The sequence below is a fragment of the Vulpes lagopus genome, chromosome 20 (genome assembly GCF_018345385.1).
Source record: "Vulpes lagopus strain Blue_001 chromosome 20, ASM1834538v1, whole genome shotgun sequence".
NCBI lineage: Eukaryota > Metazoa > Chordata > Mammalia > Carnivora > Canidae > Vulpes > Vulpes lagopus.
The window spans coordinates 25,987,407-26,131,585 of record NC_054843.1 but is presented as its reverse complement, the minus strand read 5'-3'; positions in this window follow the sequence as shown (position 1 = coordinate 26,131,585).

Sequence of the window (144,179 nt, the reverse complement as noted above, 5' to 3'; positions counted from 1 at the left end):
AATACTATGACAGATGCATAGAATCATAATCTCTCATCTGCCCTATCTAAAGTGAACTGGTATTATAGAAGAATAGCTGAAAAATTACAAAGATGTAGCTATGATAAAAGGTGTTAGTCATGTGTAAGTCACAATAATTCTGAAAGGCAGAGGATATAATTAGCATCAATGCAGAAAATAAAAACTCCTCTGTGAGGTGACAATACTACATGGGAGGTTCTTTCACTCATGATTAATTATAAATTTGCTCTTCCAGTTATGGGGGTTATTTAACTTACTCTATTTTTATGAAAAAAAAAATGGCAGATGACAGATACACAAATTGATAAGATTAAAGAAACCAAGCTTCAGGACCTCTACTGGTGTCAATATCTAGAAATAATAAAATTATGTCTAATAAACTGTGGGGGAAATACGTTTGGAGAGTTAGCATCAAATGAGAGAACAACTATGAAGGTTGAATAATTCCTGTAAGAATTTTAAGTGGTCAAACTTTATAGTAAGTTTTCAACATTTGGTAATAAAAGAAGTATGAACATTCAGGAAACAATGAAATATCAGTGAATTATTCTTTACCAATATCTCTTTTGATATCTTGAGACTTGCATATACATCTTTATGTTCATAGTAGCTGATTTCCTTTCAATGCTATGTGGACCAAGGCAGGAAGGAGTACAGTTGGAAGCACAGAAGCAGGGAGTGGGAAAGGAAAGGAAACGAAAACTAACTGCAAAGCCATTGATCGGACCACACTGGGAAAGTCTAATTTAGTTCATAATACTAGTTCTTGTCAAAATTCTTTTTTTAATTTTTTATTGGAGTTCAATTTGCCAACATATAGCATATCATGTTAAAATTCTTATATTGGTTCGTATTCGTATTAAGTTTAGTGAACAATGAGGGAATCAGATACGTTATTTGGCAGTTGAACTGAGCCTTCTTGGAAACAATCCAGCACTACATGAACTATGCTATTAGAATAAATGAGTCACTTTCTGTAAATAATCATTTTGTTTCCCTTATTCCCTGTTATCAAATGCTGACTCATAGCCTAGGTGATTCCCCAAGATTCCCCCAAATGATGTGATTCAGGATTCTGGCACTGAAACGTTATTTGGTACCCATGCCTAGCCTCTCTTCCACAAAATAGAGGAATAATTCTTGAGGTCACTGATCTTGACTGTACCCCTGGCAGCTCCCTAGAGAACTATAGGGAATGCCTGTGAAAGACCATTAGGTGAAGGGTCTGACACACCAAAAGAGCATTTACCTCTTACGTGCGTATTAATTGCCACCGCCCACCACTACTTCCATGTTACTATCATGTTCTTCAGGATTCATGTATATCACTTCATCCCCAAAGCCTTTATTCTTTCTCTAAGGACCCTCTTGATTTCGAATCCTCATAGTCATTGCAACTTTTATTCACACAGAGTTTTCTCTAACTTCCATTAGTACTAAGTCCGAGTACCCAAGGAGACTGTGACTTACCTTTATACCTCCTGTAGTGTTACATACCTTTTTTTTTTAAACTTGAGTTGTGCTTCAGACCATTTATGGGCAATGGTAAGAACCTATACATACCTTAGAATACACTATGCTTCAGCAATAAAGCTGTTGTGTTTATCTGAGATATTTCTCGACTCTTTAGAATAAATCATTATGAGCTAAGAAGGTGTTTGCTTTTTAACGGTCTATGAGGTCTAATTAAGCCAGTGATATACCACCTGAAGGTGATTTACAAAACCAGCTACTATTATTTATAATAAACCTAAATCCCTTGAGTACAGAAATATGTGTCTTTTCAAAACTCACAACTCCCTACCCTAGTACTCTGTATATAGGATGAAATTTTTGGTGAATGAACACAAATTTTTTAAGTGAAACAAAAACATTGTGATACAGTGAGGCAATTCTATATTTAGGTGGACTTCTTCAAGCTCTCAAAGTTTAGCATTTAAGAGAAATTAGGAATATCACTTTTAACCGTGGAGAAGTCTGCTTGATGGTGGTCCTGATTTTTAAGTTGGCATTGCGTTGTCTGTGTCTTCATTTTTAATTTCATTCTACTCTATGTGGAATGTGTGGATTAAATAAACTACCCATGCTTCTCTCCTATATCTGATCCCCCTTAAATCCCAATTTTGTTTCTCTTCACTCTTGATCCCAGTCATATTCAGCCTTATGTTTTGCATTACTTTTTATATATTTAGATAGCACATAGTGAAGTTAGTTTGTAAGTTGTATGATTCATGTGCACTTTTACTTACATGGAACTTAAACAGTACTTTGTTGAAATTAAAAATAAAATCTAGATTTATATATGGTAAGAATCTCAGAGATTAACAGCCCATTTTCCAGATGACCAAACTGAGGCCCAGAATGTTTGATGATTTTTGTCAGAACCAAGCTACTAGTAATGGATACAGCCTAGTTTTCTATCCAGGCCTATGTTCTATGCAAGAAGATATATTTTATGTTTGCTATTAGTAGATTTTTAGGTAGCAGCACAAAGCAAATTTTAATTGATTGAAATAAGATAATAAGACTTTATTTTTGAAAGACTACAAATAACAGTAATTTATCCACAGACTCAAAGATGATAAGTACATAATTATATCATTTAAAACGAACTCTGTATTCATTTTATTTTTTTCTTTTCAAGTGGATGTGTACTCTTTTATTTTTCTAGGCATAGAGAAAAATTTATCTATCTTCTAGTTCCTCTATGGCATTTCTGCTCTTTTTAGAACTCTTATCCAGGGGAAAGCACTATGGCCTAACACTTAGTGGTGTCTTTCAAGTAAAGAGGGAAGAACCGTGAATTGGTTAACCTGTTAGCATTATATTGCTTGGAAGAATAAAAGTTAATATGAAATAGTAGCCAGAACTAAGTCCAACTTCAGTGGTCAATCGCCTGTGTCCCCCATAAGATATGCGCAATAGTATTATGTAAAATGCTGTTATCAGGGATCATGAACTTAAATTGCTTCAGGGTGCAAGCAATATAGTAAGCCAAATAGAAGACAAGAGGAAGTTATAGGGACTGTGGTAGACCAAAGAAGACATACTCACTTTCAAGATATTTCAAAATGACGTCATCAGTTAATCTAAATTTGGTTCCCAAGGGCAGACAGTTTTCCATCTTTGATATGAAGGCAACACATAACAAAGCAAAATTGCAATAAATCTGCTCTTTAATGAACCTAACAGCATCTTTTCTTACAGATGATCTAGATAATTGGAAATAGCTAGCTACTTTTAAGTAATCCTAAGGTGTAGAAAAGATTCTTATACACTTCTATGCTGATGCTATTATTTCAAATAAACATATATGATCCATGACAGTCTAAATATTTCCTTGAATTTAATTGACTAATGAAATATATTTACTGATCAAACAACAACTACCAATTGCAATATTAGTTTGATGTTCTTATAATGAAAGAAATGTAGTAGTAGTGGAGTGCCTGGGTGACTCAGTTGGTTAAGCATCCAACTCTTGATTTTAGCTCAGGTCATGATCTCAGGGTTGTGGGATCTAGCCCTGCATCAGGGTCTAACCCTCCCCGCTGCTTGTGCATGCCCTGTCTCTCTCTCTTTCTCTCCCTCTCTCTCTCGATAGACAAAATCTGAAAGTTTTAAGTTTCCATTTGTATCTGAATCTCAATTTGTGAAACAATGAAATCCTTATACTTCCTATTTCTCAAGTAATTGATGCTATAAATAGATGGATAGATAGCATTTTGAAGTCAAAAACAATCAAAAGGTTAAATAGAGTGAACACAATTAAAGTTCAAGGGTTCTCATCTCTATAATGCTTTAGACTTGGGCAACTGAGTAGAGCTGAAGAATAAAGTAACTGGTATTGTTGTTAATTATATTTTATTGTGTGATAATTAAAAGAGCAGTTATGCATACATCTGGAATTAGATCAGGTTCCTGTCCATAAATTTTTCAGTATAATTTAATCCAATGAACTTAAATGTGGCAAATAGAAATGACACAACCAATTATGAAAACACTGAGTTTAGAGTAATAAAGAAGACTGGAGTCTGCAATGTTGCTATGTGTAGTAGAAACCTTCCAATTTAATACAATTAGGATCAGCAATTGATGCCACAGATTCTTAAAGAAATGGATCTTAAAATTAGCACATACATACTGTACACATTTTGTTTAAATTTTAAAACTTGATTATATATTTGCCAGTATTTTTATGTAAGCCAAGAATGTTTATTTATTTATTTATTTTTTATTTTTTATTTTTTATTTTTTATTTTTTGCCAAGAACTATTTTTGAGTTTGGATTGCTTATTAGATCTTAGTCATCGGGATCCCTGGGTGGCGCAGTGGTTTGGCGCCTGCCTTTGGCCCAGGGCGCGATCCTGGAGACCCGGGATCGAATCCCACGTCAGGCTCCCGGTTCATGGAGCCTGCTTCTCCCTCTGCCTGTGTCTCTGCCTCTCTCTCTCTCTCTCTCTGTGACTATCATAAATAAATAAAAATTTAAAAAAAAAAAAAAAGATCTTAGTCATCTTCTTCTTTTTTTCTTTTTTTTTTCTAAATACCATCCTGCATCATCTGTGATTTCTCATTTCAGGTTTTTAACAAATGTCTTTAAGTGCAAGTCCATTGCAAAGAAATCTGAGAGCAGAATACTACTTTCTTTATTATTGTTTCTAATCTTTTAATGTTGTTTTACCTATGTCCAACTCTCCAGCATTTTTTACAGTGACTGAATTTTATAAAGTCTTTCCAAAATGTTGAAGTTTAGAACACCTCTCATTCTTCTTACACTGATATTTAAATTGATTTATATAATATTTAACTAAATTATATGATTTCATATGAACCTAACTGGCATAACTGATTTGGGAACAAACATAATGTATGGCAAGCATACAAATCACTTGATGGAAGCAGAAATATTTTAGTGTTCTAGAACTTTCTGAGGTGGTGGAAATGTTCTCTACACAGTCCAAATTGGTAACGGCTAGGCAGATGTGGCTTTTGAGCATTTGAAGTGTGGCTAGCGTGACTGAAGAACTTTAAGGTTAGTTAATTTTAGTTAATTAAAATTTAAATAGCTGTATGTGGTTAGTAGCTAAAGTATTGGACGGTGTAGTTCTGGAAAGTAGTGCACTTGAATTTAGCATGCTGGAGCATCTGTGGAAAATGTCAGATAATCTGTGATGTGGTAAATAGTTAAGAGTACTTCCTCTGTAGTTGAATTAAGATATAAGGGAAGACTGGCTTAGGAAACTCAAATTGATTTGAAATTCTTTTTTACTATTTATTTTTCTTATTTTACTGTTTTTTTATTTGTTTATTTTGCTTCTATTTGAGTACAGATTTAATTTGATGGGATTTTAAAAATTCATACAAAGGAAGGAAACCAAAACATTAGATAGTACAGAGGTTTGCAACTCTTTCTGAAGCATTCAATCAACACAAACCTAACTGGAAACTAAACATTACTTATCATGGTGGCAAACCAAAAACAAAAGTGTGTTCTTAATTTAGGATCATGGATCCACAGGAGACATAGGACGAACTTGTTGGTTCTCTGGGCCCTTTGAAAAAATGTAGAATACTTTAAATGCATGTGGTTGTGCTTATTTTTCTGAGGAAAAAGTCCCAGCACTTCTTAGATTGTCATAGCAGTCCATGATTTCCCGAAAAAGTTAAGAATAACTACATTGAGTTACTGTTTAAGGCTTTTTGAGGTACCAGAAGTTAATTAAGTAGTAAACTGATAGAATTGAAGCTTTTTCTTCAAAAATAAAAAATTTTCTTACAAAAAATATTGTAAATCTGTCTGGCTATGCATCTATCCACTTATATATTTCAAATGTAGTTTATATGTGTAGTTAAATATGTAAAATTTTAATTAAACATTACACAATATATAATTTACATGCATTTAAATGAAGATTATACATATAATTTAATTAATTAACCTGTGGAAAATACTTGAGAAATGAAAAAGAACAGGGTAATTTCTTGAAGGGATTAATAAAGTTGGATACCTAAAACCACTATCATATTAAATGTGAACATTCAACTGTAAATTGTTGGAAAAATCATAAAAATATAGATTAAACCATCTCTTAGTTTATTATGTCAGTGCATTTGCAAATGTTCTTGCTTATTGAATCACCAGGTCCATTAAAAAGGTGCATTATGGTACAATTTATGAAACACAAAAAGACTGTCACCAGTCCCATACTCAATAAAAGGACTTGAAAATATGGAGAAAATTAGAAAATTGAACTTTTATATGGCTTTAAGAAAAATTAAGGTATTTATGTTTTAATGTGTTTTAATGTGTTCCCCTTTCTGACTAGTATTTTTGTTTAATGCATCAACCACTGGTCCAAACACATCAGATAGGATGGATCCTACTGTAATAGTATTAGTCCTCTTTTAAAAGTGAGAAAACCAGTCAGGGGTTTATGTAATTTTCTACAACCACATAAATAGTAAATCCTAGGACTGAAATGTGTCTTACACCAAAAGAGTTGATTCCAACTACTTTATTATAATGCCTCCCGTGACAGAGCTCAGCCTCACTTGTTGAGCTGGCCAGCCCTTTTTGTAGAGATTTCCTGGACCAGTGTTTCTTTCAGTTTAGAGATCCACACAACAAAAGTTCAATGGATTCTTTTCTGTTTGCTTTTTTAAAACATGGAATAGCATAAGGATGTCATAAAAACAGCAAATATATTTACTTCTAATGAGAATTTATCAGTTCAGTGTGGTAAAATGTTTATATAGTGATTAAGAGAAACATTGAGCAGCATCTCTCTGTTATAGAAAAGATTACTTCTGTTTTTAAAGTAAGTATTTTAAAAATGGGAGTACAATAAACCACACAGACCACTTGAGAGTAGCTGATTAATATTTGGGAAGGATCTAACATCATTCCTTACATAATCTAGGGACTCAGAGAAGACCTCATTTTTTTCTTTCCCCCTCCTCTAAAAATATTACCTTGACACTTGCTTATTATTCCTTATCTTGCTCTGAGTTTTAAGACCTCCTAGAACAGTGGTTCTCAAATTAATCGCTTGCAGACCTGTAGGGAGAAGGGAACGTGGGGCAGGAGGTGGGTGTATTTTGAAAAAGTTCTCAGTGTTATTCAGATTTTCCATCTGCATAGGCACCCATTCCAATAGGCATCCATTATGTGGTAAGATTTCAAAGGCCTCAGAAAGGTCACCCCTGCTCAGAAATAGCTTGGTCTTTCATTGCACATTAAACTTGCAACACTGTCATGGGCTATACCCCCTCCCCAGTAATAAGGGAATTGAACTCCAGCCCTGGAGTCAGACACACCTGAATTTAAAACAAGTCTAGAGTCAATCACTACTACAAAAGCTGAGCTTTTCACCAGTGCTCTGTAATCTCCATCTGTAAAGTGAAAATTATGATACTAGTATTGCAAGATTTTTGTGAAGATTAAAAGATTATATGTATATGGCATTTAGCAAGCATCGTACCTAGCAGATAATAGGAGTTGAAAGAATATAATTATTATGACCATCATTGACATATGAAATAGTACAGTGTGCTGTTTACTTATTAAACGTCCCACATGCCCAGAGCTGTGGAATCTACATGGGCAGAGCCAGCCACAGGAAACACTGGGAGGTGATTATTTTCTCTGAGACCTCTCCCTGGATTCCTGACCATCGTGGCTTTGCTGCCTGGATTTATTTTGAATACGTCACATTTCAAATATTCTCCTTGTCAGGTCACGGTAGACAAGAAGCCTCACCTTTTCCTTCTGACATCATAGTTCCTCTACATATGTCTAAAGTCTATTCTTTTTCTCCTTGAATCATTCATATTTTATAAACATAAGCAGTTTATCAGTACTGTGTATATACAAATGAAATGATAATACTTAAGAGCCTTATTAGTTTTCCCGTCTGTAAATAGGGTAATAATCCCTTCTCACTGCATTTCTCTTTAGTACATTTGTCTCTCTTTCCCTGTCTTTCTCTCTGTTGCTGTGACTCTGTCTCTCTCCCTGCCTCCTCTCTCTTCCCTTCTCTCTTTTGCGTAGATAGATCCTGCTTATATTTTTATTGCTTAATTCTCTACATAATGTCTATTTCCATTACAACACATAAATCACTTTTTTTAAATATCTAGCCAAATGCCAAAAGTAAGAACATTATATTTACGAGATAAATGAATGAATTATTGAATTAATTAAATCGAGAGCAGCTACAGAAATGTAGATTCATTTGAAACTGGAAGGTATTAGCTACCGTGTAATTAAAATACTCATTGTTGGCCTATCTTGGTCATCATCTTGGTCAGGTGATGCCTTTGGAAGCTAGGTCAGTCCCATAATTTCTTCCTAACACATTTCTTTTTATATAGCCAATCACTTCAGTCTGAGTGAGTGCATACACACCATGCCTGTGGAATACGACTGATAACATTAAATATTTCTCACAGAAAATTGTGTGGGTCCCTGTTTCATGATTAAGTTATTTTTATTTTTTCATCTGTAGAAACCAAATTCAGTCTGCCATGCCAGTCTGGTGAAAACATATTCAGTAGTTTTCTCGTAATATATTTTCATTTAGGTAAAAGGAAGAGTTTGTTTTTATTTTTTAAATTTTTTGGTGAGAAAGGAAAGGTTGCTTTATTTGGGAAACCGGCAACCTGGAAAAATGTTCTTATGAACTTGATTCTCTTTCTCTCTTTTCTGCAGGCTAGATACAGTTCTTTGTCAGGTGATTGGATAGTTTCTCAAAGCAGGATAACTTCCGGAGAGGGAGCAACATAGGCATCTAAAGTTTAATGGTATAATGCATCTAGGGCCTCATACCCATTAATCAGGGCTCTAATCTTGTCCTGCAATCTACAGAAAGTCCACACCACATTCCTTGGTCTCGGATGAAGGCCTAAACATGCTTCAAGAGGTAGCATCTTTACCTCCTTGTCCCGAAGCACTTGTTGTTCCTTTTATGGTAGTGTCAGAGATTTCGGAGCTGAGATAGTGAACTGGCCCATTTTCAAATGCTGATTATTTTATCGAAGACTTTGACAGTGCTATGGCTTTCAGAGTAGATCTTCTCAGATTTGGTGGATGCTTGTTGAGTGCAGGGAAGGTCAACCTTCATTGCTTTAGATAGTTTCATTATAAAGCATGGGCTTTAGAGATTCAGAGGTGCCAGATATAACAAATAAAAATGTGGGATTATCTATTAAATTTGAATTTTAGGTACACAATAATTTTTTTAGCATCATTATGTCTGATAGTTCATGTTGTTTTCATCGTTTATCTGAAAAAACATTCTATTTTTTTTTTTTTTGGCAACTCTTTTTAGGTAGCATTTTCCATAATAGTGTCTTATCCCATTTCTTTATGTATACTGCTCTCTCTCTTTCTTTTTTTCTTTTTTTCTCTCTCTCTCTGTAAGGGAGTAGTACAGCTAATAAAGAAACCAGAGTAAGATTTATGATATGAAATACCAGGGGAAAAAATACAAAATTAATATAGTAACATATTAAAATCATAGAAAGTTGGAAATAATTTTTTTCCTTTAAATGTTAGGGTCAAGTAAGATAAGTATGAGGTTGCCTTACCTCAAAGGATTAATAAACAAAACAATTTAGCAAATGGCGGTTAAAAAGCAGCAGCCAGTCGATAGCATCAGCATAAAATTCAGGTGACTAAAATGTGTTACAGTGTCAAAGCTGCATTACCGGGTGCATTCTCTGCTGTTCTAAGTGGTCTTTGCATTGGTAACAACAGAATTTTGAGGGGTTTTTTTGAGAGCTCTGGAGGGAAAGTTTCCCAAAAAAATGAACACTCTGCTTTAAGCGATTTTACTTCTAAGTTCCTGTAAATCATCCCTTGCTTTGCACAGGATCTGTTGTGTCAGTTCCTTTCGAGTCTTTGTTAGCTTTGCTAGCACAGTTACTATCATAAGACAGACATAATCCACAAAACCTGCACTGGGTCTGTGTTTGCCTCAGACTCGGTGAAAATTTTATATGGCACCAACAATCAGTGACATTGACTCCCTCCGTGTGTTCACACAGGTCACATCACCATTTTGCACAACCAGATCTGTTTCTTCCCGACCATCCCTACCACCCCAAGCCTGTGGCTCCCACACTTCGCAGTTGTGCTCAGACCCCCACCGGGGCCAGGGTGCCTGGCTGGGTCTTCTCCCCACATTCATCAACACCAAGTTCTTTCCTATTCTTGTAGCTTTGGGCAGAGAATCACAGACCTGGAGACTCTCAGTGTCACCCATCAAGTCACACGAGACACACATAGCCTTGTCTATGTGCTCACACACAATGAATCTTTTCATTTAATGAAGCAATTTGTCCTGCCAATGTGGCCCCATTTCCTGTATTTCATACAGAAGGATGTGAGCACATAAAGATCAAGAGATTGTTTTCAGTCACATAGTCACAAGTCAAGGCTGGAACCCTGATACCTTTATTACATCAATCTTTTCAGAGACTTCAGATTTTCCCTCTGTCTTATGGGATCATATGGCCACAGAATGGTGTTTTAGTCAAAAGTAAATGAGAACTTAAAGGATCTAGCTGAACTGTTCTTTGCAGACTTTCAGAAAATGTTTGTTTCCTCTCCCCATTTTCACCAAACTGATAGACAATTGACTGGAATTTATAGATAAAATGTCTTAAGAGACCAGGCTTTGGTTGCTTAGAATTCCCTTTATACCTAGCTGTCTGCCTAACTTGCTTTTTGACCCTGACAAATGTGTCTAATCATTCTATTCCTAGACATAGTTCTTAGCCATACAATAATGTTCTGTGCTTATATGATTCCATAATTTTTCTATTTTAGAGTTTGACTCATTAGCACGTAGTGGTAACTCAATAATTTTTTTCCACATTAACAAATACATGAGTAAATAAGAATGTCCAACGTTGTTGTTATTTTCTGGCTGTTTAATGACACATTTAAAACTAATAGAGGTATTATACGTTTTCTGTGGATATTTTAAAGTAATTGGATTCTTTTAAAAATTGTCTCATATATCTGATTTAGATTTTTACTTAGTTTCACAATATTTCACATGGAACCTCATCGAAGCCTCTGGCTTTCTCTCAAAAGCTCCTTCCCTTTTCTCTTAAGTCCCTACTCAAAAAACTAGTGCATATTTTGTAAAACATTTATTACCTTGTATACACAATAAAGTTCAAATTCCTCTATAGGTCAGTAAGGAACTTTACAATTTGTTTCCAGTGAACCAGCATAAACCATGTCAGGCTACCCTGCTATGTCCTGGCCCCATCTCTTGCCAGGCCATACCCATACACCCCTACCCTGCTTTCACCCACACTGGGGCTCCATGCCCAAAAGTTGCTCATGAATGGGGTTGTGGAATGAAAGGCAATAAGGTACATAAGCAGAGAACAAATGTGGCCATATTGTTTTGTAGATGTGGGGGCTGTCTCTTTAAACCTTACTCGCTTCATCTAAAACTAGGGTAGTAATACAACACAGAGCTCCTATAGGATTGCAAGAAATAGCATAATTTGAATTGCATTATAAATTGCTTGTTACATAGAAGGCAATATGTGGAGGCTATTGTGACATGGTAAAGATGAACTCGGAAGTCTTATCTTCTTTTGTTCCTTCTGTCTACAGCTTTTTTTTTTTTTTTTTTTTTTTTTTTTTTGTCTACAGCTTTTAAGTTACTTTTCCTTGTGGCAAAATTGCATTTATTCTTCAAGATCTGATTATGCCCTTCATTCACGTTAATATGTCACTAATAATGTTTAAGCTGCACACTCTGGCTTTTCTACTCGCTTATGTCGCTGTTGGCATTGTATCATCTTCTGTTTAGTTTGTTTTAAAACTATTAGTCATAAGTAATAACAATGAAGTGGGTTTTGCCTATCACTTATTCCCATATCCTCATTTAATTAACTAAGAAAACTGAAGTCAAACTCATTAACAACATATTTTTTACAATCAGTTGTATAATATGTGCCTCCTAGTAGTCTGTGAATTTCCAAGTAGAAACGATGTCTGTCTGGTCAGTTTAGTTATTGGCACAGTGATTGTCTCAGGGTAGACCTACAGTGTGGACACTTCTGGGATAACTGGGATAACTGAAAGCCATAGAACTGCTTTGGGCCAAAGTTCTGAATTCTAGGTTCATACTTTTGTGCTATACTATATTTACTTTCTTTTTTTTAAAGATTTTTTAATTTATTTATGAGAGACACAGAAGAGAGCCAGCGACATAGGCAGAGGGAGAACTAGGCTCTTCGCAGGGAGCCTGATACGGGACTTGATCCCTGAACCCGGGATCATGCCCTGAGCAGAAGGCAGATGCTCAATCACTGAGCCACCCAGGTGGCCCTATATTAACTTTCATTCAAACTTCATCTAATTCTCCAGATTCACTTCCTGAAAATCTCTCTTGAAAGTTTTTGATCGTCCAGAAGTGGTCTCTATAAAAATAATCCTTACAAGAGTCAAGAACTCTTCTGGTTCTATCATGCAGTCACTTAACTTGCTCTAGAATTGTAATGATACATAGTCCTAGAGGCAGGCCTGAAAAAAATTGAAGCTGAAGGATTATTTTTCTCCTGGTAAAGTCCCCAGACATGTGGGCCTTCTATCCTTACATCAAACCCAGTGGTCATTTCTTTTGTCCAACAACTGATTGTTTCAACTTTGACTTCATAATCATTCCTATTTTGCGTCGTCCATGGCTGTCTGTGGACTGCTTTCATGTTTGTTAACATTGTTTGCACTCTATAATAACCTAAAGAAGCAGGGAAGTTATTAAGGTCCATGTTTTATAGATGAGGAAACTAAGATTTGATTTCAGTTAAGATTTCCTTTCTCCCACCTTAGAGTTTACATTGTATAATTTGGCTTCTCACTGCTGGGTTGAAACTGCCTTAGGTCTGTGGCTAACCTATTCTACACCAGTCCCATCTTCTATACATATTGTAGACCAGGAGGAAAAACCTAAAATTCTTCCATGTGAGTTCTAGCGAAGTTCCAAGAACAGCCATGGGCTATACACCCAATGAGTCCCATGCTAAAGGCCCCTTCAGTTCCTGAAAATAAACAGCTGGCTGGTTCAGAGTGTGGTTTAGGAATGCAAGGCAGCATTTGGCAATTAGCACTTGAACTGAGCAATAACCTTCAATGAGTCTTTCATTCCCCTGCTTAGGCAGAGGGGGATCAACAGAGTGTGCTCCAGTATCAGTTTGTCAGAGTTGGAGTTGCTTGTTTGATGTATAGCTTCAAACAGCTTCTTTAACTTCTCTGTGCCTCTCAGATGCCTCACGGGTAAAGCGATGCCCACTGCAAGGTTGTGGAAAACGGTGGATGAAGTAACAAATAGTATAATGCTGGGTTCGTAGTGAGTGCTCAGTATATACAACTCCTAGTCATTATCATTATTCATGACTTTGTGAAACTTAGAAGCCACATTCATCCAAGCTGAGCTGATCATTGAAAATATGATCATATTTTTCTTTACATAAATAAAGGGGCTGGGGATTCATTTCCTTGTGTATAATTAGGTGATTTCAGTTCATTTTATTTTCAGTAAAGGCATCTTTGTTGTTTTTGACCGTGGTGGAAACTGAGCACCCCTCTCACATGACTGGCACCACGTACCTTATGTTGAAGTTGAATGTGCAGTTACATATGCCAGAGCCTCTCTCAATACTCGCAGGAAATTCATCCCTTTAGGGTTTGTGTGTTAATAATGAAGGATGGAAATCTGCTGTAAGCATTCAGTTTGATTTAGACATAGGTTAATATTGTTTGCCTGTAATATATTTAACATTCCAAGGCTCCTTTCTGATTTATTTTATCACATCCATCGTAAAACTAACAATTATAATCACTCCCATTTTTCTATTAAAGCAGCTACGACACAACAAACCAGAGTACTAATATAGCTTGACAAATGATAGAATTTCAAAGCTCTTTCTCCTCAAGAAAATGGAAAATATTCTGTGCGGGCAGTTGACAGTAAAAAGGAAATCTCTTCCTGCGAAGTTATCTCGTATAAATATTAATATTCCATATATGGCCATTACTTTCAGCATTTCATTTTCCAAATGCACTTTTTACAAACATGTAATATTATGGTCCATTACCAACCACTAATGGAGAATTTTATGACTAACTTTTGCACCAAAAACGATTATTTGCTGTGTGAGGATAGATTTGCAAAACAAGATATGGTAGCATTTAAATGGCCACTTATTTTTAGAAGACTTCCCTGACAACTGTGGCCTAAAACTTCGATTGTCATCTCATGGCATCATTATCTCCAGGCCCACATTGGTGTCTCTTGCACTTAAGAAGGATAATGGAAGCCAATTTGATTAAAATAGGCTGTTTCTTATCATTAGGAAATTTGGGGATGGAAAAATAATAACTTGTATAATAAATATATAATTTGAAGCCATGTTTATCCTCCAAGGTAATTAGCATTCAATTCTTTCAGCAACCAGGAAGGCACCAGATTTTTCTACTATGTGCTTTTTTCAGGGAGAGTAGTAAGTATAATTTTAGATAGGTCAAACTGAGCAAAGTGAACTATTTCATTTATGGTATGAATATTATGGGAATCATTCTGTAGGGTATTTCTTCTCCTCAACCCATAAAACTGTCCTTTTAAACATGTTTAGAGTCAAAATTTCTAGAGAGATACCGAAGGTTCTCATCTTATCATAACTTCATAATTCTATCTTATTTTTACTATGTTGGATATCCAGATCCATCAAAGTTATTTTTTAAATGTCTTCCTTTTTTGATGTTGCTGCAGTCCATTTTAAACATTGATATCTGAGGATTAGCTATAATACAAACAAGGATTCCGTAAAATGTATCATTCCCATTGGCTCTGTCTACGATTCATGTACTGAAATAGAAGGTGATAATATTACAGAAGATTTTTTGTGTTGTTTTGGTTTAAATGGAACTTCTAGGATTTATACATGCCTATTAAATAAACTTTTAAGTATTTGTTTTATAAGGAGTTTCTGTTATATTGAAATATTGAAAGATGGAAAGATCTTTCAAATATTGTTTCCACATTGTTTAAAGCATAAACAAGAAGGATTAAGAAAACAATTATTAAATAAAATATAAGTTAAGGGACTCACCTGAAACCACAGAACTAGTTTGTGGCTACACAAAGAATCAAGCCTAGGTTTTCTGATTTGCTGATGTTCTTTTCACTACTTCTTTAAAGAAGTCAATTTTAAGACAACTGACTTTAGTTCATGGTTTAATCTTTACTTGCTAACATAAAATGACTTCACACTATTATGGTATTGAAACATACAAAATATAAATGTTAATATGACATCCGATATGTGATAATTAATCATAAGTAGAGATGTAATAAGACAAACATTCATTAAATTGCTAATTCTGTCCATGTAAATATTTCTGTGAAAAGTATTCTTTTTACCTTAAGGAAGCCAAATAATACCAGTTATTAAAGAAAAGTGAAACCACTAAATGGTAAAATGCTTTTAGATTTTTACTAATTTAGTCACATGCAATTATTCAGGAACATTATTAACAAAAATTTTTTTTTTTGGCATTGTGAAGATGGGATTCTGCCTTTTTTTTTTTTTTTTTTGTATATAGAACATTTGCTAAATCACAAATTGATAAATAAGGTTATAAGAGTTAGAAGACTTTTGGAAATGTAGTTCCAAAGAGAAACTTCCTACATTATGGAAGAAAAAGTACAATTTAACTTTGATATTTTTCTGTGTAATTTGGAAACAGATGAAGCATAAAAGATTATGAAAGCATTGTCACATGATCTTTGGAAGATCTAGGACATGAGGAATTTAAGAAGCCCTTCTTACGCACACACATGACATCATACTCTCTTCCTTCCTGGTCTATTCACCTCCTCCTTCATTGCCTGAATTATTTACCTCTCATACATAGTCTTAAATGCCACATTCCCCAAGAATCCTCCCCAGATTCCTGAGGCTATGGAATGACCCTCCAATATGCTCCTTAGTATCCTGTAATTTTCCCAACATTTGTCATGTGTGTTACTACAGTTGCCTATTTACCTGGCATACGTCCCACTAGACTCTCCACTCCACCAGGAAAGGAGCTGGGTGTCCCATTACCTGGCCCAGAGTTTCACAAATAGTAAGTTGATCATTGATTAGACTGAAATATACTGAAGTTAACCAAGCCCTGTGTAATTCTTTATAGTTTACATACAAAGAGTATCTTGTGAAGCTCTTTACATCTTCTTATTTCACCCATATTACAGATGAGGAAGCTGAGACTCATGCAGGCTAACAGGTGTAGGATGTCACACACCATAAATGGGCAAAGTAAGGAAATCCTGCCCATTTTCTTTCCTCACTTATTCTTTCATTCAGCAGATTTGTGCTGAGCATCCTCTACGTGCCAGACATTATGTCAGAGCTGGAGATCCAAAGATAAATAGGTTAAGACCTTCTGAAGCTCTCTGCCTTAGTCAGAAAAATAGACTATAAACAGTAATTATAATACAGTATGATAAGGGCCTTGACAGAACAATGTATTCTTGCACCGTGGGATTTCTAAAGAAGGAATAAAGATCGTGCATATTCATTTGCACTATTTTAATTTTTAATATTCTTTTAATACCCTTTTATGTCTGAGTGTGTAGTATATAATCACTCTTAGAAGAAGGTATGCAAAGACCTATGCAAATTGATGAAATTTTAAATATTGCAATAGTATTGTTAAGCGAATCAGTTTTCATTATTGTTCTTATTATACATTGAGTATCAAACAGAAGTCTGTATAGAGCCTAATTTGTGATAGTTTCAAATGGCTGGCTTAGGCAAAATTATCATCATTGTCATTTATACTTGTTAGAATCCTAACATAATTCTTAAGAGAATTATCATAAGCACATTAAGAAGAATGGATGAGTGGAACAACTAGGGTAGGAGTGCAATATGGCATGAAGAAGGCTTAGGGTGAGTCAGGGACTCGCAAGACTGTTCTAGAAAACAGCTGTGTGCCTGGGTTTTGATCAGAAGTTCATCTGCTTAAAAAAAAGAAGAAGAAGAAGAAGTTCATCTGCTGTTTTTAAAAATCTTTTATACAAGAAAAACTAATTGACTGGATAAAAAGGTTTATCTCATGTTTCAAAGTTTTAAAACTATTCTTCAGATAAAAAATAGTGGCAATTAAAGTATTTTACTGAATAGATGAAAGCTATAGGTAAATGCCAATTATAGCCTGAGTCTATTTGCACTATTTACTAATCACCCAGCCACTCATAATGAAAAGCTCATGAAGAACAAGCCATGAATACACCAGTTCCTTGAGGAAAGGGATCTTGCCTTATTAATCTATTTCCACTGCTAAGTATGCTGTCTTATCATCGAAAAGACTTCAACCAAGACCAGATAACTCTCTCAACTTCATGCTTTAATTTAGAAACAGAATAAACAAAATAAGCATTGAAGAGACCTAAAACATATGTGGATAAAGTGTAGTTCTGCTTTAAAAGCCTGATTTCAGAACGCTAAGAACATCAGTGTCAGTGATTGAGAGCTAGGGAGCCGACTGTTTAAAAGTAATACCTGTTTCCTACTGAAGCAGCCAACCAATGAAAATGGATGGAAGCCAAGAAGTGCACAGCCACCCCTCCCAAGCATCTAAAGAATGCACATTTTACACATTCCAGGAGCACCTCCCCCGCTGGTGACTTTGCTCAGCCCAGTGGCTATTCACCTCAGATTGCCTTGTGCAAAAATTAATAGGGGTAGAAAAAGAGAGATGCTATTCTGGAATTGTCCACACTGGTAACCCATTCCCTTGTAATTAGGAAAAAGTCACAATCCCATTATGAGAAGGGGAAAAGGAAGGGTGACCCAAAAGTTTCTGGTAAAATGAAAAGATTTACAGGAATAAACACAGTAGCCCACATAGAATTTGCTGGGCATTTTTTTTTTCTTCTGGACACTCTTTATAATTCTTTGGTTAAATCCCCATCTGACCACCTTCAAATGATGCTTTTATTTTCCCAATGTAAGAATGCAGAGGAGGTGTTTAACTGTCTTAGGACTATCTCACCTGTGGTTGAGTACTGTGAATGGCTTTCAGGAGTCCAAAATCCCTCCCCTTACCAGTTTTCAGAAACCATCTGATTGCTATGTACAAATTAAGAATGTCAGAAAACTCATTCCATCCTTGATTTCCAGAAGAAGTAAATCAGCATAGTGCATTAAGTGTGCTACATCTCTAGTCTTTACAGCTGTGTAGACAGATACCTCTGGATACTCCTCAACGGACACTAGAAATTCATATGTATGTAGGTGATTTGCTTCCAATTCCTTTGCTTTCTATCAATAACATTGATTTTTCTTAGTAAACTTCTCATAAAACTACCAAGATTCAAAAATTAAAAAAATAAGTTTCACATAACAAAAATTTCTATCGTAATAAAGAAAGATAATTGTAGTAAGGTCTACTAATCATCTATTTAGTATGATTTCACTGTAAAACATGCTTTTTTTCTTTTACCTTGTTTTTTGTATTAACACCTGTCATAAAACATATTTGATCCCTTTTTTTTTTTTTTTACCAGATAAGCATTATGCTTGATTCTTTTTTAAGAAAAATCTTTATATTCTAGCTTCATATTCTTGGGGGAAACCTAATTTAACATTTAATTTTCATTACGATCATGTATTAACTTGAGATTATAATCCTGCTTTTAATAATTCCTCTCTTTAAAAAAAATCCTCTCTTTTCTAAATTATAGATGTAAAAAGATGGTAGAGTGTGTGTTTGCCTCTGAACAAACCCTGGGCATATTTCAGTCTTGCTTTTATATAAACATTATAAAGTATTCTAAAATAAATGGCATTTATCACTGCCTGTCATGTTGTTTACTGTTGAAAGTGAATTTTATACTAGTTCTAGTTGACTCAGATTTTTAAGGCAATACTTCCCAGTTCTTCCTTCCTATGAAAAATAGTTAATAAGACAGGTCTTTTTATGGAACCAAAAGCTAAAAATAAACTTTTCCTGAAATAGCTGATTTCTTCATGCCATTCTGCCAAGAAGAAAATATTTGTCCTTAGGGTTTACCTGAATGGTGTTTTCCTAATACTATAGCTACATAATTCTAAATTTTTGTGTATATATTTCAAACTCTTGGCATATGTGATTTTTATCATCCTCAGATAGAATAAATTTGTTCTTAAGTGTCTTACCTTTTCTAATTACCTACAGAAAACACACTAAATTACAGTTCAAGTCCTCCAATAAGTATTTATCTACTTCTGTTGGTTAGTTGACAGGCATCAAGAATTAGGAGAGAATATATCTGTAAAATTCTGAGTAACATTTTGGAGTTGAAACCAATGTGACTCATTAGTCTAGTGTCTCATCTATGCCACTCAGGGTAGGACTTTGTCCTTACTACTCATTCCTACAATTTGTTTACCCATTTTTACTTGATAGTCTTCCCTTATGTGTAACATATTTGAGAGTAAGTAGAATGATAACCATATTTTGAATATTCTAAATACCATAACTAAAGATTCAAAACAATTATTGTATATGTTCAAAATTGAAAATTAAAAAGTGAACATAAAATTGTAAATAATAAATACTTTCTTATAAAGCTATGCCTATAGAAAAAAGTGCATAATATACTAAATGTAATTAGTCAAAAAAGAGTTACATTGTATAGTGAACTGCATCCTACACTGTCAAACTATAATATCTCTGACTAAATATTTTGTAACCTAAATTCATGAGATGTGTATCTTAAAAATATTAGAAGGTTAAGTATGAATTTAATTTAGTATGAATTAATTTGAGTATGAATGCCACACAGTTATTTTTTTCCAGTTCTTATCAGTAAAATTTTTATTTAAAAATTCTTACAAAGATACAGATGAGCAAGCATTTAGGGTTTTGGTGATGAATCTGAGCTTTTTGCTCATGTTAAATACTATGAGTTTATAACTTTATGATACTATAATATCACATGTCAAAAAAAGCAGACGTATTATTTTTCTTTTCTTTTTTTATTTAAGATTTATTTATTTATTTATTTATTTATTTATTTATTTATTTATTTTAGAGAGAACACAAGGAGAGGGCGGGAGAAAGGGAACTGAGCACAGAGCCCATTTTGCAGCTGGATCCTAGGACCCCAAGACCATGACCTGAGCCAAAATCAAGAGTAGGTCACTTCACTCGCTGACAGCCAACCAGAAGCCCCTTGTTATTTTTCTTTTTGTTAAAAAAAAAAAAAAAAAAAAAAGCTTTAAGGAGAGAATTTAGATTTTTACAACTTTAAGTGGACCCACCATGTCCTACTCCCTCACTCAGAAACAGATTACTTTTGTAAAAACTACCTTTAATATTTAAGAAATGGAAAATTATACATCCATATCATAAAGAGGTCAATTAAAAAGTTTTTTTTTAACATAGCAACTTTTCTACATTAGTTTAATGTATACTAAATTTAAATCAAATTTAATGTAAACTAAAAAATAAAACTTTACTTTGAATTAACTTTTTTATATTTTATTTATTTATTTGAGAAAGCAAGAAAGAAAGAGCAGGAGTAGCGGGGAGAGGGAGAAGCAGACTCCCCACTGAGCAGGGAACCCAACTAGGGTCTGGATCCCATGACCAGAGGGGATCATGACCCTTTGGGATCATGACCCAAACCGAAGGCAGGTGCTTTACTGACTGAGCCACCCAGGAGCCCCTTTTAAAAGTTGAATTATTAAAATTAATATAAGACCCTCATCTTTTTAGGTTTCCCTAGTCTTTGAGACTCTATAGGGTTTATTCTGAGAGTGCTTCATCAAACCTTGACATTTTTGGTCTTCTTATTTTCTCATTGTCTATTAATACCACCGTATTGTGCATCCGTATCAGAAGATCTTCCTTAAAATTAGTAATCATAATATCTTCAACATGTTCACCTATATTTTTTCCTATGAAACAAAGCCTCCCCTACACATTTATATGCATCCTTTGTTTCCATATTTGGCCTAGATCAGTCTGTTAATTATCTTGTTCAGTCAGATGAAAGAATGGCTTCAAGCTTTGTATTTCTTGCAAACTAAGGAAAAGTGAGTATTCCACTTAGAAACGATCAAATGTACCCTACTTACTTCCTCTGGGCCATTGATTCACACATGTGCCTGCGTGGCAACCTTCTGCAGTAAAACCAGTTTACATATGATGCCTGTCTTTCACCATTATAAAAGGCATCTAATCTATTTGATAATACATTGTCTGCATGTAAGATTCCAAAACATAGATCGAATTAAGTGTGTGAATCTGGTATTGAGAGAAAGGTAATTATAAGCGTTTAGGAACTGTTTTGAAGAATGCATTGCTGCAAGGTGGCATAGCCGTGTAAACATGACACCAGCATCTTATGGAATGTACAAAAAAGGGATGGCTCCTGTGCCAAATAAACATTCTTCAATTAACGCTTTACAATATGTAGTGTGAATGTTCGTAGTCTGTGTTTACCATCCTGAGGCTGCTACTTTTAATGCCTCAAAAACTGTTGCCTCTGTATACTCCCCTTCTGGTGGATCGAGGGGTGAAGGTCTGATTGCAGGCACATTTCCCCCTTGAATCTGTCTAATAAACTAAATGGAAACCAAGTGAATGCAAGATGGGAGGCCTCTCAGGGTGAATTAGGTTGTGTCCTATAAACAAAGGCTAGAGAGGGCTCCACAGAAATGAACGGTATAATAAACTCTTTGTATTTGAACATGCAATCTTTATTTTGAATTCCATCGTTAGGATATTCACATGTGAAAAGTTTTCTATCTGGGATGTTTGTCATCATAGTTTTTGGGGAAAAAAGGTTATTTTATTGAGAGGTTTTTAATAGGCATTTCGGCACCCATTATTATTTGCAAGGAAATGATGGATTTTCAAAATGAAGACTATGTTACCTACTTGTCCCCTTTGCTCCTGAAAGATTTACTCTCGTGTTGTTTGTGTTGCCTGTACCACTCGTCTTTTAAAAAAAATGATACAGATTCCTTCCCATTAGTTCTACTTCCTTAAATAAAATAGAACATATTAATTCTGAATAGCTATGAATAGCTTTATGGGTAATTCTTCAAAAACGTTAATGTTCAAATGTCCATAACAGTTCTGTTCTCTATATTTGTTGTATATTTACACATATCCTGAAGAAAAAAGAAATGTTTGCCCGTGGCCTGGCTGAAGTTTGGCCCCCATTTTTTCAGGAATATTCATATCCCTTAGGGCAGCCAAAATTCACACCAGTGTACAAACCCCCAAAACCAGATAATTAGGCTTTCATGGAATGGCATATTTTCAGCTATTTTATTAAGGATTCTATTTCATTAAGTTTTCTTTTCTGATGTCTTGATGTCGAACTATATTTTTCTTTGTGTTAAATTCAGTTTCATTGGCCTAATTAGAATGCTGATGTTCAAATAGTTAAATAGTTCTCTGAAGCTTTTAAGCCTTGTTTGGTGATACCTACAGGGTTTATTCCAATTAAACATTATCCCACCCCCTCTGAGCTGCCTGTTGGGTGGTAGTAGCAAAGATCAGTCCAGTCTCATGCAGGAAAAATAAGGAGGGACTTGGCAGATAGTCTGATGAGTGAGTCTACATCAGGCATTGGCTCTTGGACACTTGTTGAATTCACAGGTTATTCCAACATAGCTAAGGTTAAACTTTTTGAAATATGGGCAGCTGGACTTCCTCTTGATGCATATATTACCTCTCTCATCATTGCTAGCATTTTCTCTTCCATTTGTTATTTTGACCAAAGGAGAGAGGCCTTGTGATACAAGCCTTGTTGTATTCTCTTATCTGCAAAATGTAATGTTATGTACATATCACCTAAATCATACATGAATTAGATCCATTCTTCAATGAAAATTTTAAAACCAGTATGTTCTTTCCCAATAATTTTTCTAGAACTATATTATTTCTAATACCAGCTAAGGCTAATAGGTGAAGATCTCCCTGGTGTATACTCTTAACCTAGAACTAAGCAAAGTTCTCTGATCGCCAGGCCTCAAGGTATAAGAATTTTCTTTCATTATCAGAAACATGGTTTGTGTGGCCTACAGCTCCAAATTGTTATTACATTTATGAAATTCAATTCTCTGGTTATTCTTTCTTATTCAAGTTATCTTCCCTTAGAGCTGGTTACTGCTGTACTTTGGGGAAGACTTAAAAGTTTTTCTTTGCTTCAGTCACAATTAGAAAATGTAATGAGAATTCATGTAAGGAATTTTGTATGTAGAAGTAGGGAGAAGTGGGCGGTATATCCCTGTTTGAAAACAAGGTCAAGGTCAATAAATAGGATCAACATTTGTTAACAAAACATACCAAACTGCTACCATCTAGACTTAAAAAAAATGAGAAAAATTATTAAAGTGTTTTCTAAAGTCATCACAGCAGTCTCAAAGGGAAAAGAGGCAATCACAAAATCACTAGGTCTGGTGAATGAACCATTTCATACTTGGTTAAAAGCTGATGGAAATTACAGGAATGGCAGCAAAAAGCATCCTTAATGTAGGTAGAAATCAAAGTATACTCAACTGGTCCAGTGTATGTAGTAGGATTTCTATTACCCTGTGGTTGCATTAGTGATTGAATGTGTACCAGAAGGCATGGTTTTCACATTATCTCAACGCATCTGCTCAGTGGATGAGTAGCGGGTGATATGGAGGTTGTCTGGTAAATCCCAAGTGGAAGATGATATGAGCCATGAAACAAGAGAGTGAGGAATGTGAGAGAAACATGTTTGAGCCTCATGTGTTGTTAAATTTTGGAGCGCTTAGTAATTTCATCCTTTTTTATATTATTATTATGTACCATTGTTATTTCTTCTCTAGAACAGGCTGTTCTGTAATTTTTCTTTCCTGTCTTCATATTTTTAAAAATAGTATCTAACACATTTTGTACTTAATCTCAAGGAAAATTTACAGGGCTTCTTTAAATTCTTAACTCAGTATTTTTCAAGATAGGGCAAACCGTTCCGAAGAAAGGAACACAAAATTCGAGACGTGTTTGAGGTATATAAAACTCTTAAGTACCTGGATCCTAAAGAACTGTAGGCATAGTGTGGGTAGCTGCCCTGACAATTAGGGAAGTCAAATTTTGCCTCATCGTTCAGAAATTCTACTTCTGTAATTTGTTCAAAATATCCTTTTTGTGAAAAGAGTTTCGACTGTAAGGATTGAATGAATGAATAAGCATTTTTTATTAAACAAGCTCAACTTTGTTCTATTGCTGCTGTTCTTTTGTTGTTGTACTGTGTGCTTCTAATTCATGCAGTACCCAACATGTTGTCTTTGTCTTTAAGAAGTAACCTTTAGTGAAATACTTTCACTTCTAAACAATGTGATATATAGATACATATATCTATATTCCGTTAGTTAACAGAAATCTGGATGGAAATGTCTAGAATATTGATAAAAATCTTTCCTACCTGAACAGGAGTCGAGGAATAGTCAGAGTAAAAATATGCCTTCTATTTTCCCACACTATTGATTTTTTTCCCTAAATAATAAATAAAAGCAAAAAGAAACTCTAAAAATTATCCAAGATACAAGGGTATGTACAACACACTTTATAAAAGCCGGAAATCTGAGGTTTGGATAAATTATTGCTGTCACAAGTCAGTGTCCTTTAAAACTGGTTGAAATTATTTGAGAATCCACCCAATCCAAACCTACCCGGTGAGAAAGCTCCCTTCTGCCTCTGGGCTTACGACAGGAACCCCGGGGTGCTTGGAAGAAACCAATAAAAGGATCCGTATATATTATGTGTCCCTGACTGTTCACTTACCACCTCTTCCTTCCCCTAAGTAGTAGATGTGGTTTTTAGGTTCTTAGGTTCTATGTGCAAGTAGTTATTTTAAAAATTATTATAAGGTTATCTTTTCTAAGGAGATTAGAATGTTTTTCATATTTTTCTTTGGTTTGTGTATCTAAAAGTTTTTGGGAAGGGATATGTGAATTGGGGTAGTATTATTACAGTTTGGAAATTTTATTTGTTTTTTCACCTCATAATAACAATGCCCTCAGATCCTGAAACAGTAGTCTGTTTCTTTTTTACCCTACTAGACCATATGTACCTCAATCAAAGGAGAAAGTTCAGGCCTATTCCTTTACTCTTTGCTCTGCTTCACATTTTCAAAACCCAATAACTCTGTCACCACATCCAGGTGCACAAAACCTGGTTTAAGAAACAGAGATGAATTGGGAATTCTTTTTTTTTTTTTTTTTTTTTACATTTAGCAAAACTTGATTTTCAAGCGGCTGCTAAAATAACCCCATATCAATCTGTTACATGGAAATGTTATTTTGCATTTATATGGCACTTTTTGTTTTCATTGGGCTGAGAGTTGCAAAATTGACATTCCAATCCACTGTGGTAGCTTAATGCTTTTTCAAATGGTGAAACCAAAACCTTGCAGTGCTAAGTAGCTTGTCTGTCATTGCACAATGAACATGGCAGGGACAAAATTAGAACTCAGAGTTTCTAGGTTTTAGCGCATTTTTTATCTGCTTTTCTTTTTTATATTTAATTCTCAAATTAGAAGTGCTGCATGCTTTCAAAATTTATTTAGACCTCTCAAAAACACTTGTCCTCTGATACACTTATGCTTACTCTTCTGTGATTTCAGTGCTTATTTTCAAAAGGTTAAAAATGTTTGAAATGCGGATGAAATAGAATGCCAATAAAAGCCTCCAAACTGATAGATTTCTTGTTTTGATAATATCCTCCTGGGAAATTTGGTACAAACTTTGATGTTCTACTGACTAACCTTATTCCTTGGAATAGACATAATGGTGTATTGCTGAATGTTCTTTTGTGTCACTTGAGACTTTACCACATGGGAGAAAATAGAATATTTTGTTGACATGTTCTTTGAGCATTAAAATATTCAATGGCTACTCTCAAAGTCTACCAGATAAAGAAGTCTTATCTCGACCCGATCTTTCAGTCATATGATGTGGAGTCAGATCAGAAATAGATGAACAACAAAGTGGTCGAGTAATGAGTCAATGGAAAAATGAATGCATGAATGAAACTTAGAAGCAAAGGCTTTAAAGAAATCATAGTAGATACTATGGTTCTATGTTTAAGATGTTGTAAAATAAAAAAAATAAAAATGGAAAACCTCTCCAGGCCACCCGTTACCCAGTTATGCCAAAGTTCCTCAGCTGTTTTAAATCATTATGACCTTCCCACTTCTGCAATATTACACAAAGAAGGAAATTTGAATAGAGAACACGAGACGTGGAGAAAAGCATTGATTTCAACACTGTTTACAATATACCCAAACTGGAACCCTTAGAATTTTTAGCGGTTGGGAAACAGTTAAGTAAATTATGGTACATTCCCAAGGTGAAATTTTATACAGCTGCTTAATTATCAATTAGACAAATAGAAGCATGCAATGAAGGAAAGAATATGAACTTTAGGATTGGATGGACTTATGTTTGAATCCTCATCACTTCCAAAATATTCAGAACACAAAGGGATTCCTAGAATCTCTGTACCGTCTTAGACATTCTTTGTTGGATCTTCCTAGCATGATAGACTGCCTGAATTTTGGGGTAGTGAGATCCAGATTCAAGACATTCTTTCAGAGAGGTCAATTTAACTTTGAGACGTGGTGTGACAGATTTCAGAATCACATAGAGCAGTGTCAAATTCTAGCCACTACTAGCCACTAGTAAGTGGTATGACATTGAGTACACTACTCAACTTTGTTTGAAACTCGGATTCCCTGCAATTAAGAATGCCACTTGCTTCATGGAGTCAGCAGTATGATAAAATGGCATGATGTGTATCAGCACAGGACTAGCACAAGATTCCACAGTGTTGGAATACATAGCAATTATTGGTAATCTTATTGCAGAGTCATTATACTAACTAAAAAAAAAAAAAAAAAACCCTACTCAAGATGATTTTAGTTGTTTAATTTTCTCTAAGTAATTAATCACCAGTATAACATTAAAGACTCACTCTAACTGTGCTCCAATTCAACTGCTTGGCCATTTCTCCTAATACCATTCCTTGCAGAAGCCAACATTGTCACTCTTCCTTGGCCATTTCCTAAATATTGCATGAATCTCCATCTTTGAGCCTTTCCTCTTCCTCTGTCCGCAGACTAGATGGCATTGTTTTTTCTCTAACTTTTCCTCTTCTGGTAGTCCATCTCCTTCACCACTCAAGTGGAGCTTCCTGCAATGAGCCTTCTCTGTAGCACTCCGTATTTATTGTCTGTCTCTGCTCTGTTTTCATAGCACTTTGTATGAAATAGCATGCTTCACATTTCCATGCATTATAATTTTGTGTCTGACACTTCCCCTATGTATTATGGTGTTTGAGGATGGATACCATTTCTCCCCTTATTTTGTGAATTCTATTAGCAACTTAGTCACTCATGCACAGTGGATGCTCACAAAATATGTGCCAAATTAAATTCAAGGGTGAGTAAAAGCTTAGAAATGACCTTATAAACTCTTCTTGACAGGTGTGTCAAGAAGGGTCTAATTGAATTTTGAGTTTTTAGGTCCAATTGAATGTGACCCTATTTGAAGGGTCCAAATGAATGGGATTCTTCCAATTTTTTACATGCTAAATGTTCATTTATATGAGGTTGGTTCTAAAAAGGGCAAAATGTGGGACACCTGGGTTTCTAAGTGATTGAGTACCTTTGGCTCACGGCGTGGGAGTCCTTGGATTGAGTCCGGCATCAGGCTCACTCCAGGGAGCCTGCTTCTCCCTCTGCATATATCTCTGTCTCTCTCCATGTGTCTCTCATGAATAAATAAATAAAATCTTAAAAAAAATAAAATAAAAAGGCAAAAAGTATTGAGATACTTCAACCCAAATCACTTTTTCCCCTAATTTCATTTTCATTTATTGCACAGATATAAGGCTTATAGATATAATAATATGAATATAATATTCCTTCTGCCTAGGCTAGCTCATGGGCATAGCCTGTATGTAAATCACAGATTCTATCCCTGACTTGCTTATGACAGTACCTATAATATTTTGGGAAATGTTTACTACTTAAAGAAATGAAAAGGTAAAGGCAATGATTAACATGGTATATTTGCAAGACTCCTGGATCCTCTTGAAAAAAAAATAGACTCAAAATTTCAAACACAGTATTTTATAATTATTTCTCTGGTAAGGAAGAAATTTTTGTTCTTTAAAAATGATTAATACAAGGGTAATGAGATTGGGGGAAAGAAGGGAAAAACGAAATCTGACCCTAACAGTAGTATCAGCTGATTTTGAAAGAGTTCCTAGTTTTAGCCTAATTAAAATAAATTTTTTAAGGGCACTGGATGGCTCAGTCAGTTAAGTATCCAACTCTTGATTTTGGCTCACATCATGATCTCAGGGTCATGAGACGGAGCACAAATATGGCTCCACTCTGAGTGTGGAGTCTACTTGATTCTCTCTGCCCCTCCTTCCCTCAGTAAATCAATTAATTAATTAGCTAATTAATTAGTTAATTAAATAAATACTCTTTAGCAGCCTATTCCATAACCTCACCAATTAATAAGGAATACCAATCAATCCTACAAAGACAAAAACTCCCCTTGAAGATTTTTTACTTCTTCATATGTCTACAAATCTTTGAGTCATTTTTACAGAAAATTAGTCTCTGAGCGACGGAAGGGATTAAACTATATGATTTATAAAATGTGTGTGTATATAAAAATATACACACATATATGCATTAGTATATAACACATATATGTGTTAATTATATAACTAACACAGTTATATAACTGTATATGTACATAATATATCTTATTGTATGTAAATATATATATTTATGTATACATATATCTAATATATTTATATACATATGTATATGTATACATTATTATATTATATTTGTATCTTTTTCTTTCCCAAAGAATTTATACATGAATTAATGATCTCCTTCATGACCTCCAGATTTTGGGTAAACTCTTTAATAAAAACATTCTAAAATGGCTCATGATATCCAACTTTCTGACAAGGAGTTAGTATATTTGATAATCCAGTCAAAGAATCAAAGTATTTGATTAAAATCTTATGATCTTTAGATATGCTGATTACTTTCTCTTGATATTTTATACAGAATGAATATTACCAAGATCTAAACCCGGATAGAGAAGTGACTGGACTAGAATTTGACAGAGAAAACCCATCAAAATTTAAAATTCCAAGGCCAAAATTTAAAATTCCAAGGCTTTCAAAAATCTTTATTCCTGAAGATAGGCAGGGGTGAACTTAAATTTTAAAGATAAAATCCATCAATATTTCGTAAGTCAGTGTAAGATCCGGTTCTCTTTTATCAGACATAGAGAAGAAATTGTTTAAATATTACCCATTTTTCTTCAAATAAAAAAAGACAAATCAGTTCATGGATAATCCTAACTTGGAAGTAGTATTTGATTGAAGAAGGCTCTAGAATATGTGGGAAGAATCATCTTGTCTTATGAGCTCTTTCTCTGTTTCACCCTATGGTGCTTCTCCAGCCCTATTTCCCTGCATTCTCCTCATGCTCACCTCTATGTAACAAAACTGGATTTCTCACCCCTTCCTGAATATGTGTTTTCACACATGTTTCAAACCAGCTTTAAATATCTCAAATGCTACCATTTTCCCATGGAGACTGGATGCTATTTGAGTACCATTACAAATGAAATATACATTCAAGCAAAGAATGAAAATAAATAAATCCTACCTTGATGGTTAACAAAAATCAATTATTAGGTTTAAAAGCCTTTATTAAGTAACTATAATTCTTTAGGCTAGTTTAATGGTAGTTATAGCTAAATACATACTTTTAAAATTTATGTTGTGACTCTCAGAGAGCCCAAAGAAAAATTGAAACTATTATTATCACACAAGATTATATGTAATATGCTTAACAAAGGATTTGGAATATTGATGAAATACCATGTCTTGTCAGGACTTAAAAAGAGTCAGGCTAATATTAATGGACAAAATAATCCCTTAGCATATAAGAGCAAAATTCATAAACGTACTTAGAATTTTTGCCTATTTTAGACCTTTAGTCTATCAGCTCCAAATTTAATGAGAAACTCATTCTTAGTTTTTGAGGACGAATGAGGATGGACAACATTTTTATATTTTTATAACTCATAATGACACAGCTAGGGCATTTTCTATAAAGTTTTCCTAGCCTGTGTTGCATGGATCACATATTAAATATGTATTCCAAATCCTCTATTAAGCATATTTCTATTACCCTGAAATTCTTAAAGGTAATCCTCATGACTGAATAATTCATTATTTATTAAATTTAGTTGTAAGCTGAGCATATTACATGATATTATCAGTTAGGAAACAGCTAAGACAAATTACTTTCTGATAAGAACCTCCCCTCATATTCTCCTCCCAGCTGAAATTATTGTAGGAAGTCTATTTTCTTTGTCTTGTTATGAACAAGTGTCTGTGGGACATGGCAATTTTTTATGCTGTTGGTACATGATTTTCTAACATGGATTATGAATATTTGGGGTATTTTTATTTTTAAAAGCATAATATTCACTAGTATAAATGTGTATGTATGCAGTATATATGTCATATGTTATAGGTGCTTAAGAAATATTGCACATTTGAATGAATATATAGGTATCGTAGATCACAAGATTCTGGAATACATGTGAATTCGAATAACTAAAATGTTTATAAATAACACTGGAAACTCCAGTCAAGTCATGAGGCATCTTTAATATTGCAGTAGAGAAAAGAGTGTGGGAGTTGCCTAATTTTAGTCCTATTTTAAAACATGAGAAATTTAACTGGTTGCTTAATATTTAATGACTATTCATAAAAGTAAGCCACGTCCATTCAAGAATTTTTCCTGTAAGTTTACTTTTCACTCAACTCATCAAGAATATGATATAGTAGATTCTGGTTATCTCTGGATTGGTTGGTTTATACCTAAAAAAGTATAGATTACAGTTGTTGTTATTTTTTTAATGATGTTCATCCCCAAAGTAATGAAATAAAAAAAATCTGGGATATTACATTTCAGGAGCAATAGGAGAAGGAGACACATATTGCAATTTTAAAAATTACCTACAAGAATCTTGACATTTGAGCTGGAAAAGACATTAGATTCTTATTTTACAGGGGATCCATAGAGCTACATGCCTTCCTCTAGATGCCACAGCCAGTCAATAACCAGTAGTGGACAAGAGGGTACATCTCCTGTATTTTAGTTAGATTCAATTTTCTATTATCCTGAAATTCTTAAATGTAACCCTCATGACACTGAATATTTTATTACTCATTAAATCACATTTATAACTGCTCTAGATGATTTTTCTATAGCCTTTGTACACAATGACTGACATATGTTTACCAAGTGAATGTTTACCAAGTGAATGAACTTATTCACTTTTAATTAATATCTGATGGGAAATTGCTCCTTACTATGTGATGACCGTCTGTCAGCCAGTAAAAACTAAAAAAGTATACTTTTATTACTACTTACGTTTTCTCTTTTTAAAATCAGAGGTATGCTTCATAAGGAAGTTACTGATTGAAATAACCACACATCTGAGCAAGATGGTTAACTATTGAAAATAATTTTACTTGTATCTAAACCAAGGAATGAAAAAAAAATAAAATGTATTTGTGATTAGTTTGTGTATGGTTTTTTGACGCACTAAAAACTATTTCGAGAAGTTTGCCAGACATATACATTCATTTTCTCAAAATGAATATCTTTGTGACGGCTTTGATGGAGGAAATGATGCATTTGAATGATATATGGTGTGTAATTTAAATGCCAAGCTACATTTATTCTTCTGGGTTTTTATTTGCTCTAAGTTTATCCAACTTTTGTGGAAAGCTCCTTACATCAAAGATGGCTATGTCAGTTTTTGTTTGGGGGAGTCTTAACTTTGTGCACACGTATATGCCTCTAGGGTAGAGCAAAAGTGGCTGCTGCTCTTGGGTTTCTTTTCTAGTGCCAGAATCACCTCCCTGTAATACTGCATGTGGAACATTCCTAATCGGAGTTTGTTTCTCCCAGGACTCTGGCTCCTTAGGGATTTGCCTGCCTGGCTTGATGGAAGTGTTCCAGCTCTGCTTTCTTTCGGATAGTGTTTCTCCTTTATTTTATCTAAATAGAGGATTATATTAGCTAAACAAGATTAAACTTGAGATATGAGTAGGTACATTTCTGGTATCTGCTTTTGTTACAGGTCCTTATATGTTTCTGCTTGTAACATAATGTTTTAATGTAACCATCTTTAAATAGCTACAACTCCTATGAAAAGTTTGGAAGAACTCTAAGCAAGTTGTTTGAAAGAAACAGGCATTTAAGTGCTTAATTCAATTAGCAACTCATAAAGTCTATACAGAAGACGATGCAAATAGCCTTTATAAGAATTAATTTCATGAAATGAACATTTTTGTAAAAGTGAATGTGGAGTTTATAGATCCTTAGGCAAATCTTCACTGTTGGTTGAATTTATTTAAAGAGCTTTTCTGGTCACCTTTGAACCTCAATGATTTCTCCAGATGTACAGAAGTGAACAATGTAAAAATCTTGCTGTTTCAGCAGAACTGATTCCAGCTGGCTGGGAACTGGATCTGCAAGTCATTGGTTACAGCTGTGTTTCGATTTATGTGATGGTTGAAAAAATAAATTACCCGATTAGATGGCTAGAAAGAGGACTCTTTGTTTAGCCCTTGTGTGGGGACTGAAAGTGTTTATGGTGCTGTTTTCTACGCAGTCTTTGCAAAGTAAGCTGGACAAATAGACTTATTCAATGCTCCTAAGAAATGTTGCATATTCAGCTTTAATTCTTTGCTAAAGAAACTATTTTTTTCTATAATGCTGTCATCCAGCAAATGTTTTAAAGGTTTAGCATTTAAGAGAACCAGTAAGTTTTCTGTCCTACTGAGCACTGCATTTAGTAATGGAAAAGCTGTTCTCTTTTGTTTAATGTGTACTTTAAAACATGTCTTTGTCAGGCACAGGGATGGAAATATGTTTCTCCTAAATTCAAAGCTTTATAATGGCAAAGTGTCCGAACATAAACTCTAACCCTTTTTCTTAATGAGTTATGGCTCATGGCACATAAGAGAAAATAAATTAATTAAATTGTTAAATAAAGAAATATAATCAAGCATGACTGCAAAAAAAAAAAAAAAGAAAGAAAGAAAGAAAGAAAAAGAAAAGAAAAAAAGAAAAAAGAAAAAAAAAGAAACCAAAAAAACAAAACAAAACAAAACAAAAAACCTGACAGGCCCCTGGGCCATTTGGGCTATGAGGGTTTTGAATTTTTGTGAATATTTACTTTGTTACCAGAGTAAAATTTACAGGGTAGGAAATGTTTTAAACAGCATGTAACTTTTCAGGACAGTGAAAATCAAAATACTATTAACTCCTGGAGGTTTAGAGTATAGGGTCTTACAAAATACCCTTATAAGAGAATTCATATACCAATATAACATTGCATGAGGTTTTTTAAAGAATGATTTTCCAAGGTAATTTAAGTTGAGTCCTTCAGTTTCTTGAAGTGATGAAGCTGTCAGGACCTGTGGACTGTTTGCAGCTCAGCCAGTTCTACCAAGACATGAAAAAAATGAGTGGGTAGGTGGCTCTGGAAAAGAAGGCTACAATGATGTGTTTTCATTTTTATTTTCTCAAATAGACATTGATTTTCTAAGTTAATTCAATATTTTTAAAAGGTTTTTTTTTTTCCCCAGTGCTTTGTAAAATCCTGAAAAGGGACAGGATTCTCAAGTCAACTAGAAAAGGAAGCCAACCACTTACTTGATGAGGTGGTGTAATGTCCCCCAAGTTCAAAAGCAATTCAATGTGGGGAATATCCAGAAATGTACCATTTTTTTTCTGAGAAAATAGGTGATTCTTTATCCACTTCCTTTCTTAAACTAAGATATGTATTATGGAATTTAGGTGATGCAGAATGAATAACCATAATGTATCCAAAAGGAAGCAAAGGTGGGATTGATCTGCCTTGACTTGTCAGACAGTTTTGCTGTGTCAGACTATTTCCTTGATCAATGAAAGTATACCCTCTAACCCCTAACAAATCAATATAATTGATTGAAAGGAATGGGAACAAAGCATGAGGATGCAGGATATACTTGAACCTTTAATGTTCAGTTATATTTAAATGAGATTTATAATGCTTAGAAGCATTTCCTCTACTCTCATGTAATGGAACCTTCTTCATCCTATGAAATATTACAGAAAATCTATGTAATAATGCTTGAGAGTATAGTATAGTGGTATTCTTCATGAAAGAATATGTTTTGTAAAGTTAAATTTGTCTCACAGTATATATACTTCTATAAATGTATTAATAAGGGGGCACCTGGGTGGCTGGTTGAGCATCTGCCTTTGGCTCAGGTAACAGGGAGCCTGCTTCTCCCTCTGCCTATATGTCTGCCTCCCTCTGTTTGTGTCTCTCATGAATAAATAAGTAAAATCTTTAAAAATATAAAATAAAAAAATAAAAATATGTTAATCTGGAAATAATTTCTATCACTGAGCATAGAGATAGCAAAGTGAAAATTCAGTCTTGAAATATATGATTGAATGATATTAGGTTTTAAGAATATACATTATTGTAATAGAAAAAATCAAGAAAGTAAATAAAAATATCTATAGATATTTATTTTATTTATGATAACTTACTCTATCATTTGTGCTCCATTCTTACCTATCATAATCAATGGATAAACTATTTTCTTTAGGATGAAAAAACTCTATGAAATTAGCATATTTTTTCATATTTCAGGAAGCTTAAAAAATCTGGAATAAGAATGATTATGAGTAATCAGGATAATAACTATCCATTAATAACTTTATTCCATCCAAATTGAGCAGCATGCAAAATGAATATTTTTAAAAGGCAAAAAAAAAAAAAAGATGTTTTAAAAATTTTCGATAGTTGACAGATTTTTACACCTATGATTCACCTGATTTTCTAATTTTTTTTATTTAAAATTTCTAAAATCTACTTAAAGAGGTTTTATAAACTGACACATTTTAGCTTGACATTTTGAATGCGTTATTAATGCTGAAATATGTCTATTCTATTAATTAATTCTAAAATGTTTCTTTGCCCGTAGGGGCTAATTTTTACAAGTGAGTTATCCAAGGAAACCATGACTTCTCCCTAGGGCATGTACCATAACAGTACATCCACATGTTCCTAAATCTTAAAAAATTGCTACCTCCCTAGTTCTAAAATGAAAACATTTTATATATTATTTCAAATAAATGAAAATTTAAATGTAAATAAGTTAAATCACATAAAATATCTAATATAATATTTTAATATCAGCATATCATGCAACTAATATGAAATGATAAAATTTTGAGATTTAGCTATTACGTGAGCTATCACTAGGACATAGGAAAAAAAATATTAATCTTTCTGGAGATAGATGCTACTAACATACTATGAAGATCAAATGAGACAGTCATGGACACAAATACCTAACTAGTAAATAGTAATGACCAACACATGTTTCCAATTTTACTCCCCTTCCATTGCACAATATTTTAGAACTGAATTAGGCCTTGATGATTAATCTAGTCATTCTTCCCAATTTTAAAGGAACAGGAACCAAGTTCTGAGAGTTAAGTGACTTTTCCAAGACCATAAACTATTATTTACTGAATTGGCACTGGACCCAGTTTCCCTTCCCGCTTCCCAACTGTGTTCCAAAGCGTTGTATATAAAATGTAAGGGAAGCAGGACTTTCCTAGAGTCATCTTATCTAAAACATAAATTATTATTGCTCCTTTGCCAAAATATTCAAGCTCTAAATATGACAATAATTCTGGTCATTTGATACCATTTGAATCCTTTCTACTTCCATCCCATCTTAAAAAGTGAAGATTAATTATTTTCTCTTTCACCTGTTAGGAAGCACATTGACACAGCAAAAATATTCTTTTATTACTGGTATGTATAATCCTGCTAACTATCAAAAAATACTCTTCCAGATTTACATATAATTTGATATGGCATAATTTTTCATGGTCTCTAAATTGCTTCTCATTATCAGATCCTGCCTTTTTCTTTTCTTTTTTTTTTCCTTCCATTTCTTGAAAGAGGAAGACTCCACCAGCATCCTCAAGACCTATGTTTTCCTGTATGTGGCTATACAACAGTGGCTGTTCCTGCCACTTTCTCAAGACCCCCCCCCCCTCAAGTTCACGGTCTTGTTCTAAATATCCCATCTCAGACAAGCTCTCCTCACGTCTCATCTTGCTGGTGTGGCTTTGAATGGGGACCCTTTGTGGATACTGATGGTAGGCTGGATTGGCAAGGGGTGGTACACTTGAGGAGAGCAGAGGTGAGGAGAGGAAGAGGGACAGGGAAAGGGAGGGAGAGAAATTCCCATAAAGAATTACTACCCTATACATTTCTTCAGTGGAGTGACGAACATTAGATTTCTGGTACTGGGGTATAAAGGATCATCCCTGAAAGGAAGAGAAATCCATGTGATTATTTTTCCATGTCAGTTGTGATGCTCTGTACTTATCAAAAGAGAGATAACATAAATAAATAACTCCTGTTGACAAATAAACCTTTTGTATCCCAGTCAAAAAGTGTCTGAGTTAAATGCTGAATCGTCCTCTAGTCAAAATACTAAACTTCGAAAGGAAAATGTGGGTCAGACTTTTCCCTGGTTAAAAACTAGCAGTTACCTTTCACCGTAAAATTTTTAGAGTAGTAACTCACATACATCTAATATTTTATTTTCATTTTGTTTAAGATAATTAGTTCCAGGATCTCACTGGTAACTCAAAATTACCTTAACATGGTGTATACACACACAACACACACACACACACACACACACACACACACACACACCTACCTGTTTGGGAGTTTTTGTCAATGTTTTATTCAATAGAAAATTCCCAACCAGATCAACCTTGTTTATTGGCATCTGATTCTTGTCTCCCCTACCCTTTAATTACTATTTGTTTTCTCTTAAAAAAAAGTTGAACCATATTTGTTGCTGCTCTTAACTGCTATCCTTTCCTTATATGAGTAGGATTTTTAAAATTGCATTTTCCCTGGATTTTTGCTACTCACTACCATTATATCCTTTCTTTTTAAAAAAAGATTTTATTTATTTATTTGAAAGAGAAGCAGAGAGAGCACAAGTGATGGGGAGGGTCAGGGGGAGAAGGACAAACGGACTCCCCACTGAGCAGGGAGCCCAACACAAGGCTCAATTCCAGGACCCCAGGATCATGCCCTGAGCCCAAGTCAGACACTTAACGGACTGAGTCACCCAGACGCCCCCATTACATCCTTTCTTTATGGAAAACAGAATATGTAATATATGTTGTTTGACACAAAAAAAGTGCATGGTTCTCTTTTCTGGAAAGGTTAAGACTAATAAGCATCTGTCAGTTTTATTCAGAGACTTTAGCCGGAGTATTTATTGTGTCTCTTCTGATAGTTTTGTTACCAATTACCTTATTTCCTGTGTTAGCCCTTCCCCTCAAGTAACCTTGCACATGTCAAAACTATTAGTAAACAAAAGTACTAGATGCTCTTCAGTTAGAAGAAATTCTCTTCTTTTAGATGTTCAAATAAATCAATATAGATTCATTCTCCCAAATAGACTGGATGAAAGCATTAGGACCCAATAACCAGTTATGCTATGAACTTTTCACAAGGACAATTTAAATCAGCACCACCTTTCTGGAAAGGTAGAAATGTTCTATAGCTACATTGTCCAAGATGGTAACCACCTGCCATGTGTGCTATTACACACATGAGAAAAGGCTCAGGCAACAGAGGAACTGAATTTTTACTTTTACCTAATTTTAACTTACTATCCACATTTGGCTGGTCACACCTCATTAGAGAGGATAGGTTAAGTATAACAAAGAAAGTATTAAACAACTAGTAAAAAACAATATATTCTGCATATCCATGAATTTTGAATCAAAGTTTGAATTGTAGATCTTTTTGTCTCCTGTCTCTCTTACCCTAAGCCCCTCCAATGTTTTTTTGTTGTTGTTGTTGGTTTTTTTTGTTTTTGTTTTTGGTTTTTTTTTTTTTAATTATCAGAGACAGAGAGAGAGAGAGAGGCAGAGACACAGGCAGAGGGAGAAGCAAGCTCCATGCAGGGAGCCCGACGTGGGACTCGATCCTGGGACTCCAGGATCACGCCCTGGGCCAAAGGCAGACGCTAAACCGCTGAGCCACCCAGGCTGCCTGCCCCCTCCAATGTTTTTAAATATGATTCCCATAGTAACACTGATTTCAAGTGACCTTTATAAGAAATTAAAGATCCCTCCCTGCCTTAGCAGTAAGGTGGAGGACAGATTGTATTAAGGTATTTCAGTGTCGTTATTGCTTTCTCTAACTTAAGATGTCTTTTGATATACATTCAGATCTATCCTGGTTATTTTTTTAAAGAAACAGAACATAGAAAATAACATATAAAAATAATTGATCTAGGGACGTGTGGGTGGCTCAGTGGTTGAACGTCTGCCTTCAGCTCACCGTGTGATCCTGGGGTCCCGGAATCAAGTCCCACATCAGGCCCTCCACAGGGAGCCTGCTTCTCCATCTACCCATGTCTCTGTCTCTCTCTGTGTGTCTCTCATGAATAAATAGATAAAATCTTTAAAAATAATAATAATTGATCTAGCGAGACCGTACTTGCATTACACTGCTTAAATGAAATATAAAACAGGGTAAAATTTTTACTTTGTAAATACTTTAGCCAAAGTCAAAATTTCATTTAGATATGTCTTAGTATTCATGATTAGAAATTAAAATCAGAAGAGACCTCAAACTCATATCTATGACAGTGGCAATTGAACTGATTGATTACAACATCTTCTTTCAAATAAATATTGATTTAATCAGGTCTGCATTCCCATTGGCCCTAATGGTGGTCTTGACAGAAGCCTGAACACTTGAAACTGGCTAACCCCTGTTTGGATATAAATATTTTAAATGCACGGACATTCAGTTATAATCATTATTTGTCTTCGAACTTTTATTCCCTTTGATCTTTTAACCTCCTTCGTTAATATTTTTATGACTTCTGTAAAGTTGAGTGATATGTGTGTCTCTCTCTGAACTAAAGAAAAAGAGAAAGCATGGATTCGGGAAGGGGGGTGCAAAAAGTTGTATTTGCATCTGTTGTTTCTAATTGGCAGAGCTAGGAGTGAGGTGCTCACGCAGACAGTCCACAGAGCTGAGATAGCAGTAGGCAGTTTGCTGTAAGCGCGTGTTCAATTATTAAAATAGTCGACATTTTATGTCTGATAGCCATAGCGAGGTCATGACATTAATTTATCCAGAGTATTGTGGGCACTGTCTATAGAAAAAAAAATAGCATAAACGACACAGATGCTAGAGAGCTTAAAAAAAAAAAAAAGATGGGTTTGAGCAAAGACTTTAAGTGGTGACCAGTTTAATATGCATAGAACAGGAAGGAAGAAGTCAGCAGGCATCTCTGCTACCGACAAGAAGTCTCTTAAGCTATGATGGACATGGGTTAATTTCTGTTACAGTTTTTCATTAAGTTCTAGGCTCGATCACGGTTCCCGAACCTGGAGTTTCTGAAATCTAATTTCATGTGTTATTTGTTGCTGCAGTGCTGGGGAGCTTCTGCGCTCTGTACTTCCTGTCTCTTCCTTTCTCCCCCTTCTTCGTCCCTCCCCTCCCTCTTCCTAGTTCTCCATTTCCTTTGCTTTCTCCCTCTCTAATGCTTTCCTTTCCTGCCTCTCTCTCTCTCTCTCTCTCTAGAGTACATCCTTAATTCCATGTTTTTTTGGGTGTCCACTTCTTTTATTTGTGTTTTTTGTTTTCATGCTTAAGTTTTTCTTTTTCTTTTTTCTTCTTTTCTTTTTCCTTCCCAATCAGGAGGCTGTAGGAGCTGATTTTAGACATCCATCTCCTACTGCAGATGCTTCTTTCTCTTTGTGGATTGTGTGATGTTTTCTTTGGAACCTCTGCAAATGGTTGTCCTTCACGTTTGTTGCCACAGATCTGTTGCCAAACTGCTACCTTAGTTGGTCCTGCAGTGCTGCAGTGCATGCTGGGATCTGTCTGTGTGAGTAAACTGAAATTTCTACAGCACCAGACAGCATTACAGTTGGCTTGAGGATTGCCGTACTTTTCTTTCCTTTGTATGTATTTCTTGTGTGCTGCAGAGTCACCGATGGCTAGTTCTGTCTGGCAAGTAATTCAGAAATATTGCTCACGTAGAAAGGCAAGGTAGGGAGTTTACCACATTCCGTCATTAAAAAGAACAATTGAAGAACAAAGGGACTGGATAAATACCTATATACTGTCTTTTATGTTGTGAAACACTGTAGTGCAAACAGGACTGTGCTCAGCCAAGGATTTTGCTTCCTTTTGTAACAATGCATGTAGTAGATTGTTTTCATATACGTATGCAAATGCATATTTTACGTGAGCATATATTCAATCTTTAATAGCTATAGCCTGCAAGCATTTCTTAATCTCAAAAACTTTTATATATTCACCAACACGCAGCTATTCGCTTTTATTTTTCTAAGTTCTTAAATGAAAAAAATAAAAATAAGGATATATTAATATCCCGTTGGTTGATTTCATTCCAGCAAATTAGGATTTCAACACAGTTTAAATCATATTGATGATTCAGATCCTGGCAGCTCTTATAATTCCTCTGAACTGAGAGCACAGCTAATAAAAATATTAAGCAATTATTTTGATTAAGATTGTAGTTTTGTTCATTATTAAATAGAAATGATTGATCTATACAGATCGGTCTCACTCATGTGTCCCTTGGGCTGTTTGGGGGCTCCACACAGAAGTGGAAAGATTCCTCTTGCTCTTTCTTGGGGGGGGTGGTGAGCCGAGGCAGGCAAAAAAAAAAAAAAAAAAGGCGTAGAATGAAGTCTGGGACTGCTAAAGAATTCCTGGCATTATCTCTCTCTTTCTCTCTCTCTGTCTCTCTCTCTCTCTCTCACGTGTGAGCCTGGCTGCCTGCTTTCTGAGGTAGTGGATCCAGGGTGAGACTGTGTCGGAGCCTGTTTGCACAACTGAATTTGGAGACCCGTCTTATTGATCAGGGGGGAGAGGGGGTGGGGAGGGGAGTGTGAGGGAGGGGAGGACCCAATGACTACTGGCTCATTGAAGCACAAGGCATTTTCTTCCGGAAAGATGTCAAACAACCGAGACCTAGCCACAGAGGAAGTAGAAAGGTAGAAAAATAAGGAGACCCTGGAAGAAATGAAGGCATTTCTTACAAGAGTCTTGGGGGCTTTTTTTTTTTTTTCTTTTCAGTCCTGCCCTTCCTTTCTTTTCTTCTCTTTTCTTGCCTTTTTTCCCCCCCTTTCTCCCCCCTATCATCTGACCTGCAAAGGCTAGAGTGACAGCGTCATGCAAATGCTGCAGTCCCGCAGGTCTGGGAGAGGGTGGATGCTAGACTGCGAGTTAATGTTAATGATGAGCGCAGTGAAAATACCCGCCGCGGCCACCCCTGCACACAGAAGCGCTCTGAGTCAGCATCAGATGCTGCGCCTCGCCTCTCGCCGGGGTCTGTGTGCCTGTGCGCGCGCGTGCTCGCTCGGGCATCCGTGTCTAGCCGAGGGGAGGGGGTGGCGTGTGAGTGCGTGGAGGGTAAAAGCCAGTCAGTCAGTGAGAAGCAAAGGTACGTTGGAGAGCAACTAAAATCTGAGTGATTTCCATCTTTGGAGCATCAGATGTATTCCCTAAGGAGGATGGGTCTCCGTGATGGGGGTGGTATAATTATGTTAATGTCATATTTATGGAGGGGTGAGATTTTTCATTCTAATAATTGGTTGGATGCTATGGTCAAAAATTGTAAAGCCATATTCAGTTTTAAGGAAAAGCATGGACTTATATCTAAGGACTGTTTTATTTTTTGCTTTTTTTTTTTTTTTTTTTTTTTTTTGTGAGTGCTGCTTTTTTATTTTATTTTTTTTTAACTATTTACTATTTTAAGCCATAACGGATTCAGTATGGAAAATCAAATGATAAACAGAAAGAGATCTTATATAATGATGCATTACATCATGGAGCAGAATATTTAAAGTCTTACAAGGCAAAGTAAAGATCTGGACAGGGGGTGGGGGGTGGTGGTTGGAAAGGGGTGTGGTAGTAGGGTGGAGGAGGGGGGCCAGTTAGCAAATATTTTGTTCAGCATAGCTTTCCTTGCAGCTTACTTGGAAATGGATGATTCACCTGTTCTACAGGAAAACATTCTAATTCTTTCCATTTTTTTCCTCCTCTTTTCCCTTTTAAGATCAACCACTTCAGAAGAACCAGATTCCACTTCTGTGGCCAGGACTTTTATGTTATGGCTGGTCCGATTGTTAGACCCTGCGTTCTATGCTACTAAACCTTGGATCATTCCTAAAGTACCAATTCTGTTCTTGAACCACAAACAAGGCTAAAAGATCGGAGGAAATTCAGTGAATATACAGGATTGGGATTGTGTATTTTCAAAAGTATTGAGCTTTATAATGCAATTATTTAAGAAATAGAATCTTTTTTCTCTTCTTCTCATGTTGCCAGCATTTTAAGTTACATGTTTATTAAGTGGCATTGCTCAAATAGCTCCAGAGTATGCATGGAAATATTTGCTGTCTGAATAGTTTGGAGATCCAAAGAGAAAAATCAAGCTTTGGAGGTATTAAATTATGACATGCAAAAAAAGTTTTTGTTTTATTCTTAACTGCAACAGTATATATTTAAATCAGATTTAAACTGTTATATGTCCTTGGCCCACCTTAACAGTTGTACTATATAGAAGTGTAATGAGAAGCAAAATTTCAATTAGGGTCCCATTAACTGGCATATAATCCTTCTTTAATGTAATAGAGGCTATGGTGTTTCTGTACAAATCTGCTAGAAACAGATTTTAACCCATTTTTAGTCTCTCTCTTTGGATCTGATGGAATGACTCTTAACTGTTCATTGTCTGCATTGTTTCTCATATTCTTCATTATTTTAAGGTCTGGAATTAGTCTATGAATGGTCGTCGTGAATATTCAGTTAATCCTAACTTTTATATATCATATATATTTCGACGTATGTATTTTAATTAGTATTTGGAGGAAAAAGTTTAACTGAACCCAACTGTAATTTCTAAGCTAGCCTTATTACTGGAAGAAGAATTCTACCGCACGAAACCAGACTTTTCCTAGTCCCTGAGACCCTAACTTGTGAGGTATTTTAGTAACATCACAAGTCAGGCTCTTGGGACCTAGGCGGAGGGGAACCAGCAGCTTTGGACTTTATTGATTGTCTGCAGTTACCACCAGAACAAAAGAACATACATAGATTCTGCCTAGGAGGAAAGAACAATGCTCTTCTTTATAATCAGCAATGTTTTCATCATGACCCACCCCCAAAAATACTATTTTCAGAAACTGTACTCAAAAGTAATTACAGAGTTGCACTGAATAGCATTTGTATTCTATTATAACGACCATACAAAAGCAATATAAGATAACTATGTGAGAAGCAAAGTTAAAATACAGGTGTTTTTCAAATGCTTCTTTTGATGTATTTTAAGGTGGCTAGTCTAAGAGAATACCTCTTTTCAGTTAATAATGAAGACTGTGGCTTATGTTTATAACTTCTTTCATATGCATAGAAATATATACATTAGCTACTTAAATAAATCCTCTATGTCTCCATGTAACTGTGGCTCAGAATATGTGATGTATAGCTATAATCATGCTCGAGGCCTAGAAATAAATCATTTGCAATCTTCTTTACTGACCCTGTTAGGTTTTGCTACTGATTTAAGAAAAATGCTATTTTATACTTGGTATTTATTGCCAGAGTTTTCCTTAGTCTTTTAACCAGACAAAATACTTTCTATGTCCTATTATAATAAGACATTCTCTGGTCGTAAGCGTTATCAATAATTAGCAAAAATATGTTGCCTTTCAGTCTTTACATTTTACTGTGTATATATCATGGACCTACGTGAGATAAATCAGTAAACACCACCTATGAAGTCAGACTGCTCTAGTCCATCTATCAACTGAATCTGAACTGCATAGTTATAGTTTTATAAGAATTTTAGCTTTATAAACTATTCCAACCATAACTAATGTATCTTATTTGAACATTATGAGACATTGACACATCAAATATTTATTTCTTATAAGTAGAATCAATATATTAAATCTGTTTACAAATTCTACAATAATACTGCAGATGCTAAGATTCAAAATGGAGATGAGAGACTTTCCATAATAGAAGAACCAAAATGATTTCATTCTTTTAACTCTAATGCTTTACATGGGTGCTATAAATTTTATGTATCTTCTACATTGTTAAAATAAATTTATGAATGTACTTTAGAACACTGTATGGAGTCTTTGTTCACCTTTTTATTGGATTTGTTACAATTACTCATGTTTGAAATATCATAGGATACAAATCACCCATGAGTTATATTTCCTAAAAAATTGATATTACAATATTGTAAACATGTTCTTCATTTATACAAGCTGCATAAAATATGTTGCAGCATGTATCCACACTGTACCTTTTCAGATTCTTTATTTATATCACCTATCTTATTCATCTAGAATCTCTGAAATTTTAAGTGTGTGTATGTGTGTGTATAAACATATGTCTTAAAACTCCAACTGAAAGGAGGTAATATAAACAGTAAAGATTTTTGGTAATATTTAGCTTTTACTTCTTCGAACCACATTTTCATTCTAATTAAACACTTTTAAAAGCACAAGTTTCTCAATACAGAGAACTCTATATCTGTGTGTATCTACAAGTGCACAGAAACTTGGTTATATTTAACAGCAATGTTTATACAACAGATCAGAAACTACCTCGTATATAAAACAATATCACATACAGGTATGTGTTTACAGACACCTGATTTAACACAATCGTAAATAATATGTAAATGATGTTTCATAAATTTAGTTCTAAAATAATGTAAAGGATGCTTGTTTATTGGCTATAGTGATATCAGATTTAAGCGATTTCAAATGCAATATTTTTAATGTTATTATATCTATGAACTACACTATATGTTAACTTCTTTTACATAGAAGAAAGGTACCAAAGCTGAATTTAGAATGCAGTGATGTTTATTTTTTACTAATCATCGTGCATTCTTTGAACCCTCTCTCTGTAACCTTCCTGCATATTAACTATCTTTTCTGAGAATATCATTCATAAAGCTTTTCTCTTACTCCATAAAGGTGAGTAGAGATTTAAGTGGATGACTTTGTTTTTATAAACTATTTAATGCTGTATATGGATAGATGAATACCACTTTTTCTGCATTTCTATCTTAGCTGTCACAGGATAATATTGTTTGGGGGCTATAAAATATGATTTGGAAAATCAGATCATACTAAGCTTAAAATAAAAGGAGAAGTCTACGACAAAGAGCGAGAAAATGATGTGTGTTGCATACAAAAAAAGCAGTGATATTAACAATTCGATGGCTTCCTGGTTGGGAGACCAGCCTGAGCCAGACGCATATATTAAGAGCTGTCTGCTGCCGATGTGAGCTTGCTCAATGCGGTGGAAATGAGGAATCACCTCCTCTCTGACACCAGCTTATTTTCACATTTTAATTTTGAAATAGCAAATCACTGTTTTACATAAATATACTAACCCTCGCTTGATTCTTTTTCCTTTTTCACATTGCTTGTTAATTTACTATGAACTTAAAGTTCCTTTTTTTCACAATCATCACTCACTTTAAACTTATCAACTTAAATCTATCAAAGACCAATGAAGTATTAGTTTTTTTCTGTCTCTTTTGTATTGCTCTGTTAATATTGTGATACTCCTGCATTTAACTTTTAATCTCTGTAAAGGAAACCTCAATTTTCCAAGATGGCATTTTTTTAAAGCCTTTTTGGACCCATCAAGGAAGCCACTTCTGGAATTTTGCCAAATCTAAATATGATTATATTTCATTTCAGGGTTCACAGGATCAATATTTTTCTTAGTATAGAAGTCCTTAACACTTTAGTGTTCCAGTGAAGCTAAAGAAGAGGTATATAAAGATATTCTTAAGCATTAGGCTACATTAATAATATCTAGAAGAGGCATAAGTGTCACAGGGGAATTATAGTACAAGTTAATTACTAATGAAATTAGAAAAGGTGTATACTACCTTACATTCCTCTTGAAATGGACATGCCTAGGCTTGGTCAAATTCACCTGATAAATATGTAAATGATTTTACAAGCTGTCACGTTTGGATAAGTTTTGAGAAAACAGTACATAAAGGGTTAGCTAACGCCCAAATTTTCTTGCCATTTACACATGCAGTGCAGCCTACATTTTGGTAGGCAGCAAATGCAGGCATCATTTTGATTACTTGGATTCTTTTGTTTAATTTCTTAGTAGACTTTTAACTCGGTACTCAAATTCCACTGATCTTAGTGACTGTATCTGAAAAAGAAAAACAAAGTTTCTCATATAGACAAGTTTTTAAAAATCCTGAGTGTTTGTAAACATTCAAAAAATAGACTTTTTAGTGTAGCTCTGCAAATACATGTTTAGTATGAGAAACTTACTGTCATCTCCATACTTAGTTTTCTGATAATCAGTGATCAAATACATACTGAAACATATATGTGTATGCATGTATGTGTGTATATATATCTTTATTTTTAAAAAAGCATCAGTAAAATCTGTATAAAAATTGAAATTTCTTCATAAAATCATCCACAGCATTTTTTCAATGAGCTAGCTTCAACTTTCCCCCCTTTCCCCCCAAATCTCTTATGTTAAATGTAGCATTATCAGATGGAGTGCATTACTAGCCAATAATATTAACTTGTATATAGTTTTACTGGAAGTTTGAAAGCAGGTTGAACTTGAAAGGTAATGATATTAAGTGAATTTAAGATTAAATTGTTTATTTAATATAATCAGCTAATTTCATGCATGTTTTCTGGGGAATTTGGAAGTGAAAAATTATCATATGGTGAAATAAGTCTCTCATTGTTCATTTAAGTAATGTGATTTTAAGTTTGTTACCTTAATTCCTAAACAAGTATATTAATAATCATGGATTATATTATCTGTTAGGGCAATCAAATAGGAATAACAACTTCCAGGTTTCATCTGAGCCTTTTAAGGTATTTTTGGCTTCTTTTATTTGGGAGGATTTAACCACTCCTTTTTTCTAAGAAGCTTCTCCCTCTCTGTTGGTAGGTGTCTGACGATTTGTGAGCACCGAGAGACTATTCTGTGGAATCATCTGTCCTTGCTTTTGAATTAGCTTTCCTTAGGCCATGAGTCAACCTCAATATTTTGTACATCCAAATTGGTGGGTCTTTCTTGAAACCTATCTATTTTCCTAGATATGTAAATAGGGAATTGTGAGAAATCATAGATTTTCATTGTGATTATCTTTCCAGTCCCCAAACATCTTCAGTAAGAGATTTGGGTGGTGTTGAAACACTAGCCAGTGGCAGTATTTGGTTCTGTAGGGTTTAAAAATCTAATGTCTTTCTCATAGTAGACTTTGTATTCTTGGTGGGGAGAGGGGAACCAGGCTGATGCTAAGTTATTACGCTGTTATATATCACTCTAAAAGCCCAGCCTGTGCATTTGCAAACCTTGGGGAGGTTTCTACATTAGACAACATTTTTTGTTGGGGGATTACACCACAGTCAGCTCACTTCACTTCTGTCTCTCTTCCTGCCCCCTACCCCCCCCAACATGGAGTCTTTTCAACTTCTTCAAAGAAGTGAGGAAAAAAAGTAGACTCTTTATTAATGGCAGAAAACAAACTGGCTGCTGGACTTCCGAGACAGCCTTCTAATAATAAAGCAGAGTAGGCACTGCGACAAAGAATTCTTGAATGTACTAAATATATAGGGAAGCCTATTTAAATTCACCAGAGGGGCTTAGAGGACAAGCAGTAGAAAGTTTAGAATTCAATTCAAGCCATGCCAGAAAATGAAAATGTACTTAAAAAAGGATTTCTGAGACAATTGTTCAAAGACATGTCAACTTTTAAGGTTCTTTCTAGAATAATGAAATTCGTACTCTAATTTCTGTGGTGACTTTTTCAATTAGAAAGGAAAATGATTAACAGGATCTCAAAGGAATTGTGTCTTATGTTTAAAGAAAATGTGTTTTCTTTCCATAGGGTGTGCTTTAGTGAGGGCCACCTAGTGCACTGACAAAAATCACTTAAGTATGTACATGAAACAAAGAGATAATGTGTTTTTCTAAGATTAGACCTATCATAACAGGAAGTAGTGTGCTGGCTACTTTGGGAGAAAGATATGCAACTTGTATGTCCTTTCTAGTTCATTTTCTCCCATCTACTTCTATGATTATAATATTTTAGGTAAATGTAATAAAGTAATTCTGAAAGAGCAAATTGCTGATACATTATAGGACTGTATGATGCTAAATTTGAAAGATAAAAAAACGATCCCTACCATATCTCTTATTGACTTTAGAGAATGTTCTTTATCCTTTATTTATCTACAGGGCATGTGCATCTATAAGGAATACCCACACCTGTAAGAATATATACCCTATTAGCCCTAATGTTGAGCTAAATAGCTGCTTATAAAATCCACTTCAAGGCCAGTATGGCCTACTCAGGGATGAGATTTCTAGCAGCCTTTTTCTTAATGTCTTCCTTTGGAATTAGCATAGATATTGGAAAAAGATTGTCATTCTTTTTCTCATGGATTACAAGTTGTAAAGAGGGTAGAAGCTTGGACTCACCAGTGACACATCTTCATTTCTGTTGTGAAGAGATCTTGCTTGAGAATGAAATCCATGTAGAAATTTGCCAGTTCATAAGCCCAGCTTGTCATCTCAAAATAAACTATTGATTCATTAATGTATCCATTTATTCATAAATGTATATCTAGCTTTAAAAAACTCCATGAACTAAGGCTGCATCAGTACATGGGACCACTATGGCTACTTAAGGCTTAATTATTTAATAAAATTTGCTTAGCTTTAAAATGAAATGTCAGATGTATGAATATTAGTTATAGATTTTAGATATTAATGATAAAAAGTAGTTGTTGTCTTCGATGCATTTAGATGTAGACTGAGTCATAATTTACCAAACAGCTGAACTAATTTCCATTTATTTTAGTTTTAATGACATTTTAATATCAAGGACTTCAGTAGACTTAATGGCTGATTGATGAAATAATCCAAGTAGGTTTCTTAACCTAGTCTCTAGCACCAATTAAACACTCAATGAATATTAGTTTATTTCTTCCTGCTTGAGTCTCAGTATTTGCTTTTGCTAAACAGACTATTGTTTTCATCATCAAAATTTATTGGGTGTACTCTGTCCCCAAGGGTGAGAGGCAGACACCATTGGGAAATTATTTCAGATCCAGGGACACTCAAAAATTATTTACTACAAACGTCTTTATCAAATGTTTGCTGAGTGCCAACTAGAGGGGAAAAAAGAAAAATTCTGCTTTCAAATAGCTTATGGTCTATTATAGAGATCTCTCACCTATCTAAAACTTTTTGTCCTTTCTGTGTGCCTTAGCATTTCATGAATCTTGTAATTTGGCTGTTTTTAAAAATATTGTATAGATAAGTCTTCTATCTGATTTGTTCTATTTTCTAGTTGCAGATAAAATAACCTACCTATCTACTTTGAGTTGCTTTGGGTGTGATATGGGCTATTGTTAAGATTTTGCAGTGTCTAGATTCTGGTCTTATGATTCCCTATATTACGGAAAGGTCTGGTGATCAAAAACCTTAGACTATGAAAATGTTAATAATTATGGTTCATAAAAATGCTATTTGCAAAATAATTGGACTAAAATGTAGTATTTACATATTATTTCAATCCCTCCAAAAAAAGCCATCATTTAATTTCTTTAAGTTAATATAATAATATTGATCATGCAGCTTCATGAAGTAGCAATTACATTACTTTGTCATAGGACAAAACAATTCTTATTGGGCTGTTCTCTGGAGGTTAACAAAATATGCAGAATAAATTTGGAGGTTTTGACATTTGCATTATCAATGCCACCACTAAATTTGAATACTGAAGTAGAAGCCAGAAGACCAGAATTCTAACGCCAGTTCTACCATTAGTTACCTTATGAAACTGAGCTTCTCTCCTTTTCACTTTCCTCGTTTACAACTGATGTATAGAATAAGGATGTGGAGAGAAATGCTTTTAAAGTGACTTTTGGGTAAAAAAAAAATAGTGTATGATCAGACAGTTGGATATTTTTCCATTCCACAGGGTACTTTTTGACTCAAAGGGGTAGGAAAGAATAGCCTTAGCTTACGTCACTGCATTAATTAGACTCAGTAGCAAAAGCTCAAAACTGAGCTTAAATTAGGAAGCTGTGTGTATATCATCATCTTGCTGCCCATCCTCCCACCCCCACCTCCTCTTGCTACTCTTCTCCTCTTCTATCCAGGTGCTCTCCTCCAGTCCCTCTCCCTTTCAATCTCTCTCTCTCTTTCTCCAATGTGTTAACTTGATTCTCACATTTCTCTTAATGTGATGGCAAAGATGGCCATTGCATCATATACCCTAGAGTTTATGATTCCAGAAGAAAGAAGAAAAAAACTAAAAAAAGTTCTCTCTACCCCTCCATCAATTCCCTTTCTCAGAAAGGCTATGATTGGTTATGTTTGGGAACCACTTCTCTGTCCACATGAGAGTTACTCAGATTGGACAGCCTGTGTAGGGAGGCAGAGCAAGACTAACGTAGCAAGGTTAATGTCAATGGCAGAAGGTAAAGTTCAAACAGGCAAAATAAAACAGGGGTCCCATCAACCACCTCAAATTTCTGTGTTGCTTAGCATAGTGATATGATCTAGGCTTCTATCAAATATGTTTTTGTCTTGGTAAACTTAGTGGAGCCTATGAACATACAGGCGATATAACTTCTTTAGTCCAAAAGTGCTCTGTACAGCATTGTATCTATAAAATTCTGCACCAGCAAATTGCAACACTGGGTGTCATGGAGATTAATTAAATTTTATTAACATTTTTCATGATCATTTAATACATAGCATACATCAGGAAAGTCAGCATTTGGACTCATTTGGGAATCTGACATTTTAAAAATTATGTAGGATCATTAGAAATAGGAGTTTGATAAAGAAGCCACAGTGATTATATCCTGTAGTCCTGTGTTTATCCTTGGCCACCATGTGTTTAGGCTGTTCTGTTACAGAAAATTTTATATCCCTTCCACTTTCACCTCTAATATCAGGGAGTTTTATGTTGCTGACATCCTAATCATATAAAATTATATAATCGCTATAATTATATACAGATAGGACAACTTATTTGATTATATTTATATAGAGATATATAATTATATGTGTATATAATTGTGTCTACTACATGATTATATATATGTTTTATATATGTACATATAATTATATATATAATTATATCTATATACAATTGTAGCCATTATATGGTTTTATATGATTAAGATGTTAAATCATTGTTCTTCTCAGCCTGGTTGTTTATTGTGGTATGACCTGGGCAGTTTTAAACATTTTCCCATCAAGAACTACTATTTAGGGATCTTTCTCAATGAGAAAAAGATTAATTTGCTACGAATAATGATTCTAATGCAAAACATTTTTGGGTTTTTTTGTGATGCAGATGAGCAATGCTATAAATATAATTTAGAGAGTTTGAAAATTGATTTTAACACTCACAATTCTTCTTCTTAATTAATCAAATTACAAAATTATGCTGTGGTTTCCAGTATATTAAAATAAGTTGTCATATTTGGAACATCTGTTTATCCTTCTATTATGAATATGTGTTTCTAAATGTCTGAAATATAGATTACCATAAATAACGTTTGTTATTTATTCTGTGGAAGTACGATACCTACTTCCTCTCACAACACTTGTTTATTTCCCACCAAGCAAATTTTCCAGATTGCATTTTAGCATTTTCTTATCAACATGGAGGGGGAATGACCAGAGTTTTAGTTAAGGCTTGCTGATTGGTTAAGAAAGGCAATGGCTGTCATCGGCAGCCTTTCCAGACACTGTACTGTGGCTCCAGACAGTCAGCTGGTACTATCGCTTTGTCTCAACTATAAATCACAGTCTTGTAATGGCCAAGGCTGACACCTTGACATTTTCAAGAAGAGTAAAAGACCCGATTTGAATGGAAATCAATTTTATTTCACAAATCTTGGGTTACTACTACAAGCCTTTTCTTATGTCTTCTTGAGACTTATTTGGGAGTTTCATGATCATCAGAGGATTATTTTAGTCGTACTGTTCCCCCTTTTAACTATAAAACCACATTCTCACTTCCTTCTTCAATCTCCAAATGGAAAAATTGATTTTTAAAATTTTATATAAGAAAAAAATCACTAATAAGCCAGGGTTTATTTTAATCCTGATATACTGATAGATTTTAAAAATGGCAGTAACAGCAATAACAGCAAGTGCTATTTAGTTTTGCAAAAATTTTATAGTAAGTTCTGTGATTTAAAAATACAAGCTGTGCACATGCACATACACATTAGCATTTGATTATTTAATAATACATAAAGTCATTTATGGAGTGATTTTGAACTTCAAAATCTAGAAGGTATCAAAGCCTAGGATCCTCTGAAAAGTATTTGTACTTTTATATTCTTGCACATAAACACCAGGTTTACATATTTTACAGCCAATAAGGAATAGCATGGATTTAATTGTATTAGGTGGCTGAAGCATTAAACTCTGCCTTGATGATTTTGAACATTAAACCCAGGCAGCACAGAAATAACTCCATACTTGACTAGTATGAAAAGAAGTTACTTTTAGGTATTTTAGGAGCTTGGTATTGAATGTTTTTAAAAATTAACCTACTGTATGATGTCTTCCACCTTTAGAAAACACTACAGTGTATTTAAAACCATGGGGGGGTGGCATCTGGGTGGCTCAATTGTTGAGCATCTGCCTTGGGCTCAGGTCATGACCCTGGGGTCCTGGGATCAAGTTCCGCCTTGGGCTCCCTGCAGGGAGCCTACTTCTCCCTCTGCCTATGTCTCTGCCTCTCTGTCTCTCATGAATAAATAAATAAAATATTTTTTAAAATAGAGGAGAATAAACTTCTGCTTCCATAGTAGTGAAGCTTCTTCCTCCACAAAAGTGATCTAAATTCAGTGAAGACTTAGATCTTCTAAACACAATTATTAATGGCAAATTTGGGCATCACCTCTCTGTGTCTTGTCAAGTATGTAGAGATTACCCCAGTGCCTGATAATCATTTCTCTTTATCATCTTCATCATTAATCTTTGACTTTGTCCCAAATCTTTCTTCTAAACAGGAATCCTCTTTGTTTTCTAAATTCATTATTTTGTAATGTCCACAGACAAGTAGAGTTAGATTATTATAAACAGAGACTTCTAACCTTTAAATCTTTTTATCCACCTTTCTACTTATCCATCGCTCTTTCATTATCTGTACAAAATAAGAATATATCTTAGGTATGTGGGAAACACAATATGAAGTTTGAATTCTTTATAGAATATTATGTTCTTATGAGAAAATAAGAAAAACTAAACAAAAGTCAACAAGTTATAATGTAATAGATCTAGAAAGAATACAAAAACAGAATGCTTTGGGATTTGAAATGTTTGGGGCAATATTTACTTTAGTTATTGAGAAAGAAGAAAAAATTCCCTAGAAGAGGTTGCATTTAGCTGCTCTATGACAGACAGGGTTTCTAGAAAAAGTGTTAGAAGGGCTGAATTTCAGGATAAATATGTAGTGTGTACAAATGTGCAGGAACAGAAATGATGGGCTATCTTTGGCTTTGAGGTTTGTTGGAAAATTGGATATATTTTTACAAAATGACTATTAAAGAGTTAGCCAGGTTCAGCTGAAGGAGGCCCTACAGTACTCACAGGGGCTCTTCTAGTAATTGTGCAGTTTTACAGTGTGGTAGGCACCGGAAACCCTTTAAAGATTTGGGGCAGACATGCAAGGACGAAAGATGTAAAATTAATCTGAGGTCAGTGTAACCTAAGACCTCAGCCCAGAGGACATATCAGAACTACTTACGAAGATACACCAACTACTCTTGCTATCCTATCCTATGAATTCCAACTCATTAGTTTTGGAATAGACCCTATGTAGATGCATTCTGTAAAATGTCCTAGATGATTGGAGTCAGTTGAGAAATAGTTGGGCAGGTTAAGTTGAAATGAGAAGATATTATGCTGAGTGAAATAAGTCAATCGGAGAAGGACAAACAGTGTATGTTCTCATTCATTTGGGGAATATGAATTATAGTGAAAGGGAATATAAAGGAAGGGAGAAGAAATGTTGGGAAATATCAGGAAGGGAGACAGAACATAAAGACTCCTAACTCAGGGAAACGAACTAGGGGTGGTGGAAGGGGAGGAGGGCGGGTGTTGGAGGGGAATGGGTGACGGGCACTGAGGTGGACACTTGGCGGGATAAGCACTGGGTGTTTTTCTGTATGTTGGTAAATTGAACACCAATAAAAATTAATTAAAAAAAAAAAAGAGAAGATACCGGAGATACTTAAACCAAGAAACAAAAAATATCTATACCAGAGATTTCTAACCCAAGGTCCACATACCTCTGGCCTTTTGAGGTTTTAGGTTTCTATGAAATTGCATGAGATATCTCAAGTGGATATACCATTTTTCTGAGGAAAATTATCAAATAGTATTTATAAAATGCTCAGTGAAGAGTAAACCATCCCAAAATTAAGAATCGCTATCCATAGCTAGCGTGAAAGGGAGGAGATAAATGCGAGAAATTTCTCTCTCTTTTTTAAAGATTTTATTTACTCAGAGACACACAGAGAGAGCAGAGACATAGGCAGAGGGGGAAGCAGGCTCCTCACAAGGAGCCCCATGTAGGACTCCATCTAGGACCCCTGGGATCACACCCTGAGCCAAAGGCAGACACTCAATCACTGAGCCACCCAGGCATCCCAGAACTCTCTTGATTATATACTAACAAGGACTTACTGACTGAGTAGATTGGGGGTACAAATTGTGGCAAGGAAGAAAAGATTAGAAGATGAAGCTAAATTTCTCCACCTTTTGACACTAGAAAAATGAGAATCATGATAATCCTTCTATGAACCAGCATCAGATCCCACTTGGTTCTCATTTCAGTGAATAGAGCTTTGATATCAGACATGTTAGATTGATGGTGTGACTTGACATCCAGAGGTAGGTGTAAACCAAGTCATGGAAAATTTGGAGATGATTAAATATCTTGAAAATCATTCTCCTGGAAAACTAGTTGAGCACTTTGAAGTCAGGAACCTATGCTGCTTCTATTTTGATGCTCTTTTTAAATGACTTCCATTTCCCAGGTAATCTCTAGATGGCCGTTGGAGTTGCACCATGTTGTTTACATGGTGCAGTCAGTAGGAAAAAGAAGAGAGAAATAAAGACAATGCACTTCCTTTTAAAGATAATTTCTGGAATTTTTATACACATCTTCCACTATACCCTCAGGGAGTGGATGCATAGAAATGTGGACTTTATTCTGGTCAGTCATTCACCCAGCTGAAAACTAGGGGAAAATGAGGAGAACAGATATTGTAGGAAAACTAGCAATTTCTGTTATAGTGAACATAAACAATCTTGCAGCTTTCAATAATTAATGAAATGAAATCATATCTCAGCCTTCAGCCTAAATAATATATTTTGATTGGAAAGAAGGAAAAATTTCTTTATAACATTATTTTATGAAAACATATCTTATTTCAAATTCCTGTCCTCCTCAAGTGATTCATTTCCTGAAAATAATTTTTTATATGCAACTGGAAAAATAGTATTACTGGTTGTGAATGGAGTTAAACTTACTAGTACAATATTATTAAACCTATTAGTCTCAATCCATCTTAAGCCAATTAAATTAAACTCTACCTGCATAAAGAAAATGAGAGTTCATATTATAATATTATAAAATTTGAAATTCTAAACAAATAAAAAAGCATAAAACATTAATCTCATCACTCAGAAAATAACTCCTATTATCTTATAGCATATACTCATACCTTCTCTCACACACACACATACACTCAGTATTTTCATAATCATTTCTAACTTGCTTTTTAATTATTAAATACCAAATGAACACTTCCCCACATATTGTCATTTTAGCATATGCTCATTATGTTATTGTTTCAGTATGATAAAATTTATTTATTTAACTAATCTATAAGTATAAATTTTCTTCCATCCTTTTTTCCCCCAATATAAATAGTATTCTGATGATAAATACACATTTATATAATTATATATAATGATTCCCTTGGTATATTAATTGGGACAGATGACAATGGCTTGAATGAGAGTGGTGGCAGTGGAAATGGAGAGACAAGGAGGAATCAGAGGAATATTTAGAAGATAGAATTGATGGAGCCATAGTTAATTGTAGGGCGGAATGATATCTAGAAAATTCCAACCAGGGTGATTCCTTCTCCAAATCATGCCTGTTGCTTTATTTTTCCCTATTCATTTAATCAATGGCATTTATTACTTTATAAGGAGGGCAGACACAATCAAGGAACACAGTCAATGGAAGATTTAAAGTATCTAGTAGATTATTTTTTTCAAAAACTTTTAGCAAATACAATAAGCTAACAACAAATTGCTCTGCTTTGGAAGAGCTAGGTTCTTGAGATGGAAATGGCTTTATTTTTGATTCCTAAAGGATGTGGCCAGAAATATTAATCTGATTCTAGAGACCTGGATTGTAGAATTTTTAAAAGTTAACCATAAAGGAGAGAAGGGTTCAGGATACAAGCTAGAAGTAGTGAAAATTGCTAGGCTGTGGGCAGTGAAGAGCCATCCTAGAGTACAAAAGAAAAGAGGAGAAATGGATATAGATGAAGAACATTATATATTCAGCTCCTGGTGTTGGAGCTTCTATAGGAGGGAGTGGGTAACAGATTTCCATTAGATGAGCTTAAAGCCATAAGGACCAGAGGGGTTATGGTCACTGCCCCTTGGGAACCCTGGGAGGCAGCTCTGTAAATGCTTATAGGAATAACATCAGGGGAGAACTCGAGGGAGCCTGAACTTGCACCCTTCCCCTCCAAACCTCTACCCATCACTGTCTTCTAAGAAAGTCCTTCATCAGGCATGGAAGAAATCTGGAGAAGCTTTCTTTTCCTCAAGAGGCAACAAGGAGGTTGCTGACAACAGAAAGAAGATGTTATGAAATTCCAGAGGATCCAAAACACCAGTTAGACCAACGTGTAGAGGTGTAATCAGCAAGCTGGGCTTTTTGAGAGCATTATATATAGTTTTATTGCTGAGGGAAGAATTTCATGAATTTTTCAAGGGTGAGAGACCAGCATGCAAAGAGACATATTAGCAAAGGTTAGTGAGAACCAGAAAACAGTGGATAGCCTTCATAAGGAGAAAGTAGAAATCAGAGATGTGAAAATGCCACCTTTATTATTTACTAAATTCTTACATATTCTAGAATGTTCTAGTCCATTTGAAAATAGGAGAGCCAATAGTGATAACTGTATTTCTAGGTTTTCTCTTTCTTTCCTAGTGAATGAATTTAGAACTTCTGAGAATTGGACCCTTTTTCATTCGAAGTCATTTATCCAAGGGTAGCATATGATTTAGTCTGGCTTTTTTTTTTTAACTTTCTTTCAAGACTTTGCTTTTTCTCTTTCTATTTTAGTCCTCAGAAGATAGTCTAGTTTATTTATTTTATTCACTCAATCAACAAACGCACTGAGTACTTTCCATATGGCAAGCAGATTATTTTAATCTATAAACTTAGTTTTAATTTGTAAACTTACTTTCAGCTACAATTTATTTTACTGTGTTTGGTTAATGTTAACTGCACATATCAATGCCTCTATTCTGGATGGAGTGTATGCTTCACACAATTCTTATAGAAGGATTTTAGGATTATAATTAGAACTAAAAGCACAAGCATATCTATTCACAAAAATATAGGAAAGATTGATACTTTTAAAGAAAATGTACAATGGAATAGTTTAGAAAGATTGTCCAAAGGAATATCTGAGAAAAAGAGTATTATTTCTTTGTTAGGGGGTCCAGTATCTTTTCTGGGAACTCAAGTGGAACAGAGAATCCAGTGAAATCTGGTGCTTTGCATCATTATTAAGCTCATATCTGCAAGCTAATCATGTGTGATAAGGCTAGAATGTAAAAGCATTTAAATCAATAGCTCTTTCAGATGCTTTTCTGATAAAATTGCTTCATTTTCTTTTCTAACTAATTAATTCATCTAAGTGGAAAGATTAAAAGAAAAACTTATTTATATTAGGAGTAATAGGATCCAAACAGTGTATTGGTCTGTATTGTTGGCATCTTTGCAACTAATAAGACCCTTTTAATAATCAGATCTCAGAAACATCTGTCTTAGAAAGGGGTATACTTTCTGGCTTCCATTTACTTGAAAAGGAATTAAGTTAGGGTCAGGAGCAGAGGTTAGGTTACTTCTACCTGGAAATTAATCAGAAAATCTGTTTTGCCCTTTGATGTTGCTTTTCTGTCTCCGCCCCCTTCTCCCCTTCCCCTTCCCCCACCACTCCACTACTACCACCTTTTATCTTCTTAAAATCCTAAAGTTCCTTTTCATGCATCATAGTACTTAAGGAAATTTGAAATTATGGACTTATGTAATTATATATTGAAAATATAATGGAGTAGGGTAAAATGTTTTTAAAAGAAGTGCCATCTCAAAGAAAATTCACTGACATTATAAGTGACTCTAATATATTGGCAAATTTCAGGCGACATTCTTAGTCATATTTCTGCTAGAAGAAACCTACTTTCCATTTTGTGTCTTCTCATTTGCATTACTGCAAAGTTATTCATGCATATGAAGAGGATATTATTCATCTCCATATTCCTTCCTGTCCATATTCCAAACCCAATATGTTTATGAGTTATACATGAAGAAACACTGCTGTATCTATATATTTATACATACATCTCTATGTGATTCAAATTTGGCATTAAAACTGGAGAGCAAGCCCAAGTGATAATGTGCTAGATGTGTCTTATTACATCATTAATGGCATATCAAAATTGTCAAATATGGTGAAATCCAATAATTGTAAGTGACAGGCTTTAGCATGATTTGTCTCCATTGGGAAAGATTGAAAAGAGAGAGGGAAGGGAAGGTACTTCTGAATTTCTCCTCCAAGTGCATATGACTGTATGGTAAGCTCTTGCTTCTTCTTCTGCAAATATTTTTAGTGAGATGCCTTTTGCACAGTATTCACAATAACTAGGCTTCTGAAGTTTTTATGTGCACACACTATATCATCTCCTAAATTCAGAAATCCAGTGCTGTTCCAGAAAGAACTGCAAAGATGAACCGGCAAGAAGAAAAATGACCAACCTGTCAGGGCTTATCTCCCTCTGATGTTTGCTTCTTCCTAACTCGATATTCCAGGAAATTATTTCACTTGAAAGTTTAGGCGGAGTTCACAAAGAAAAATTAGTTCTCCCTTACTCCGCACTTCTACTCCCACCCCTTCAACAAAGCAGATATTATTGCTTAATTCCCCAAAGTTTTCTCTCAAAGATATCTCGGCATTTGGGAATAAGAAGAAAATAGGATGACAGTGCTATTTTGTGGACATAGAACTCATTCATTACAATGATGAGGTATCCAAGAATCCCCACCCTTTGTGTCCTGCTTTATCTGTGCTTGGGGATGGCGTGGAGGAAGAGAAAGAGGAAACTTATGCTCTGCTCTTTAAAATTAATTCCCAGTTAGCCATTTGCGCGTGGGTTATTTTTAAGCCCAGGGGACATTGTGATTGCATTTTCCTTTTCGGTAATTGTAGCATGTATTAAAGTGAATAGACAATGGTAGACACGGGTAGAATAACCTGGTTTTCCAGACAGACCACTTGTCTGAGATCAAACAGCTACAGCACATTTAGGGTTACAGTCTCCTTCTTTTCCTCCTTATTCTCAACCGCAGTGGAGCTTTTTCCAGCGTTGCCATGGTAACACTATATCTGGCTGCTAGCTCTGTCGTAAGTTATTGAACTGAGACTGGCTTTTGGTTTAGCAGATAATTAGGTTCTGTCTCACAGGTTCATTTTCCTGTGACTGGGACGTGAATATGACCTACAGCTGGCCTCAATTTCAGTGTCACAGACAAAACTTTAACCCTTCCTGAGCTCCTGAGGCGCTCTCCCGAGCCTTGCTCTGAGGTGGAGGAAGTCCAGTGCAGCTCCTGACACCTTGGAGGGGGTTACCATGTCTCCATTTTATTCTTTATCTTCATGATGATACTAAGGAAAATATGGTCAAGGCTGGACGCTGGGGGCATTTGCAAAATTAAAAACACATCAATGGCATGGTATATATGCTTAACGTTTTTACATATGACATCCACTGTATAGAACTTCCCATAGCCATTAACACTTCCTTGCTCTTAAAATAATTTTTCAGTCACATCAAAGCGCCTTGTATTGCAGTTTGGATTCCACAGTATTTAGATACTTAAAACCGTATTCTCAGGAATATTAACTTGGTATACTTTTCTCGGCTTCGAGAACTGGCCAATTGATTCACGCCCCTCCCACTCCTTTTTATAAAGCCTGGAGTTTAGCTGACGTCACAAGGTTCCTTTGGAGTCACAGGCAGGTGTGTCTTAGAGGGCAAAATGCCACCACTCTACTAAAATGCCCAAATGTTCACTCAGGACTTGAATCTTGCTGCTTTGAGAAACCAGCAAAGATCTGCCCTTTGTTTAGGGCAAAGAAAGAAGCATAATTTTGGGACAGATACTGGAATTCACAGTACCCATTGCAACGTGGAGAGCTGTAGGGTTAATATGAGAACCTGTGTCTCTCTCTAACAGTAGGAAAGACCTTCAAGAAAATCTCTTCAAAAATCCTAGTGCATTACACCTAAAACCTCACAATGAAAGGATAAGAAACGAACAAGGGACAGGTGAGGCCACCATAATTAAAACGTTAATTAAAGAAATTCCGTAGCTTAATTGGCTGAAGAATGACATAACTGTGTTGATAGAGATAGGCAAAATTCACAAAAGGCAAGACTTAAAAGATTCAACAGTTGTACACTGGAACTAAGAAACGTGTGTATGTGTGTGTGCATGTGCGTGTGCACCATATAAATAAACTGTATGCTGTTTTAATCCACTTCTTCCATTCTCAAACTCTAGACGTGAAGAGCATCTTGAATTGCAGCAGCCTCAGATATCCTGAGTACCAGCAGCCATGGGCTTAGAGTGTCCCATGAATGCACTGTGGAGGGTGTTGGGGTCAGAGTGGGGGGGTGGTTGTATGAACTAAGCGAGTTGACAGATGAAGAACCCAGTTGTTGCTGATTACTATCCACTCAACTGAACTCCTTTTGACCTCTGATCTCATGTACATAGCACCTATTGTTCTCTTATTAATGATCAATGTGTTTGTTGAATAAATGCATGAGTCTTTCCTACTCTATTCTGTGTAGTAAGAACAAAATTAGCACCGAGTTATAAAGAAAACTTAAGAAGTCTACAAATATTTTCAATCCAAAACCCTTTTAACTATCTTCTCATGGTTCCCAGTCACCCCCCGGACCTGAGACATATAGATCATCTCTTGCCTGCATTACTGCAGTAGCCTTGTAACTGGTCTGCTTCTCCCTTGTTGCCCACTGTAGACTCTTCTATGCACAGGAGATAAATGTAAATCTACAAGCCAAATTATATTTGAAGTCAGCACCCTCCTCACAACTTCCCAGCGGTTTTCCATGTAATTAGAATATAATACAAAATCTTTACTGTCCTTACAAGGACCTATATGACCTTGCCCCTGCCTACCTTGTGGACATCACCATCCCCTCTCTTCATTCTTCATCTTGCTTTTCCTCACAGCTGAGCACACGCCCACTAGAGAGCCTTAGCCTCTGCTGTTCCCTCTGCCAGAAATGCATGGCTCACTCTTTTACTTTTCTCTGGCCTCCCTGCTCAAATGTCACCTCTTTAGAGATGCTTGCTTTCTCTAAACATCTTAAAAAGCACCTAATTCATTCTCCAGCACCTTTCCTGATTTAAATTTTCTCCAGCTTTCCTGATTTAATGCCTATCATGTCTAGATAGGATATTAGACAACATGCAAGCCATTATATGCCTTTCCCAGTAAAATATAAGCTCCATAGGGACAGGAACTTTGATTATTCATGAGTATACCTCTAGTACCTAAAACCTAGTAGACTGGATCCTAGTGTCCCTTAATATTTGTTGAATGAATAAATGAATGAGTAATTGAATAAAGGGATCCAAGTAGAGAGTCTGGGTATCCCAATCTGTGTGGGAACAATAATGAGTGTTCCTGTGTATCTTACCTTACATGATAAATTGCATGTAGATACAATAACATTTAGGGACATAGTTTATGTTCCTGGGACTACCTTCATTAGATGAAAGGAAAGGAAAGCAAGGAAACTGAGCTTATTTCTACTTCATCCTTGAAAAAATTAAATTCCAGCTAAGACATCAGCCATTTGTCAAATATATCACAACCCCAGTCATTTTGGAAGACTTCTTCTATAAGGGCCAGATAGTAAATTTTTTTGGCTTTGCAGGCCATACAGTCTATATGACAACTACTCAGCACTTCTGCTAAGGTGTGAAGGCAGCCATAGGCAACATATAAGCAGTTGGGTGTGGCTGTGCTCCAATAAAATGTTACTCATGAAAACAGGAGCTAAATGTGTTACATTTAGCACACACAGACTGTAGTTTGCTGACCCCAATGTGGAGAGTGTTTCCCCAATTCTTCCTCCCACCAAGTTACTGAAAGAATGCACAAAGGATCATGGCTATCTTATCTGATCCTTTCAAGAAATGAAATAAATTGGGGAATGGCTAGTTATGGAATTCTATTGCTGCTAGTTTCTGTCCTTTCTTCCCTATTTGTTCAAAGTTAGTCCTAACTTTCACTGTCACTGCAGTAGCATTAACTGGGCTATATTAGACCCTCCCAATGACATTTCCATTTCTGGGGAAATGAAAGAGGGATACATACAGTGGTGTCTTAGTAAATGTCTAACAACTGGCTCTCTGGGGGAAAATAATGACATTACCAATATCTATAGTGTAATTAACCCACCATGGCCATTTAAACTACCAATATTATGTCACTTAATGTGGAGTTGGGGAAAGATGCACAGAATAGTCTCCTGAATCAGTATGAGCTGGCTCCAGCCCACAGCAGGATACATATTTAAAAGCTGCAATAATTTTGTTCACTGCCATTACAAAGTCTAGAGTAAAGAGTGGTGAGTTTGATGGGAGCAACTGGCTAGTTATCTCTTGGAATGCCAATCAATAAATAATGAAAAAGTATATAAATTTAATGCTGTCTATAAAGCATTGATGTCTGAGCTTGATGTTTGGTTAAAATACATATTCAGTAAATGGCGCTATTGTCTTCCTAGTTTAGGATATTATAAGGATTAAAATTAAATGTTTAGCTATAACTCAATCCAGTTTTAGTGTTTTTTGTGTTAATAAGACCTCTTAGCATTGAAACAACAAAGATAAAGGAATTTTTATGTAGCTATTCATGACTCTGCCCAGCATAAGGTTAAGATAGCAACAAAATACTCCAACGAGAATAAAAGAAGTCTCCACTTGACTCCAGCTCTTCATAACACTTCACAAGGGTCAAGCTGTGTTATTTTCCTTCAATTTTAAGCAGAATGCATCTTAGGAGCATAGTTCAATCGTCGATTGAATAGTGGGTTCAATTTGACTATAATCCAAACAAATACACTCCAATTAGTTCAAGACCAGGGATGGGCCAACAAAAGGGTAAAGGTTTCACTCAAGTTTTGATGCAGACACTCAGACTGAATTAGTAACATGGATGTGTTATATTATTTGACCAGGAACAATAGAGTTCAGTCCCAGTTGGAGAAAACGAGTGAAATAGCAGGCAAAATATCGACTATGGTTTAGATAACCAGACACCAAAATAGCTATCAACCTGAAAGGATTAGTGAAAAAATATATAGGAACCCTGAAAGAGATTAACACATAGCCTAGGTCTAAAGACTCAGGATTTCAGAGAAAAGACTAATATATGCTATTCTGAATACTATAAAAGTTCTTTTTGAATTATTTACCCTCAATCTCTACCCATTCTTTTCAATCTATAAAGTTTTCTGTACTTCTGTAAAAAGTATGACTTAGCATTTGGTCTGTGAAATAAGGCAAGAAGGAGAGTATTCCTTTCAACCTTCTAGCTAATCTAAATCTTTTTATCTTTGCTTCTATTAGAACACAATTTCAAATATATTGGTTTTATTGTGGTTTTCCTGCTCTGCTTCTTCACTGCTGTCTGTTCTAGAAGATTCATTTTAACAGTAGAATACCTCAGCCCAAACTCTGGTCAGAATTCTCCCCAACTCCCAAATATTACTAAATAAACTGAATTCTCTTTTCTAATGAGTGCTTCCATATGTATTTTTTGCTATATTTTATTTTGATTTTCTGTTTATGATAATACTAATGGAAATATAATTTAAATGTTTTTAAATGTTTTTTTTAATTTTTTAATTTATTTATGATAGTCACAGAGAGAGAGAGAGAGAGGCAGAGACACACAGGCAGAGGGAGAAGCAGGCTCCATGCACCGGGAGCCCGACGTGGGATTCGATCCTGGGTCTCCAGGATCGCGCCCTGGGCCAAAGGCAGGCGCCAAACCGCTGCGCCACCCAGGGATCCCGGAAATATAATTTAGATAATCCACTTTCTTTTTTAAAAAAATTCTATTATGGTAAATTCCAAATATATACAAATTTGAATAGCACAATGAACTTCTATATGCCCATCACACATAGAGATTTAACAAACTTTTTTTGGAAGAGGAGGAGGAGAATTGACACCTTTCTTCTCCAGTTATATTGAAATATATTTGACATATAGCATTATGAAATATATTGCAAAATGATTACCACAATAAGAAAATCAACACATCCATTATCTTGTACAGTTACACAATTACTTTTTTTTGGTGGTCAGAAGAGTTAAGATCTACTCTCTTACCAACTTTAAGGTATATGATACAATATTAACTAAAGTCTCCATGCCATATGTTAAATCCCCAGAACTCACTCATTTTATAACTGGTATTTTGTACACTTTGACCACCATCATTCATTTACCCCCCACACACACACTACTCAGACCCTAGCAGCCACTAACCTACAATCTGTTTTCACGAGTTTTTTTTGGGTTTTTTTGTTTTTTTTGTTTTGTTTTGTTTTTTAGATTCCATGTGTGAGATCATATTATATTTGTCTTTCTTTGTTTGGCTTATTTCACTTAGCATAATGCCCTCAAGGTTCATCCATGTTCCTCCAAATGACAGGATTTCCTTTTTTATGGCTGACATATATACTTAGGTTATTTCCATAACTTGACTATTGTAAATAATGCTGTAATAAACATGCTAGTATAGTGATTTAATTTCTTTCAGATATATTCTCAACTATTCAACTTTAATTTATGGCCAAACTGGTTTCATCTATACCCACCATTCACTCATTCTTAATTTCCTGGATTACTTTAAAGCAAGCCCATGCACGATATGATATGCATACATCAATAAATAGTTCAGTATATATCTCTAAAAGTAGAATACTATTTTTTAAAGTATAATATAATTACACCTGCAAACATTTACAGTAGTTCCCTAATATCATCAAACATTCCATAAAGGTATACATTTTCCTGATGGTCTCATTAATTTTTTTTTACAATTAATTTGTTTGAATGAGGATTCAAACAGGGGCCACACATGGCATTTGGTTGACATATTTCCTTTTTTTAGGCTTTATTTATTTTAGAAAGAGGGGGGTGGATAGAGGGAGACAGAGGGGAATCTCAAGCAGACCCCCCCTTTGAGTGTGGAGTCCAATGTGGGGCTCAATCTCATGACCCTAAGGTCATGACCCGAGCCACAATCAAAAGATGCTTTGTTTGTTTTTGTTTTGTTTCAGGAAGATTTACATAAATGGTGTCGTGTACATTGTACCAGGGAGCACACAAGCTTTCTAGGTTGTCTTTGTTGTGCTAAGTGGGAGGATGTTTGTGATTTTGTAAGAATACATTATGGTTGCATCATCTAGAAATAAACTATTACAAACTCTTATGTTAGAATTTAATGCGCCATTATTTTTTAATATTTTATTTGTTTATTTGAGAGAGAATATGAGAGTATACACAAGTTGGGGAAGGGGCAGAGGGAGAGGGAGAATCAGACACCACACTGAGTAGGGAGCCTGACTCAGGACTCAATCCGGCACTCTGGGGCATGACCAGATACTTAAGGGTCTAAGCCACCCAGGTGCCCTAATATGCTATTATTTTATGATGTTTCAAAAAGAGCACCTTAATCTTCAGTGATTCTGCAAAACTGAGCAAGTTTGAGCACCATTACCCTAGTGAATATCAAACTCTGTATTATTCTACTTATATGTCTGAATTTGGATTAAATTTAGGAGAAATGCTCAGGGAAGTATCCTTAAACAACTATAAAGTATATATGTATAACTTCTCTAGTCTAAAATAATCCTTGTTCATTCTCAGAGAAGAATGAGGAATATTGTATTAGAATCAGATTGTTGTGGTGACCCTTACCTTTATAAGAACTTGAGAGAAGACTAATATGGACTAGATTTCAGAGGCATTTCAAAGCATCAGAATTATCTTCTGGTGGAGCATGTGAACTATTTCAGCCTTCTCCAAAAGGATGGTACATCCTTGCACTATGCTGGAATGCAGAGTTGAGATAAAAATATGAATTCATGGTATGAAATCTCAACTGTCTTTTATTTTCTTTTTCATAAAGATTTTATTTATATATTTGAGGGAGAGAGAGAGCACATGCATGCATGCATGAGTGGGGGGAAAGGCAGACGAGAGGAAGAAGGAGACTCCTCCCTGAGCGGGGAGCCCAATGCAGGACTTGATTCCAGGACCCTGGGATGATGAGCGGAGCTGAGGGCAGACACTCAACCGACTGAGCCACACAGGGACACCTCAATTGTCTTTTAAAAACAGAAGTGTAGGGACACCTGGGTGGCTCAATGGTTGAGCCTCTGCCTTGGGCTCAGGACATGATCCCGGAGTCCCAGGATCGAGTCCCACATTGGGCTCCCTGCATGGAGCCTGCTTCTTCCTCTGCCTAAGTCTCTGCCTGTCTCCATCTGTGTCTTTCAAGAGTAGATAAATAAAATATTTAAAAAAAATAAAAACAGAAGTGTATGTGTACTCTTAGGAATGGAAATAAAAGTATGTGATTGTGTATGGGCTTTCAGAAATGTATAGGCTTTTAAATAGCCACCTTTCTGGTTGCCTTTCTCATTCTTCTTATTAAAAAAAATACTGGAAAATTAAGGACTTTTAATTTATAGTTATCTCATTGTGACAGAACTCTAATCTCATATCCCTTGCCAGATATGAAGAAGAAATCTTTCCACTATATATTTATTGGGGATGAATAAGTTATAGTTAGTTTTCCATTTGTGTGGGTGCTTTCAACTCAAAGCTATGGTATCATGTAAAAAATACTCCAGTTATTGAGTAATACATCACTAAAATTAGACTCATATTCTATCATAAAGCTGTTTGAGAATATCTTACTTAGACACTGAGAACTATGTTACCTTAATGAGTTCTCTTCAACTTCTAAGGTTCCCTGGATCTATCCTACCATATCAGGAATTGGAGAGGTCTTTCTGGGAAGTTCCATAAATCTACAAAATGAAATGTGGGAGTCTATGACACACTTCTTATACTTCTATTCATTCTACTGCTTTTGTCCCCAAAGTGAGAATGTAGACATATTGTTTTGTTATAACACCTCATTGTTACCAATTTTTTAAAAAAACCTTTCTGTTTTAATTAAGTTCCTTAATCTAATATATAAGTTTTAAATTATTAGTTTATATAATATCTTTCTTGTTACAGTTAGGAACCTAGAACAGGCTGAGCCTTTAGCAAAAAGATGAGGTTGTTGTACAAATTGACAAACATAGCTCAAGGCAACCCCAAATTTATAATCTCTGCAGAAAAATAGCAATAAGATACTCTGGGTGAGGTTGGACCAGGAATTATTACACTTCTCAAATGGTAGGATTTTTATTATTTTATTTCACATTTTATTTTATAACATGTCAGGTTATAAAATTAACTGTTTTAAATATAGTGCTTTTGTGTTGCTTGCCATGACAATGCTTTGTGCTGATTAGAGAATTAACAGAAACATGTGAAATGCAACTTATACTAGAACAGGTTAGCTGATGGTTCAATAAAACTCATACTCGAAATTTAATTAAGATTCTAAAAATTCAGTTCAGTATGAAGAAATGGCAATTGCAAGATGCCTGGATGGCTCAGTGGTCATGATCCCGGGGTCCCAGGATCAAGTCCCACATTGGGCTCCCCATGGGGAGCCTGCTTCTCCTCTGCCTACGTTTCTGCCTCTCTGTGTGTCTCACATGAATAAATAAAATCTTAAAAAAAAAAAAAAGAAATGGCAATTGCTCAGGAAGCTTCAGAAGATATATTTCCTGAGCTATTGATGTGAACAACATTTACTTGTTATATGTTATATACATATAACAACTTATATGTGTAGTTGTTAAATGTTACATTTAGTATGTTATAATGTGAGGAAAAAGTTTTATAGTAAACTAATAAATGTAAATATATTTTGCATTAAATTAAATTGTTAGGTGTGTAGTTTATGTTCTTTTGTGACAATTTTAGATTTTGTTATATGCGTCCATAATTCATTTGAAAAGGCTCTTCTGCAATTTGATTGATTTGTAACAGAATGCCAATTCTTATGGTACATCATCAAAATTCTGTATTGGTGTTAGAATGGTTTTTCAGAGAAGGTAAGCTTTCTATTAACGTTTGAAAGTAAATATTCTTTAATTTATACTGATAATGAAAAAACTTACATGGGAAGATTTGAGCCAGGATTACATAGATTGAAATGTTCTTTCCTAGAGCATCCTTTTTTTTTCCCCCTGGTATTTTTAAGCCAAGCAAAATTACAGACTTTTGTAAGAGCCAAATTGAAGACCGTGACCTATTAAGCAAGCATGTAAGCTTGGCTTTATTAGTTGCTATTTTGAAGAAATAGAGACCATGAAATTGCCGAATTTCAGAGTCTGAAGATGTCTTTAAAATCATCCATCCTCCCTTCTGAGACTGGAATCCCTTAACAATACATCTAGCTTATAGCATTCTATGCTGGAAGTTAAGATTTTCAAAGGTAAGGAGCTTACTACTTTCATGGGTAGCTAAAGATATCTTTGGGTAGCTCTAATTTTTAGAAACTTCTTTCTTACATTGAGCCACATTTTGTCTCTGAGAAATACCAAACATGTCCACCTGATAATATTCGGGATATTTGAGGTCAGTTTTCATGCTCCTCTCCCCAACAAATGTTTAATATGCTATAATACATTTTTAAACATCTTTAAATTTATTGTATTATTGCTATTACACATTTACAAGGAGTTAAAGCATCGTCTTCCAGACCAGCCAGGCTGCCCAAGATTTTTGAACCCAACTCTAAGGAGTTGGGGTGCAACCATAAAGTTAGCATCCACACAAACCACCCTTACTTCTGACATCAACTGTATGTTCAGGGTTTCTCATATCAACCCTCACATTTGCTAATTTACTAGAAAGACTCACAGAACTAACTGAAATCTATTGCACTTAGAGTTACAATTGTTGCAGGGAAATGATGCCAAAAATCAGCCAAAGGAAGAGATACAGTGCAGAGTCTGGGAGGGTTCCAAATGTGAACCTTTCATTATTCTCAGGACCTGTTTCTCTACTAGTATGTGACAATATGCCTATAGTAATGCCAACAGGGGAGGCCTATGTGAGCTTCAGCATCCAGAGTTTTTATGGGAGCTTTATTACATAAACATGATTGATTGATTTACCAGGGTTTCCAGAGGGGCTACCATGAAAAACACAGATTCCTGTCACTTGGGAAATTCCAAGGGTTTAGAGGTTACCTACCAGAAGCTAAGTACAACAAAGGCCAGATCTCTCTTGGGCGAGGCCAAATTCCTCACTATGCAGTATCATTTACTGTTTTCTTGGATAAAATTCTCCAATTCCTTAATCAGACATGAAATGCAGTTTTAGAAGCTCAGCATATTTCGGTTGCAGTTCTGTAGATAAGCCTTGATTTATCAATATTCTCTTTTGGGGCTCAGAAACTTTAGGTAACTCTGATAACAAAATAGATAGCTGTATCACTTGTTCTAGAAGCTATTTCTACATTCAAGTATTACTACTGTAAAGTATGAAATAATACCTTAGACTTGGGACAGAGAGAATCCTGACATTTAACAGCCATTAGACCTTGTAAAAGCTATATTTTTTCTGAGCTTTCATTTCTTCATAGACAGAGTTAATGATATTCCATACATTATGGGGACTAAATGAGATCACATGTTAAATCTTTAATGTATCTTAAGAGCTTAATAAATATTAGTTCTTTTCTGGAAAAAATACTGGACAATAAGAATTTGCGTTTGAGAGGTTGTCTTAAGCAACATTTGCCTATCAAATCTTCTAGATTAGATATATGCATACATTACTAAAACAAAACAAAATTCATTCACCAAATATTTATTTATCTAAGTCCAACTGAGAAGTGTAAATCATTATGTTAGTGACTTAGAAAAAGACAGTTTGTTTCTACCTTCCTGGAGTGAGAACATTTTCATTAATATCTCTGATATAAGTAGACTGGAATAGATGTTGAAGGTAGATATTGGATGCAATGATGGAAGTATGAGAGAGAAAGAAATTCTGGTTGTGGTTATTGGAGAATGCTTCCCTCAGAAGGTGACAGGTCATGAAAGGCCCAATGTACTAGGAGAGTTTTGATAACACCTTTAGAAATAGTGAATACCATTTTACAGAATTTCTGAATGTATTTACTTGGTGAAAAGTGAATTTTACCACAAGATGTACATAAATTTACCACATATATAGGAACAAAATATAAATTAAATGGTCTTATATCAGAAATAAGTTCTCTAAAAATAGGAGATAATGTTTAAAAAAAAAACTTTTAACCAAAAACTTAATCTTTGAATGAAAAATATCTTTTTGATTGGGGCACCTGGGTGGCTCAGTTGATTAAACATCCAACTCTTGATTTCAGCTTAGGTCATGATCTCGGGGTTGTGAGATCGAGCCTTGCATCTGGCTCCACGCTGTGTGAAATCTGCTTGAGATTCTCTCTGTCTCTCTCCCTTTGCCTCTCCCCCACTTGTGCTCACTCCCTTTCTCTTTCTCTTTCTCTCTCTAAAATAAATAATTTAAATATATATATATATATATATATATATATATATATATATATATATATATATATATCTTGTTGATTTGGGGGGGATATAAAGACATTGCTTCTGTGCATTGTATTTTTAAAATTCAGGAGACCAAAATATAATAAAATAGATAAAAACTTAAACCAATTTCTGACATTTATTATGTCAGATTTTGAATTCCAGGAAAACATAGATTTTATTTGAGGCAGGCAGTTCATTTGAGAATAGTGAAAGTGTTAAACATAGTTAATGTGTTCATCAAACAATTCATTCAGCAAATATCCATGGGATGTATTCTGTACAGCAAGCACTCTTCCAGGCTCTGTAGGAAACTGAAAATAGGCAAGGAAATATGTAGAATGTCCAGGGGTATAAGTACTGTCAAGAAAATTAAAGTAGTATAATGCGTGGATGGAGAGCAATGGAGAATAGTGGAATTTGCTCTTCTATTTAAGTAGGTCAGGAAACACCTTCTGACAGACATCTGAGCAGAGACAATTCTTAGCATGGTAACAAGTTAGAGAGATATTCTGGGGTTAGGGAAAACAGCAAGAGCAGGATTCCTGAGACTTGGGATTTTCCAGAAAGAGCAAGTATTTCAGCATGGCTGAGGAGAATGAGGGAGAGGGAAGGCAGGAGATTGCTATATTACTAGGTTCTCTAGGCCACTGCAATGACCCTGGATTTTATTACAAGTGCCATTTGTATAACTTGACCCATGCCTACGTCTTAAATCTCTGTCTTCACTTCTTATCTTTGTATTCACAACACTTATGCTACCCAGTATGGTAGCCCTAGCCATATCTGACTCTTGAGAACTTGGAACATGGCTAGTTTAATTGGATAGTCTAAAATAAAGTGAAATATCTCCATAATTTTTATATTATTTAATATGTTGAAATGGAAGTATTTTAAATGTATTGGATTAAGTAGGATAAAATAAACTTAATCTCTTTTCTTTATTTTTTTAAAGATTTTATTTATTTATTCATGAGAGACACAGAGAGAGAGAGGCAGAGACACAGACAGAGGGAGAAGCAGGTTCCATGCAGGGAGCCCAATGTGGGACTTGATCCCAGGACTCCAGAATCACGCCCTGAACCAAAGGCAGACACTCAACCGCTGAGCCACCCAGGCGTCCCTCTTTTCTTTAATTAACACTTTTATTTTGAAATAATTCTAGATTCCCATGTAATTGTAAGAAATAATACAGATAAATCACATGTTCCCTTTCTCTAAAGTTTTGCCCAATGGTAATATCTTGCAAATCTATCATGATGGTATTGACAATGATATTGACAATGATACAATTCTACTCCTATTTCTCTAGTTTTAATTGTACATATGCATGTGTGTGTGTGCATGTGTGCTTAGTTCTATTTAATTTTATCACATATGTGGGTACTACCACATCAAGATTCAAAATAGTTCCTTCACTGCATCTTTATAACCACATCTACCCGGTATCTGTGCTCCATCCTTCCCCCGGCCCTAACTTTAGCAACCACTAGTCTGTTCTCCATTTATATAACTCTCTCATGGCAAAAATGTTATGTAAATGGAATCATGCAGGTTGTATTCTTTGGGAATTGGCTTTTTTTCCATTGTATATTTCCTTCAAGATTGACCGCAGTCATTGCCTGCATCAATAATCCATTCATGGGATCCCTGGGTGGCGCAGCGGTTTAGCGCCTGCCTTTGGCCCAGGGCGCGATCCTGGAGACCCGGGATCGAATCCCACATCGGGCTCCCGGTGCATGGAGCCTGCTTCTCCCTCTGCCTGTGTCTCTGCCTCTCTCTCTCTCTCTGTGTGTGACTATCATAAATAAATAAAAATTAAAAAAAAAATTTAAAAAAAAAAATAATCCATTCATCTTTATTGCCAAATAGCATTCCATGAGCTGGATATACTGTTCTTTACTCACCCATCGAAGGACACCTGGGTTGGTTCTAGTTTCTAGTTTCTGCTATGAATTAAATTGTCATAATCATTCCTGTACAGATTTGTGTGTGAATATACATTTTCATTTATCTGGGGTAAATGCTTGAGTACAACTGCTGGGTCATATGATATTTGCATGTTTAGTTTTATAAGAAACTGCCAAATCACCTCTCCTGGGTACTATATGCACCTGTTTCTTTTTACTTTTCATAACATGGCTACTAGAAAATTTAAAATTACATATGTGGCTCATATCTCTATTGAGCAGTGCAGCTCCTATGTAGAACACTGGTTCTTGTCCATCTCAGGTTCTTTTCATATGTCTTTCTCTCTGGAGTGTGTTCATTACTCCTCACAAATGAACATGAACATCCATAGCACAGTGGCTAAAGCAGATTCTAAAACCAGATAGCCTGGGTTTGGATCTTGCATTTACCCCTTACCAACTGTCTGATTTGTTAATATATTTAATGCCTTTTTCCCCTCAGTTTTCTTATCTAAATAGGGTGATGATAGCAGCACTGGTCTCATTGGGTTAGTATGAGGACTAAGTTCACAAATGTGAAGTTACTTCCTGATGATATCTTTCTGACCCCTACCCAAGAACAGATTGAAATCCCTATATAGGCTCCCTTTTCAGCCAAAATCCTCATTAAAATTGTAATTATATGATTGTTTCATATCTTTCTTCACTGCCTTACGAGCAGTGGCTAGTCCTATATCCTCAGTACTAGCACAGAACTTGCAAAAACAAGGCAGTTAGTATATCATTGTTGAATGAATGAGTGAAGGGATTAATTTTTTACTTTTATTGTTTTTTAAGTTTTTATTTAAATTCCAGTTAGTTACCATACAGTGTAATATTTGTTTCAGATGTATAATATAGTGATTCGACACCTCCATACATCACCTGGTGCTCATCAAAATAGGTGCCCTCCCTAATCCCCATCACCTGTTTCAACCATCCTCCTGCCCCTATACCCTCTGGTAGCCGTCGTTTGATCTCTATAGTTAAAAAATCTATTTCTTGCTTTGCCTCTCTCTTTCTCCCCCCATGATTGTTTTGTTTCTTAAATTTCACATAAAGGTGAAATCATATGGTATCTGTCTTTCTTTGACTGATTTATTTCACTTAGCATAATACTCTGTAGCTCTATCCATGTCATTGCAAATGGCAAGATTTAATTCTTTTTGGGCTGAGTAAGATATATATATATATATATATATATATATATATATATATATATATATAAAATCTTCCTTATCCATTCATCAGCCAATGAATTTCATTCAGTGTGAGCATTTACTCATGTTTTACTTAAAGTATTATTTGACTTAATTTCTTTTTCCTTAATTTTTAAAATGTTATTCATGTTTCTCTATTCAGAAGATTAGATTTCTATCTAAGTTCTGTGAACAGCTTTTACATGTGGATCCTCTTTATTGTGGAATACAAATTGTTCTAGAGAAGTGATTGAATTCAATAGTAAAAATATTAGGATATTTATGTATATATAGGGAGAGAAATGCTCTTTGTCAGTTTTAGTTAAATTTTTCAGTTTAAATAATCATTTTATTGTTATGATGGAATTCATGTCACTTAACTGCTTCCTTCGGACTAGAGGCTTTATGAAGACTGATCCCCCCAGTCTATAGGTGATATTGGGATAGAAGTACTTTTTTACACTTCTGGAAGTAATTTTATTTCAGTATATCAATTTTTTCAGGCCTTAAATAGATAAGCTCCATGACATTCTTGGAAAAGGCAAAGAGAACCATGGCATAGCATAGATGATTTTCATTTACCTACCCTCTTTTAAAACCCAAACTGTGTACCAATTATCAAGAGCACTTCCCTGTTTCATAACACACAAACACACACAGAAACATATTTTATCAGTGATCTACCTTTATCTTCTCATCTACAAAAGGAAGTTACTCTAGTAGAAAGAACACTGACGTATGGTCACTTTGACCTAAGGTAAGTTGAGGCTCTTGTTATTAATTCTGTGGTTTTGAAAAGACCAATTAAGATTTCATCCTTCATTTAATTTCCTAAGTAATAGGGATGGTAATGAATCAAAGTGGAATTGCAATGATAACTAAATACATGTGTCCATCTGTAGATCCTAAAAGAAAAATATCTCCATTTTTGGATGGTACTAGGCTATGCTTTGAGTTTCATGGAGATATACATATTCATAAATTTTCTCTAATTTTACCATATACCCTCAAAGGCAGGTATTATTAGACCAATGTTATACCTTAGTACACACAGTATCAGAAATGTATTTTGTTTAACTTCACACAGTTATAAGATTTTGCCATTAAAATTATAACCCTCAATTCCAAACTTATCAGAGTAATAGAATATCTCTTCTTATCAAAAGGTCTCTGAGCTCAAATTTGTACTGAAGCTTGTCTGGAGATTATGATGCTATTTGTTTCCTGGTTTAGTGATTTTTAATATCAAGTAGATTGAAATAATACTAAATAACATAAGATTTGCTAATATCTATTGAGTTTTTACTTTGTGCTCAAATCCATATTATTTGTCAGAACTATGTTTTGAGATATAATTGACATATAACATTGTGTAAATTTAGGGTGATAATATATTGATTTGAAACATTTATAAATTGGAATATGATTACTACAATAGCATTAGCTACTACCACCATCATGTCCCATAATGATCACTTCTTTTTTGTGGTGAGAACATTTAATCTGGTTTCTTAGCAACTTTGAAGTATATAATGCAATATAACAACACAGGTAGCTACTATAATCATCCCTATTTTACACTTGAGGTAACAGGCTAAGAGAGATTAAATTAGTGGCTCAAGGTCAGAGTACTAGTAATTATCAAAGCCAGGATATGATTCTTTGTAATGTGAGAGTTCAAACCTTTACCAGTGATGCATGTTGCCTCTTATTTCAATAATAAATTGGCCATTTGGGTTAATCATGGAGAAGGTGATGTTCTCTTTGTTTTCATACACCTTATATTTTTAACATTTTTCATTTATATACAGTCTGATAAAATAAAATAATGTTCTCTCTCTTCTGTGTCTTTACATTTCTTGTATTCCTTTGGCCTTTATAAATAAAACAAACAATAGCTATAATAAACCCTTGCCCAAAGTGAGTGAAAATTCTAACTTCTTTTCTCATGTTCATATAGCAACCAAGGACTTTGAAGTTCCTCATAAATATCTGTATGCCAACAATATTTAATTTTCATGTTCAGGTAACCCCAGTGCTATCGATGTGGAAGTATGACCCCGTATTTTTTTAAATCACTCCTCCTACCATATTCAAATAGAGCTATATGTAACTGTCATCTGGAATAACAATATTAAATGGAGTATTTTTTTCTAACTAAAATATTAAATCCTTAAGGATTAGTGTTTATTTGACCGCTCATTTACTTATTACGAGGACTTTGTTAGCCTTTTCTCTACTGTACCTCTGCTCCACATAGCCATTTTGATGTGAAAATTGTTGCTTTAGAGGATCACTTTGCCACTACGTTGCTATTTTATTATTGTTATTATATTTAATGGGAATGCTACTATTGTGTAAGCAGGGAGAGTTCTTTCAACCTGGGAGCATTTACTTCAAATACTATAGAGTGAGTGAGTTATTTATTTATTTATTTTCATTTCCTTAAAATATCAACTTTGATTAATAATTATATATAGGCTTTGTTCTTCTTATCTGGGTGTCAACAGTAATTGGAATCCATATCCATATCCTACCTTGCAATCATGCTGCAAAAGGCCAATAAATTCCCGCTGAGTGTGTTACTTGTTAAATTTAGTGCATTACATTCAGGGTAATGAATAAAAGCAGTGGGCCGTCACCGTCTGGCTGGCTGCGGAAGGCGAGAGCAGGCGACTCCCCTGAGGCCTTGAGCTGGCTTACAACGGTGACAGGCGGAATCAAGGGAGTCCCGGAGCATCACAGTTCAGTTTGTCTCCCTTAATTTCCTCCTTCTGTAGAGACTCGGAAGGCTGTAGGGAGGTGAAGTAATCTTAGCCATTAATTCACCACACTTTCATAAAAAGCTGCATGCTCTGGTTTCATTAACAAGCAAATACAATTTAGATAAATAGTCATGTATTTACATTCAGCAGAGAGATGAGAATACCGTTGAATATAAACTAGTGGGTATGCACCACGCAGTCCACTTTGTGTATCTACATATGTCTATTGTGTATTCATTTGTCAATATTAAAGATGCACATAGGTATTTTTATATGAGTGAGGAACCAGTGAAGCAAGCCCCAAAGATATATATGTACTTATTTCCATCTCATCTTTATTGAACATACATAAGCAGTTACTGAAGAAATGGCTACCACCTTCTTACGCCTACATGTAGCTCTTTGCTAATGAATATATTGATATAAAAACATTCTTTCTTAAACTATAATATAAGAATGTAACATATAGTGTAAATGTACAAACGCAAGAATGTCAGAGCACCCTGGTCTATAATCTCAGGTAATTGGGTTTTTTTTTTCTTGGTAATGGAGAGTTTTTATTATCTCAGCAAATAATTGTTGTGTACTATGTCTCATGCCAAAGCTAGCTGACTCCTTTAGTCTAATTTTGAATATTAATATACATGCAGAAACAAATAGATTCTTAAAGAAAGGAGGAAAAATAATTTGTATGAAATGACCACTTAACGTTATTCTTGAATACCTTGGAAAATTTAGCGTAGAGTGTCCTTTGCTATCCATGATAGAGCAGCTGGTTCCAAATAACATGGTGTATCTCATTAGAGAGATATTAGATCTAATTATGCAACATATAAGTGAGATCATTATAGTAACATTATCTCAATGAGGTAAGTAAAGCACACGTGAAATCTAACACTCTGCTGCTTGAGAGAATTTTTGAAAGCAAATGTGAAGAATTAATGATCACTTAAGTGTACTTTGAAAGATGTTGAAAACCAGTCATGAATCTTTGACATGTAATGGAAAAATATAATAGAATGGTAGGTACCCTGATTAATTCTACTGAAGATAAAAATGAACTTCCTGGGCAAAATAAAACAAGAATAGCAGAAGAGTCATAAGTTTTATTGTTTGTTCTATTACCTTTTTGGGCATTTTTATCATTGTCAGAGAGCCTCAAACTTCAGAGTCTAATAGAATCACAGAGAAGGTTTGTTAAAACATATTGCTGGCCCCAACCTCAGAGTTCCTGATTCAGTAAGGTTGGGTGGAACCTGAGAATTTGCATTTCTAAAATTCCCAAGTGATGCTGATGCTGCTGGTCCAGGTATTCTTTGAGAACCACAGGACTATGTGAAAATCACTATAGAAGACACTTAAGTCAACTGAACTGGATCATTTTTCTCTATAATTAAAGTCCAAAGATCCCATATTCTGCTTGATATTTTTCAGTCAAGCTCTGTATCTTCAGAAATTCCAATCCTATTACAAAGAAACATATCTTTAAAATGTAATTAAGGATAACTGCCTGACAAGTGCATTGGCATATTTTTAACAACATATTTCTTAAAAACACACAATAAAATGGATACCACCTAGCAGGGAAGAGGCCAAAAATAATGAGAAGTTCTAACTCCATGAAGCTAATTTAGCTTGTTGTTATCTGTAGAAATTATCTCTTTCCTAAGAGGTTTGAGTATGTTAACTACTAAATTGATTGATTTTAATGTACAGCATCATGACCACAGTTAATAATACTGGCTCATACACTCAAAATTCGCTAAATGTACAGATCTTAAATGTTCTCATCACACACAAACATAAAACGTTAAATATGAGAGATAATGGATGTGTTAACCTGATTGTAGTTGTATTTCACAACATATATATATATATATATATATATATATATCATACTATCACATTGTACATTTTATTATTTAAAGGATTTTATTTATTTATTTGAAAGAGAGATAGCATGAGCAGGGGAGAGGGAGAAACAGGGAGCCCTGATGTGGAGCTCGATCCCAGGACCCTGGAACCATGACTTGAGCCAAAGGCAGATGCTTAACCACCTGAGTCATGGGGGGCCCCCACATTGTACTTTTTAAATATATACAATTTTATTTGTCAATTATACTTCAATAAATCTGGAAGAAAAAATTAAAAATAAATTGGTTAATTCCCTCAAACAAATTTTAAATTTAAAATAATGAATGAATGAATGAATGAATGAATGTTGTTTCCATGTGTAAAACAACTGGCTGATACCTTTCATTGTAAAGTAATAATAACTACAGTTTGAATGGTTTTGTTAATTTATTACCTAATGGTGTGTTTAGAAAGAAGTGCATAATAAAATGCCACCAAAAGTTTACAAAGAGTGTTTTCCTTTTTTTTTTTTTTTTTAAGATTTTATTTATTCATTCATGAGAGACACAGAGGCAGAGACACAGGCAGGGGGAGAAGCAGGCTCCATGCAGGGAGCCCGACGCAGGACTTGATCCTGTATCTCCAGGATCACACCCTGAGCTGAAGGCAGGCGCTAAACCACGGAGCCACCCAGGGATCCTCCATTTTTCCTTAAAAGAAAAAAAGATTTGTATCTTTCCTCAAGTTAAGCATTATAATTATTATGGTAATAATAACTGAACATGGTAATAATAATAATTGAACAATGTTTGCAGGGCATTACCAGAGAGACTGTTTTCTTGATTCTACTCAGGTAGGCTTCAAACTTTGATAATCTAGTTCATATTCTGAATTCAAATGTCGAAGTCACCACAAAATAAACATCTATATGGCAGGCTGTCTAAAAATAAAGAAAAAAATGGTAAGACCTCAATATTGTGACCATAACTTCAAATTTTCTTATGGAAGTGATCCCCAACCAAATGTATGAAACAGTTCTTAATTTTGAAAAACCGGGGACACCTGGGTGGCTCAGTGATTGAGTGTCTGCCTTCAGCTCAGGGCGTGATCCTGGAGTCACAGGATCAAATCCCAATCCAGCTCCCCACAGAGAGCCTGCTTGTCCCTCTGCCTATGTCTCTGTGTCTCCCTCTCTGTGTCTCTCGTTAATAAATAAATAAAATCTTAATTTTTTTTTTGAACAGTTGGGTTACATTCTGTTCTTCCATGTGGCTTTTAGCTGAGCTGTCCTTCACATGCTGGGCCCTCTTGTCTCTAATCTCACCCCGAAACAGAGTTGGATGCCTCATTCACCTGCATGTTAAAAATGATGGAATAGTTATTGCAATGATACAAGTGTTTTCCGTTTTGATGAAGTTATCAGAGTCCTAAAGAAAGCTGTTTCCCAGCATCTCTTTTTAAGTACCCCTAAAAGCTCTTATGTTGCATTAAATCTATAGGCACAACTAGACTAAGGGTTCAGACTTAAACTGACTCTCCTATGTGTGTTTTTTTTTTTTTTTTAAGATTTTATTTATTTATTCATGAGAAGCACAGAGAGGCAGAGACATAGGCAGAGGGAAAAGCAGACTCCTCTCAGGGAGCCTGATGTGGGACTCGATCTCAGGACTCTGGGATCACAACCTGAGCCAAAGGCAGACACTCAATCACCAAGCCACCCAGGTGTCCCCTCTCCTATGTTTTTATTCCTGGCTGCACTCTATCATCACACGAGAAGCTTTAGAAAGTACTGTTGCGTGGGTCTCAACCACAGTAATTCGGACTTAATAGGTCTGATGAGTAGCTAGGTCATTAGAAGTGTCTAAGAATCTTCCCACGTGATTACAATGTGCAGTTGAGTTTGAGACCAATGTTTAGTTACAGGTGAATCCATTAAAAGGGGTAAAACAATGAAGTCCGTGTAAATGCCACACATTCTGAGTATTAGCACATGGGAAATAGTAAAGTGTCTATTCCCATTAGAAGGGATTTATGTGTATGTGTGTGTTTGTGACCGTGGCAGAGATGGGACTGTCAAGGTAAAATCTGTATTATGGATTTATCATAATCTTGGTGATAACATGTTTATGGTAATTTGCACTTACGGAAGCAGCACTTATTATGGCAGTTTAAGTTCACTTGGTCAGGTTCTTATCTTCTCTCTCTTGTTCTACTGCATTGGTTCCTTTACCAGAATTCCTGAAAACATATGATGTGCCAGCCATTGTGCAAGGACAGGAACGCAGCAATGAGTGAACATAAAGGTCAATTTACATAATCATTGGTAATATGCTGAGAAAACTGAATGCAAATGTGAAGATTATTGGCAAAATAAAAGACAAACATTTTCTAAAAAGTAAACATCATCATCAGTTGGTATTAAATTATGGATTATGTTGACAGAAATTAGCAAGGGTATGTGGACATGGAAGTGGGAAGGAGGAGTGAGAGGATTATAAAGGAAAAATATACCAAGATTTTCATCTCTGAGAGGAGTCAACTGTACTGCTTTATTCTTGGCTTTGATAATGACTCAAGTATAAGGTATAAAGAATGTATGGAGATATTTTAAGGGAAAATATAAACACATGTAAACTATAAACATGTGCAACTATCAAATCACTAGAGAAGAATGATGTAATTTAAATAACTAAAATCAAGAAAATAGGGATAACTGGGTGGCTCAGAAGTGGAGCATCTGCCTTTGGCTCAGGGCATGATCCTAGGGTACTGGGATCAAGGCCCACATCAGGCTTCCTGCGAGGAGCCTGCTTCTCCCTCTGCCTATGTCTTGCCTCTCTCTGTGTCTCTCATGAATAAATAAATAAAATCTTGTGGGGGGAAAAAAACATCCTGCTATTTCTTGGCTTGAATAAATAAAATATTTTTTTAAATCAAGGAAATAAATAAAAGAAAAAGTTAATAATTGATATCTATAAATACTTATACCCTACAAACAGACACTACACATAGTTTTTCAAGCATCTATAGTTTATTTAGCAAAATAGATCAGTATTAGTCAAAAGAAACTAAGTGATAAATAATAGAAATAACAAATCACATGTGGTCAAAATTGAATAGTACTAAAAATAATTTTTTCATAAAAATATCTCCAAAAAAATTTTAAAAATAAACATTAAAACAATGCAACATTAAATAAACCATTTGCCTAAATGACTATTAGGACAAATTGGAAAATAAAACTACAATCATACACTATTTAGGAATCTAACATTTTAACACAAGTATAGTACCAAAGCAACTCTCAGAGACAAATTCATAGGTCTTAGGCTTTACTACATAAAAAATAAATGTAAATGAATCAAGTCTTTATCTCAAGAACATAAGTAGATGATAATAAATCAAAAAGATGAAACTTAGAAGCAATGTAAACTTAATTGAACTAGAGAAATGTAACATCAACACATGAATCATGAACCAAATCCATTTATTTTTATTTTTATTTTTTTAGAGAGAGAGTTGGAAGGGGCAGATGGACAGGAAGAGAAAGAATCTTGGCAAGGAGCCTAACATGCAGCTTGGTATCACAACCTTAAGATCATGACCTGAACTAAAATCAAGAGTCAGATGCTTAGCCTGCTGAACCACCCAGGTGCCCCATGAACTAAATCAATTTTTAAGGAAAAATATCTTTAATTTTATGTAAAGAGTAAGGATCAAAAAAAAAAGAAACTAGAAAGAGAATATAACAAATAGGAAATGAAAAAAGAGAGGGTAATCCTGTTGGTAATTGACTAATCTTGAAGGTAATTGCAGTTTTCTTTTTTTTTTTTAATATTTTATTCATTTATTCATGAGAGAGAGAGACAGAGAGAGAGAGAGAGAGAGAGAGGCAGAGACACAGGCAGAGGGAGAAGCAGGCTCCATGCAAGTAGCCCAAACTGGGACTCGATCCCAGGATTCCAAGATCACACCCTGGGCCAAAGGCAAGTGCCAAACCGCTGAGCCACACAGGGATCCCTGGTAATTGTGGTTTTCTTAATGAAATACAGTAGAGCCCTTGTCTGTGGGGGGATACATTCCAAGATTCCCCCCAGTGGATGCCTGAAACCACAGATAGTACCAAATCCTATATTTGCCATATTTTTCCTAAGTGCATATTCCTATGATAAAGTTTAATTTATAAATTAAGCATTATAAGAGATTAACAACAAAAACTAATAATCAAATAGAACAATTATAACAATATATTGTAATAAAAGTTACATGAACATGGTCTCTCTCTCTCTCTCTCTCTCTCAAAATATCTTATTGTCCTGTACTCATCCTTCTTACAGTACTGTGAGATGATAATATGCCTGTGAGATTAGATGAAGTCAGATGAATGATGTGGGCAATGGAACATAACAGGATGCTATTGTCCTTCTGACAATACGAGGGAAGGATGACTGCTTCCGGACTGTTGGTAACTGAAATGCAGAAAGCAAAACTGTGGATAAGTGGAGGACTATTGTATTAGTAAATATAACTTGTATAGAGTATTAAAATAATACCCCATAATACATCAATACTTCCATTTATCTCAGCCACATGTAGATAATTTAAATGACCAATATCTAGTATTTGAACTTTCCATATGTCTGTCCATGTTTTTAGTTTCCTTATATGGCCCATAAATATGTTCTAAGTATTTTTTCTTACAATTTAATACTTTTGTACAAATCTGAGTCATTTCTTTCCATTACATTTTTACCTGGTTACTGCTGAATTAGATAAGTCACATAATTTCACACACACTACAGTTTGGATGTCAGCAGAAAATATAGTGCCCATAATCTAGTCTTTCTCTCAAATCCACATGCAGAATTTGTCAGAAAAACAGAATCTCTTTAAATGTACTCTGATCTGCTATGTTAGAAGATATTCAATCCTTTGGTCATAATTTCCTGGGAATTACAAGTCGATTAGAGATTCAAATCTGCTGCTTAGCAGGGTCTGAATTCCAGTTTTGGCTCAGGTAAGGGAACATATTTAAAAATGTCAACATTTTAAATCAATATCATTAAATTGTAGGCAGAGTGGGTTTTTTTTTTTTTTGTAATTTTCTTAAAGATTGATTTATTTATTTTAGGGGTGGGGAGGCAGGCAGAGAGAGAGGGAGAGAAAGAGAATCCAAGGAGACTCCCTGATGAGAGTGGAGCTCAGTGCAGGGGTCAATCCTAGGATTCTGAGATCATGCCCTGAGCTGAAATCAAGAGTGGGACACTCAACTGACTGAGGTGCCATGTGCCCCATGTGTAGGTTTCTAAAGTTTTTATGAATATTTTTCATTTCATTTCATAACAATTTTAGAAAATGCTTAATTTTATTTATTTATTTTTACTTTTAGCAGATATGCTATATTTAAAAATAAATACATGTCAACAGACTAGAGACTCACATTTTACTTTCTGCTACATTTGTTTATCCTATCATCACTCCTTGGATTTTAAGATTAATGCTCTTGGGAAAGACTCTTCCTCCCAACACTCCCCCACCTCCCCTACTTGTGCTTCATTTGGTTTATTGGTGTGGTGAGAGCAGAGCTGACTCATAGGATCCCTATAGACTGGACATTAGGATATGGCCCTCTACCACAGGAATAGCAAAGTGGTACCTCAAGCTTCATCCACAAAGGCTGATCCAGTCTAAGCCCTTCCAGATTTTGTTCTTCTTACTCTACCAATCTAGGTCTTATAATAGGCAGAGAGCTCTCCATCACCAGGAGCATTAGGCAGGACAAGCTTCCACCAGTGTCTATGTTCCAGGATCTCATTCTATGAATTTACTTTTGTCTTCAGAGACTGGAATACTTCACACTTGCCAACCTATGCTTGAAGAGGATCAATCTGTGTCATCTTTTCCCCAATTTCTTAGCATCAAGTATTTTTTCATTCACTAATGCCCCACCTGGGATATCTAATGGAAACTGATATATCAAAGATGAGATGAGCATAAACGTTCATAGAGGAAAGTAGAGAAGTCATAGTCTAAATGTATTCAACCATGAAAAGAATTTAGAATATATAAAAGTGCAGTATGTGTCACAAAAATGTACGATACACCAATGAGGGTAATTTTGAAATACCAATTCAAAGCAGACTTTAACCCTTGAGCCAGGCTCAATACTTTCCTTCCTTAATTAGGAACTTACTGTATATCAGAAATTGTGTCTAAGAAATGTGCATATACAATCACATTAAATCTTTCCATCAGTTAGGTTTTTTTATTGCCTTTCATTTTTAGATAAGAGAACTAAAATTTAGAGAGGTTAAGAAATTGGTCCTTTGTGATACAGACAATAAATAGCAAATAAATCTTGAAATAAATCTTGATTCAAATGCTAATTTTGCGCATGATTGTAAGTTTGTAAGCACAATGTTACAATGTTGTTATGTGTTACTTTTATTGATTGGAAAAGATTGAAATCCAATTCACAGTTTAAGAAAAAGCAGAAGTCATAGAAAAGACCCTGAGGGGATTCAGAGGAACCGAAGACAGGAATGTAGCTGGGCCTCTGGATCATCAGAAACCAGCCATTGGAACCCTGTCCAGATTCGGTTTCCATCTGCCTCTACTCTTATCATATCCCCCCTTCCCACACCCCCTACTTATTCCCTTTCCCTCTACCCTCCATGATGGCCATCATTGGCTTACTTCAGTTCACACGGTGGAAAATCAGTTGCCATAAGCTTTCTATCTCCTAGTTCACACACTCAATGCCCAAAAAAGATGAACTTCACTCACTTTGGAACACAGAACCCACAATTCAAGGGGATGGAAAACTTTGACCAGGTTTAGGTCATTGCCCATTCAAAACAATCATTAATTCATTCACTTAAATCAAAATTATTTTGGGAATGTTCCATGTATCTGACCCTGTCCTGAATACTAGGAATATAGGGGTGAACCAGACAGTCAAGAACTTACATTCTAGAGGATATTCAGGTAACAAGTAAGTTAAAATATAAATATTTGAGAGGCGAGGACATATATAAAACAAAGATATAAGCCCATCTCTAATGGTGCTAAATCAAAACAAGGTAGTATACATAGCAAGCAATGGGATGGAGGTCAACATTAGATAGAGTTATAAGAGGATATTTCTTGGAGATGACATTAGAGCAGAGACTCAAATGACAAGAAGAAACCAGCCATCAAGAAATCAAGGAAGACTGTTGTAGTATGAGAATATAAAAGGCACAAAATCAATGAGCTGAGAATACTAGTCAGCCAAGATGGCTAGAACTTACTAAGTAGATGAGAGAAAGAGCAGATGAGTTACAGACTGAGACAAGGGAGAGAGAGAGAGAGGAGAGAGAGAGAGAGAGGAGAGAGAGAGAGAGAGAGAGAGAGACTAAAAATCGGTTTGGAAGGCATTTGAATATTATTCAAAGTGAAAATGTTATAGCCAGAGGGAGGATGCTCTGATTTGCCCAAGTTAGGCTTGGTATCCCCTGGGTTATATTTTAATGTGGCTGCTGTTGTTGTAGCCAGCGGGCAGGAGGAGGTTGAGGAGGAGGAAAAGGAGAAGACGGGGGAGTATATTTCCCTGTTGGAGCCAAGGTTCTGGGCAGATAGAGCAAGGAACAATTCTGTTCCTTTCTCAGTTCTGTTCACACACTTCCCTTATAAATTCTCTTAACTGTTAGTCTCCATCCACATATTGTCAAGCATCAGTAGCCACTGTTCTTGCAAAGCCAGCTCTATCTAGAAGGTTATATTTTCCACCAGTTTTAAATATGTTAAATTTTCTGTTCTTCCGTGCAATTTTAAGGCTCTTTGAAGGGGCCAGCTCAATTAGAATATCATCCGACATTGGAAAATTATCTTCGTAATGCTGATTTGTTGATTGATTACCTGATGGTTAATAACTACTTGAATACTGTGTAATAGCATCCAGGCATTGGCTTCCAGTTAGATTTCACCAGGCTTCATATCTTCGATTACCTGTCTTCCAATCTCTGTTATTTGCCAGGCTTATTTTCAGTTTCCTTAGTAAAAATTATTGCATCCTGTGGGTATCTGCGAGCTCTCGGGCAAAGAGCATCCTACAGCTCTAAAAGCAAGTCAAACTAATGGGAAAATGGAGTAAAATAGAAAGAGATGCCAAGAGAAAGGAGAGAATCTGAGAGCAAAAAAGGAAAGAGAAACTATAGACAGTGGAGATAGCAGCCATAGTAAAAAACAAATGGCCTGAAGAGTTATGAATTGCTGCCGCAGAATTAATGAGATGGAAAATTTCTCAAGGAAAGGAGCCAAGTAAAAGGAAGAAAAAACAAAATAGGAGGAAAGAACAACCTGAAAACCCCCAACTACAAGGTGAACTCGTAAAACAAAAGAATGGATAAATTAAGAAATGGTGCACCGCATTAAAGCAAATGTATTCTGTTTTCTTTATTCTTATCTTTAACTGGCTTTGCATTTCTCCAGTAGCAAAGCCAAACTGAAAGGATAATTTTGTTTATGTACCCAATTTGCATAATTGTGCAATATAAATTACAATGCTAATTAAGGACAGCCCTTGGGCTTCTGGAACGGGGTCAAAGTGGCTCCCTGAGTGCGAGGAGGTTGGGGCATTGGCTCTGTCCCCTCTCCCACCGCAGGGAAGCCAGGCAAGAGAAAAGAACCTTTCTGACAGTGTGTGAAATCTTGTCAGAATTTGTTGAAGACCCAGAACTGTACATCTCACTCTAAAACTTGGCTTTTAAAATCATCTTTGTGTGATTCTGCAAGGAGGCGCTTGAAAGCTAAAAGTTCTCCTAAAGGCTGTGTTGGTTATCTTTTTATAAGGGTTTTTTTTTTTCTCACCTTTTTTTTTATTCAGGGAAAAAATTTTTTTCTTCAAACTGTAGATAACTGAGTGTGAACCTGGCATGCAATACTTTCTCACTGGAGTGTTGCCAGAATTGTCCCAAACCAGTGTATATGCATGCTCCGCTCTTCCTGAGCCCAGGGAGGACAACAAGCTGATTTCTGAGCTTTAGTTAAACTCATGTCCCTAAGACGAACTAAGCTATTGCACTGTAACGACATCAAAAAAAGTCCCAGAGAGTTTATTCCCTGCTCTATTCATAATAGGGGTCGGTAAGATAGAGAGTTCCTATAATCCTTAGCTTAGATTTCTCAATAATATTTCTGAGTTCTCTAGCGAAGGGTGGCGTAATTACAATGGAGGAATCTCTATTTAAGCTTGTTTTTAAGGTGATGTTTTTGTGAGCGTTTTTTAGCCACTGAATCCCGACCTCAAGAAAAGCTTACATACAACAGAGAAATATATCCCAGATCACTCAGGTTGAAGTAAGGATGAGGGGGAGCAGTAGGGAGAGGAGCCTAATGTCCTATCTGAGGCTTTTCTATCCAACTTCTCCTCTTTTCCACCTTCTAAGAGCATTGCAGCCACCACCTCTATAAGGTTTTTGTTGTTGTTGTTGTTGTTATTGTTGTTTATCTACCTAACTCGGGTAATAAGGGTTAAGGATGTTGGTTGTTTAAGCCTTCTTTTGACTTTGACACCAAAAGATTGTTTTCACTCAGATCATTATAGGAATAATTGGGAAATATGTGGCCTATTTTCTATCTTATGCTACTTTATTTTCTAGAGCAATATTTTCCAAACTCTTCAATGTCGAGGCTTACAAAAAAAAAAAAAAAACAACACCATTTCTATGGAATACTGGAGTACACTGTAAGAGAATTGCTCATAGTCCAAGGGGACTGGCTCTGGGGCTCTGTCCAACCCAACCTTCTGGTTACCTGAGGCCACATTGGTTCATGGTTGGACATTAGACTGAAGTCTGGAAAAGCATAGTCTCAGGAACAATTGGGGAAGTTGGCAAAAATCTTAACAATATTATTTGAGCATCTGGATACAGCCATGGATAAATTTTCCAACTTACTCCTGGTATATGAGACACTACGCTTCCCACTTTTTTAAAGTTACTCTTAATTGAGTTTCATATTCAACTGGAATATTCTTTATTGATATATATTTTCATGTTCTAAAATTCAGATCTAATAGGTCATGTTCCAGTTTAAAACTCCAGGACTCACCATTTCATATAGGATAAAGTCCAGATCTTCATCTAATTATAACTAATATATAGGTTTACCTATAATATAATTAATACAGAGATGGTACTCTATCTCACTGGTTTTCTGATGACAATGTTAGCCAGGAGTGGGCAGGGTGATTGGTGTCTCTGGTCTGGTTGGTGTCTTTATTATCATAGTCAAGCAGCCCCCAACCTATAGGTTGCTTGCTATTCCTGGAGCTGATACACATTTTGGTAGATCTTCTTTCTCTTTTTCTTCTATTGCTCAGGATTGACTTATTCTAGCTCTCTTCTCTAGCATATACTCTGATCCTAGTTGTAAAGGCATAATCTTACAATGTAGGCATTTTACAGAACACTCCTTCTGGTGGTTGTATATACTGAGAGCAATTACTGTAGAGCCAGTAGAGCAGTGTTTCTCAAAGTGTGGTTCTTAGATCACAAATATCAGCATCATCTGGGAAATTGTTAATAATGCAATTTCCTAGGACCAACCTCAGACCCACCGAATCCAGAAATCTGGAAATGGGGTCCAGAAATCTATGTTTTATTGTTTTGCACGATAAACTATACACATCATTGTCAAGGAGGATCAGGCTTGGAGAACATCTTGGCTGAAGATTGCCTAAAACTCCCTCTCTCCTTACTCCAATATGCTTTGTTCATGCCTTTTTAAACTTGTATCTCATTGGTATTTTCTTTTCTATGGGGAACTCATTCATTCCAGGAATGAAGCTTTCCTAATCAATTGGATTTGTAGTTTAACAATTTCATGCCCACTTTGTATGAGGTGTTAGGTTCTCACTTTCCTGGATTATTCTTGGAAGACTGGAAAGTCAAACAAATTAGATTTTTATTAATCACCTGCCATCATATCTCCTTCAGGATGGAATTTTTAAATTGTCATATAGACTTTTCTCCCCCTCTTAGATTTGCCTTCTTGCTGACTTCAGGTTAGCATTAAAATCACATTTCTTAGGCATACAAAAAATTGATGACATTGTCCTATACAAAATAATTCATACTGTGTGGCAAGAATACATCATTCCAAGTTAAACTCGTGTCATGCAAAGTCCATCAAGAAGGCAAAATAAATTTGCATAAAGTGAATTTTGACTATACTTGCATTATAAGCAAACATTGATATGAGCCCTATTTGGGAGTTTAGAGTATCAGCTCTGGAGCCAGACTTCCTGAGCTCAGATTCTCATTCACCATTTACTTGTTATGGGACCCGGAAAACCCCCTGTGCCACAGAGAATATGTTTAGTAAATTTTAGCCAATGCTATAGTTGGAACAACATTCTGCAAAGGATGCCCACTTGTAGTAGTCAGGTAAGATTTATCTAAACATCTATCTCTAAAAACACATAGAAACTAACATTTTGAAGGTAAATAGTTTGTTGAGAATGATTAAGTCTAAACTGGGAAATGAAAAATTTAATAGTTCTTATAAAACTTGCAGTAGGTATTCAAACCTAATATAACTTTCAGGGGCATAAAATGATATTTAGTAAAGTTTCCAATTTACCCAACCCCAGAAATTTGCACCACTTTTAGCTAAAATGACAAGTTCTGTTCTTACTAATCTGCCTTGTTTTGACTATGCAGGTCCATCTTCCTTTTTTAACAGCCTTGTTCTCTTCTAGCCCTTCTGGTTTAGAAGATGTTACCTTATTGTTTATGAATGGATTGGGCTGATATGCTGTTCCTTTCATGTCTGTAAGCCCACATTGTGTGAACATTGTAGAAAATGTTCTAAAATTTGTAAACAGCTCAAAGTTTATGTTAAGATAAGATTCCTGATATAAACAAGACCAAATGAAGTTTGGCTTCTCTCTACTTTGGCTACAAAAGCCTGCCAGGAATTATTAATTATCCCAGGAATGTACCCTGATCCCTGTTGGCATACTCTTTGGGTGTCTGGGCTTAGAACTGTACTGTTTTTCCATTTTATATTCTGTCTCTTATTGGCTATATTTGTGCATTTGTAGTTATATCCATTGTATGCTTTCTAGAACTGATAATTCACTTAAATATTACATGTCTGACTGTATATATTTATTTAACATATATTGTCAGGCCCTGTTCTAAGCATTAAAAATATGGTAGTAACTGGAGTTCTTGTCATCATGATGCTTATATTACCTTAAAGAAAATAATTTCCTAAAAGACAGAAACTAAAATTTATTATGTCTTCTTTGCTCTTAATAGAGTGCTTGGAAAATAAATAGATGCTCAATAAAAACTCTTGGATTATTAAAATAAATATTATATTTAAGATATTAGAAACTTTTGAGGAGCTTGGTTGAAGGAAATTCATTAAGTAGAGATTTACAGTGAGAGATTATTTGAGCTGCAAGGTACTTAAAAGGATACCTGGTGAAAAGACTTAGCTTTTAGGTGAAATAACAGAAAAAGATATCTGGGTCAGTAATTAAGAATTGACTATAACTGTGTAGCATGCCATACACACCACAGACCTGATTGGGGTCAGGGGAAATATTAGAAAGAATGTTGAGTTGGGGATGAAGAAACCAAGATTGGCTTGGTCACTTAGTAGCTAGCTGTATGACCTTAGGGAAGTCTCTTAAGTCCATAAAACCCACATAAAATGGCTCATTTGAACTTTCAGGAATGTTGTGAGAATTAAAGGAATAGAATATCCTGAAGGTGTTTGATACATTTTTATGAATGTTAACTATTTTTCCAGGCAGACAGGGTTGGGTTTGTGGAATGTGTCTTAAATGGAAAGATGGTGATAAAAATAGGGAGTCTTGGGAAAAGGTGAAACATGTCCTAATTCATAATCATTTTGGACTGCCATGAAATTATCCTTCCCCCAAATCTGAAATGTGTGTAAAATAGCTTTAAGAATGTGTAACTGGATCCTCAACACATTCAACCACAGGGTGGTAACACACAGTTTAGACTATTTTTCTATGGTAGAGCCAATAAAAAAATATTTAATCTTTTATTGTCAAATATTTAGTACAGAAAACAAATCAGAATTTAAGTATTTCTCAAGCTAATCATGAAAATATCTAGCATACTTTGTGGACAGTAATTTCTTGGATGATTAGTTAGTTTGCTCTTTGTTTTCCAGTAGGTACAATCATATTGTGAGATGTTCCATGTTTATGAAACTTATAGCCGTGAAGATGACATAACACATTTTGGGTGAGCCAAAGCAGTAGTGCAAACATTTCATTAAACTTCAGACCAACACTTTGGGTTGTATATTTATTTCAAGATAGATTTTAAAATATTATTGAAAGTACATTTCTCATTATTCCTTTTTATTTCCGTTTTTACATTGTGAAAAATGCATCAGACCAAAAACCAGCAAACATGAAAACTGGGCCCATTGTCAATTCACCAGCTTGGATATGTTGTCTTTGGAGATGTCTTCTCTGCACATCTGCTCCCCCCGCCCCCCACCAAGAGTTAAACGTTCTTCCACGGTGCTATCTTCTAATTTATACTATCTTCCTCTATCACACTTTTGTGTTCACATGCCTATCTTTTGTATCAAATAGTAAGTTCCCTGATAGAAGACAGTCTCTTTCTTCTTGGTAACTTTGACACAAGGCACGGCCCACCATTGATGCACAATGTATGTTTATTGGCTTAAGCACATTCTATTGAAATTAGTATGATTTTGATTAACTCTGGAAAAATGCTACAAGTTTGGGACTCTCAGAAAGCATTTTATTTTGATTCTGATTAAGCAATCATTTGAATTTCAGAACTTCTTGTGCTTGATTTAGAGACATAGAAACCTAGACAAAAAACACTTAGATTTTTATATTCCTCAAAAAAGTACACTTATCCTTTAAGGGAATGAATTTACTGAGGAAATTCATAGAAGCTGAATGTAAGTGAGCAAAACTAAGTGGCTCACGTGGGTGTGTGTGTAATTTGAAGGTTAGATTGGAGAACGTTGTATCAAGATAGAGGATCTTGTGCAACAGACACTGCTCAATGCTTATTCAATATCCACTTACCCTTTCTGACTTAACAGCCCTGCCAATTAAGTGGAAATGTGCCCAGTTAAAAAATCTTGCTTTGGCAGCTTCCAGTGCAGATAGAAGTGAGACATGTGACCCAATTTTGGCCAATGTAAAAATTCCCTTATTCCCTTTGCCATCCTCCCAGATGGATGCCTGGAGGAGCAATCATCTTGCAATCATGAGGATTAAAGCCACATTTTGGGATTGGTTTTAATAAGAGTACAAAAGAAATTTAGATCCTTGATGACCATGGGCCACAGTACTAATCCCGCTCTTCCTATCCATGGACTTGTTGCATGGGACCAATAAGCCCCTATTTGTTTAACTCGCTGTTGGGTTTTCTTGAAATCAAACACCGTTCTGGTACATTCACCCTTCCAGGGAAGAGGGCAGGACATGACTTGTGAAGTCTGATGAAACTCGCATGTGGCGAAAATACTCTACTGAAACAACTCCATCTCAGCCCCTGGTGCAAGGGAATTGCTGTGAATGACATGTGGTGTCTGATCATTTTCTTTCTTTTTTAGTTTCTCCTGAGGCCTAAGGTTAAAGAACCCATGAAAGTTGTCTTGAGGTAAATATGTAATTTCAGTGGACATCAGTAAGTAAATTTCATCCCTATATGTAGGCCTAGGTTTGACAGAAATCAAATAAGCAACATCCCTCACATAATATTGCCTTAATTAAGTTTTATTTCTCTCTGGGTGTGATACATAGTGCAGAAGCACAATCAATGAACATTGGCGATTTGCTTAAATCTTGCTCTTTTGTCCTATTTATATAATTTATTGTGTCAGTGGTTCTTAAGTGGTGTGCTTCTGCAGCTCATCATCTGAAAATCCTTTCCAGATGTTCTGAAAATATTTCACTAATTTGTATATTTTATTTTTGATAAGTAAGATCGCATGCTTGTGACTGAAAGAGAAAACACCCTTCTTTTAACCCCAGAGGATAATATTTGGCCTTGAGAATAATTGATTCATGCCCTGCCCACTCCACCCTTATTATTCAAATAGAGATTATTGAAGAAAGTCCTGCCCTATAAAGTTAGCTGGTCCAAAAAGGAAAGGGAAAAGTACTTTATTTTAATGATTTCTGTAGGATCTGTATAAAACTCCATCTTTTCCCCCATTAAGAATCATATGTTCCTAGAATAGGTTCCATTCCTAAGTATCAACACTGGAACACAGGTTTAAGAGAAGAAGTGATGATGTCTGTCATGGCATTTATCCGGAGGTAATTTCTCTGGTTGGTGAATTTCAGGACCAGAAACCAAGCCTATGGGGCACCTGGGTGGCTCAGTGATTGAGTGTCTGCCATTGGCTCAGGTCATGATCCTGGGGTCCTGGGATCGAGTCCTGCATCAGATTTCCCACGGGAAGCCTGCTTCTTCCTCTGCCTATTTCTCTGCCCCTTTCTGTGTCTCTCATGAATAAATAAATAAAATCTTATGGAAAAAAAAAGGAAACCAGGCCTACTATTTTTTGGCTTGGGAGACAATAAAGAGAGGATGAAAACTGCTCTATATATTCACATGAATAACTATCTGTTGTGGGCAACTATTATTATGTACATTATGCTTCTCTTTATATATTACAGTTCATTGTCTTTTTTTCCCCTTGCATCTCTAGGAAAGATAATTGCTATCCTTGATAATAAAAAGCAGATCAATACTTGCCTGATCTGGGGGCTAGAGGAGTAGCTGGAAGAAGGTACAGGGGTCTTTTATGTGATGAGGGAATTATTATGTATCTTCATATTGATACTAGTTATACAGGCCTATAAATTTTTCAGAACTCATCCGACTATACACTTAAAATCTATGCACTGTATTCTATATAACGTTTTCCACAAAAAAACTCATTAAAAATAAACAATGAGCCAGCCATGTGACCCTTTCCTCACTGTCACCTTCTAAATGCTTTGTGAGAACATCTGGTTGGCCAAACATAGTCTCACTCAGAAACCAAGCTTCAAAAGAGCCTAGCAAATGTGATTTTAGTTTTAGGTTCCATTCTCAATGGATAGGATCAGATACTAGAAAGTGGATGGTAGAGATGTTCAGCTGAGCCAACATTTAAGGTATAAATATTTCTCCTCATTCCTTTGGTATATTCAGGGGACCAGAACTAATGAATCAAGCACACACACACACACACACACACACATAACACACACACACAAACACATGCTCATGTTATAAACATACATGCAAATACTTCCCATGGATAAACACTTTGCTCAAAGACAATGAACTGGGGACGCCTGGGTGGCTCAGTGGTTGAGGTCTGCCTTCGGCTCAGGGTGTGATCCTCTCTAACTAACTCTTCCTTATTTCATTCAGCATACTGTTTCTGGAATTTATCCATACTACTGACATGGTAGACAGGATTCTAGATGGTCCCCAAGAGTCTTGCCTCCTGGTATACACCCTTTCTCTCAGTTATTCAAGCTAACACTAACCTAGATGCTATTATGACGGATTTTTTTCAGATGTAATCAGATTCTCTAATACATTTAAGTAGGAATATTTTCCTGTTGAACCTGACCTAAGCAGGTGAGCCTTTAGAAAAAGTTAGAGATATTTAAAGCATGAGAGAAACTTAACTTTTGGCTTTTAAAGAGAAAATATCCATGTTATAGAGAAAGCCCTGAAGCAGGGCTAAAGCCCTGAAGCAGGGAGCCCTGAACCCCCAGCAGCTGAGAGCAGTCCTGTGTTGACAGCCAACGAGAAAGCTGCCACCTCAGTGTTACAATCATAAAGAACTGAATTCTGTCAACAACCACGTGAACTTAACGGAGACTCTGAGCTACAGAGTCATAAGACCACAGCAATGTTCAGCACCTTGAATGCAGTCTGTTGAGATGAGCAGAGACCCCAGCTATGTCATGCCCAGACTTCTGACATACAGACCATGAATTAATAATAGATGGACATTGGGACACCTAGGTGGCTCAGTGGTTGAGCTTCTGCCTTCAGCTCAGGGCATGATCCTGGGGTCCTGGGATGGAGTCCGGCATCAGGCTCCCTACAGGCAAACTGTTTCTTCCTCTGCCTGTATCTCATAATGAATAAATAAAATCTTTAAAAAGATAATAAATGGACATTGTTTGAAGCTGCCAAGTTTGTGGTAATTTGTTATGTACCAATAGAAAACTAATATATTGTATATATCATTAGATTGTTCCTTTTTTATTGGTGAGTATATGAGTTATCTATTATACACATTTGTCTGAAAACAACACATTCACTGTCTTATAGTTTCTGTGGGTCAGCAATCTGGGCATGGCCTATGTGAATAATCTTCTGATTCAGGGTTGCTTACAAGCCTGCAGTGTCAGCCAGCACTGAGGTCTCATCTGAAAGTTAATTTGGGAAGGGACAACTTCCAGTCTCACTTATTGGGATGGATGGCAAAATTCAGTTCCTTTGGGGCGTTAGACTGATGACCTCAGAATCTAGATAGCTGTCAGCCAGAGGCACCTTCAGTTTGTTGCTTTGTGAGCACCTCTACCCAAAATGGAAATATGCTTCATCAAAATCAGCAAGGAAGAGAGTCTGCTAGTAAGATTCTATAATATCTAGGAATATAATCACAGAAGTGACATTCCCTCAACAATGAGATACTTTATTTGTCAGAAAGAATTTGCTCAAGGAGAAGGGAGGGGAAGCTATGAATACATTTGGTAGCTAGGAATACTGGGAGCTAGAAGCTACCTACCACCAGCATATGAATATACCATTTAGCTAGGAATACTGGGAGCTGGAAGCTACCTACCACCAGCATATGAATATACCATTCAACAGTAGATAGACACTTAGCTAAATGCCCGATTTGGACTATTAATTATGGAAAAACAAGAGTTACTATGAACATTCAAAGTGTAAGTGTTCATGTGGGCACATTTCATTTTTCTTGAGTGAAATTACAGGGTCATATAGAAAGTGTATGTTTAACAAAATAAGAAACAGCCCCACAACCTTTCCAAAGTGATCCTACCATTTTACATTCCTAACAAGGTACAAGAATGTATCAGAGTTCCAGTTGTTCCAAACACTTGAAAGTGTCAACTTAATTCTAGCCATTCAGGTGGGATTATAATGGTACTCATTATGGCTTTATTTTTTTTTCCAGAGTGTATTTATTCATTACGGTTTTAATATGCATTTCCCTAGTACATATTAGGTATATTAAGCATCTTTTTATATACTAAGAGGCAGGCTATTTGTATATCTTTTTTTGAAATATGTTTAAATGGATTGCTAATTTTTTTATTTTTAAATTCATTATTATTGAAGAATAATTTACATACAGTGTTATATTAGTTTCAGATATACAACATATTAATTCAACAACTCTATACAGTACTCAATGCTCACCATGATAAGTGTAGTCAATAGCAATGTTGTAATATTATTGACTATATTCTTTATGCTGTATTTTTCATCTCCATGATTTATTTTATAACTGGAAATTTATAGTTCTTAATCTTCTTTATCTGTTTCACTCATTCCCCCACCCACCACTCCTCTAGCAACTCATTTTTTTTTTTAATTTGGGTTGCTTTAATTATTGAATTGTAAGAATTTTTCATATATCCTGAATACAATTTATATATCAGATATATTTATTGCAAATTATTTTTCTCAGTTTGTGGTTTGCATTTTCACTTAACAACTTACTGAGGGCAACCTGGGTGGCTCAGCGGTTTAGCGCCGCCTTCAGCCCAGGTTGTGATCCTGAAACCCGGGATCGAGTCCCACGTCAGGCTCCCTGAATGGAGCCTGCTTCTCCCTCTGCCTGTGTCTCTGTTTCTCTCTCTCTGTGTGTCTCTCATGCATAAATAAATAAAATCTTAAAAAAAAACTGAAGAGTAGTTTCATATTTAATTGAAGTTTATTTTATCCCTTTTTACTGTTATGACTGACATGTTTTGAAGTATTTATGAAAATATTTTTATAAAATATAAAAAATATATTTTTATCCCAGAAGCTTTATGATTTTAGCTTTCATTTTTCATATCTTGGATTTATTACAAGTTAATGTTTTTTGCATATTTTGAGATGAGGGTTGGTAATTGTTTATCTGTAGACACTTTCAACCTTTCCAGGACCATTTGTTGAAAAAACTTTCCTTTCCCTATCGAATTATTTCATCTAAATTATTATATCTAAAATGAAATGACCAATTTGCATGGTCTTCTTTTAAACCATTAATTTTGTTCCATTAATCTCTATGTGTATTTTTTCACAAATACCATTGTCTTGATTACGATAGATTTGTTGGAAACCTTGGAATCTATGTATTCCAATTTTGCTCTTTTATCAAGTTGTTTAGCTATTTTAGATCCTTTGCATTTCTCTCTAACTTTCAAATTATGTTGTCAATTTTTCTCAAAAATTAGTCTTGCTGGGATTATGGATGGAGTTATATGGAATCTATAGATAAGTTAGGAAGAACTAGTAACTTATAATATTGAGTAAACTAATCTATGAACATGGTATCTATCACTTTCTATAATAGTCTTCTTTAATTTCTCAGCAATATTTTATAGTTTTCATTTCAGGTCCTACAGTTTATTTAATTCTAAGTATTTCATGGTTTTAGATGCAATTGTAAATACTTAAAACATTAATCCTCTTTTGTTCATTGCTAGCACATAAAAATACAATTGATTTTTATATTTACTTTGTTTTCACAATCTTATTAGTATCTATAATACTATACAAGTGAGTATTACTTGTTAATTCTAGTAGCCTTTTGTAGATTTCTTAGGAGCACTTACATACACCATCATGTCATTTGCTAAAACAGTTTTACTTCATACTTTCAGACTGTGTGTCTTCATTTCTTTGTTGTGTGTGTGTGTGTGTGTGTGTGTGGTTTTTTTTTTCTTAAGTTTTTATGTATTTATTCATGAGAGATACACAGAGAGAGAGGCAGAGACACAGGCAGAAGGAGAAGCAGGCTCCATGCAGGGAGCCCGACATCGGACTCGATCCTGGGACTCCAGGATCACACCTGGGCTGAAGGCGGCGCTAAACCGGGAGCCACCCGGGCTGCCCTCTTGGTTGTTTTATTACAGCTCACAATGTTAGTTAAGAATGTTGAGTGTGGAGAGCTTTTCCTTGTTCCTAATGTTACGGGAAAAGCAATTTTTCACCCTTCATCGTGATGTCTATCAGCTGTCAAGTTTATATAGATACTTTTTTTAGATTGAGAATGTTCCCTCCTGATGCCTGGGTGGCTCAGTGGTTGAGCGCCTGCCTTCCGCCCAGGTCGCAATCCTGGAGGCCCCGGGATGGAGGCCCATTTGGGGCTCCCTGCAGGAAGCCTGCTTCTCCCTCTGTCTCAGCCTCTCTCTCTGTGTCTCTCATGAATAAACAAATAAAATCTTTAAAAAGAGAGAGAGAGAGAAAAAATGTTCCCTTCTATTACTAGTGTCCTGATATAAACAGGTATTGAATTTTGTAAAATGCTTTTTCTGAATCTAGTGAGATGATCTAATGGTTCTTCACCTTTATGCTGTTAATTTGATGAATTATAATTTGCTAGAAGATTTTGCCTAAGATTGGAGTTATTTTTTCTTAAGTCTGTGACAGAATTCACCAGTGAAGCCATCTGAGTCTGGAGATTTCTTTGTGGGATCATTTTAAATTAAATTCCAGTTTCTTTTTTCTTTTTATAAGGATGTATTCATTTATTTGACAGAGAGAGCAAGAGAGCACAAGCAGAGGAGCAGCACAGGGAGAGAAAGAAGCAGGGTCCCCGCTAAGCAGGGAGCCAGACATGGGGCTCATTCCCAGGGCCCTGGGAGGTGACCTGAGCTGAAGGCAGATGCTTAGGCAACTGAGCCACTCGGGTGCCTCCAATTCCAATCTCTTTAATGAATGTATGGCTATTCAGATTTTCTGTTTCTACTTCTTTTTGAGTCATTTGGGTAATTTGTAGCTTTTAAGGAATTTTTCATTTTATCTATTTTTTAAATGCCTGGGCTTAATGCCAGTCATTGTATTTACTTATTGTCCTTTCAAGGTCAGTAGAACTTAAAACGATGTCTCCTTTTACATTCCTGATACTGTTGACATATATCTCCTCACTTTGTCTCAGTGTATTTTCCTGCTTTGGGTTTGTTATGCATCTTATATAAAGTTTTTCTAAAATTTGGAAAATGTGTTCATTATAGCTTCAAATATGTGCTTCATTGCCACCTCTTTCCAGGCCTTCAATTGTACAGGTTTTAGGCTGCTAGTGTTGTCCAATAGATCACTGAGCTGCATTTCAATATTTCCATTATTGCCTTCCCCTCTGTGGAAGACAGCTGTTTTAATATCATTTCTTGTTGTGTCTCTATTGGCTAATTTTTCTCCTGGTTATATGTCTCATTTTCCTAGTTTTTGCATGTCTAGTAATTTTTTAGTGAATGCTCTATGTGCACATTTTAAGTGGTGTGGCCAGCAACTGTTGTCCCCCTCTAAAGAGCAGTGGCCTAAGTTTTAGAAGTCAGTTTAGTTCTTTGCCATTCATCTTGCTCTATTTGAGGTTTCTGTTTATTTTTCTTTGGCTGTAAGTAGAGCAACCTTTACTTCAGGTATAATTTAGCTCCACTATTGAGATTTGAGAGATATTGATATCTCTCCTTAATTTTGAGAGTGATCAGCAAAGATTCTCCACATTGGCTGGCATGAACTCAGAGGATCCCCAACTATCCCAGTCAACTTTTACCGAGATCATGGTGTTTCATCCTATATATATGTACACATCATATTATTTAGGTTAGTCTCTGGGGGAGCTTTATTAAGATTTCTAGTGTTCGTTTCTACGTAATTTCCTCTTTGGAACTTTATCTATACCATCCTTCTTAGACCTCCTGAATTCTAATTTCTTTCTTCTCTACTTGGTTAGACAACCATGATCTGCTCAGAACCATCTTTCTTGCTTTATGTCCTAGAATGTAAGTCCAGGTAAGAATCTAGGGCAATCATAAACTTCACCTCATTTGTTTCTATTTTCTCAAGGATCACACTCTTTTTTTTTTTTTTTTTTAAGGATCACACTCTTGAGTTGGCTATTGTCCAATGTACAGAAGTAGTAGTTTAAACATTTTTAATTGTATTTTTACTCTATTTTTATTTAATGTCACCTTATCTGTGTCCCTTCCTCCAGTTTTACTAAGTAAAATTGACATATAGCACTGTGCAACTTTAAGGTATAGAGCATAATGATTTGACTTACATATACTGTCAAATGATTACCACAATAAGTTTAGTTAATGTCCATCACACCATGTAGATACAAAAAAGAATAAAAGAAAATTTCTTTCCCTATGATGAGATTTACTCTTAGGATTTACTCTCTTGACACCTGTCACATATACCATACAGCAGTTTTAACTATAATCATCATGTTGTACATTATTATATCCTTAATGCTGGTTTATCTTATAACTAGAAGTTTGTACATTTGGAACATCTTCATTTCAACAATAGTTTAATGTACTTTGATACACTTTGTCCAGTTTTCTATTTGCTAATGTCAGGAGAGAGAGAAGCAAATTCTTTTTATTTTATCAGAGAAGCAGAAGTCCTCTTCTTCCTCCTCCTTCTCCTCTTCCTCTTCTTCCTTCTCCTCCTTTTCTCTTGGCAAACATGTTTTAGAAGTTCTTGGTATTTTCAGAACTTATTTTCCAGTGTTCAGTTGTTATTTTAATGTGTCTTGATTTTGAGTCCTACTATGTCTATTTTTGTTGTGAGCATGGATTATTTACAGTGATAGTGGCTTCTTGATTCCCAGATTATACCAAAAAGGTGAGGTATTGAACAATATTTTAACAAAATGTATCTTTAACTGGTTATGGTATAAAACAGGATATTTTACAACACCTGTATTTCTGTCCAACAGACATAACTCCTTCAATACAGGTCTTGCATAGTTCATTTTCCTAAAATATAATAATGGTTCAGATTTTGCTATATGTCATCTGCTCGGGGAAAAACACTAATATTAGTTTCCTAAGGCTGCCATAATAATAAATAAATTTCATGTCTTAAAACAACAGAACTTTATCCTCTCACAATTCTAGACACCCAAAGTCCCAAATCAAGTTGTCAGCAAAGCTACATTTACTCTAAAAGGCTCTAAAGGGAGAATCTTTCTTTGCTTCTTTAAACATTTGGTGGATCCTGAAGTTACTTAATTATATCTGCAAAGTTCCTTATTCCAAGTAAGGTCATATTTTAAGGTTCAGAGTAGATATATCTTTGGAGGCCACAATGTAACCCATTATAATACTTAATGAAGAGTGTCATTTAGTACCGAACCTTTGAATTTCATGTTATAGGCTGATTAGAAAGTGTGAGTGGGAAATCCAACTTTCCAGGAAATAACTATGATATCATGAAATAAAACTTATCTTTCTCTGTCTTTCCCCAACTCCTTTTATTAGATACTTGTGCACAGGTTTATACCATCTGCTGTAATAGTCACAAAGAATGACGTAATATTCTCCTTTCATATCATTACTGATAAATCATGAATACACAAAAAGCTAGAACTCTGTTCAAGAGAACAAGTTAACAGATGTCCAAAGGTGGTAAGTGAGTGGTTGTAAAATGGGTGGGTAAGTAAATTTAGAGAAGAGAGATCTGAAGTCTGGGTTCAATTGGAAAGTTTAATAAATAAGGGGGAGCTTAGGAAGGGCCTTGAAATATGAGGGACCAAATGGAGGACACTTCAGAAGGGAAAAAGGAGATAGAACAGAATGAATAAAGGCCCAGAGGTAGACACGGAAGTGGTGCTCAGGAACAAAAGGTGAATAATTGCATAAATAAGATAGTGAACTATGAATTAAATCTAGGATAGGAGTTTACCTTTATGATATTATGATTTATAAGAAATATATATTTGGTCTTCCTCCCCATTGCTGGGGAAGGAACTGCTGCTCAGAACTCCGAAAACCTTTGAAATTTCCGAAAGATGAGAGTATAAAAGTGTCTTTCACTCTGTTAATGTTGACTTTTGGAAAACACCTAAGGGTGGGAGGGGAGAGGGGCTGGAGGTTGAATGGCCAATGGCCAATGATTTATGCAATCATGTCCATATAATGAAACTTTCATAACATCCAAGAGCACAAGGTATGGATAATTTCCAAGTTAATGAATACGCGGAAATTTGGAGGAGAGTGGTACCCTGGAGAAAACGTGGAAGTTCTGCACACTTTCCCCATACTTGCCCTAGGCATCTTTTCCAGATGGCTGTTCCTGAATCATATCCTTTTATAATGAACTAGTCATCTAGTAAGTAAAATGTTTCTCAGACTTTTATGAACTGCTCTAGCAAATTATCCAAACTCAAAGAGAGGATTGTTAACCCCCAATCTATAGCTAGTCGACCAGGAGCACAGCTAGCAACCTGGAACTTGTGACTAGCCCTTGAAGTGGTGAGGAGGCTTGCAGGCATCTGATGCTATCTCTGGGCAGAAAATGTCAGAATTGAGCTGAGCTGTAGGACACCCAACTGATGACAGAGAATACTTGGTAGTATGTGGAAAAACCTCCACACACTGAGATTGGGTGCAGAATTATAACCTTTATCCTATAGGAAATGAAAATCTTATTTTTGGAGCATAGGAATGGGAATGAGCTTATCTCTTCTAGCTTTTCTCCTGCTTCTACCTCCTCCTCCTCCTCCTCCAAAGGTGTTCCAAATTAGGCTTTGCAGTGCTCTACTCTGCACATTCAAAACCTCTCCCCAATCTTTTGCATTTCTTCAGCACCTCCCTAAATCTCGTAATCTTCTCTCCTCTCTCCTCTAAATCATTTTCAAAAAATTATCATATTGATTCTACTGTCAGATGTGCATGTTTGCAATGGGCCATACACAGAAGTAGTATCATTACCCACTAGGCATTTTCTTTTACCTCAAACCCAGAGCCTATTTAGATGTTGATTATATATTCCTTGGGTTAATAGGTAGAGTTTCTATATTTTCTATAGATCCAACCACACTATAATGAAATGCAAAGCAGATTTAAGTTTATATTTAGCAGGGATCTGTTCAAAATGTGAGAATGAATGTTTATTCCCTGTAGACAGGCTAGAGTGGAGCAGGGACACCTGATGGAGGGAGCAGCAGTTTAAACATGCTGTTAGGGAACTCCTGGGTGGCCCAGCGATTGAGTGTCTGCCTTTGACTCAGGTGTGATCCCAGGGACCGAGCTCAAGTCCTACATCAGGCTCCCTGCAGAAAGCCTACTTCCCCCTCTGCCTGTGTCTCTGCCTCTCTCTCTGTCTCTCATGAATAAATCAATAAAATCTTAAAAAATAAAAAAAAAACATGCTGCTTGGTCATATGAATATTCTCTGCGCTCCAGCACTAGAATATTACTCTCATCTGTTCATTATCTTATGAGAAAAATATACACATGAAAAAACATTGCATGCAAAGCTGCCTTTAACACTGTATCTACTCTTAATATTTCCAATTTAGTCTTTTCTGGAAATGAAAAAAAAGAATGAGGATTAAAAGCCTCTACAGTGGTATGTGGATGGCTCAGTCGGTTAAGTGTCTGCCTTTGGGTCAGGTCATGATCCCAGGGTCCTGGGATTAAGTCCCATGTCAGGATCCCTGCTCAGTGGGGAGTCTGCTTCTTCCTCCCCCTCTCTCTCTGCCACTCCCCCTGCTTGCTCGCTCTCTCTCTATTAAATAAATAAATAAATAAATAAATAAATAAATAAAATCCTTAAATTTCTTTTAAATAAAAATTGTCACAATATCTTCACAATGGTTATTTTTATTACACTGGAAAGAGCTTTATGGCATAATCTGTGATGTAAACTGGGATTGGTTATGTATTTCCACTTCCCTTGCCAAGTCTGTTCCTCCACACATCACATGACCACAAATAATCCAGTATCATATACATATTTTGTTTCCCAAGCCTTACACATTTTAAAGGAGCACTTTAAAAAGTCCCATCTTATAGAACAAAGTATACACCTCAGGCAATGTATCACAGCTCTAACTGGTTGCAACAGGAAAGCCATCCCAGAGTCATGATTATTAGAAAAAAGAAGCAAACAAAATACAAATAATGTAAACTTGCTAGACAAACTTCCAGAAGTGTCTCTTCTCTTTTTAAACAACAAAAGCAAAGCAATGCAGAAAAGAGTAACTACAGATTCTGGAGAAGGAAGAAGAATGGTTTAGCTACTCTTTCCTATGCCTAGGTTATCTGCTCCTACCTTCATCCAATCTTAACTAGAAGGTAAATGGATACATCCAGTAACAATGAACTGGCTCTCAGGTGGCCTCAGTCTCCCACCATGCTTTCTCCCACAAATTACAGGAAAGAACCCAACAGTATGAGGAAGAAAACCTACCACAGAAGGTAAAAGGTATTAAATTTGCTGAGCCTATGGAAAGAAAAAATAAGCACAGGTGTAAAAATTGTCTTTGAATGTGAGGTGGCAAGCTGCTTATTCCCATGAGGATGAGGACTGGTGTCTAAATTAATCCTGCCCCTGGCATGAATTGGAGAGAATCAGATAATTTTACAAATGTGGATATTGCTGTCATGGCTAAACTGTTGCGATGTATGGGACAAAGAGTTTAGGTTGGGCAGTTTAAATAACTTTCAGATTTTACGATTTAAAACAGGAGTTGTCAATTTGTTTCTGTAAAAGGAGATGCAATAAATATTTTAGGTTTTGCAAGGCATACTTTGTCATAACTCCCAAAATCTGCAGCTGGAGCAGGGAGGCAGCAGTAGACCATATTCAAAATAGCGGGTGTGGCCGTGTTCCTGTATGCCACATGTTGCCAACTCCTGCTCTAAAGTATTTAACGTCAATTCCCAGAGCTGAGTCCCAGAGCTGAGCCAAAGCACGGCTCTGGGTAGTGGGAATGAAAGTGGTTGGTGCTGAGGTTTATTGTCAAGGGAAAGACCAAACCCCAAGTCCCATAGCTTCTGCTAATAAATATCGCTAAGGAGGAAGCTTGTTGGCAACGCAAAGGAAGCATTGATACCAATTCCATGAGCCTCCTTCCAACCGGATGGCTTCCCTCTTTCTCCACTGGATAGCGGTGTTGCAACTAGTATGGCTAGTATGGAAGCTACAGTTTTCACCTAGTAAAGGAAATGAGTTAGGTGCCCTTCCTGCATGTTGGGAATGGAATATATTGCTCCTTACATCCAAATCAATTAAGATATTTCAACAATTTAAATAAAATTGAAGCCTGATGATTATACTAAACCCATGGTTATTAAAGAGAGGTGATTGAACTATGTCTGGAGATGCTTTTGGTTGTCATAATTGGAGAGTGGCTGCTACTGGCATCTTGTATCTGGAGGTTAGGCATGCTGCTGAACATCTTATGATTCTAGGACAGGCCCCACCACAAAGGATTATCCAGACCAAAATGTCAGTAGTGCCAAGGTGGAGAAACCCTGTGCTAAATGCTTTCATAAACTCTTCCTTTAGTGAACATAATTACAACAAAAAATACATTTTCAGGGGGAATATGAAGAGACATCATATTTCAGGGGGAATATGAAGAGACATCACAATATAAATAAATGCTCACAGTAAGAGACATCCAAGAAGTTTGCAGAAGGAACTTGAATAAAAATATTTTGCTCTTTCAAATTAACACAAGAAATACAAGAACTTCTGATGTTTTTAGGAAAAAATGCAGTATCCTTCAGAATATTATTTGAAACAATCTCGCTTTGAATTCAAGGTGTTTTATGGTTTAATTTTCTAAGCCTGACTCTGACTGTAAAATACAGATATATTTAGGTTTTCTAATGTGTGCATGATATAGTGTGGACTTAGACTGAACAATAATTTACCTCGTTGATGCTGAGGATTGGAACTTTGGAACTTTTAAAGAGAGAAGGCTTAAGGTGCATGATAAACTAGAAAAAGTAATGCCTTTGTAAAGTTAAGGTACAAAGAGATTAGCAGGGCCTCAGAACTGCCTAGGAACTGTATGCTTTTCTGTCAGGAAAGAGGAGCTAAGATATAGTTGAGGCTGGCTGACAGAATCAGGTCAAAGTGTTCTACTTCGTTTTGATGTGTTCTTAATATGGAGCTCCTTGGATGGAGCTAAATCTATATAATTCCGATTCTGAGGAAAGAAAAAAACATGCATATACATGGAGTTTCCTCCAGTAGCTAAGTTTGGTTATGTGTTGATGTTACCCCAAAATGTTCAGAAGGTATGGAAACTTATCAAAACATCCAAATTACTCAATGACTACTGAGTTAGGAAATAGGAACAAATCAACAAATTCTCCCCAGATGAAAATAAAATCAACCAAACTGGTTATTTGCATCCTTGAAAACAAAATTTCCACTACTAGATAATTAATTTTTGTTTAACTTTTTACTTTAGAATAGTTTAAGCTTTACAAAAACTTGGAAAGATAATATAGGAAGTTCCAGTATATGCCATGCCCAGTCTTCTCTATTCATGTCTTATATTACATTATTAATATTTAACTCTAGCATAACATCTTATACTTTCCATGTGATTTTCACAAGCATTATCTCTCTTGAATGTCATAATAACCCCAGAAGTTAGTGGATATTATTTCTTTAGTCATAGCAATTACTTTTTTGAAATTTGTGCCCAATATGACAAGTATTTCCATGTTACATGCATCTTCGAATGTGTTTTGTGAATACAAAGACATATTAATAGCTAAGGAAAAGTAAAGCCCTTCTTTCCCGAAAAATTTACATTTGTACTTTGTGTATGTGTATGACACATATTTTTGTAAGAGAGGATATTCAGTGATTTCCATTATAAAGGAAACATTGAGTTTTCTTATTTGTTAGCAGATAGCAAGATTTCACATCTCACTAAAATTAAGTTTCAAGTCTAGTGTGTCAATAAATCAAGTAATTTCACAGGTAAATCAAATAATGGAGGCATCTCTAAGCTATTAGCTGAAAGAGAGAAAATATTGCTATAGAGATCATTCTGAAATTTTGATGATTAGATTCTGAAATATTTTTAAAACTATAATGTAGCTAAGTTACTTTTTGTAGGACTAGAAAGATATATTAAGAAGTCAACCATTTCAAAAATTTTCTCAAAGTGGAATCTGCTGCCTCTATTATTTGGATATTTCTGCTTAAGTTTGACTACTTTTCAAAAGCTAAGATAATATTTGCTGATCAAAGGATTTATCAAAACAATTTTTATATGGAAAAGATCAGGTCTTGTCTTAGGACAGTTTATATTAATAAACCTTGGTTGTTAAATGTTTATGCTAATAAAATAATAAAAATAATCATCTTGCAAGATAATGGATGAGACGAGTAAAGAAAACTCTCCCTGTATAGAGCACTTAAATATGTTGATAATATTTTTTAAAAGATTTTCAAAAGAACTACTTACCTGGTGTAAATTAAAGGGAACAATCTGAGGCCATAAATAAGGAAAAAAATACAGTAACACAATGCCAAGAAATTTATAAAATTGATCATAAATCAATTTATAAAACTGATTTATAAAGGCATCTGGTGGTCCCTGGCAGTCTAGATTTTAGTGGGACATTGAATGCAAAGGAACAGAGACAAAATCTGGGCCTCAATCAGTGTGTGGGTAGTCAGGCCAGAGATGCCTGCCAATGTGAGACACAGGAAGAACACTATTTTGAATGAATACACACACACACACACACACACAGAGAGAGAGAGAGAGAGAGAGAGAGAGAAGCTTATCTAGTGTATCTTCTTGGAATTGGTTTTGCATTGAGTAGGAGAAAATTAAACACTCACCTAAGAATGCATGACCACAAACTTGCCCTCAGGTACATATGGGTAACTTGAAAAACCCACTTTGAAAATTTTATTGAACATTGTCCTGGATTATACCTATAATTACCTGGCTGAAGCTAGAGCAAATCCTTAAAAACTCTAAATACAATCCATAAAGAATTCACACAAAGTTCTAAGACATGGGACTTTATATATCTTTTAAATTACTAAACATATAAGGAACAAGTTATGAGCAAAAGTTACTCGAAAAAGAATACACTGCATATTGAGACCCAAAAATATGGTAGCTGTTGATATTTTCAAGTGCAGAATATAAGGCCAGGGCTGGTACAGGAATATTAGTAAATCAGAGACAAAAGTGGTAGAAAGGACTCTACATTTATTGCAGACTCCTCTGTCATCCAAAATAATCCACAGTAAGCATATAAAAAAAAAAAAATCAGTAGAAAACTCGTAGAAATCAACAAATCCACAGTCAGACACATTACCACAGGCTAGAGATATGAAATCTGGAGGAATAGAAAATAAGATTAAACATCAAAAAATAATAAATTAGGATTATTGATTATAAAATGTAAACTCAATATATTAAAGCCTTTTAGTATATTAAGGCTTTATTTTTTTAAAGATTTTATTCATTCATTCATGAGAGACACAGAGAGAGAGAGAGAGAGAGAGAGCAGAGACACAGGCAAAGGGAGAAGCAGGCTCCATGCAGGAGGCCCGACATGGGACTCCATCCCGGGACTCCAGGATCACACCCTGGGCCAAAGGTAGGAGCTAAACCACTCAGCCACCCAGGGATCCCCTATTAAAGCTTTTTAATATATTAAAGATGTTAAGGAGAGATTAGATATCTAGGATAAAGAATTAGTATATTTGTCAAAGAACTGTTAGAACTCTTAGAACTGACAAAATAATTGAAATTTAAAAATTTAATAGTTATTATCTACTATGTGCCTGGCACAATTCTTCATACTGGGGATATATCTTTACAAAAAAGAGTCAAAACCCCTGCCTTCATAGAGCTTTATTTTCTGGTTTGTAGAGACAGTAAAATAACTAAATAACTAAATTTCAGATGACTGAAATTCATTCATGTGGAAAATGCATTCGTGCATTTTCTTTGCTGTTTAGTATTCCATTGTATGAATATAGCACACTTTATCCATTCTCATGCTGGTGAATAACTGAGGTGTTTTAATATTCTACTGTTCCCTATCTTTTGATGCATCTATATATACTCATTTTTGTTGGGTACAAATTTAGTATATAAATGCATTTAATTTGAATAGACAATGTCAGTTTTCTAAAATGGTTGTATCCATTTAAATTCACAATCTATTAGGGGCAACTCCATCCTCATCCTTGTCAACATTTATTATTATCGGTATTTACATTTTAGATTTTCTTTAACAGTTTACTAGAATTGCTTGGTTAAAGACATTTGGGCATGGAATTTTCTTTATGGAAATATTTGTAACTATAGATGAAATTTTTTAATAAACTATTCAGGTTTTTAATTCTCTGTGTGACCATTGACTACTGCTGTAGTTTTAGGTATTTGTCTTGTTTCATTTAAAATAATCAAATTTATTGATATAAAATTGTCTCAAATACATCTTTATTGTCCTTTAAATCTCTTGGATCTAGGATTTTCCCTTTTTCATTCCTAATATTGATAATCTGTGCTTTCTGTTTTTATTTCTGCTCCATCTTACAAGAAGATTGCCAGTTTTGTCTTGCCAGTAAACAAACAAATTTCTAGTTTTTTTGACCCTCTATATTGTAGTTTGTGTCTCCTCCTCATCCCCAACAACCCCTCCTCCCCCAATTTCACTTGCTTTATTGTGGTATTCACTTCATTGAGGTGGTCTGGAGCCAAATCTGCAGTATCTCTGCGGTATGCCTATAGTTATCTTTGGAGGATAAGTGATTGGAAGGGCATGAGGGGAAGCTTATGAGGGTTTGTGATGTTCTATTTCTTGGCCTGAGTCACTGTTCCATGGATGCTTTCATTTTTTTACTTAGTTGTATATTTAACTTTTTTTTTCAGTTTTTATTGCTTATTTTTAAAAGACAATTTAGGAAAGTGATGTTTCTTCTATAGAACTTTGTACACATGCAATATAATTCAGTGCCATATTGTTTTTCCTGAATATCTTGCCTTGCCTCTTTGCTACATTTTTAAAAACCCTTGTCATAATTGCACCTGGAGTACTTAAATTCTTCCTTTACAAAACCCTTGAAATGGCACGACACAAGATCTTTCTTTCTCAACATGTTGCTATTTTTATGTTTATAGGCAGTAAAATTTATATTTCTAACTATAGTTTCCTGTGACTAGGAGCTTATCATTATGTACTGTTTAATTTCTACTTTGTGTTGAGCTCATTCATTTTAAAGGATTAGGTTCACTTTGGAGGATTAAATCTGGCCAAGGTTTGTTTAACTGTGTAAGATGAGGCTATGAAAGGCACATGCTAAAAAAATAGATGCTGCTCCTGTGCCTTCTGCTCATGTTGATGGTAATAAAGAAGAAGGTCAGGGTACATGCAGTGAGAGGATATAGAAAGTCTTCCAAGGGTGTGCCTGAGGAATGCTGGAGTCTCTGGTTGGCCCTAATCATTGATTTTTCATTTTGTTGAGTGAAAACTGCAAGCCAAGTACTTGTTCAAATGTTAGGAACACATAAAAGGAGAATATTTAGAAATGGAAGAGACAGAGTGAAGTGGTTTGCAGAGAAAAATTATGGAAGAAATATATTTTTTAAATTGTAATGGAATTCTACTATATGGCATATGGTTTAAAACCTTCTATCGTATCTTCACACAAAATGTTCAGTAAAAGATTCATTTTTACTATTGGCATTTTTCCCCAGCATGATGATGCCTGTTTCAAAGTCAGGAGGTTGACAATAAAATATGTCTGTTGAGAAGCCCTTAGTATCTTGGTTACAACTAGAAAAAAACAGTACAGAAATATTTCTTTAAAATGCATCAGAGGAGCATGGCTTGATTTTAAATCCTCAGTCAATTGCTCAGAAATTTTAGAATTCAATGGCTGGCCAACAGTAAATTATCTAGCCTCCAAAAGCAGGAAATAGAATTTTTCTTGCTTGCTTTTTGCTCATAGCCTTGTCCCTGATTCCAGAATTCTTTATTCCATGAATTTACCAAACTCTGACTTAAAAAAAAATACAGCAACATTATTTTCAAACTCATTGTACCTTTACAATTACCTAACACTAAAAATCAAAGCCAGTGACTGGCTACTTTTTAAAAATCAAATAGGAATCTTCCTAAAGATCCTGGATTAGAAATGCCTGGAAAAGACTCAAGGCCCTTCGTTGATCCTTTGCATCTCTCATATTTCTCAACAATTTTAAGAAAACATATTCAAAATTCAGGCTATTTTTTCCAATTACATTTCTAATTAAACTCTCTTTTATCTGATACAAATCTGAGGGTCACTACAAAAATTTAAAGTAAGCTTTCAAGTTCTTTACATGTTAAAACTTGAGATTAATAAAACTATTAGTGAATTTTAAAAATTAAATTTTTGTTTTTTAGTTTTGGTTTTGGTTTATTGTGCTCACTGACTATACAGAGAATTGAAGTTCCTTTGATTTCAATGGAGAGTTTTGTATGACCAATCACATCACATCTTACTGGCTGTCTTTGAGCTTTCTTTCTTAGATAATATATATCTTGGATAATATATATCTTTATTAATCTTATTTGAAATTTCAATTAACTTATGAGCTAATCTTGCCATAATATTTATCTGCTAGTCCCATTTTAATAATAGGTTTAGAAGAAAACACAAATCTATCCAGTTTGGGAAATACGAAACAAATGGTTTGTTTTAGAATGCATCAGGACATGTCTTAGTTCCTTAAATAAGCTCTTAAAAATACAATAGTGAAAAGTAAAGAATTGTTAATTCTGAACCTATAATTGAAAAAAAATGTATTTAGTTGCAATATGCTTTTGTTCCTCATCGTTCCGTTTCTAAAGCATTTATTTTCTTTTTTCTGGCCGTCCTAAATCTATCCATTTCTAAGGGCCAGCTCTGACCCTCTCTCCCCTTTCTTGGGCAGCTTGCCACCCCACAGCAGTGAATTACAAGACTGTACTGCTCCGTGTAGCAGACTTCTAGGTCTCTGTCTTATGTCTTTAAATGCAAGGCAACAACAATTGATTTTGTTTCTCTTATGTCTGTTGTATCACCTATAGCATCTTGAGCATTTTTTCCCTCAGTGATGTACATAATAAAATTAATCCATTGATTCTATGACACAAATATTCCTTTCTCATGACACCAGGATGATGTGATATTATGATTAAATGGATCTCTGTGTGTCAAGAAAAGTTTATAGAGTCCAATACTAATATAATATGTTGTTTAATATGGATCTTTCTTTGATTAATTCAATTCAAAAAGTATTTATTGAGCACCTATTGCATATGTGCAATACACCATGGAGGTGGGTAATAGGGGAAAAGTAGAGAACAGAATTGACAAAAATCTCTGCTTTCATAAAGCTTGCATTCTAGTGGGGGATCACATGATAAGCAAGAAAAATAACTGAATATATGTGTGTACGTGAATTTTGCATTATATCTGTGTATATGTGAGAGAAAGGCATTCTGGGGAGGAGAACAGCAAGTTCGAGAGTCAAGAATGTTAAGGCATAGCAAGGAATAGTTTACATAATTAATAGGAGTCAGCTGATCTAAGTCCTTAGAGAATATTGGAGTATAATAGAAAACTATCGGATAATTTTGAGCAAAGGAATGCCATGATCTGTAATTCTGTGAAATCTGAGCTCCATAACTTTCTATTCTATCTTCCTTCTTACAGTCATCTTTTTAAAAAATCCCATAGATTTATAGGCCATATACCATGATAATCTTTCTACCCATACCACATATGTTTTATACACGTACATTTAAGAATAACATTGTACAGATGTAGGAATGAACTTCCTTTTACATGATCACCCAAAGAAACCTAGAACCTAATTTATAGGCACCTAAATGCTTTGTTTATGCCATTATTCTTAGACTTACACAGACTAATTCTCTCTCTCTCAAACATGATGATATTTAAAGCTAGGAAAATATCCAGAGATATTTTGAAAATAAGAAAATGGGTTTTTTTTATTATTTTTTTGTGATTATCTACACAGTTCTCTCTCAGCATCCATTTTTAATTTGAAACCTAAAAAAAAAAAAAAACAATCTTTATTGTCACCATTCTTTTTTTTTTTTTTTTTTTTTTAGTTTTTTTATTTTATTTATTTATGATAGGCACACAGTGAGAGAGAGAGAGAGAGAGAGAGAGAGAGAGAGAGGCAGAGACATAGGCAGAGGGAGAAGCAGGCTCCATGCACCGGGAGCCTGACGTGGGATTCGATCCCGGGTCTCCAGGATCGCGCCCTGGGCCAAAGGCCTGCGCCAAACCGCTGCGCCACCCAGGGATCCCAAGGCAGGGTATAAATCCAGTTTTGTTCACTCATGTAAAGAATCAATATTTTCTTTTCTTTTTTTTTTAATTAATTTTTATTGGTGTTCAATTTACCAACATACAGAAAAACACCCAGTGCTCATCCCGTCAAGTGTCCACCTCAGTGCCCGTCACCCATTCCCCTCCAACACCCGCCCTCCTCCCCTTCCACCACCCCTAGTTCGTTTCCCCGAGTTAGGAGTCTTTATGTTCTGTCTCCCTTCCTGATATTTCCCAACATTTCTTTTCCCTTCCTTTATATTCCCTTTCACTATTATTCATATTCCCCAAATGAATGAGAACATACACTGTTTGTCCCTCTCCGATTGACTTACTTCACTCAGCATAATACCCTCCAGTTCCATCCACGTTGAAGCAAATGGTGGGTATTTGTCGTTTCTAATTGCTGAGGAATATTCCATTGTATACATAAACCACATCTTCTTTATCCATTCATCTTTCGATGGACACCGAGGCTCCTTCCACAGTTTGGCTATTGTGGCCATTGCTGATAGAAACATCGGGGTGCAGGTGTCCCGACGTTTCATTGCATCTGAATCTTTGGGGTAAATCCCCAACAGTGCAATTGCTGGGTCGTAGGGCAGGTCTATTTTTAACTCTCTGAGGAACCTCCACACAGTTTTCCAGAGTGGCTGAGCCAGTTCACATTCCCACCAACAGTGTAAGAGGGTTCCCCTTTCTCCGCATCCTCTCCAACATTTGTGGTTTCCTGCCTTATTAATTTTCCCCATTCTCACTGGTGTGAGGTGGGATCTCATTGTGGTTTTGATTTGTATTTCCCTGATGGCAAGTGACGCAGAGCATTTTCTCATGTGCTTGTTGGCCATGTCCATGTCTTCCTCTGTGAGATTTCTCTTCATGTCTTTTGCCCATTTCATGATTGGATTGTTTGTTTCTTTGGTGTTGAGTTTAATAAGTTCTTTATAGATTTTGGAAACTAGCCCTTTATCTGATATGTCATTTGCAAATATCTTCTCCCATTCTGTAGGTTGTCTTTTAGTTTTGTTGACTGTATCCTTTGCTGTGCAGAAGCTTCTTATCTTGATGAAGTCCCAATAGTTCATTTTTGCTTTTGTTTCTTTTGCCTTTGTGGATGTATCTTGCAAGAAGTTACTGTGGCCAAGTTCAAAAAGGGTGTTGCCTGTGTTCTCCTCTAGGATTTTGATGGAATCTTGTCTCACATTTAGATCTCTCATCCATTTTGAGTTTATCTTTGTGTATGGTGAAAGAGAGTGGTCCAGTTTCATTCTTCTGCATGTGGATGTCCAATTTTCCCAGCACCATTTATTGAAGAGACTGTCTTTCTTCCAATGGATAGTCTTTCCTCCTTTATCGAATATTAGATGGCCGTACATTTCAGGGTCCACTTCTGGATTCTCTATTCTGTTCCATTGATCTATGTGTCTGTTTTTGTGCCAGTACCACACTGTCTTGATGACCACGGCTTTGTAGTACAACCTGAAATCTGGCATTGTGATGCCCCCAGCTATGGTTTTCTTTTTTAAAATTCCCCTGGCTATTCGGGGTCTTTTCTGACTCCACACAAATCTTAAAATAATTTGTTCTAACTCTCTGAAGAAAGTCCATGGTATTTTGATAGGGATTGCATTAAACGTATAAATTGCCCTGGGTAACATTGACATTTTTACAATATTAATTCTGCCAATCCATGAGCATGGAATATTTTTCCATCTCTTTGTGTCTTCCTCAATTTCTTTCACAAGTGTTCTATAGTTTTTAGGGTATAGATCTTTTACCTCTTTGGTTAGGTTTATTGTCACCATTCTAACATCTATGTCCTCAGAACCTAATCAGGGTTTAGGTGAATCATTTTCATAGTTGTATATATATATCAGCCAAACCCTGCCAAAAAACCCTGATGTTTGACATTGAAAAATGTTTTTCCATTCTGAGGGAGACTACTGAGCAAAAACAAAGTCTTTGTATTTCAAGATGTATTATTGCCAGGTTGCCTTTTCATTCACAAATATAAACTTAAAATAGATAATCCATCAAAATAGATGATCAATCAATAAAAAAAACTAATATTATGTGATGAACTAGGAGTTTTTCTTTTTTTCAACCAATTTGTGTACTTTTCCATTCCTTTTCTTTCCAGAGCACATCTTACTAGCTTTTAGGGATTTTTTTTCCCCTGTTTCCATGTGGTTCTTAGGGGCTGTCAATAGAAAAACACCTGAGCCTAACCTGAAAACAGTCAACTATCTCCATAGATGTTGTGTTCAATACACATTGTGACTAAGCAGCTCAAACTAAAGTCTTTAAAATTCCTTATTGGAATTATCTGAGTTCCTTGTAGAGGTTTAGCCTTATTTTCCTTTTCCTTTGTGAGCTTTAAGTGTATAATTCTAGAGCCATCTGTATCCATGTTTACTGACATATGGAAAAATCCACTTTGCAGAAGGAGACAGTGAGAAACAAGTACAGATGCGGAAAGGATTTGCAGACATTTATGCAGGAGTTAGAGGACAGAGAGATGGAGAAAGATAAGTAGAGAAGCAAAGAAAGATACTTATCTTCCAATTCCAACCCTTGTGCTCCTCCTGGCCATGCTACTCTACTGTCTCCTCCAACTACACAAACCAATAAAATCCTTTCTGTTTCTGGAAATGTAACATGGATTCCTGTTATCTGCAACCAAAACAAACCCGAGGTAGAAATTAACACCAAAAGTTATGTTGGAAAAAGAAGACCTTAAAATGGAAAATTGGCTGAGGTGAGGTGAACTAAGTTACAAGGATGATTCCATGATCCCAGGATGGAAATTGGCAAGCTTTGTTCTGCCACAAGAAGCAGGTTAAAAAGTTGCCTGTTAAATCTTTAGGCTTCATGTGCTTTCTGAGGCTGGAGCTATAGGAGATTTATTGGAAAATGTCAGAACTCTTGGAACAGGTTCAAATCCTTCACTTCAGTAAGGTCTTAAACAAATGACAGAAGCTTGCATATAAATTGGCCCATCCAAAATTTAAAAGGGCATAGCACACAGATTTATTGAGAAACCTTGTCATCTCTTCTTTGTCTGTCTCTCCTCACTCAGTTGGGACAAAATATTAGGAACTGTTTACTTGTCAAGAAGCATTAATTGCATGATCCTCAGTGGTCTTGGATTGTTGTCCAGAGGAAGAAAAGAGAGAGAGAAAGAACTGAAGAAATGGAAAAGAACTCTTCCATAGACCTGTCTCTATCAGGTGGAATTCTCAAAATTTTAAATAATAAAATTCAAGTCAGATTCATTTTTTAATTTTATTTATTCATGCAAGACACTAAGAGAGGCAGAGACACAGGCAGAGGGAGAAGCAGGCTCCATGAAGGGAGCCCAATGTGGGACTCGATCCCAGTATTCTGGGATCATGCCCCAAGCTGAAGGCAGATGCTCATACCACTGAGCTGCCCAGGTGTCCCAAGTTAGATTCATTTGAACAAAAAAAAGTAATTTATTGGTTTATGGAACTTAAATTCCAGTGGCAGTCTGACTATAGACCCTGGAACTCAAATGAGGTCTTTATGACACTGTTTCTTCCTAACTACTCACCCTCTTTCCTTCTGTGTTTGATAAATTCTCAGTGAAGGTCCTTTTATCAGAAAGAAAAGATGGTTGTTAGTAGGTCCAGATTTGTATCTTACCACCTCCAAGTCTAGAGAAAAATATTATTTCTCTTTTCTAGTTCCCCAATTGGAAATCCAGAGTAGTCTTTTTTTTTTAAGATTTTATTTATTTATTCCTGAGACACAGAGAGAGAGAGAGAGAGAGAGAGAGAGAGAGGAGAGACACAGGCAGAGGGAGAAGCAGGCTCCATGCAGGAAGCCTGATGTGGGACTCGATTCTGGGTCTCCAGGATCATGTCCTGGGCTGAAGGCGGTGCTAAACTGCTGAGTCACCCGGGCTGCCCCAGAGTAGTCTTCTTGAACATGATGCCTTGGTTTGTGTGATTGGGGAAATAACTTAATTTTCTCATTCTTATTTGTAAACTAAGATTAATAACTATAAAAATAACAACAACAATACCATCTGATACTGTTGCTGTAAGGAATATAAAAATTAATTTACATAGAACTTGGCAAATATAAAGTGCTTGGCAAATACAAAGTTCTACAAAACAATCAGGTTTAGCATCCAGTATAACCCATTCATGGCTGTCCAGCACACAAAATAATGCATATTAGAAGCAATAGTAATAGCAGCAGTAGTAATGATAGTAATAATTATTATTACAGCAATAGTTTTGAGTTGCCCAGAATTCTTATGATCATCATGCTTGAGTTAGCAGTACCAGTCACCTGTAGGAAATCTCTCCCTTTCTGCATATAGTCATATTAGAGCTGCCAATCATGGTGCTTCTTTGTTCTCTCAGGGTTTTAGATTAAACAAGTGATGTAGACTGGGTCAGTTGCAATACTGCATATCTTAGACACAGTGACTGTTCCAAAAGATGATCATGTTCAGTCCAAAGAAATTCCCTGAAATTTTCTAAATAGGAAGTGAACAAGGGTGGGAGGCCTGGGTGGCTCAGTAGTTGAGTGTCTGCCTTTGGCTCAGGGCATGATCCTGCGGTGTTGGGATCGAGTCCCACATCAGGCTCCCTCATGTGTCTCCGCCTCTCTCTGCGTGTGTTTCTCATGAATAAATAATCAATTTTTTTAAAAAAAGAAGTGAACGAGGGTAGCTCTTGATTCCTCTGGGATGGAAGGTTGTAAATGTGTAAATATGAGGCCATTTGAGACCCAGTGGCTTCTATATGGAGATGGTCTGTGTAAGAGAATATTGAAAGGGAGCTATAGCGCTGATTGCCCAATTCAAGTCTCTAAGATCCCATTCTTAGTTCTTTTGATTTTATTTTTAGCTCTTTCATTATTCTTCCCAGTCATGATCATAAAGAAATTCCATTTTTTCTTAAGTTAAACTGAGTAATATTCCCATGTTCACAACCAGAAGTGACTAGAATAAGGTAGAATGTTATTACAGATAATGAATACTGTATAGTTTGACAAATGCCTCACAGAGGGCGTCATCGAAAATTAATTCTGAGACTTCCCTCAGACATCATTGAGACCAATGCACTCTCAGCTATAGATGAGTAAGTTGTTCTTGGAGAGCATGTGTTAGCTTGTGATTTCAAGAAGAATCCAGCTGGCTGCATCAGGCAGACCATTGGGCAATGGTAATATCTAGTGTGGCAATAAAGGGAGAGGTCCGGAGGAGAACAGTGAACTACCAGTCCGTGGTTCAGATTACAGGAAATCCTGGAGACTGATTCTTATTAACCAAATGCGGAAGACCAAACAAAAAATGTCTATATATTAATTTAGATTGGAAGATGAACATTGACCATGAGCTATGCCAGTCATCTGAGGGAGGCCCCCTTACTGACAGGCAAGCTAATGTTAAAGATTAATATGATCAGAGTATTTTTTTTGATCAGAGTATTTTAATGTTAAAAATATTCAATAGCAAAGCTTGCTCCATGAAAGAAAAAAATAAGCTACACTTTGGCAAAATTAAAAATTTTTTTCTCAGAGAAAGTCACTGTTTAAAGAATCAGAGACAGGGGAGACTGGATGGCTCAGTTGGTTAAGCATCTGACTCTCGATTTCAGCTCAAGTCATGATCTCAGGGTCATGGAATCGAGCCCCACTTTGCCCCCCCCCACAATGGGGGAATGGAAACTGCTTAAGATTCTCTGTCTTCTTCATTACCTGCATGCCCCCTCCTGCTCAGTCTTTCTCTGTCTCTCCCCGCACAAAAACATCAGAGACAGAAAATATTTGCAAATCACATATCTAATAAAGCAATTTAATACAGAATATATAAAGGACTCTTAGAACTCTACAAAAGAATAAACAACTCAATTAAAACATAGAAGATCTGAACAAACACTTTTTCAAAGTGATACAAATGGAAAATAATCATATATAAAAAACATATCATTTGTCATCATAACAAATGTGAATTAAAACCATAAAGAGATATCACTGCCCATTTTTTAGAATGGCTAAGGATTTTTTTTTGCTCTTTTCAAACATTTTTTATTTTTAAATATTCTAAGACAGAAAAATCACAAACACAAAAACACCTGAGAGTAAGTTGCCAACTTGATGAGCCCATCACTCCTACTAAAAAACACTCCCAAATTTTATTTCATAAACAAGGGCATTTTGTAACCACAAAGTAACCAGCAAATCAGGAAATTGCCATTAATACCTATTACCATCTAGTCCCCAGACCCCTTAATTCCTTAATTTAATTTATCACAACCTAATCCTTGATTCTGTAATGGCTCCATTTTTCCTCAACCCTCCCAGTACCGAACACTGACGATGTGGAGCCTCGTGCATCACTGATGAAAATGCGAAATGGTAGGACTACTTTCAAAGACAGTTTGGCAGCATCTTATAAGTGAAAAACAGCATACTATCCAGAGTTCAAGAGATTTAAAAATGCATGGCCACATAAGAACCTGTATATGAATGCTTGTAGCAGTTTTATTCATAATCCTTAAAAACTAGAAACAACCAAGATGTTCTTGGAAGGTGGGAGAGGAGGTGGTTAAACAAACTGGGGAATTCCATACAATGTGATACTCTTTAGTAATAAAAAAAAAAGCTGTTAGTTCATACAATTACATGAATGACTCTTAAGTGCATTTTACTAAGTGAAGGAAGCCAGATCCAAAGGGCTATGTATGATTCCATTTTATGGCACTGTAAAAAAGCCAAAGCTATAGGGATGGAAAACAGATTAGCAGTTGTCAGGCAAAGGAACCAAGGACTGGTTGACTATTAAAGGGACTCTTCTGTATATAAAGGAAACTTCTGTACAGTATTAGGATGATGGATACATGGTCATTTTCATTTTTCAAAACCCATAGAACTTTGCATCCCAAAGAGTGAATGTTAATGTTTGGGGTAAAAAAAAAAACAATGAGACACACCTACCAGGAAGGATGTATGGTGACCTATATGATGCAGCCTCTGACAAATGAATCTAACTAATTACAGACCCATGGCATTATCTCAGTGAAAAGGGTGGAGAGAAAAAGGGAAGTGACTTTGGAAATAAGTTTGGAAAATCATGTCCTGGCTTGCATTTTAAGGATAAAAACAAAAGGCACATTAACACCCCTCATCTCTGACTGGCAGCATTACTTGTTAGGTTCCTATTTCTGTCTACACTACATGGGCCTCCAATTTGGGAGCAGTATTTTGCAAGGGGAATGTGTTCCTCTTACTTCAAGAAAGGAAGAAATAAATCAAGGCACTGGTCAGGGAGGAGAAATCTGTGAGTCGCTGTGAAACCTTTGGGCCTGCACATCCCCATCCACCTGGGAGGAGTGGACCTGCAGCAGCCCCAAGAACGCCATGGAAGGGGCGGTGGCTCCCCACCAAGTCCTTGGGAAAGAGCGGGAGGTGAAAAGGGGTAGGAAGCACCTGTTCTTTGGATCCCCTCCTCTCACCTAAGGAGGAGCAATTAAACTTTGTAATAACTGCAGGCATATTAATGATGCAGACTTACAGCAACACCATTTGAAAATTTACTTATTTAAATTCTTTTTATCTGATAGTGTTGTAAACATTTTCTATTTTGTTGTCCTGTCTCCATTATCATTTGCCTTCTTGATAATAGGAAGCCTATTTGAAATGGGACGGAATGATTCTTCCTAAGTAAGCGGCAAAGGAGAAGTTTCTCCCCTGATGTTCCCAAGCCCATGACTCCCTGCTCTTCAGCAACAGGAATAGCCCATCAAGGCACATGATTAGTACGATGCATCCATCCCACCACCCTACCACAAAGGCTTTCAGCCTGACCCGTTTCCTGTAGCAAGGAGGAGGAACAGAAGTCATCTGAGAGGTGGTGGCAGCCCATAGCAATGGGACACTCTTGTCACTGCCCCAGATCCACACCAGGAAGGCAAGACAAGAAAAGCAGAGTGTGCCCCAGCCCACCAGTGTCCACTCTTAGAACTGGGAGTCACTTTGTGAAAAGTGGCTTCTTGTCTCTAGTTCAGGTACAATGACACAGGGGATTTTTCAGGGGAAAAATAGGCCGTAAAGACCAAAAGCTCTGCTGCCTGGCCTATAAGGACTGACTTTATTAAGAACAACAGAGATTGGAGAAATATATAACCTAGGATGCTATAGGGAAAAAAAATGGAGATACTGGAAAAGAACAATTAAGGAAAAGCTGATGGCTCTACTATCAGCAAAATAGCACATCACCTAGAAACTTAATAGAGAAAGCCAGGGAAAGAGGTAGCCAAGAAGAGCCCTTCTGGGATCATAGTCAACTATGGGTTTGGGGCAGTTTTTGCACATATGCATGATTGCAGCCAACCAGAAGCAACCATTCCAGGCAGCCAAGGGGCAATCTTGAAAGCAATTTCCAAGCCACACACAGACTTAACAACACTGTGCAGAAGCCTCACCAGCGTGAAGGGTTTAAACACAAGCTCTGACCAAACATGGACTGAACAACTCACAGGCGAACTGTGAACTGCTCTACCTCGCAAGTTACTCCTAGAGAGTCAAGCGACAAAATCACAGACACCAATAGTACAAGCAGCAAAAGATAAAATAAGATACACAGGACAATACCAAAATTAAAAATTTCTGTGTGTCAAAGGACACCAGCAAAGTGAAAAGACAACCACATGGAGAATATTTTTACAAATTATATAGCTAATAAGACTTGCGTCTAGAACATATGAAGAACAATTACAACTCAATAATAAAAAGACAAATAACTCAGTTTAAAAATGGTTAAAAGGTTTGAGTGGACATTTCTTGAAAGAAGATATACGAAGGGCCAGTAAACATGTGGAGATGTGTTCACCATCAGCCAGCAGGGAAATGCAAATCAAAACCACAAAGAGCTACCATTTCAAACTGACTGGGGTAACAATCATCAAAAAGGTAGATAACAAAAAATTTGGTGAAAATATAGAGAAATGCAAACCTTCATACATTTCTGGCAGGAATATAAAAATGTCACAGTCACCTTAGAAATAAGTCTGGCAGATTTTCACACAGTTAAACATAGAATTACCATGGCCCACCAATTCCACTCCTAGGTTGGTACCTAAAAAATGAAAACATATGTCCTTACAAAAAAAAATTTGCACCAAAATTCAAAGCAGGTTTATTCATAATACTCAAACACTGGGTACATCCCTAGTAAACATCCAGCAAGAGGTGAGGAAACAAACTGTGGTATATTCATGCAATAGAATATTATTTTAAAAATTAAGCAACAGGGGCACTGGGTGGCTCAGTCAGTTAAGCATCTGCCTTCGGCTCAGGTCATGATATCAGAGTCCTGGGATCAAGCCCTACATCTGGCTCCCTGCTCAGCGGGGAGACTGCTTCTCCCCCTGCTTGTGCTCTCTCTCTCTCTCACTCTCTGTCAAATAAATAAATAAATAAATAAATAAATAAATAAATAAAACCTTTTAAAAAGTAAATTAAAAATTAAAAAAATAAGCAACAAAATGAACAATATAGCTTTGGATTATAAAGCAAAGTATAAAATATATATAAACAACGCCATACTTACATAAATTATTGATAAGTGAAGGCAAGAAGGGACACATCTTCCTGACAGAAGAATTCCAAATAATCTATACATGTTCTCTCCCCTGGTGCTTAATTCCCATCTCACCCCCTATCCCAGAGAGTGCGCTACACTTAGTGAGTTACTTCCAAAGGACAGAGTAGGGAATAGGCATAATAATAACTTATTAGTGAAGAAACCTGGCAAACACTACCAAATTTTGAACAAAATAATAAAGGTTAACGTTGGTAGTGACTTCATGTGAATACCGTGTTAACATGGTAGGATGTTGGAAAAATGGTGCTTCAGTTTGTTGACGTTGTTTTGAACCTGTCACTCCATTCTAATTATGAGAAAAACATAAAACAACCTCAGGGTAGGGGACATTCTCTAGGATATATAGTCAGTTCACCTCAAGGAATTTGTTAAAAAACAAAAACAATAACACCTGAGAAAAACAAACCAGAGAGATTGCGGATACTTGACAACTAAATGCTGGTAGTACTGAATAAAGTCTGGACGTTAGATAAGAAATAGTCAGGGCACCTGGGTGGCTCAGTGGTTGAGTGTCTGCCTTTGGCCCAGATTGTGATCTCAGGTCCTGGGATTGAGTCCCTCATCAGGCTCCCTGGAAGGAACCTACTTCTCCTCTGCCTGTGTCTCTGCCTCTCTCTCTCTGTGTCTCATGAATAAATAAATAAAATCTTAAAAAAAAAAAAAAGAAGTGAACAGTCATGTGCCAGTATCACTACCTTAGTTTTGACAAATGTACTATAGAAGTGTAAGTAAGATGTTAACCAGTGGAGAAATTGGCCATGAGAGTTCACAGGAGTATGATCTTTGCAACTTTCCCACAACTCTAAAATTATTCCAAAATAAAACGTGCATTATAAAAGTAAAAGTATGCTGAGTACTGTTAACACATATTTTGATAAATTTATGAAACTGTTCTTTTTGACTAGAGAGATGCTTCTATCAAGGGTAATTGTGTTTGGAGCAAAATACATGGAAAATACATTAATACATTCTTCTGCATGATTTCTTCGTTTTCTAGCACTCCATAAAAAAGTAGAGAATTTCTTCTATCCCCCCCCCTTATTGCGGTTCCTTATTTCACAATACATATCTGAAATTAGTGGAAAGACACAAAGGAAGCATTGGCATTTCTACTTTCATAAACACTAACAGATGCAAAATCAGGAGGTCTTCCTAGCTACAGCCAGTGGATTTACTTCTCAGCATGGTTTTATTTGAATAATAGTGGCAAATTACCCTATTAAGCACCTTTAACTTTTCAGAAGAAAACTACCATTAAGTAATAACTTATACTAAAATAGTAATAGTTCTATTCATAATGATGTCAACTATCCATAATAACCACATTTGTTTCAATTACTGTGGAAATCACCTTAGATTATGTGTTGGGGCACCTGGGTGGCTCAGTGGCTGAGCGTCTGCCTTTGGCTCAGGTCATAATCCCAGTGTCCTTGGATTGAGTCCCTCATCAGGGTCCCCAGAGGAAGCCTGCTTCTCACTCTGCTTATGCCTGTGTCTCTCATGAATAAATAAATAAAATCTTTTTTTTAAAGAAAGATAAATAATAAACTCTGGTGTATTTACTATGAAGTTAATGAAGCTTAAGCTTCAAGGCCCTTCTTTGGACTCCTACATTTTGTTTTGATTCTTTTTTCTAGTTGTAAAGAAATTTTAACTTGCCTACTTAACTTTGTTTCATTACTTTTTATTCTTTTTCTTAAAGAAGTTCTCCCCAAGTTGTATAAGCATCAGGTCCCACAAAGCCTGGATTCACTTCTGGTTTTAAAAGTAAACATCAGAAAGAAAAAAAAAAAACGAAAAACAAACACAAAAAACAAAAAAACAAAAAAAACACAAAGCACAGCCTATGTACAGACAGCAAAAACAATAGACAAATAAGATGGTCATAAAATCTCTAATGAGACTGTTTGAAAACCATATAAATAAAATAATCATATATTTTGGAACAGAATAAGATGAAAATAGCTTGATTTTAAAAACTATAAATGAAAAAAAAATAAAAAATAAAAACTATAAATGGACTGACTCACTTATTAAGATGAAAAGACTCCCATTTGGATCATTATAAATATTCATCTTTATAGGGTGTCCTAAAGAATCTCCTTAAACAAACTGACTCAGAGAGATTGAAAATAATGAATGGGAAATGTGTAGCAGACACAGGAAACCCAAAAATAAATCAGGAGCCGCAATCTTAGACAAAGTAAACTTCCAAGGAAAAAGCACTAAACAACATTATGTTTCACTGTTCATTATATAATGAATAAGGGTGAAATCCACATGACCATCTGATAGATGTGTATCTCTGCTGCGGCACTGGATGGGGCAAAAGTCATATTTCCTAAATATGATAAACGTAGGCCCTCATCAACTCTACTACCTGAATAGGTATGGGATCCCTCAACTTGAGAAATAAAAGTTCCAGTTTGTTAGTATCTTTCAGTAACAGCAGGGGCTGCTTTAATTTTTCTCCGGGGAATCCTTAATCTAAGTAGCATGGGGATTTTTAAGATTAAAGCCAGCAACTGGATTTAATGCCAAATATACCAAGAAACAAATTACCATGATTGGGAAATCATAGAAGCAACAGGAAAATCACTTAACCTATCAGATACTGAATTAAGCAAGAAAATACGAAATAAATATGTATAAAATATCTAAGGCAATATAACTGATTGAGAAAAAGGTAAAATATGAAGAGACTATAACTGGTAAAATGTCTAATTAGTTATGGAGAACCAGAAATGGTTTGCCATGGATAGAATAAACATTATTATGCTGATAATAAGTATAGGATGCTTCTAGCCATTAGGAAATTTTCAAAACACACAATGAAGAAGAAATCCAACTGAAGGACTCTCTAAACTAGACTTTGTATGTCAAAACCAAATCTTTCCCCTCCATTCCCACTGGACAAAATTGTATTTCTATTGCTTTTCTTCTAAGAGGAACTGGTAATCACCTATCCAGGAAAATTGCCCTTTGGAACTGCAATCTAAATACTAGCCTTTGGTTACTCTTGCCAAATTCAACTCAAAATTGTGTAAAGGTCATTTTAACATTACCTATGAGACTAATAATGATCGATGTGGACACCCTTGGCTATCATCACAGCTACTATGGCCTGGAGACACATTTTCAAGTTTAAAAAAAATGGCTTATGAGTGTGTTATCTGTCCAACAATTACATCTGTTAGCAATGTACTGTATAAACTTTACAGTTAGTGAAAAACTTTAATATAAGCTTTTGTAAACTGAGATTACATGGCAAAGGAAAATAACATTTTAATGTTGTCTTCTGGGCCTCTTTCCTTTTATTTCTCTGAGTCAGCAGCATGTGCAGGCTCTGTCTTTGAGTGGTTAGCCAGACTCTGCCAACGTTTCACCCAATGTGAAATTCTTATTTAACAAAGAATCTAAGTCCTTTGGGGAAAAAAAAAAATATTGGCTCATGTTTACAGACTTACAAGTGACAAAAAAAATTGCGCAAATGGAAAACCTTTAATTTTAAAAATACCATCAATGCAAACCACAACTCTTTCATAGAGTCTTTGAGAAAATCCTCCCTTCTCCAGGAGCATGGTTAATTAATTGGCCATAGCTGAATACTGAATAATACTCCCCCAAAGTAGCTGTGCAACTACATCTTGAAACCCCAAGAGTTCAGATTGCCTTTTTGAAAGACCTAACCCATCTAATAAAGGCTGGTACTTCACAATTTTCTCTCATCTCCTATTCTAGAAGCCTAATGGCCAGATGTTCTGGCTTCTGGTCTCCGGCAGTTATAGCTTGAGCATTTGACCTAGTATGAGATTTATAATCTTGATAGCACAACCGGAGGTTACCTGTACCATTGAGAACGCAGTGTCTGTGACCTCAGAAGTTCTCAGAAAGCCACGTCCAGGGCTGCAGTGCTGGGGGCCATTCCAACCGGACTGCTCTGGGGATGAGAGCCTCATTGGTTTCCTGCTGTCTCTCTCCTTGCTTTGACTTGTTTACCTGTCATCCCCATCTGCTGTGCAAGCTAGCAGACAGCCTTCTAGTATGTTTCTGTCTGCTCAGACTAAAGACAGTTTCTATCTCTTGCAGTCAAGACACCTACCGTCCATAACATTTCATCTAAAAAGTAAAGTATCAGATAGGAATAATGCATATCTTTTTTTAGCCATCTGTTCCATGTAATGCAGGTGAATCTCTGGGTGTACCACCATTTCCTCCTATCTCATCCCTCCTGGATTTCTCATTTCTGACTTTGTATATAAATAAGGAGACTGAAAAATTAAATTTGTCTACCATATGCTTAGCTTCTCTTTCTCATTGTTGTGAAGTATATATACGTAGTTCAAGAGATTAGGGCAAAAGCCAGAGGATAGTTCTTATTAGGCTTACTTCCACTCAAGTCTCCTGTGAATGCACTTCTCGGGGGCAAAATAAAAAATATTCAAATTGTTTCACTCTGAAATCATCTGCTGTAAGAAATTGCAGGCTCTGGTAGATTTAACTCCCAAAGGAAAATGTGAAGTGCAGACACAATGGAAAAATATTTTAAATGATGGAAAAAGTTGTATACAGTAAGGGGCAGTAAGTAAACTTTAATATATTTCAGTTAAGGTTTAGTGCTTTTTATTTTTTTAAGATTTTATTTACTTATTCATGAGAGATACAGAGAGAGAGAGGCAGAGACACAGGGAAAAGGAGAAGCAGGCTCCATGCAGGGAGCCCGAATGGGACTCAATCCCGGGACTCCAGGATCACGCCCTGGGCTGAAGGTAGGCACTAAACCGCTGAGCCACCCAGGGATGCTTTTTTAAAAAGATTTTTAAGCCACCAGTGCTTTTTTAAAAAGATGTTTACAACAGGAACTGTTTCAAGTGATTCGTATCAGGGTTTTTTTAACCTCAGCTCCATTGGCGTGTTGGGTGGGATACTTTGTTGAGAGCCACCGTCCTGTGAATTGTATGCAGTATAGCAACATCCTTGGCACCTATCTACAAGATGCTGGCTGCACCCTTCCCCCCATTTATGACAAACAAGTGCTTCTAGATATGGTCAATGTCACCTGGGCAGAGGGCAGGGGAATCACACCTGTTTGAGAACCACTGCTTTAGCTAAATTTCTTATTCATCCTCAAAGCAAATGCTTAAGACAGGAATTATCATTACCTCCTATCTGCAGATGGGAAAAAGGAAATGCAATGTTTGTTGAGTTAACCACTTGAACAGCTAATGAGGAGGGCTGGGATTCAAACCTCCTCAGTCTGACTCCACAATTTTTGTTCACATTATTTGTCAGTTGTACCCAAAGTAGTTGGGGTTAGTTGAGTTCAAGGATTAGTTGAATTCAAGGGTTAGTTGAATTCAAAGATTTATTGAAGTCATCTATATATGCAATTCAGGAAAAAATTATACATTCTACTAGTCTCTTCTGATTTTTTATTATTTTATTTTATTTTATTTCATTTCATTTCATTTCATTTCATTTCATTTTTGCAGAACTCCCCTTAGGTATTCAATGCCAGGGAGATTCATAATACTTAAATTCACATTTAAGCAATCATTCCTGAACTTTAGTTACACTTTTAAAAAAGCCTTGGTAAAGGGACGCCTGGGTGGCTTAGTGGCTGAGCATCTGCCTTTGGCTCAGGGAAGATCCCGGGGTCTGGAATCTAGTATTGCATTGAGCTCCTGGCTTCTTGTCTCCGGCCTGCTTCTCCCTCTGCCCGTGTCTCTGACTCTCTTTCTCTCTGTGTCTCTCATGAATAAATAAATAAAATCTTTAAAAAATAAATTTAAAAGCCTTGGTAAAAAAAAAAAAAGATGTGGAGATGTGACTATGAAAAGTCAACATTGGTATATTATAAAGTGAAATTAATAGCAACATAGACAATTTCAACTCCCTCCTTTAAACATATTGTAGATCTGAGCTGTGAGTGGACTTGGGCCCATCCTTGTATGGACTCACCTCATGTTCAAGACCACACTTCTCCGGTAGAACTGAAACAGCAACTCAGGTTGTTGACTCAAAGCTCTCGAAACTGGAACACCTTCAGAGTTCATGTGGAGGAGCTTATGTGAGTCCATGTTGTTTCAGTCTATTTTTCTAAATTTCAAAGCTTTTTTTTCTTTCTGTGAGAGCATGCAGCACCAGTAAAAGAAGGGAAGAAAAGAGGAATGTGGAAAGAAAAAGAATAAAAGGAAACAAGAACTAAAATTTTAACCTAAAAGCAATCCCCACAGAACCAGGTTTTAAATTTATAATTTTAATTTAAATATAAAATATGAAATGAAAATTAAATTTTAAACATCATCCATAACTTGAGCTGGCAAAGTAATTGGATACATTCTGCCAAGAACTCTACTTCTAGTAAACAAATAAATCTACAAAATGTCATTTTTTCTTCCCAGACTCACAAAAATTTTATACTTGGTACCTTAACATATTGAGACATATACTTTGCAAACCTACTGTGTATATCTTTGTAGCTTTCTAACTTGGCTAGAACACAAGGAGCAGGTGGGAGGGAGATTGAACAGTTTTTGCAAATTTAGGAGAAATGGTTCATTGGAGAAGGACATTCCAGACAGCACACTAAGGCTAATAGAACTCAGTGCTTATGGATTTAAGGCAGGCCATAATTGAGTCTTTATTTGCCCTTTCAAGGACTCAGGCAAAGCTTTATTCCCTTAGCATAGTACATACAAGGTGACATTTTTCAGCAGTCTGACTTTTCAATTATGGATCTTTTGGAAAGCTAATGATGTCTGTATTGTTAATACTGCCAACATTGTGTCAGTACATCAGAACCTGTGATATTAAATATGCTGATGTAAAAATATATGTTATTTCTGCTCAGCCGTGTGCAAACAATCTGGCTGAAGTGCTAGAATTATAGGGAAATCCTCTCCGGAGATAAAAGTAGAATGAAATTCTGTTGAGAGCGGTTCTCCTCTTTCAAGTAGTTTCTTGAAGTATTAAGGTCAAAATTTAGAAATTAATTACATGGAGTCTCTCACTCAAGATTTCTGGGTAAAGTTATAATATTCTTACTGTATTATTCTTACTTTGGAGGGTGGAGAGGGCATTGCTAGACAGCACTTAGACGTCATTTAGAATATTAAAAAATCTATATGAATTGTTATTGAATAAAATGATTGATGTTGTTTAAAGTTTCAAAAGGGTGACAATAATAATTCTTACGCAGCATGATCTAAGGATCCAAGACTGTATTTTCTATCACATAATTATTATAACAAAGTTAGGATCATATTCCTAATGTTTATCCTTCACAATAAACACTCACTAATTGGTTATGAGCATTGGCCATTGTTTAGTGTGATGGTTTCCAGATGTTTAAATGCAGTGACAGCTTATTGATAAAATGAATTATAGCAACCAAAGTAACAAACAAGAAGCACATTCTCCTCAAAAGGAAAAGGAATACTAAAAGTACTTAATCACATATTTAAGACATCACCCTTCCAGATTTTCTAATATTTTTATTACTTAGCTCCAAATCTCTTGCCTAATATATCTCCATTAGACAATAAATTCCAATAATGACATTATTTCTCATGTATAAAAACGTCTGTCTGATATTTTCAGAGAATAAACCTTATTTGGCATGAAATGAAAGTGCATGCTACACTTTAAAAAAATTTCACTTGCTGGTAATGACCAAATGGAACAAAGTATTTGGCATAGAAGGGAAATTATCTAATGATAACAAAAAACAATGAGGAAGGATGTTTTTATTATAAAGGAAACTTAAGAAATAGCATATCCTTTTTGTTTTTAATCTCTCATCTTAGAATAGGAGGATAATATTAATTTAGAAATAGTCAAGAAATGTGTGTATCAATAAATAATTGTCCTACAGACCATCACCAGAATATAATTAGAATATACCCTTAGGGTGCAACTGGGTGGCTCAGTCAGTTAAGCATCTGACTCTTGATTTCAGCTGAGGTCATGATCTCAGGGTCATGAGATCAAGCCCTGGGACAACTCCATGCTGGACCTGGAGCCTGCTTAAGATTTTCTCTCTCTCCCTCCGCCCCTAACCCCACCCCCACCTCTCTTTCTCTTTCTCTCAAAACACACACACACACACACATATTCTTAGATGCTATTACTTAATGAAATTTTTATAATGTTTCAGTAAGTAGCTTCTCATATTACAAGACAGAAATACTTCATATTGCTTTTCAACTTATATAAATTGCTATGATGAGTACCCTATATATAACTTCCACATGATAATATTAATAAATATTAATATTTATAAAATAATAAAATAAATATAAGCAGGGATTAGGAAAGTTTTTCTCTCTCTAGAGGTCAAACTTGTGGGGTTTGTATTTTTTTATCCCATTTTGCTTGTATTTCCAGTGGAAAAATACTAGTATGAAAAGCTTTTTCCAGAAAGTCTTCTTATTATTATGAAATACTTTGAAAGATAATACTCATCTTAAATTTTACTATGTAATGGTTAAATGTTTGTCTTTAATTTTAAATGGGTCCCATTCTTCACTTTGCCACCATCGTCAAACACATTTCCACTTTTACCTCTCCATTATACAAGTGTGTTGCCTCTGTGATTCATTAATATTTCAAGCTCAACCCCATATCCCCAACATTCTGATGTTTCCTATTACCTTTTCCCCCATCCCCATGACCTTCAGGTTGGGACAGATGCCTCTTCTCTGTGATCCCATAAGACTTCTGTGAATCTCCTAACATCGTTTTTTTTGTTTGTTTTTCTTGTTCTCTCTTCTCCACTGGGCTGTTACTCTGCTGAGGAAAAAACTTTCTGAACTTTCATATCTCATTTGTTGCATTCCTGAGGTCAAACACAGTGTCTGTGATAAAAACATTTAATAAATTCGTGAAATTTTGACATTTTCCAATTATTAATCCATGTCTCTAAGGAACAAATAAATGGATTATTTTGTATTGTAGTTATTTTAGTTACCTTATAGACTCGACAAGATTAATAATGTATTGGCTTTTTTAATCAAGTGGAAATTTAGATTCCATAGAACTAACTCAACAGTCAACCAGGCAAATGTCTATTGTTTTGTATAACTGGAAACAGGGTCTTAATTATACCTGTTTGCCCAGTTAGTGGCATAGATAATATTGCAGTATCAAAAGGCAATTCAACCAAAAAGACCCTATAATTAAATATAATTAATGTAACAAATGTAACAAAGAAACTTTTAATAAAGTTATAAAATCAAATAGATGTATTTTTAATAGATGTTTTTGTATTAAAATATTGGAATTATCCTGGCTGCCCTTCGACTGATTTGTAGTTTTTTTATTTTATAGTCTATTACTTTAAGTTTTCAAGGTTAGGTAGTTCCTTAAAGAGTTGATTCTCCTAGGTCTGTGAGGCATACAGAAGCATTTGTAGAATTTCTTTTATATCAACGCTGATTAAATGTTCACTGATGCCAATGACTGTTTACCCATTCTCCACTTTAACCTTTGTTTTCCTTTTTAATGAATGTTGAATAAAGAAGCTCTTAATTTCCCCCATGCATTATACAGGTGGTATTATCATTTTATAGGCATTTTATCACTCATAAGTACATATTGATGGATTACTATTAAAGTTGCTAACAAAGTATCTATCCTCCTTGCAGATGGTAGAATTATAGACACAATTCTTAAGGAAAATAATCTCCTTAGAGAAATAATAACCCACCATCATCAAATGAAACACACACACATCAACCAAATTTCTTTTCTAAGTGTTTTTTTAAGGAGCATTTTCCTGTTAATACAGGATGAGAATGAGAACACTGCCCTATACACAGAATCCTTTAGAGTGCAAGCAATTGGATATGTTTCTGGATGGAAAAAGTATTTTAGGCATTAACATGTATAAATTAAGTTATAAGAAATAACTCATTCAGTGTTTACACAACACTTCAGCAAGCTATAGTAACAGAATCATATAAACCCATTGTACAAATGTGGAAAAATATTTAACAGTTTATACTTGGCTTCTCTCTGAATGCATTATCAAACTTTTCCTTAAAAGAAAAATCAACACTATACCTTTCATTCAGATGCATGCTACAGTCTTTAAATAGATATTCCTTTTCTACATTCCACTTTTAAGCAATTGACAGTTTACAGTTTTCAAGAGCTTGTGTTTTAAGAAAATTCTAAGTAAAATAAACATTTAAAGGTGGCTTTTACACATGTGAAAATATGTAAGTGAGAATTGATTACATTCCTTTAAAAAGTGGTGAATCTAGCAAAAAATGCCTTTTCTCTATTTTATTTTTATTTTATTCTTATTTTTATCTCATTTTTACTGCTGAAAAATAAAGTTCTCCCAAAGATGATTTTGATTGTCATACTTTCATGAAAAATAACTTCTTTGGATTATATTCTATAATTTTCTTTATTCAAATAGTAATAATTTTGCCCTTGAATCTTACACATTTACAATGAGGACAAGATTTTCTTCTGGGAGATCTTCACATGTAATTATCAGTTATTTTTTGCCTTAATTCATTAAGTTACAATAAATAATGAAATAAACTAAATTTTGTGTCTATTTTAAACTAAAAGTTTCCATATTATATATTTAAAATTTCAACGTGAGAAACTTCATAAATATGAAATTATATTGATCTTTTTCTGACCCAACAAAAAAATGAAATGCTGATCAGTCATTCTCAGCCTTGACTTTTTATTAGAAACACCTGGGAGCTGGGTGAAACTCCTCACGTTCTGGCTGCACCTCAGATTAATAGCATGAATTTGAAGTGTGGGAACTTGGCAACAATATTTTTAAGAATTCCTAGAAGTTTCCAATGTGCAACGAAGATTAAGAACCACTACCCGAAACAAGTGTTCTCTCTCTCTTTTTTTTTTTTTTTTCACATTAAAATTATCTATGGAGCTTTCAAAACTTCTTTTAAAAAATCCAAAACCATACTCCCTACCAATCAAATCAGGTACAGTGAGACTGTGAAATCAACATTTTTAAAGTGTGCCAGACAATTCCAATGGAGAGCCAAGTTCAAGAACTAGTGCTTTATACTAAAAATCAGTTGAGATATATTGAAGTTTGAGAACTAGTGCTTTAGACTGGATTTTAGATGTATTCATACTTTGTGTGAGTGTGGTGTTCGGTTTTATGAGGTAGGGAGGTGGTTGGAAAGATGTCAGGAAGGGAAAGAATACCATTGCGATTTTAACAAATGCTATTTTATAGATTCTGTATAAAAGCAATTTACAGCTTAACTTCTATTGAATATGAAACATGTGTAACAGAGACTTTGGCATGAAAACAAAGTAAAAGTGTCTAATGAAGATCTGGAAGGTTTTCTCTCAAAATCAGAAGAGTGTATGTGAACCATTATGTAATCCAACCTTTATATTTTTCACAGATAAAATATACCATAAAAGGGACAAGCAAATACTAAATCAACTGTTTCTGAAAATTTATTTTCTTTCCTTATACATTGTACCCTTTGTTGAAAACCATTAAATGATAGTTTATTTCTTTATACGCTTAGATTGTATAAGATGTGCCATTTTCAAGAACTGTTCTAACCTTTTAGTCTGAATTGAGCTTGGATTCCTCCAAGTTGTATTACCATATAGATTAAGTTTCAATCCAAGTTTTAAAATTTACAGTTATGCTTTTCAACAAGAATTCCAAAGAAAAGTTACAGTCAGGTCAATTTCTTAACATGTGTTAGAATAAAAAGCCAAAATAATCATTAACTTTTCGCCCATAATCATTATGTTTGTCCCTATAGATGTCCAAATAATATTTGATAGTGATATGTGTAGTTCACAGTCCACTGTGATAATATAGGTCAATAGGACCAATATTTCTTTTGTGTAATTCTTTCTATAGCAAGTAAATTGCCAAAGAGTACAATGTGAGAGATTTATAAATTCTAAAATATGGAACAAATTAAATATTTAAGTTTTTTTTATTCCTTGGTGAGAAGGACTGTGAAATTATATTTTAAAATTTGGAACAAAAGAGTTTTACTAAATAGATCCTTCATGTTCTTAAACTCCTATTTCTACATGTGTCATCAAAATTACCATCTAGCTTTCAAAGGGTGTTATAATTATCTAAGTGCGGATACCCTCTGCAGGGCTCCTATATCACATCCTCCCCCCTCACACACACACACCTCGCACACCATATAAAAATTTCTTAGTGATTCCTCTACCAGCTTTTGAAATTATGGGAGTAATTACATTCCTACCCCTGATTTTAACCATATTTCAGTGATCAAACATTGTACAAATAGGATTAAAACACATCCATGTTTTAATCAAGATCATTTTCCCTGCTGGAGCTATCACTTGTATCAAGGGCAGATGTATGAGCTCAGTTTGAAAATGACTCAGGAGGCTAGAATAACTGTGGCAAAGCATTTAACCAAGATTCTACATGATCAGCCAAAAACAACTTGTGTCCTCGACTCCTTATGGTGATTTACTCACACACTTGTTCAGGTTGAACTAGTTTTCTGAAGATAATTGTCCATACTTTCTGAAGCCCTATTGAGCATGTGACTCAATGAGTTGAGAGGATTTCTCGGTGTTAGGAACACTATTTTTTTCATGTCAGTGTAAACCCTTACTTTAAATCTGTCTGGTCTGCTGTGAAGCCCTCCCTGAATCTTTGTCTCAACTGTGGAGCATACTGACTATAAATGATTAAAACGTAATGCTTGTGGAACACTGTGTATCAGATATTTGAGCTACTGGCTCAACCAATCCTAAATTTAACCTCTCTGCTTCCCAATCTTTGAAAAGAGAAAAATTATCAGAGATGAAACTATATTGTTCCTGAATCTATACTTTAGGAATTAGCCTGACTCAATCCGTGCATTTTAGAAGTATTTTATCAGTAGATAGAACATGAGTGTTGACATTACCCAGACATGAATATAAGCTTCATCACTTACCAGCTCTCACACAATGGGCAAATTTTGTAATTTCTTTAGTCTCTTCATTATAAAAATGGAATTAAATAAAACCTACCCAAGTGTTTGTAGAAGCAATTTAGAGGGATAAAATCTGTGATATACCTAACACAGCAAGTTGCACAGATTAGGTACCAAAATAATATCAGCTTTCCTCCTTTATACGTGTAAGGAGAGAGAAGTCTGGGTTCTGAGAGTAGGCTTACTTGAAGAGTAATGAAAAAAATAATATTGGTGTATAAAAATAAAAACCATGTAAAACTAAAATATTTTTCATCCTTTCTTTATAATTGCATTACTTTCCTTCTTTGACCCATTTTCTAGTTTTTCTCACTCCTGTCAAAGATTGTATGCTCTTCTGTTAAGCCTAACAATTTCACATACATAAATATCTACTCTGGCTACCATGCCTGAAAATATTTTAAGGCAAATGTATGAGTTTTAGATCAAAATATACACATAATTGTGGATATTTTGGCCTCTATGTATTTTTAGATCTAGTAGTAACAACAAAAATGTGATAAATTAAGAAAATTAGGAACTACCCTGCCAGTACTAACTGATCTAAAAGCATCTGTATTGATGCTTCTGATGTGGCTCTATAAACACATCACCACACTGTTTCAAAACAGAAGTACCTATGGCATGGCAGCACAAGAAGGAGTAAAAAAAATAAATAAATATCAATGTAACCCATTATGAAACTCTATTGGGGATGTTTCAAGATAACTATTATTTTATTTACTTGACTAATAAAAACTATATTCATTTTTGGGAAAATCTGACTCAAGAATATCATTATACGAATGCCTGGGTGGCTCAGTGGTTGAACACCTACCTGCCTTCAGCTCAGGGCATGATCCCAGAGTGCCTGTGTAGAGCCTGCTTCTCTCTCTGCCTATGTCTCTGCCTCTCTTTCTGTGTCTCTTATAAATGAATAAATAAAATCTTTAAAAAAGAATATAATTATATTTATCTTGGTTTTGGAAGAAAGTTTATTGAAATGGAACATTTGGCCATCTTTTCTCTTTATGTGATGTTTATATTGGTCTCTGTATAAAGACTTAGGGCCATTCTTTACCACAAGACTTTGAAGATTTCAATTAGTACTAATTGTTCAGCTTTATTACCTGTAGAAATATTTTGTGACACTATGTTCTATACACCAGTCATGACTGTAATACTCTGTGATCTCAATTTTTGGACATCTGTTCTTTTCATTCTCTTTATTTTTGAAATCAGCCTTTAAATGGTCAGTGTGCTTCATTGTGATCATGAGAAAAACATCAGATAAATCCCAGTTGAGGGACATTTATAAAATACCTGGCCAGTCCTCCTCAAAATGATGAAGGACATCAAAAGAAAAAAAAAAAAAGTCTGACAAATTGTCACAGTCCAGTTGATTGGCCTACTTTTGTAATGTGGTATCCTGGATGGGATCCTGGAACATAAAAAGAAGATTAGGTTAAAAAAACAATATAATGTGGATGTTAGTCAAGACTAATATATTGATACTCCTTAATTGATTGTAACAAACGTGCCATACTAATAAAATTATTAGTAGTAGGATAAACTGAGTGAGGAATATATGGGAACTCTCTGTACTGTTCTTATAATTTTTCTATAAATCTAAAACTAATCTAAAATAAAATTTTAGTTTAAAAAATTCTTTCTGTAATTCACGTTGGGTATTTGATGCCAATTCGAAATCTGTATAATATGCTCAAATTCAAAGCAACAGTGGTTATTCATTATGCAGCACAGAAATTTTCCTTGCCCTTGACATGTACTATCTTCTGCAGATAATATGTATAAGCAAGAAGTATTTAAAAGAATAACCCAAGGGCAATGTAAAATTAGGGGATAAAATGAGATAATACCAAAAAATAAAAAAAATTAATAAAAAGAACTCTTAGCACTGAGAGGTAAACATTCAAGAAAGTGAGCAGTGTCAGAAAGTATTTCAGGGAGGGAGACTGGCACTGTCCCAGAGAACTTTTTGTGATGATGGAAATGATCCTGTGTGCGATAGAACCTGCAGCCTCTAGCCATGCTTGCTGTCAAGCATCTGAAATGTGGCTAGTGTGACTGAAGGACTAAATGTTTTATTTGATTCCATTTAAATTAGTCATTGTGGAGTGAGCACATAAACTGAACACAGAAGCCTAAGTAAAAGTTGTGTGGAATCTCATTTCCGTGCAGGGACAATGGTACAGTGAAATGAGAGACATTCCATGTGTGCAACAGTGAGCAGATCTTTGAGCTACGAACGAATCCTAAATCCTACTCACCTCTGTTACTTATTTGAACCAACTCCTTTTCTGTGTAACCAGTTCTAGTTGGGATTTCTATTTTCTATTGCAGCCAAAATCACCCATGAGAATTTAATCCATAAGAATTCAATGAGAAATATCCATGAAGTACCAGTCATTCCCAAGGAGACCCCAGATGCTCCGAAAATGACAGCTTCTTCCCCTGCCCTTCTCTTGAACCATGTCACCTGTACCTTATCCCCTGCCCTAGCACATTCCCTCTTGACCCATACCACTCACTTGAATTCTTCTCACCCTTCTTTCCCCAACTCAGCTTGCATCTTTCACAAAACTCATCAGCACATGGGAAAGTGCCTCCTATGAGCTGACACCAGCCCTGAATGCCCTACCACTAAAGGCATTTCAAGCTGTCACTAGCAAGCCATTTGGAGTCCTTGCCTGAGAAGAGCTGAGCTGGGGTTAGAGATGAACTTCTGTTCACTTTCTGGACTTGAACCTGTAAGAGAGAGTCCTGAAGCTGCTTCTGACCATGTCTCCTGTTCTGTAGAACACTGAGAGAATGAGACTTACCCATGGAGGAGAAAAGGCGAAGGAAGGAGTGAGCATTCAAGATGCAGGTTCCAAATATTAACAGATTTTAACAGATTTTCCCCACATCTGCCCTAGTCCTTTCAGCTATTCCTTTAATCCCCTCAACCTCTCCTACATTTCCAATAAGCCTTCTTTTATCTTAGGTTATTTGACATTAGATTTCTGTCACTTGCAGAAAACATACACAAAACCTCACATGTGCATATTCAAATATATGTTTGTGCACATTTAAATAAGTTACAAGTAAGAATTATTATATGATACTCATATGTGACTTGCCAAGATTAATGAAAATTCAAGCCTTAATTATTTTCAGGACTTTCCCTAATACTGTGGGATCACAGGAGAATCCTGTGACATACCCAGGAAAATGAAGGAGGGTGTATGAATTTATCTTACTTGCCTGCTATTCCCAGGGTAGACTGTCCAGGTCTGTATAGTCCACATGGAAAGCTGGGGCAGCTGCTCTTGTGGGCCACAGTTAGTCCTTGAGCCTCTATGACCTCAGAAGTACTAAATGGAACTAGAGTCCCGGTCTTTATCCTCATAGGATATTGTACTAGCCCTTTTCTCAATCTTGGGACATCCTTCTCTGATATATAGCTTGTATATATAACAAAAATGGCATTAAACTATTACATGCTTTTTTAAAAGATTGTATTTATTTATTCATAAGAGACACAGCTAGAGAGGCAGAGACATAGGCAGAGGGAGAGGCAAGCTCCCTGAGGGGAGCCTGATGTGGGACTCCATCCTAGGACCCCACAATCACGACCTGAGCCAAAGGCAGATACCCAACCACTGAGCCACCCAGGTGCCCCTAAACTATTACATGCTTAATTAACCTAGACTCAGTAAGGAAAAAAATGAGGGAAGCTTTCCAAGATGGAATAATGTTTGATCTCCAACTTAAAGGAGTAATCGGGAGTACTGGCTTTAAAGAGGACCCAGTTTCATCAGTGACATTTGTATGACTTTGAGCAAATTCCTTGATTCTTTGTTTTTTTAAGATTTTATTTATTTATTCACGAGAGACACACACACAGAGAGAGAGAGAGAGAGAGAGAGAGAGAGAGAGATATGCATAGACACAGGCAGAGGGAGAAGCAGGCTCCATGCAGGGAGCCCGACGTGGGACTCGATCCCGGGTCTCCAGGATCACACTCCGGGCTGCAGGCAGTGCTAAACCGCTTTTTTAAAAAGTGGATTCTTTACCCTTAAAAAATGGAGAGATTAATAGAATTATGAGAAGACACATGAGATAAAAACCTTTAAAATATATAAGTATAGTGGAATGTAAACTTTCTAAGACAGGGGTTTTGTCTTTTTTTGTTTACTACTTTATCTCTAGTGGAATACTAGAGGATACTAGTGGAATACTAGAGGATATCTCTAGTGGATACTCCCAGCACATAAATATCTGATAAATAAGTAAATGAATCAATCCAACTGTCATTAAGTACTTTAGGAAGCAGAATTGTGTGGGCAAAGCAGTAAGTTCAATAGGTTGTTGCATTATTCAACATGTTTTACAAAGAGAATGAGGACGGCTGATTAACCCTATAAGTATGTTAAATGAAAATGTGTTAAGAGCTTCAATTATAACATATATTTTATACACCATGATGCCAGGCTATACCAGGTGTCACAGAATCAAAGGTAAAGGAAAATATTTCCTGCTTTTTGGAGAATCTGTGATCCAGTGGATAGACATGTATATTTTAAAAGATGATTAAAATACCTTGTGATAAATTTTACAATAAAGGTTTGGTCAGCATTCTAGAGAATATAATTGGGCTTCATCCTGAAAGTTGGGTAGATGTTATACATATGACCAAAGGTAAACTAGAAAAAACAAGCACTTGCTTCCCTCTTCCTATGAGCTTAATATACAAGTTTAATCTTCTCCTTAAAAACTTTCTTTTAATTTTTTAAAAGATTTTATTTATGTATTCATGAGAGGCAGAGAGAGGCAGAGACATAGACAGAAGAAGCAGGCTCCCTGTGGGGAGTCCCACGTAAGACTGGTCCCCAGACCGGGGATCACGCCTTGAGCTGAAGGCAGATGCTCAGCCGCTGAGCTACTCAGGCATCCCAAAACCTTTCTTTTAATTTAAATCTAATCTTTAGAACAGATCATTGAGAGGAGCACACTTATAAAAGAAAAAACAAAAGGTATATTTGACCCATGAGGCAGAGAACTTGTTTTTTTTTAAATGTCTCTGCTTTTCTGATCTGATTTTATGGCTGGTATTATGCATAGTACATGTGATGAATCCCATAAGGCTAAACTTTTTTTTCTATACCAATGCCTTGGCAGCCACAGTTCTTAGATTTGTGAGTTGGAGTTCCTTTGACAAGGATATCACTTTTATCCTTCTTTACAACTCTTACCCACTTGAGTTAATAATGCGGTAAAGAACAGGAGTTGGCTATATGGCAAGTGTTCCTCTACAGGTGCAAGCACTCAACGATCTGAGCTATAATCCAGAGAAAGATGAATCAGGTGAGAATAATTTCTACCATGTAGTCTTCCATCAACTACCCTAAAATTGCCTAGGACACTGAGCCCAAGAAGCAGGTTATAAAACTACTGAGTTATAAAATTCTTTCTTGCCATGAGAAACCATGTGAAATAATCTCAGGAAGCCTATATTCATATTTATATCATTGATCACCCAATGTTCAATCCTCACAGGTCATCCATCTTCCTCATCTGAACACTTACATCTAACCAGCATCCTCCTCCCCACTAACCTGACCTAATATTCCACCCTTCCCACATGCTGTAAACAATTTCTTATTAATTATCAGGAATATTCTCTCAGCATTTTCCTGAGCAATCACTTCACTTTCTTGCTCTAATAGAAAACTTCTGTATTTCTGAGGTCACTGCTTTCCATGTGGATCTCTCAAGCAGAAAATGTTTTTCCTCTAGCACCCCACAAATGAGATTTCCTGGAGGTGGTGCACTTTTTGCTTCTCATTGCTGCCTTCACAATATTTATCTTTGTCCCACAATCTACCCACCTACTTTGAAGCACTTGACACCAGGTTGCATGATACACCAACTGCTATCCCTCTATGTGTAGTATTTTTCAAGTGCCTCATTCATTGAAGATTTAACTTCCAATCTACTTCTGTTATAATTCTCGGAAATATCAAATTTCATATATGAAATTAATCTAACATCTAGAATGCTTAGTTTCCTGAACTCACTTTCAATAATATTTTTCCTAAAATTCATTTCAGCCACGCAATTCCGTGGTCATAGCCTGAAGCTTAGCATTAACTATGACAATATTTGTGGTTTCAGCCACCATTCTCTGACCACATATTTTTATCATTTTATCAATCTCTTACTCTCATAACCCATCCCAACAATTTTTTGAGCCCATTAGAACTGCCAATCCACCTACCATCTTACTACTTTTTCATCAGGCACTTTGTCATTTCTGTCTTCTTTGCCCAATTTAAGTCAATGGTCAATCACTTATGATTACTCTCCCACTTCCACCCTCAACTCCCTAGACATACTTTATTATATTAGTTGGACAAATCTCAACCAAGGTTAAGTCCAACTTTCTGCCCTATTATACTTAGACTCAAAAGTGGAAGAAAATACAACTGTACTGATTGGGCTTTCTTTTAACTTACCTTACAGTTCTATGGTGGTTCTTCTCTAGAGCCTAGAAATTATGCTTCTCTTACTTTTCCTGTCTCTTAAATGAGTCATTCAAACTGTTTCCTTCTTCAAATCTCAGACACCTGCTTTTATTTCAACCGATAACTTCAATTCTTGTTTCCTTGAGGATGGAAGCAACCAGCAAAGAACTCTTTTATTTCTCTATCACCAAATCTAGCAAACTCCCCATCCCTGTGCACTCTTGTCTCCCTAGTGCATGAACACCGTGCTCCTATGTGAAGCGAGTCCCTCCATTTGTGCATCTGACTCTACTCCCTCTTTCTTATACAAGGACTTTAAATTAATCATTATTTACCTTCCCTAAAG